We start from the raw sequence: 105,911 nt of genomic DNA, 5'->3' as shown, positions 1-105,911 counted from the left end.
TATTTTGCCTTGAGAAAACGCTGACCTTAACTGCTGGGGCGGCAAGAGAGTTGGTGTGTGTGTTTGTGTCCCAAGCTCTTGGCGCCATGCCTGGTCACTTTTGGTCCACCAACACAGCAGTCTTTGAGTTGAGCACGAGGTAGTAGTGCGTAGGATAATGACAGTGTAGGACGTTACATTTGCACTGAACTTAGATAAGAAATGGAGACCAATTGCATTCCAGGGAAGAAAGTGACATTACACAATGTGTAATTGATGTATTGATTCTAGGCCTATGGGGACCCAGGCAGTAAAGAACGCTTTAGGCTACATATTTACTGTTTTAGTATGCATAGTCCTATTCTTCTTGTCATTACATTAGGCTTTTTCCTAATCTAATGTTTAAATATTTTAATGAAAAAAGAAATAATAACGCGTCTGATCTCAGATATGACTTCTGTCTGGATACTGTCTAAAAGTCCCTGCCAGTGCAAGGCTATCGTTCGTATCGTTTCACACTATGGGTGCTGGATCTGACAGGTGATGTGTGAACGCCCCCTAATTAGACTAGCCCTACATCTCCGCGCGATTTACAGAGCGTCCATGAGATGGCGACAATTACAGAGGAGCTCATATCTCCCTGGACAGAGCCTCTCCGCACTGATTGACCATTATTGGCCTATTGTGACGGATGTCTAACCTGTCTCGTCTGTGCTCCGGCCTCTCGGAAAAAAAACATGTGATCTACTCCCACATGGTTTGGTTCAGAGCGAGTGGCCATTAAAATTCAGACCATGTCCGAGGTCAGTGCCGCTATATGCTAATCACCGTTGGCTGCTTGAAGAGCCCTCTGTTCTGACCATGGGTCACCACTCTCAGAAACAAGCGGTTGCCAGGGACGTCAGCGTCAGCAACAAGTCCATCCCAGGAGTCAGAGAGAGAGAGAGGGAGGGAGACGGAAAAAAGGGGAGAGGGATTGTGAAAGAGTGAGGGGGTGGGTGTGGAGAGTCTATAAAATTGGCTCATTATTTCAAGCATAAAGCCGTTACATTGTGCATGGACTTTGGACCGACACACAGTCCAGAGACAGGAGGAACTGCGCGGTAATCGAAAGGAAAAACATCTGACCATTCCAAAATAGGAAACGTTAAAGTGTAATTTTAATTGGATACCCTCTTCTGTCATGCTGTTTGTCCGAGACCCGGTGATCAGAGTGTGGTCAGTCACATAGCCGAGCGTCCAACGGAAGCAGGCCACAATGTTGCGCTGCCGACTCCCTCCATGACCACGCGTCACGATTGTTGCGCACTGTTCCCATTAATGTCGGGTGAGGGGGTGGTAGTTCGGCGTCCACAAGTAAAATGCTCAATCAAGCGTCTTAGGGCCATTAAGAGGGGCCCTCAATCCTTATAATGGCAACGAAGTAACCCAGTTCTGCTGGTCTTTGTTTTCACCCAGACCTTGTTTAGTTGAGTCAGTGAAAGAATTCCTTCTCAACTTTTATGATGCGGTGATAACAAGCTGTTTCATAACTGTGCTCCCCCCATTGAAAGCGTAGTAACGAGCTGCTGCCAGTGTCTTTGTCTACTCTTTGACAGGGACTTAATTGGCGCGGCAGCTCTTTGATCTAAACCAAAGATTAACCAGAGCTTGCGACTAAGACGGACCCATTATTCTATAATAGGACAACACACCCGTGAAAAACGTATTGAGACTTTAGATGTCAGTCCATAGTCTTCGTGGTTCGAACTGGTTTGAACCCAGTTTAAGTATATGTGTCTAATTAAATTAGGTCAACTGGAAATTGTGTGTTTTTTTTTTTATTTTAAAATCAGGAGACTCTTTGTTCTTCACAAGGCTGAATGCATCGATGTGATTCTGTCAGTTGTGTCAGAGACTGTGCCACAATCTATGCCTACCTGTGACATGACATTTTAAAAGATGTCACCAGAGCGCAGCTGACTGCACACAGCCAGCCAGAGTTGACGGATATCCCCTGTCCGAGGACACACCCTCCTCACACTCACACACGAAACGCTCCGCACCGCTTTTCCCACAAAGTGCACCGTCCAGACTCTCACTTCCACAGTAGCGCACGCCCGCACTCAGCACAGCTCCACTTTCATGCTGTGGGGATCTGTTCCGTTCTCTTGTTCTCTGCGAGTCTTCTGGGCGCGCCGAGTGAAAGCTGCAGCGTGCGGGGGTTAAACGCAGGGGGAAAAGTCGCGTTGTAAAGAGTGAGCGAGTAAATGGGATGAGAGCTCAAGTCACTGAACCAGCAGGTCGGACACTCAAAGCTTCTTAACGGCAGGTGGAGGGAACAGAGAAGGCAGTGGTGGGGGCAGTGTTTTCCCTAGAGAAGACCCACCCTGGATACTGTTAAGTGTAGGTTTCAGGCAACCAGGCAGGTTGACCACCTCTGCAGACAATTTCTACCACCTCTACCGCCACTATCTCTTTGACCATCACGATGACCAAACCGTAAATGAACCGATGAGAACCAACCAAGGAAACGGGACTCTCCACCCTTCCAGAACGCACGGTTTAAGTCCACCAAGCTTAGCCCTTGTTATGGAAAGAGACGCAGAGAGGGGTCAAATCAGGAGGGGAAGAGGTTTGGGAAATAGCCTAAGAACAACAAGACACAAGGAACGAGGACAGACGAGGACCATGCTTTTTCTTGTCTCTCTCGCTTTACAGTCACAGGTAAGCCGCCGATTAAGCGCTATTTTCAGCCGTCGTTTAACCCTACCGTGACTTTTGTTAGTTAGTGTGTGTGTGTATTTTTTGCAAACTGGACTTACAGAGAAGGCCATTCTTATGTTCTTCTTTGTCGGATTTTTTTGTGTGAACTTGACCGATAGCACCTGTTGTAGCGCCAGCTTGTTTATCATGCGTTGCACTTGTTGCTCCATAGACGGGCATATCCCTTCTTTTGCACGTTAACGTTTCATTGAATGCAGCAGGTCTAGTGTATAGGAGTTACAAATTCACATTTTATAGTCTACCTAAGATGTAGAAATGACAATGAAGACGAAAAACAGCACGCATGTAACTACTATATTGCGTAACTGAGTTAAAGGATTAAAAGGGCAAATAATATTTTACCTGTTCAGTTTTATTTTGATACTTTGTGATGTTATTTTCTCTGCATTTTCATTTATGTACGGTTAATTGTTTTTTTTTATAGCTTTAATCAAGGTAGTCATTGTCTATGGTGAGACGTAAGGTGAGAAGGCAATTACATAGTATTTGCATCATTACCAGTCTAAGATCATGTCTAGTAAAATTCCATGCATCTGATGAACAGGAATACAGTAGCGGATATTTCACAAATCCAACAAATTTGAATAGTCCATCCTTATTTTATAATAATACATAACAGCATAGCACACAGGTCATGGAGATGTCAGTAGATATGTTCACCACAGACCTGTGTGTGTGTGTGTGTGTGTGTGTGTGTGTGTGTGTGTTTCCTGGCCCCGGGTACTATTTTCGGTCTTGGGCTCCCCCCAGCCAGTGCCTGTGTTCAATTGTTGAGACAACCAGCGTCTCACGGCAGGGGCACAGTCTGAGGCAGGAGTTGCCTTTGAGGGCAGCGATGGCATATGTGTATGCTTAGAAGCACACCGCTGTGCAGGCATACCTCTCCAAAGTACAAGGAGCGTGTGAATGTGGCCCTCCCATAGCCCAATGTGCTCCCTTTGTGCAATCCATAGTAGCACACGGTCTGTCGACTGCACCAGAGAAGCCTCTGTGCTGCACAGAGATTCACATTTCTGTCATTATCAGTAAGCCGCACCTCACTACACCTCATCCATTTAGATGTTGGGTTAATGCATAGAATAAGATATGACATAATTGAGCGTCCATTATGTAGGGAGTTGCTGGATAATGAACACCTCTCCAATGCGGTGGCACACACACTGCAGAGCTAGGAGCCAGCCAAGTGAGCGTCAGAGAGTTGTGATAAAAGGCTTAACAGAGCACATCTGACTGTAGCACTATGAATGAGACCGAGCAGTGCATATCGACGCATCTCTGTGAACTGTAGCATTATGTCGTCTCAATTGATAACCGGATTTCAGGAGACAGTGTATGAGGAAGAATAGGACTGGATGGACAATTAAAGGCATGTTGAAACATTGGAATCGGTGAAGTTATTTAAATAGTGCAGAATTTAAAGTATTGTAAGGATAAGTCATTAATTGATTATTGTACAGTGAGTGTAGCACAAAATTGACTATATCTAGACCCATATTAATAGCTAGTTTGCATGGTGTAATTGCATTTTGAATGAAGACAGGAGATATTTTGAGTTACATTACTTTGCTCAGAAATTAATGAGCCGAATGTTGCCTTTTACATTCTTTTTTTTTACTTTATTGCCTTATACATTCTTGTGTAAGGATACATTGTCTGAATAAGGCACAGTTGAACAATGCTCAACCATCTGGAGTCAGTGTCAAGTTCAAGTGCTATTTGCCGGTGTTGGCTCAAAAGGAATCTGTAGTCACAGCACGGTCGAATGTTGCAGTATTCAGTTTTGAGTTAAGCACAGTCTGGAGAATTGGGGGAGCTGGAACACTGTAGCCAGTGTGTGACATTAGAAGGGTTTAATGGCCCCTAATGGACTCAGCTTCTGAGCTTGGAGACACTGTGAAGGGAGGAGAGAGGGACAGGGAGGGGAGGAGGAGGGGGGGTGTTGAAACTCAGGTATGATGGGAATGGCCATGGCAGGGGGGCAAACGGAGAGGAAGAAAGGGAGATGGAGAGTGATGCCCTGGCGGCTCTGTCCACCGCTCGTTTGAAGTGGCCGCGTTGAGGAGCCGGAGTTGGACAGTGTGCCATGCGGCAATGGAGAGCTGACAGCCCACGCATTCAGCAGAGCCCTCTGTGATTCTCTCTATGGGTGTGTGCTGGTGGGCTACACCTTCAACATTGGTGTGCGCGTGTGTGCGTGTGTGCGCGTGTGTGCGCGTGTGTGCGTGTGTATGCGTGTGTATGTGCGCGTTTGTGTTTGTGCGTGTGTGTGTGTGTGTGTGCTTGTGCTTGTATTTCAAAAAGCCTGAGAGTGTATTTGTTTTTTGTTTTTTTGTTCACAGTCTAGGTGTCTGACCATGACCGTGATCCATGTAGGTGTCCAAGTGTGCTGGTGTAACTGGCAAGGGCTTTAGGCTCTCAAAAGTCTCAGTGGAGCTTATTAGCAGAAAGAAGTGTGTGTGTGTGTGTGTGTGTGTGTGTGTGTGTGTGTGTGTGTGTGTGTGTGTGTGTGTGTGTGTGTGTGTGTGTGTGTGTGTGTGTGTGTGTGTGTGTGTGTGTGTGTGTGTGTGTGTGTGTGTGTGTGTGTGTGTGTGTGTGTGTGTGTGTGTGTGTGTGTGTGTGTGTGTGTGTGTGTGCGTGTGCGTGTGCGTGCGCGTGCGCGTGCGTGTGTGTGCGCGCATGTCTTGACCTCTTATCTGTGAGATCGAAAGATGAAACGAGAAATGACAACAATGGGGAAAGGAGAGCACACAGAGGGAGAGAGTTTGGGCACGCTATTCAAACAAAGGCAGAGAATAGAGGAGCGAGAGAAAGAAAGAGATGGAAGGAGAGGTGGTGACCATGTTCCCAGTGGTTACTGTCCCCTGGGAGACGGGCCAAAAAAGGAGGGAGTGATATCAATACAGACCAACAATAAAGACAGAAGTGCAGAGGAGATGGGGGAGGAAGTGACAACCACCGGAGAAAAGAACAGACAGAGAGAGAATACAAAGAGGAGGGAGGGAGGCGAGAAAGAGAGGGATGAGGATGTAAATAACCTACGGGGAGAAGATGGAGACAGATAAAGCTCAGATAAAGACACAGATGGAGGGGATGATGGAAGCAGCGGGATTGTAACTGTCCATTTGGACGGAGCGATTCGATTTTTCCTCCTGCTTCTGTGGGCAGACAGTGCCGTGAATCGATACGATCTGCCGCCTCTGTTTCCCCGTGTCCTGTTGCGACTCTTGTTTCTGTAGCTCTGTCTGCGAGGAGGAGAACTGCATTTAGTTTGAACTCTAACCAGATTGGAGAGCTTGTCCTCATGTGGCTCAGTCGTGGGATGGGTGTCGCTCCGTGTAATGTAACATTGCACTCCTGAGACTGCTACTGCCGTTGCATGCCACAGATGGATACGTCCACAAAGCAGCTCTGCCCCCCCATGACCTGTTCCTTCAAGCGGGATCATCATCCTGTACAGACATGACTCAGTTCACTTTTAATGAAGTGGCTTTTTATTCATTCATTTTTATTCAAGTAAACATGTCATGTATAGATATTGTGTGTGTGCATGTGTGTGTGTGCGTATGTGTGTGCGTGTGTCTGTGCCCGTGTGTGTGTGTGTGTGCGTGTGTTTGTTGGTTGGTATCTTTGTGTTGTGCTGTGTGTGTCTGAAGAGAGAGGGCTGGAGAAAGACAAATTGTTTTTTTCAATGGGTGTAACCCTCCTGCAGGCTAAAGAGAACCATTATATAAATCTTCCGAGTTTAAGAGGGCGCTGCGGTTCTGCAGCATCCCATCAATCCTCCACCAAAGGTCATCATTTATCTGCACATTCTCCACCACCCAGACCACACTCATTAATATTTTTCGGCTCTCCCCTGTGGTGAAGTGGGATCTGGGTGGTAGAACTACCAGCATGGCTAAATTGTGGGCTCCCAAACGAGGAGCTTTTAAGTTCAAATATCTTTGTCAAACCGCTGATGGTAGTTTGGCCTATCCTTCTGAATATGTGTGATTAATTGGAGAAAATGTTTAAATGTGACTGTAAGTTGCATCTCTGGCACTGATTTGGTTGCTGACAAATGTGCTGAAAACACCAATTGATTTAGTGTCTCCGTGTTATTGTTAGTGAAAACAACCATCTTTTCTCTTAGTTACAAAATGCTGTCTTGTCTCTTTCAGCTGGTGTGTGCGGTGGGCATGTTTGAGGTACAGATCAGACAGTTCCAGAACCCTCAGGGCCTTCTGCAGAATGGGGAGTGCTGTGACCTCCCGTCCAACAGGGGACAGCGCTGCCCCGTCAGTGACCAATGTGACACCTTCTTCCGTGCTTGCCTAAAGGAGTACCAGGCCCGGGTGGCCCCCACTGGAACGTGTACGTTTGGGTCGGGCAGCACGGCAGTCCTTGGGGGCAACTCACACTCTCTTCACCACCATACGCATGACGGAGGAGAAGGAAACAATGGCCGCATCGTCATTCCATTTGCATTCGCCTGGCCAGTGAGTACCAATGCATCTCTGATGACTAACATCCTGTTACTGACCTGTTAACTACAACATCCTCTGTAGCTCAATATGGTCCAGTCAAGAGGAGATCAGTTCATTGCCTGTTAATAAGATATGATGAAGACACAATGGTATGTGGACAAAGTTAACAGCTGCTCTGCTGAGGTTGGGTAGGAATCCATGGCAGAGCATGCAGAGCATCATCAACTGTGATTGAGCGGAACCATCAGGGAGATAATCCTGTGTTGAAACCACCCTTACATAATGTTGTCTACGGTGATATCATTCCCAGGGTTCCAATGGCAATCAAACATTTAATTAAATATGGAAATGTTTCAAGTTATGATTGTGCTATTCTTTTTAAGTCATCCTGATGGTTAGTGATTAAAATACATGAGCTACAGACAAAATACCAATTATTCAATTCAGGGAGAAACTAATGGTGTTTTACAACTGGACTCCACACAGTGATTAATGGTGTTTTCTTTGCACTAATGGGTTTTGAATATTTTTGTTAGCGTAACCCTCCACCAGCTCATTGTATTAATATAAATGACTTAGCCATGAAATACTGCATACTGCAGAACATTTGCGCTTATCATCCTCTGTTCCCAATTAGGGACAATTGATTTTCCTCAGTAGATTAGCAATAAAGACTTAAACATATCTGGAAAGGCGGTGTTTTGCCAAAGCTGATGGAAGTTTCCTATGAACGTATGTGTGACCGCATTAGGGATGTTTTTGTCTGAGGAAAGTTCAGTGCTCTGGTTGATTACTGTCTCTGCACGTGTTGTGCAGTCCCCTCAGGAACACGTCAGTGTTCCATTCTGTTGACATTTGACGAGTCAAAATGTCACATTATCAATGGGGCAGAGAGTTCGTCCCCTCCTCCCTGCGCTCCAGTGGCACAGAGCGGGCGCTGTTGCTCCGACCCCCGGGCACAGAGACCTTGGGAGCCGGCGGAGTGATCATCTCAGCAGTTGGCTGTCCATAGTGAGGGTCTTTAAGCTGATTAAACTGAGCCTCACACTCATTGATTAGAGTGGATTGGTGGGGAGCGAGAGTGAAACTCCCGAGAACTAAAGATAGCTGCGGGGGTCACTACAGATAGAGTGGGAAGGTGTATTAGTGCTCCCTAAGGAGGTCAGGGGAGATGAGTCAGGAGGTTCCTCTTGAGAGAGAGAGAGAGAGAGAGAGAGAGAGAGAGAGAGAGAGAGAGAGAGAGAGAGAGAGAGAGAGAGAGAGAGAGAGAGAGAGAGAGAGAGAGAGAGAGAGAGAGAGAGAGAATGGGAGGGCAGGATGAGAGGCAGAGAGAGAGGGCAGGATGGACTGATATGTGCCAGGATGGACATGAGCCAAACATCCACTTCATCTGAGATGATGTCATGCTATTCTCTCAGCAGGCTGATGTAATGTGGGACGGTTCTGATCCAATGGCTTTATGACCCAGACTTAATGATAGGACTCAACGAGTTCATGCGTAGATGTACCTGCTTTTCAATCACTGCGGAGAGTGGTTTTATGCCCTGAAATCCATTCAGTCTGTCCTTGAAACTCTAGTGGAGTTTGTACACAGGCTTTAATGATTGATTTTCATCCAGGCAAATAGTGCTTGCCATGCTAGCCTGAGACAGCCTGCAGTGGAAGACATGCCCAGTGCATTTGCTTTTCAAATGCCTCGGTCACTTCATTGTCCCTCGCCCTCACCTTAGTTGTTATCTCAAAGGCATCCACAGGCCCTGTTTGTGTGTCCTTGGTCATCGCTTGGATGCCTGTTCTTCCCTTTGGCACTTTGGAATTCATTTGCCTTCTGTGCTGCTCTCTCACTGTATCATGTTCCCTGCTTAGCATCCATTACTAGGTGCCTTTCTCCGTGTATTATTGCTATCCTATCTATTATGCTAATCCTACTTACTTCAAAGTCTTTTCTAAGGCTCTGTGTTTGTGTTTGTTATTAGCAGTCCTGTTGTGTTTGGTGGTTGTATCGATCCCGCTGGGTTCTTATCAGGCCTCGACAGCGCTAGGCTCCTCATTACACTGTCAGGCTATTAATTCTACAATTTGGCCCTAATGGCCGTGGCTGGCCGTGGCCCACGGTTGTGCATCAATACTTGCCCCAACTTCTCGCCACCAGAGCCCTTTCCCCTTTGCCCCGCTCCCTCAGTGGAGCCAAGAGAAGGCAGAGACACCACGAGGAACAATCAACAAATTAACCAAAGGAATTCTACCACTGCAGAGTTGAACTAGGCACCCCACACACACACACACACACACACATCTCCACACTACTCTCCACTCCCATGCCCTTCACACACACACACACACCCAAATAAAGCATCCTGACCAAACAGTAGACCCCTATGTTGGTTTTGGCTCTGGAGCTCCTTGTGGTAAACGTCTCTAATGCATTGTTGTAAGCCCTTGTGATTAGCCAAAGGAGGGCTGGATGGGAGGAGTGGTGTTGTTGGTGGTGGTGCTGGCTGGTGGGGGTGGAGGGAGGAATGAAGTGCATCTCTCCCCGTGCCTGGTTGGCTGGAGGAGACACAAACGCTCCCAGTGTGCTGGCCCGGGGGAGCCTCATCCCTTCGGCCGCACCCATCTGAAGCATTCTGCTGGCTCTCCTCCTGTAATTAATGTCTACGGCTCTGGAGCCATGCACCAGTCGTGGAGGGCACCCAATCCCCTGGAAATGACTCGGCCGCCAAGCCCCAGACTGATGTCCTATTGTTTTGTGGGCTTTTCAGGGGGCTTGTTTGTGTCTCCCCTCACCACTGTTTTACTTCCTTGTTTTGAGAAGTCATTATTATTGTCTGGGACAGGGTTGTTTTTTATGACCTCTGGGTTTTGGGGGCGAATGTCTGCTCATAAGGAAGGGATCATAACGAGTGGTGCGAAAGCTGATATTACGTGCATAATTGTGTTTATATTGGGTTGTAATAATGTTTTCAATAATGTTCAAAGCTGACTGGAGCTTTGCTCGAATGCTGGGGACTTAATCTTTTGCAGGCCAGCTGTCCAGGCACTGCAGCACTCAGGTTTGTGTGTCCCAACAGAGGCCCTCTGGCATTCAGAGGCACACACACACACACACTCACTCACACACACACACACACACTCACACACACACACACACTCACTCACTCACTCACACACACACACACACTCACACACACACACTCACACGCACACACACACACTCACTCACACACACACACACTCACACACGCACACGCACACGCACACGCACACGCACACACACGCACACTCACTCACACACACACTCACTTACACACACACACACTCACGCACGCACGCACACGCACACACACGCACACACACACACACGCACACACACACACACGCACACACGTGTGCACACACTCTTACCTGATCCATACACAACGAGTCAAAGAAAGACAAAAAGGACGAAGAGATCATCCTTCCTTCTGCTTGTGTAACGTGGCCTTTGCTATTGCCTGAGTAATGCAATTAAATAGCAGACAATGAAATGTTTGGGAAAGCTTTGACATGATTTACCATTTCTTGCCTGTGGTTATTGTGTTTTTCAGTGAGAGTGTGTGTAAGGCTTGTGGGTGTGTGGGTATGCGTATACCAATATATTTGTGGTCATCATTGCAAGACAGTGGTCTCTGTGTGTGTGTGTGTGTGTGTGTGTGTGTGTGTGTGTGTGTGCAGAAATGTAACTGCAAGTGTGAGTGTGTCCCACATTGGCTGTGTCCTCAGGTGGAGGGGTAAAGTGTGTGAGTGGCAGATCAGAGTGTGAGAAAATTCTCATCCAGAAAGCCAATCTGGATGGGTTTCAGGGCTGGGCGGCGAGGCCGTGGTGGGGATGGGGGTGGACTCAGGGGGCTGGAAGAGGAGATGCAGGCCGCCACTGGGCCAGGGAATGAATGGATTTCTATGGGGAGCGCCGTGGCTGAAAGAGCAGCATTATCTGGCCATCTTTGTGCACCGGGGTGGTGGTGAGGGGGGGGGGGGTGCGGGGGGCAGAGATCAGGATCCCACAGCCCCAGGTGAAGAGACAAACAGGTGAGTGCAGTCATTATGAGGAAAGGTGAGCTCCCTTTACCGCTTTCCATCCCCTCCCTCACTCTACCTCCACCTCCTCCTCCCCCCATTCTTCCTTTCTTCTTTTCTCTCTTTCTTGCTCTCAGACTCTGCCTCTCGCTTTTATATCGGCCTCATGTTGTGTGCTTTCTCCGTTAATCTCCTCGGGGAGGTGTGTGTCAGTGGGTGTGGGTGCGACGGCATTAACGTGCCATTATTTGGCGGTGCCGCTCGCAGCGCTTCTAGGAGTCGGGAGGCTTTGGCTGCCGTTCCGCACCGCGCGTTGCGCCGCGCCACGCTGAGCTGAGCTGAAGGCCGAGCGGCTGAGAGTGGCTCCCGGCATTTCCGTGATGACGGATAAGAGCACCACTCCAAGTGAAGTCATCCTGAAAATCCCAGGATGTCCTGCGCCCATTCTGCGCTGTTCCCATGTCTCAGGATGGCCGACATGGCAGGACCTTTTTAGGGACAGAGTATTTTTAGCCCATTTTTCAGCCTGCTCCTCCGCCCCAAATAAAGATGATAGACTGCTACTTATAGTTCGATAGACTGCTACTTATCAGTCTTATTGAGATTGTGGTGACGATAGTTATGTATAAACTCACTTTTTAAGTGCTGTGAAGAAAGTAAATAGCTTATGGTATTAGAAGCTGGCCTGACAGGTCTGTCAGCTGGGGATAGAGGAGAATGCAAATGGGAGCGATAACCTGTATGGTTCTGTTTCATGTCAGGACATGGGGTATCAGGTTGGGGCTGCATTAGGTACACATCACTAAGTGTGTGGAACGATAAAGTTATGTGCATATTGAACGCAGTATGTTAAGATAGTTGGACTGTTAGTCATAATGGGTGATTTCCTTACTGAATGTGTGTGTGAGTGTGTGTGCATTCAGTGATTCGGAAAGAGAGAGGAACTGTGTGTGTGTGTGGGTGTGTGTGTGTCGATGCAGGCAGGTTTCTGTGGGCTGTAAAATGATCCTGCTCTATTCTGTTGTGTTTTGTATTCCGGGAGATTCTGCTACTGGGTTACCTTGGCATTCCTGCTGCCTGGGAACCACCGGGTGCAGTCACTATAGAATTGGAGCAAGGGAGTGCACCTACCACATTTTTTCTTCTCCTTCTTTCAGCGTCTCTCTCTCTCTCTCTCTCTCTCTCTCTTTCTCTCTCTGTCTCTCCCCCTCTATATCTAAAGCTCCCCCAGGCACATACATGTAACTTCACACAGAGGTCGGAACACACTTGTGTGCTTTCACATGCTTATCCACCAAGACAAAGCTAATTCCATTAAGAATTACTTGATATGTTTAGTGCAGATAAGTTAATAACCTTGGGGACAGTAGTCTCGGGGGATGCCTTGGATTAATGATTTCATTTGTGTGCAAATTGGATTGAAATGGAAGTTTCTATATTAGGTTGGGCAGGGAAAAGGAGTGGAGGCTTTGCAATGATCACCTTGATGGGGACGGGGGGGGGCGGACACCGCTTTGGAGCCGTGTGTGTGTGTGTGTGTGTGTGTGAGAGAGTGAATGAGTGAGTGTGTCTACTGTGGTGGCACCAGGCTTAAGATTTTCTATAAAATGCATCGATAAGCTCTTGTTCTGCTTCAGAGGTCTGTTGGTTTCTTTTATCTTTCATCATCTCTCTCTCTTACCCCCCCTCTTTCTCTCTGTTTTCCCCATCTTTTCGTCCTCCAGAAGTCACTCAAGCAGCACCTTTCTCCCACCCACCAGTTCCCACCTCTCTCCTTTGTGTCCACACACTCCATCTCCTGAGGTGTGTTTGAACGAGGGTTCCTCAGCCTCATATTATTTGTATTTCTAACACATTTGACCTACGTTTCGTTCCTATATATCGAATCACTGGCATGCATTCACAGTCCACACACACACACACACACACACACACACACACACACACACATGCATACACAGTACACACACACACACACACACATGCATACACAGTCCGCACACACACACACACACACACGCACACACAGTAAGTGGCTGAGCCAGACGAGGTAATTTCCTGCGGAAGTCGGAGTCGGCGGTGGTGGCGGAGGCCTGCCCCATCTCCAGGCTTACACACCCAGCCCCGGCCATTCTCCTGCCCAAGGAGCCCTAACCTCCAGCCAGGCAATTAACCCAGGAAGAGGCTCGCGCTGAGACGGGATGGGATGGGTGGCAGGGGGGCGGGCGTGTGGAGTGTGTGTGTGTGTGTGTGTGTGTGTGTGGGGGGGGGTTACTGGAAACAGAGAGCGGGAACGACTGATGGAGAGAAAGGAAGGGAGGAGTGAGAGAAACGAGAGAAAGAGTGGTACAAAGAGAGAGTGAGGGAAAGGCGGGACTGAGACAGAAAGAGAGGGAGGGAGGGAGAAGAGGAGAATAGGGGCCAGCTGTAATCACGTTTGGAATGAAAGGCAAACAAAAAGAGAGGGGGACCAGAGAAGAAGAGCAGAGAGATGTGCTTATTAGGTTGGGGTCAAGCAGGGGGTCAGGGCTGAAGGGGATCACAAGCAGACTCCGGGTGTGTCCTGTGTTTTACGTGTGTGTGTGTGCGGGGAGGGGGGGATGTATGTATGTATGTATGCATGCATGTATGTATGTATGTATGTATGTGGAGGAGCCTAGCACCAAATGTTAATCTCAGTATTGCACAGTAGGCTACTGTTTGAGGGCCTCCTGATTATTTAATTCCACCCAGAGTTCCCTGATGTGTGAAGTGTGTGTGTGTGTGTGTGTGTGTGTGTGTGTGTGTGTGTGTGTGTGTGTTTGCATGCATGCCTGTATGTTTATAGTAAAGAGTGTATAAAGGAATATCGGTCAGACAAGGCAAGCAACACAGAACTGAGCTGCCAGTGACACAAAAGCTACCAACCAACCTACCAAACCACCAGCTCTAAGTGGCCATCTCTATCTCGTTTCTGAGCTGAAAGCAAGATTAGAAGGATATTGATGTTCTTACACAAAGAAATATGAAGTAGGGATAGAGAAGTAATCTATATCTTCAGATGAGAGGATGTTAGAAGATAGAGAAGTAGTCTATATCTTCAGATGAGAGGATGGTTTGAAAGAATAAGCTAACAGGATAAGTCCGATTTTTGCCTTCATGGGTACATTCCCGCATATATACTGTGCGATATATATACTCATCTACATACACAAGCACTGTCACATAAATGCATGACACATCGCAACACCTGCTCACAACTGGACACCTGCGGCTTAAGCACACCCTGAAGCTTAATTTCCCTGTTGCCTTGGTGATTGCCTTGGACTTTCCCATGTCACATGGATGAGCTATGATGACAACCAATTTGGAGTGCGGTTGTCATGGCAATGCTAAGCTATAGTGTGCTCTTGAAGTTAAGTAGTAGATAAAAAGGCGCGCACACGTGCATTAATGAGCAAATGTTTACAGTGATGAGAGAGTCTGCGCCGCGATTAGCTTACTAGTATGCACTCTGTGTGCTTAGAGGGTGTGAGAAGTTTCTAGAGAGAGGGTGCCCGAGGGTCTTGTTTTCTTTTAGTGAGGGATGTGTATCCATATTAGAGGCAAGGTAAACACACGGACATGAGAAAGCGAAGGAAGGGAACTGTAACGGCATTTTCTGGGTGTGTTTATTATTTTATAGCGTCTACATATGGTACATACAGTATGTGTGGCTGTGTGTCAGTCAGCAAGTGTGTAGATGTGTGTGTGTGTGTGTGTGTGTGTGTTTATGAGAGAGGGAGAGAAGGATAGAGAGAGCAAAAAGGAGAGATGTAGACAGAGAGGAGAGAGGGAAGAGAGAGAGAGAGGGGGAAATTCCTCTGTGTGGGCTAAGAGCTCTTCCTGTTGCAAAGGGCTGTGTTTGTACAGCCTGGCTCAGCCGGGATATCCTCCCGTCCATATTTGAGAGACAGACAGAGAGAAAGAGAGGGAGAGAAAGGGGAGATAAATATGGAGTGAACAAAGATCTACAGAAAGAAGTATGGAGAGAGTAGCAATACAGAGAGACATACAAATGGACTGAAATGGAGGATTTTCCAGTGGGGTAAGGGAAAGTAGATGGAAGTAAGGGGGGTAGGGGGGTGGGGGGAGAGGAAAATGATCCTTAACAAAAGTAGTTATCTTGAGGAGGTTGTAAATAGCGGTCTTGTTCATCTAATGAAAGAGGAGCGGGTGAAGGGCTGGGGGTGGACGAGAGGAAGCTCATTTGCGTGATTCATGGCTACTTTAATACTCTTGTTGTTTTGGTGTCTTTGTCCTTCCATACAAACATACTGGGTCCCACAGGGCTCTGCCTGGGAGGGACATCTCATAGAGGTTTACTGCTCAGCATCTGGGAGCCAGCATCCACCCATAGATTGGATACTGCCAGTGAAGCTCTCCTCCTCCTCCTCTCTCCCTTTCTTTTTTTCTTGTCCTCTATCCAGTTTATTCTTTGCTCGTCTCCCTCAGCCAGCGTTTGTGGCCTCCCTGGTTAAAGCATCAGTTGGTTCTGTCAGCCATGGCTCTGGTTGGAGAATCTAGCTGTTGGTCAGACCCTTCAGGCTCCGGCAGGCGTGCCATGGCTGCTGGGTCGCAGCCCAAGACTGTGCGGATTAAAGGAGTTTGCTGGGTGGCTTACTGTTAATATATGCCATCGGACAAGAGCAGGACCTGAGCCCCCTCGGCCCCCCTCCACGTACACAGAATTTAATTTTGAGCAAATCTCTTCAGCACATATGATTTGAGCTGTTAAACGAACACAGATGTCAGAATTTGCTGTGATGTCTGCCTGGGGCACTAGCAAATGTACCTGGCGAATGAATGAACTGGAAACAGACACTCTGTCAAATTCAACAAGGCAGTGTAAAACACACCCAGTGGTTCATATTTCTGCTAGACAGTTGACTTTGCGTTATCCATCTAAGTGTCATTTTATATGATCCCTCGATGTTAATGGCACTTTGAAGTTCCATTATGTCGCATGAATATTTGAGCTACTTTATTCTTTGCACTTAAAAGGGAAGGAGATGAATCACTGGGACATCGCTAACGGATAATTGGTTCTACCAGGCTTTAATAAGCGAGATAAAACGCTTTTAATCTGTCGAGCGAGACACCTGGTGTTCCAAGAAAGTGGGCCTAACACCAGAACGGAAATGTATGAGGCTGCAGAATAATGGCCCAGCTAGGAGTGGAGACACAGGATGTGACTCATGAGAGCGATGGAATACCTTTGCAGTCACTGCTACGCTTCACACAACTGTCTCACCTTCTCAGCTGTGTACTAGTACACACACACATACACACACACACACACACACACATACACACACACACACACACACACACACACACACACACACACACACACACAAACACACACCAATAACAACAGCCAGGCACCACACACCTCACATTCTGCTTTGTAATGTCCCCGACTGTTCTGTACTGTAAAAATATCACAGCTTTGTTATTGATGATCTTATCACATACCCTGTTTTTATTGTTGATGCTGCTGTTTGTCATCAGGTTATTCTTCACTGTGTGTGTGTGTGTGTGTGTGTGTGTGTGTGTGTGTGTGTGTGTGTGTGTGTGTGTGTGTGTGTGTGTGTGTGTGTGTGTGTGTGTGTGTGTGTGTGTGTGTGTGTGTGTGTGTGTGTGTGTGTGTGTGTGTGTGTGTGTGTGTGTGTGTGTGTGTCATGGTTGTAGTTAGAGGGGGCTGGGAGAGAGGTGGGGGACATTGTGTACTGGCAAAATTATGTTTGTCATTTACTTCTGTGCCTGGGAAGATGTTTTAGAGGCAATGGGTGTGTTTTGTTTACATATACAGTTTGTAATTGTATGTGTGTGTGGTGGGAGTTTAGCAAAGCCTTTTCTCTTCCTGATAAGCTCTTTAGATGTGGTGACATGTTGGAGTTTGCCTGGTAATGGAAGACTGATCCGTGAATATGTGTGCGTGCGTGCGTGTGTGTGTGTGTGTGTCTGTGTGCGAGCGAATGCATGCATGCGCGTGTGTGAGTAGGTGATCCCGGTTTTTTGGCCGGCTGGGAGATTTTCCCACCGAACTCAGGAAAACTGTAGAGAGAGGAATGACGTAAATCAGACTGCACTCTCTGTCCCAAGCTACAGCTCTCACAACACACACACACACACATACACACACATACAGTGCCCCCCCCCCCCCAACACACCCGAAATTACAAAATGCCCCTATATTCTGTCATACTGAAGTCTTCCAATAAAAATGAAAATTAGCTAGGCTACTCAGATCAGTGTGTTGCAGCCTCATTAAATCTTATATCTTATCTTATATCTTGGAGTACGTTACATCCCTTAATAGTTGATGCTCCCCGCGCTCCCCATCTGGTGGAATCTATGGCATATCTGTTGCTGGATGCCTATAGTTCTGTTGATTGTATATAGCTGCCTGGCTAAACAAACTCTTTCTTATCTGTGCACAAACCGGATGTCTGTGGCTGATATGTGCCAGGTGTTGCAACTTATCAGCAGTTGCCGTTGGTGGAATTTTTTTCAGGTGGCAGAGGTTTCAGATGTGGTAGACAGGACTTTGTGTCTGGGCTAAAATTGATACCTGTATGGATGTCACCATTACTACATGCATACATACAGCCAGGGTGGGAAATTAACTATTTCCACTGAGAGGTTGTTAGTTGAGTGATAAGATTACACTACTGAGGCCCTATGGCAGATTATAGATGTTTCAACAGGTCTGTTGAAGTCTGGCTGGGCTTTATTACAGTTATGCTTTCATCTGTAATTTGATCAAGCTTTGATCACGTCATTATTTAGTAATGTGAACGGCTCTTATGTGATTGCATCCATCTTCACATTTTGCACATGTGCTCTAGAGTCAACAGCACTTAAGCAAGTCTGTTTCCTTTGCCTTTCCACCTCATCTGATATAACATCAGAGCTTTCAATTGTGTACTAGTCTCTCACTTGGTGTATAAACTGCCACTCTGTGTTGTACATGGTGGTGGTATGAGCCCGTCACCCAACCTTACTCTGCCAGACGCAGGCAGAGCACCAGGCAGCCATTAAGCAGATCCACCGCTGCCATGAGCGACACCAGGCCCAGGCCATTGTTTACACTACCTTTTCAGCCTCGCAGGGTGAGTCACGGCTGTGTTCCGCCCCGTGATTGTTTGATCTAAACTTCCGTCGGGTCAGAATGGCTGGCACGAGCCGCGGTGCTTACGCCTCTGGTTTCTGCCCCTGACCTCGGACGTGATGGACAGCACCGGCCGACCGCACGCCCATCCTGAGTGTCAGCGTGACTCACCTGCCCACGCGTGACCTAGACACGCCCCGGGGCTTAATCTCGGCCCTGCAGAGAGCTGCGGGCAGTTAGAGAAAGGGGGAGTGGGGGGAAGAGGAGGAGGAAAAGAGAAAGATGGAGAGAATAAAGAGAGAAATGCAGCGAATATAGAGAAAGAGGACTATGGGGGGTTAGAATGGAGGAGAGGAAAAGAGTGGAGGGCAAGTGAGTGCTGGAAGTAGGCCAGTATTGAGATCATTGTGTGTGTGTGCGTGCGTACGCGCATGTGTGTGTGTGTTTGTGTTTTATGTGTGTTTTGTTTTTGTTTGTTTTTTATGTGTGTGTTTATGTGTGCGCGTCCGTGTATTTGTAGTGTTTTCTGATGTTTGATCTTGCGCGTGATGATGCACTTCCTACCCCACCTCGCTGGCCTGCCTCATCTCCTCTGACGGGATGTCCCAAAGCCTCAACAATAATGGGCATTGCAGATTCTAGCCCACTGCCGGAACAATCTATTCATGGTACCACACCTGCTTACTAACCCCTCAGCCAGCCAACAGCACTGAGGACTGGAGGCTCCTCTGCAACCTCAAACCAACAGGTCACACTGAAGATCCAATATCATAAACTCCATTATTTGTCTACATTAGTGTAATTAATTTAGTTATGTCCATATTCTAAAATATGCTACATGACCTTAAATAGACCCATTATAAAGTTTTACGTTAAGTAATAAATGCAAAGGGAACTATGCCACTGCATCCTCTCTACGATTAGTATTAATTTATTCCTGAAAGAATCTTGGCCAGGATGTAACAATGCATGCCTTGTATACGCATCTCTATATGCCACAAATAGTTCACGGGAAGCAAAGAAGACATTTTCAAGGACAATTTTTATATTTGTTAACCAATTGTTGGTTGGTATTGCTTTGCCGTGTGTGTTTGTGTGTGTCTCTCTCTTTCTTTGTGTGTTTGTGTGTGCGTGCGTGTGTGCGTGCGTGTGTCTGGGTTTTTGTCTGAAATTAGAGCCCGTAAGTCTTCTATGCATTCTATCTGTTCCATCTGTGACTCAGACGCTTGTGGATGGGGGGATATCCGATCCAGGAATGCAGGAATGTGAGTGAGAGAGAGAGGGACCAGGGGAGGAAGAGAGACAGAAAGAGAGAGAGAGAAATAGAAAGAGAAAGAGAGCGAGAGCGAGAGAGGAGCGCATTGTTTTGACAATGGAGATGGAGAGATGGGGCTTTATCTTTGTGGCTGTTTGACGCTGAATAGGTTCTGGAAATCCTTCTGGGCCCTGCTGCTGCCACTGCGTCTACACTCTGTGTGTGTTAGAGAGAGAGAGAGACAGAGGGAGAGAGGGAGGGAGAGAGGTGGGGCATCACTGGTGTTTGTATGAGGGCAAATAGCAAACATTTGGCGAATATAATGGTGTGAGTTGTGTTGAGTTTATCACTGTTGACTTAGGAGAGAGACTTCCAGTGGGGAGGCTGAGGAGGGGGGGGGGGGGGGGGGGTTGTCAGGCTGGGGGGCCTTTGGTCCAGGTGCAGGGCTGCTCAGACCTGGAGGCTATGCTTCTGCATGTGGATGATTCAGCCTCTGTATTTGACAGCCTGCAGAGTATGTGTTTTGTTCTGTATGTATGTGTTTGCGTGTGAGGCGTATAGTATGACCAAGACAGGGGGAGAGCAATCATTACCGCTGTCCTTCCTCAATCTTCCTCTCCATCTCCCTCCAGCCGACAAGCCCCATTCATTTTCTCTCCACTCCTCACACTCTTCTCCTCACCTTCCACACCTCCCTCCTTCCCTCCCTCCCTCGCTCGCTCGCTCTCTCCACTCGTCTCCGCAGCGGTGGGCTCTCGGCGAGGCGTCCGTGACTACACATGCTGCCCGCCTGTTAGAGGAACCCCGCCGGCCGAGCGAGCGCCAGCCAGCCTGTGCTATTTGCATGGCAGACGCAGGCGTCGGCGGAGAGGCGATGGGTGTGGAGCTGAATTATTCATCTCTGTTGCTCTTCTTTCACTCATTTTTTTGGTCTCTTTTCACTCTTTTCTATCTCCCTTTCTCCTTTTCTCCTTTCTCTCACTGTTCCTGTTCTCCTGCTATCTCTCAGTGTGAATCAGACTGAAGCTGGGTATTAAGTTATCCGTCTCTCTCTCTCTCTCTCTTTACGGCTCTATTAATCCTGGCCGCTGGGCAGCAGCAGGTGAAGATCCAGTCTGCTGGACTACGGCTCCATCTCCAGCAGCGTCTTCCTTCTCTCACTCTCACTCTCACGCTCACTCTCTCTCTCTCTCTCACTCTCTCTCTCTCACTCTCACTCTCACTCTCACTCTCACGCTCACTCTCTCTCTCTCTCTCTCTCTCTCTCTCCCTCTCTCTCCCTCGCGTCTGCAGCCCTGGTTCGCCCTATAAACCTGTCATGCACACACACACACGTCCCCTGGTACGCAATTTAAAACGCCACAGCAGACCCACAGGGTTAATGTTCGGTCACCTCGCGCCTGATATATGGATAGTAATGCACATATTCGCACATTTTATGGCCATTATTTATTATTATGGAAATCGTTAGCATTTTTTTCCCTTTAACCAACAAAAAAAAGTGTGGGAGTGGGTTGGTTGAGTGGAGGTTAATTTAGGAGAGGCTGACGCGTTTGAGGAATGTAAATGTTCCTGGTGATGATGATGATGTGGTCTGCTGCATCTGTTGAGCTGCTGCACCCCCTCTGGCTGTGCCATGGGCTTCGGCCGTGGGCTCTGTTGCCTGAGGAAAGGGTACAGTGCCAATCCTGCCAAAACAGCAGATTCACCGGTGGCACATTTTGTCATGGCAGCTCAACCCTTGCTTTACAGAGTAACACTGGGATTTGTCTCTCATGCTCACACACACTCTCTCCCTCTCTAACACACATTCTCTCTCTTCTCTTTTTTCCCTCTCTCTCTAGAAATCCTTCTCCCTGGTGCTGGAGGCTCTCGATCACGACAATGAAACCGAACAGGGTAAGATCCATTTTCTTTGTCTTCTCTCTGTTTTTGTAGCCCTTGCACTGCCTGCCTCAACACAGTATCCTGTTAATATTGATGGCCAGTTTCACATTCAGTGTGCAAATCAATCTTAAGTGTGAGCTGGAAGCAGTGTATGTAGTGGAATACAAGAATGCACCGCATATATGTGTGTGTGTGTGTGTGTGTGTGTGTGTGTGTGTGTGTGTGTGTGTGTGTGTGTGTTAAAGAGAGACAGAAAGAAAGAGAAAAAGAAGCAGAGAGATAAAGATAGGGAGATGAGAGAGAGAGAGAGAGAGAGAGAGAGAGAGAGAGAGAGAGAGAGAGAGAGAGAGAGAGAGAGAGAGAGAGAGAGAGAGAGAGAGAGAGAGAGAGAGAGAGAGAGAGAGAGAGAGAGAGAGAGAGAGAGAGAGAGAGAGAGAGAGAGAGAGAGAGAGAGAGAGAGAGAGAGAGAGAGAGAGACGGGACTTGAAAGCTAATAATGGAAGAGTAGGAATAGACAGACTGGTGCAGGAAAGAAGAGATGAAAGGGGGTTAAAATTCCTCTCATCCTCCTGTCTGAGTTGGGCCTCTTGCCCTGGCTGATTGTTCACTGGCATGAGAGCGATGCATTCTGGGAGTTTTAGGTCAGACTGATGGACCCTTTCATTTCCTGCCACAATCTGTGATTGTTGCTCCTCATAATTGAGGAAAATCTCCATGCCTGAAAATATGCTGCAGCCTGCCCTAGAAAAACAGACTGATAAATACATACACACACACACACACACACACACACACACACACACACACACACACACACACAGAAATAAACAAGTTTCCTCTCGCTCCCTCTGTTTCTCATTCCCTTACACACCCTTCTTCCACTCACTCACTCATTCAGTTACTCATGGTCACACACACACAAAAACACACACACACACACACACACACACACACACACACATATCTGTGCATCACACATGCAGCGTGATTGGATAATATATGCTAATGCCTCTTATTGTCTATGCAGATTTACAAGAAGATTTAGAAATTTGTCACACACAAACAAATTTTGTGCTTCATCAGTTACCCTATCGCTCCATCTTTCATTCCCTTCAGTCCTCTTTCTCTCTCTCTTTCTCTCTGTCTCTCTGTCTCTCTCTCTCTCTCTCTCTCGCGGTGACCTACCTTACTTCAGACATTTCACTCCATTAGCCCTCTGTGTCACCCTCCTCATGTCTTTTTCCTCTTTATTCTCCTGATCCCCCTCTAATTTCCCCATCCAACCCAGCACGTTATTTCACTTTCCCCTTTAATCCGCTCCGTGGAGGTGTGCGGCTTAGGCCGACCCAGGCCAGATGTCTGAATCAGTAGCGAAGAGCCAATCATCCCACCCCACCCCACGCCACCTCACCCCCCGCCCCCTCGCACGCATGCAGCCAGGTGTGGATTACCGAGGCAGGCTGGGCCCAGCCCCGGCAGCAGGCACCGGTGGTTAGGCAGCCCGGCAACCGATCGCGGGCATGGAGTCGCTCTCGGCAGCCTCGTCCTTGGAGCAGGACGCGCAACTGAGCCGCCTAATCCTCCCTGACTTTCACCAACTCATTTAACTCAGTCAATGTCACAGTGCGTATATCTGTGGACAGTTTTGAAGCCAGAGGTTTATAAAGTTCAACTGTGTGTATATGGGTGTGTGTGTGTGTGTGTGTGTATGTGTTTGTGCCTGCATATGTGTGTGTTAGTGATTGATACTTCCAAGATTCTGTGTCCACCCTCAACCCCAGCCTCCTCGCAGGCATTCTGGGAGTGTTGTATGCAGGGTGTGGAGGAAGCTGAGTGGTGTCATGCTCATTTGCGATGTGTTCCTGCATGCAGTGAAGGACAAGCGAAGCCTAGCGACCGCCTCATTATCCTGCACCATGCATACATTGAGGGAATGAGAGAGGGTGGAAAGGGTGAAGGATAGAACACAGTGCATGAAGGAAGGTGTGTGGTGTGGTGTGGTGTGCTGTGCTGTGGTGTGGTGTGGTGTGGTGTGTGTGTGTGTGCGCAAAGCGAGTCCGTGCCTGTGCATTAGACATCGTAAGCACGGGCAGCTTCATCAGTGCTGGATCATCCGTGTGAGCGGCACTCTCCCTGCTTGTGAGTGAGTAAATTACCCGTCATTATGCGCCCATTTAGTCTCGTCTCTTCTGGCACGGCACCTCTAAGCTGCTGGGGGAAATTAGCCAGCGCACTAATGCAGCCATTACTGGAGGGGTGGAGGCTGCTACCGGGCCCGCGTCAGCCCAGGAGAGCAGTGCCAGACTGGGCAAGGGCCAGAGTGGAGAGGGGGGTGAGGTGGGGGAGAGTGTTGTGTGGGTGGCATGGTGGTTTGGTGGTGTTGCTAGGATAACAAAGGAGTCCATGTCCGCACCCCCCCCCCTCTCCCTTCTTTAAGCTGCCCACCTCTAGTTCCAATATCTGGACGATGTTTTTCGTTCTTTTGTTTTAAGTCCATGATCTCATGATCTCATCTCTCCATCACGAGTGTTGTGTTTTTGTGCTGTCATTAGTTCAAACTACTATGGTTGCCTCCCTTCCTTTTACACACACATGCGCACGGGCACACACACACACACACACACACTCAAATGCTCGCACTATCATCATCTCTGGACAGCCCAGGGTTGCCAGTTTCCTCCAGTTCCCCGCCTCCCTTCTTTTTATGGCACATAAAGTCAATCAATTATACAACTATGACACTTCCAAAGCCACACAATCTCCACACACAGCCATGCACGTCATTTAGACATTCTTAAAAGCATCTTCACTAATAACAAAAGTGATGCCATAATCTGTAAAGATTTTCTGTACTCACACACACACACACACACACACACACACTGCTGTGTAAGAGCTAATACCCTGCTGTGGGGGATTAGAGGTGAGCTGGAGATGACAGGCCCCCTGGGAAACTCCCCCAGGGTTAGAGAGAGTCACTCTGCCCAGTCAACAGCAGCCCTCACCCCATAGAGAGAGAGAGAGAGAGAGAGAGAGAGAGAGAGAGGTGGGAGTGCTGCAGATGGTAAGAGATGAAGAGAGCTGACAAAAAGACATGGCACTAGCGATGGAGGAAAGGATCAGACAAAAAAGACATGGCAGAAGCAGTGGAAAGAGAGAGAGATCAGACATAAATACACGGCACTACAAATGGAAAGCAAGAGGAGAGAAACAAACATGGCATGGCTCTGACCTGTCTCACCCCCACCCTTTTGTTTTACCTCTGCATCACAGCACTTGGCTTTTTAATGAGTGACGGCTCAGTAGCAAAGGTTTCCAAAGCTTGCTGTAATGTTTCCAACCTTGAGGGGCTTTTTACAGGAAGATTACCTTAACCTTTGCCAGGAAGAAGTCGTCCACTCAAAGATGTTTGTGTTGGTTGGTCCTCCTTTCCCCCTCTGACCAATTCAGAGCAACTCCTCCGAGGGCATCTGCGTCACAAGAGAGAAGGAGAAATGAAAGGGGATAGTTCATCTCTTCATTCAGCACAATAACAGAAATTAAAACCCCTAACACCCCTGTGTAAAAATACATGTTTTTTAATACTGAAAATTATGTATGCATATATAACTGCATTTGTCACCTTGTACCAGTGCACCAAATTGTATTGACACCCATCTTATATATTGGGCTTTTCTAGAAATATGCTTCAGATGTACTACGTATACAGTGTTGTACAGATGCTCATAGCCTTGGTGTTTGTGTCCGTGTGTCCTGTAGTGAGGGAGCAGCTGATTGAGCGCGTGCTGCTGTCCTCCATGCTGAACCCGAGCGAGCAGTGGCAGCTCTTCAAACACCACGGCCAGCACCTAGAGCTGGAGTTCCGCCTGCGCTTCCACTGCGAGGCCAACTATTACGGCTCCGCCTGCAACCGCTTCTGCCGCGCCCGCGACGACTTCTTTGGACACTTCGACTGCGACGTGGCCGGCACCAAGGTCTGCAAGGAGGGCTGGACGGGCCCAGAGTGTCTTGAGGGTGAGTAGATCGCGTCCTTGGGGGATGCAGTGTCATCTGGGACAGTCAGACATCATTGGGGAGAAAGTAAAGGTGGAAGAACCAATGTAATTCACGGCATATTTTGTCAAAAGTCTTTATGAAGCGACAGCAAGAATTATTAGTAAATGAACAACCAGTGGTAAATTGACCAAATTAGGTTATTTTTTAACAGTCCATTATGGACTCCTGATTATGACTGAATTGGACTGGATTAAGGACTCCAAGATGATGATAGAATTGACTCATTAGACCCATGGTGAGTCCCACCTGTAAAACTGAGAGTCTGTATGAGGTTGTAGTGAGGTTGATGAGTATGTATGAGGTTCAGTGCTTCACCTGTTTGGTGTACCACCAGCACATTATATTTGTTGTTTTACTGATTGCTTCATATTTCTTTGCCTTCCAATTCGACTATGCCATCAATGCCTGGTCATGGTGGAATAAGAGGACCAATTGGAATTTATTTGGGCAGAATTAGTTTCTCTCCAAACAGAGATACTTTGAACCCTTAGTTTTCTTCTGGAGAGTGCTTCACAAAAGCCACACTTCAGCACAACAGTGTCCAGTGAGCTGCTTTTGCTCTACCTTTCCCTCATCTGCCTCTCCCGATTAAAATAGAAGCCGATGAGGGAAATAATGTGGCGGATATGAGCGAACCGATGACATCCTCTGATGCGGCCCTCCATCCTGCACTGACTCTCTTCCTGAGCGTCCGCTGAGCATCCACCCATGGTGATGACAGACGTAAAGAGACACAGGAAGAGCAAATACTCGGCCCGCTTCCTCTTCTTCTCCCAGGGTCACGCAGGAGGGACCCGGGCGCCCATCACATGGGTGCTGACTAATATTGACACTGCAATGGTTAGCCAGGACATTGCCTGGCATTGACAGCATGGGAGTAAAATCCAAACAAACAAAGAAACACTTGACTCCTGAATGAACTATATAACCCTCTGGTGCGATGTACTTGAGTAGTAGGCTACGGCAAAGGTCACGGAACAGTAAACCATTTTACGACCTCTTTAACTTTGTATCTGTGGAGCTGATACTATGCTTCTGCACTTGGTATGTACATTGACCAAGTCAAGCAAAGTGGCCCGTCTTTGACACTATACGAGTTCTTGTCCCCTGCTCGTAAGCTAAATGTGACATACGGTTGCTTAAGGCCCACAATACCTGTTCTTTATGCGTAGACTGTTTGCCAAAGGTCACCAAACCATTATCAGCTGGTATCTTGGATAAACAGGCTATTCAACACACCTCCTGTTGCTCTGTTTATGATATGTGTGAGATAATCCTGATGAGCTTTAACACCTTTTCAGCATGGCCACAGCCACGTGAGTGGAAAATATGTGGGTGTCTTCCGCCTGTGCCATAGCGTCAATTTGGGTTTACAGTGTGGATCGGTGCTCTGTCTCTCTCTCACTGTGTGTGTGTGTGTGTGTGTGTGTGTGTGTGTGTGTGTGTGTGTGTGTGTGTGTGTGTGTGTGTGTGTGTGTGTGTGTGTGTGTGTGTGTGTGTGTTGGCAGCTGTCTGTCGGCAGGGATGCCACCAGGACCACGGCACCTGTAAGCAGCCCGGCGAGTGCATGTAAGTCCCGCCTACCCGCAGTGTCCAGAACACTCCTCCATGCCACCATCACACACACACACACATCACCGGTTCCACTGCTGCACCAGATTTCATGTTGTACTAACTGAATTAAACGTCTACAGTATTTGCTCAGTGGTGTTCACTATTTCCTGTTCTCTTTCATCTTCCAGTGTTTCTCACTCACTTTCATCTTTGTGTGTCTTTTTCTGTGTGTGTCTGTAGCTGTAGCTACGGTTGGAGGGGCAATTTGTGCGACGAGTGTGAAACCTTCCCTGGGTGTGTCCATGGCACCTGCACGGAGCCATGGAAGTGTGTGTGCGACACCAACTGGGGTGGACTGTTGTGTGACAAAGGTGAGAAGAGAAGTGTGATACTGACTGTGTGTGTGTGTTTGTGTGTGTATTATAAGAAACAGCTGAGGTGTGGTAAGGGCGTTGACCTACAGAGCTCAGATGATCTCTCGCAGACAAGATAGGAAAGGCCCGAGGCCCAGACCACCAAAGTGTATTAATGATCATTTTACCAGCACTCGCCTCTCCAAGCTCAGCAGGCAGTGCTGTCTCAGTGCGGAGGCGTGGGACCCACGCGTGGGGCCCTGGTGGGCTGTGGCTCTGTGAGGGGGGTTGGGGGGGGGGGGTCAGGTCATTGTCAGATGGCGTAAGCCGATAGCCTTGAGTGAGCCGAATGTGAGCTGGGTGCTGCTCATGGGCCTGAACGCTCTCCCACCATTCAGCAGACCGGCTACAGTCCCAGGCCACACAAAGGGAGCGCGGAACAGGCCCACAATAGAAACCCCCCCTCTCTCTCTCTCTCCCTTTCCCTCTCTCTCTCTCTCTCTCCCTCTCTCTTTCTTTCTTTCTTGATTCCTTTCGTCCAGTCTCCCTTTCATCTCTCTGCTTTGCTCCCTTTCTCCAGCCCTGTCTCTGGGGCCATGGCCACACAACACCAGACATTCCCAAGCTGACCCTGTTCCCACTCACTTAGACGGGCCTTTTTTTTAGTGTACAACTGTGTGCCAACTCTTACATAATGCACTGGTTTTCAGTGTTAAGTAATATGCCAGCTCTTTGATGGGCCCATGGATGTGGATTTGTGTCATTTAAAGGGTGTTAGTAGCGATCTGGTACAGTGTTTAGTTGCAGTGTTGCTGATCAAGGACAAAAAAATGATAACAAGCTCAGATGAATTCCTGTTTTTTTTTTCTTCCCTTTTCTTTTTTCGCCATGTCCCTGTTCCCTACTTTTGCCTCCACTCTGTGAACTATTTTGTTCATATTTAGTTACTTTGTGTCCTCTGTGCTAATCTCTATGGTATTCTCCCTCCCTCTCTCTCTCTCTCTCTCTCTCCCTCTCTCTCTCCCTCTCTCTCTCTCTCTCTCCCTCTCTCTCTGTCTCATTCTCTGCCCTGGTGTTTCTCTGGCTGTAGACCTGAATTACTGTGGCACTCACTCACCCTGCAAAAACGGGGGTACGTGTGGCAACACCGAGCCCAATGAGTACCAGTGTGTGTGCCAAGAGGGCTTCCGCGGCCGAAATTGTGACATTGGTGAGTTAACACACACACACACACACACACACACACACACACACACACAGTATAAACAAACCTAGTCATCTTTGCCTGATTTTCCTTGATTTAAAGCCTTACTTTGAACTTCAGTCCTTGTGTTTTTTGTGGCTGAGGGTGACACTGGGGCAGTGGGGCACTGGGAGCATTTATCTGGGTCACAAGAAAAACACTTACTTATCACACAAGTCTTACAGCGTCTGCATCTTCTCTCTCTCTCTCTTTGTCACTGCCTCCATCTCTTTCTCTCTCTCTCTCTCCATCGCAGTGGAGCATGCCTGCTTGTCGTCACCCTGTCTGAATGGAGCCACTTGCGTAGAGGATGACAACCCTGCAGGCTTTAAATGTGCCTGTGCAGATGGCTGGACGGGTCCCACCTGTGTAGACGGTAATCCTCCCCAATCTGGCCTTAATGGGAATAAATAACTAACAAGTGCACCCATCACAGCACACATCTGCACGCTCAAAAAACACTTTTGCACTCTCAGCTTGCGTATTGAGACAGAAAGAGAAGGATTTGTGTTGTGTGTGTATGAGTGTGTGGTAAGTAGCTTTGTGATGGAAGTTAGATGCTATTTCCACATGCAGCAGACAGTGATTTGGTGTGAACTAAGGCCTTTGGAAGATATTTTGATTTGAGCTGTACTGGAGATTCACCCACAAGCCACTTAGTTAATTAGCTTAAGCATTTAAGTTAATATGTGTATTTGAACCCAGGTTACAGTACCAATCTTATCCACACTACAGGCAACCCCCCATTGTCACTACCGGTAGACAGTACTCTTGTTCATTGGGTTATGAATGTAAAGCTGATGTCTACATCGCCATGGTGAGACTTATCACGCACCAAAGTGATACTGATACAGTAACGTACCCAGTTGATTGACATTCCACACTCGTGAAGTTTTGCTTTGTAGTTTAAGTATGTATTCTTTATAATTTTGAAGAATATAAAAATCTATGCAGCAGCCATTTTGTACTCAAATAGTAAAGGACCGTTGACTACGAAAATTACTATAAAAACGACTGGTCAAATGTTCACACTGCGTTTTCTGCTTCCCATTAATCTAAACCTGCATTTTGTCATGCTACCCAGAACTGATCAAGTCAACTGATCTGCCCAGCACCAAAATACCATTCTGGGTGCAATTTTAATTCTCACTAGTAAATTCATTGTTTGTCACTCACAAATACACACACAATACCATATATAAAGACAGCCTCTCTCTCTTCCCAGCATATTTTTGTTCTAATAGAGTTAATTAGATTCTTCGTTGACTTTGTCTTTGTTATAATGAGCATGAACAAGAGCAGCGAGCAGTGAGAGTTTAGGGGGGGGGGGGGGGGTGAGTGGACAGAGAGAGGAAGGGCAGCAGCTCAGCTTTAAGACGGGATGAGAGAGACAACCACATAAGGACACACGGCCATCATGCATACTTAGATCACCCAACAGGCACTCTGGCTGTTATCTCCACCGTCATCAGTTGATCCATGCACCTTATTGCTCTTGCTCTCTCTCTCTCTCTCTCTCTCTCTCTCTCTCTCAGCCCACAAGGCACTCCCTGTTTGTCGTTTTCTTCCTCATTCTGTTTCTCCAGCTGCCATTTTTATCCCTCCTGTTTTCCTGTTCTCCCTCTCGCGCACCCCGCAACCTTCCGCTATGTTTTTAATTCCTCTCCAGAGAGGTGGAACATCACTGCTGCTGCCACCATCCCATCTCTCTCTCTCTCTCACACACACACACGTCACATACACATACACACACACCCGTGTTCTCACTTATGCATGCGCGCACACACACGCACAGACGCACACACACACACACACACACACACACACACACACACACACACACACACTTTTGAGATGATGTGTGACGTGTGTGGCAGGCTATTTTATTTATCTGTGTTTGCTCAGGAGCCCGAGGCAGTGAGTAGGGAATGAAAATACACAGCCTGCAGGGGCATCCGCCGCATGCCAGCGCCTTCATCACACAGCTCATCCATGTCATTGCCACATACTCCCAGCGTACATGCACATACACGATCACACACACACACACATTTACACAGAAATTCCCACACACACACTTAGACACACACACACACACACACACACACACACACACACACACAATCATCACAAAGCATCACCCGTGTAGGCTTAAAAATTGATATGCTTTCTCTTCTGAAAACAAGATATTGATACAGCGATCCAGGCACAGCATCCATAGAAAAACACACCTACATACACACACAAGAGAAGTTTAGGGGAAAGATCAGTGTCAAAATCCATGTCGGGCCAAAAGGTAATGAATCCTTTGTGATTGGAGATGAGCTTTGTTTGTTTGTTTATATATTTATTTGTTTGTGTTTGTCTCCCTCTCTCAGCCGTGCTGAAGTGTGAGTCCAGCCCATGTGGCCGGGGAGCCACGTGCCAGGACACCACCGAGGGCTTCCAGTGCCTGTGTCCCCCAGGCTGGACCGGCAGGACCTGCCAACTGGGTGAGTGATCTGTCTATGGGTCAGAGCCTTGGAGGCTACCCTGTGGTCCCCTAGGAAAGAAGGTTGTTAAAAAAGATCTATCAAAAATAGTGCTTTTGTCCATTCCAGTGTCTCTTTATTTTAGCACAATCAACTTTTCACAAAAGGAGTTTGTCAGAGCTTAAAAGGTTTTCAAAAGGCCTTTGTCAGAACTTGAAATGGTATTTTACATCTACAAAAAATGGTATGAAAATGAAACACAATGAAAACTGAACATGAGTCCTTAATAAATACACTCATCAAAGGCCTCCCTGCTTCCCATAAGAACTCCCCCAGTGGAGAAGCAGTCTGATTAACCGTTAATGGTTCCACACTGCACCTTCACACTGCATACAGAGTGTGCAATTCGTGACCTCTGAGGGCCAAAATCTCTTTATCCGTGTTCCCCGCGAGGCACTGCTGAGCAGCACTATTCAGACTGTGTGTCTGGCTGCACAGCGCTTGTTCATCAGCGTGTAGATGCTAATCTAATTTGATGGAGCTCCAGTCGAAGCAGCCTCCCACTGGTGGCGGCCGACCGGAGGTGGGGGGGGTGGTGTTGTTGGTTGGTTGGTGAAGCTCCGCTGAGTCTTTATTGCCATGCCAACCATTGTTACCCGTTACCCGAGTTTGCTCTCCGGTGCTACGGGTTGGAGTTCGTCGGGTTATTTAATTAAACACCGAGAAAGAGATGAGGTGTTCGGAGTGTTGGGGCAGATTTTGAGGAGGGGAGGACATGCCCGAGCATGTTCGGCCATCGGAGAGCTCTTTTCGCACAGCTCTCATCAGCCCTCCACTCTGCCCTCCGCTCCTCTCCGCTCCTCTCCGCTCCTCTCCTCCTGCTCCACAGAGTGTGTCGCCTGTAATGCGATCATGTGTCACAGTGACACCTTATCAACCCCCAGAGAACCCGCCACAGAGGATAGGCATGCCCCCCCCCCCCTCTATTTATCTCACTTTCACCCACTCAAGCAGACAAGACTCTTTTTTTCCAGTGTGCGATTGGTTTTCGTTTTTAAAGGCTGATTAGGTTATCTAGCAGACATCTGTTAATGGGTTTACTGGTTTCAAGTATTTAGGTGACATGACTGAAGTGCCAATGATGAAGTCTTTGTGTGTGTGTGTGTGTGTGTGTGCGTGTGCACGCCATAGACTATAAATAAGGGTGTATCCTTTGTGTGTGTGTGTGTGTGTGTGTGTGTGTGTGTGTGTGTGTGCATTATGTCGCATAGGTCTCACACATCTTACTTAGTTGCCCATTGGGTCCACTGCTCCATTAGAAACGATAAACAATAAATGGCCTTAGATGCGTGGAGAGAGACAGGTTGAGTGAGTGAGCAACAGAGCTCTGCCTGTCGCTCTGGTCAGTAGGTCAGTAGGGTAGGCAGGTGCTTCTGTTGTGAACTATGTTCAGTACAGATTCTTCTTGAGCATGGGACTGACTTAGAACCAAGTCAACCACAGTAAACTGACATAGATAGACATTGTCAAAAAGTTACATGTATCCACAACCCCACGCCTTGGTTTATCCTGACATCCAGGGCATCTTTCCCGATTGAACGTAGTCCTTGACTGAAAGCTCTTGGTCAATGGAGATATTCATTGAAGTCCTCTTTTATTCTTGGACTGGGCTTAATTCATGTCCAGGAAACTATCCCCTAGTGTAGTATAAGATGTATATGGATGTCACACTGATTAATTTTGTTATGCAAATATTTTTTTCTTTAGACACCAACGAATGTGAGATGAATATGTGCATAAACTACCGCTCTTGCCGTAACCTGATTGGTGGCTACCTCTGCGATTGCCTCCCAGGCTGGTCCGGACCCAACTGTGAGATCAGTGAGTATGGCATATCAGCTTGGTTTCGTCAAGGAACACTCCCAAGATAATTAGGCTTCCAAAGCACGATTTTCTATTAATAATACAATTTCTCCCAGAACTGAGATTAATACATGTCACATGAAACCAGGTCATAAAATCACACCATGTCAATATAGCAGAGACTAGCTTCAGGCATGGTCTGCTCTCTGCTCTGCACTGAAATCTATACCCACAAACATGGATTGTGTCTGAAGAATATTTTCCAGGGCCATACATGGTTCACATGAGAAGATGAATAGCCTGAGCATCCCTAGCCTCAAGTCGTTTTATTAAAGCAATCGACCTCGTAGTTAGAAAGCGGATGCATTCTGGCTATGCCATTTATGCATTTTTCATCAAAAGGCTTGCCGCCCCGTGCTGTCCTCTGTAAGGCAGAATTGAGTATTGATCTCAGGTTTGTAATGCACTCTAATGTGGTCCACAGGGAATGGCAGTTGCCAGGGCTTGTGCCTGAACGGTGGACGATGTGAGGTAAGAGTGCTATTGCGCTACACTGTGTCTACTCCACAGCTGTGTGGGAGGTTACGTGCTGTGTCCTGACGTCTGCACATTCTCCCTGGAATACACACACACACACACACACACACACACACACACACACACACACGTCACTCAGACACACACACACACACGTACATGTCACTCACTCACTCACACACACACACACACACACACACACACACACACACACACACACACCAGGGTTCCAGTCAAGATGGCCAAGGGCAGATCCACACTTATGTGCCTCCCTTGATGTGTCATGACGGTGGCTAGTCAGTTAATTTAGCTAAAAAAAACATTTTCTGAGCAGAAGGACAAAACTTCCATTTTGGGATTTAGGACAACACCAACCTTGTGTTTTAAATAAGGTCAATATGGTGGCTGCAGCTAATAACGACTCCCTCTTGTTCTCTTCCTCCCCATGCTGGGACCTGCAGGAGTCGCAGTCAGGTTGGCACTGTGCGTGTCCACCTCCCTTCTCTGGGAAGCACTGCCAGATTGTACGGAGACCCTGTGAGAGCGCCCCCTGTCTGCATGAAGGGAAGTGCGTGGAGCAGGAGAGTGGGCAAGGCTTTACCTGCAACTGTCCAATGGGCTTCACAGGCACACGCTGTGAGGTCAGCATCACAGCCTTTATCATGCTCTACATACTTTATTCATAGTGCTATGATCTAATTAGTCTACATTAATGTGTTCTCATTTCATCTTCAGCCAACTAAAAACAAAAATGGTGTGTGTGTGTGTGTGTGTGTGTGTGTGTGTGTGTGTGTGTGTGTGTGTGTGTGTGTGTGTGTGTACACACCCGCTGATCCTCCAGGTGCAGCTGGACCCCTGCGATCCCAACCCATGCCACCATGGTCTGGAGTGTCACCGAGCGGAGGGCAGCTACAGGTGTTACACCAGCTTTTCTGGGGCCTGTCACGGGCAGCACTGCCAAGGTAAGGCACCGCCATCTGCGTCTGAACAAAGATAACAAACATGATATTAATTCATACTTAATGGAGATATTACTGATTATTTAGAAGTGTGTTCTAAAAGAGTGTAAAAAGAATATAAAATAGTTCAATATTTAGTGCATTTCCTTTTTTAGTGCAGTTCTTCCTCTAAACTATCCTCTGTCTGTCTTGTCTGTTTGTGTCTAGCAGGTAGTCAAGGCAGCTTCGTCACGTCCATGGTGATGGTGGGCGTGTTTGCACTGGCACTAGCGGCCGGTTGCACGGCGTGTGCCGTGCTGCTCTCGCGGCTCCAGCGCCGGCACCAGCGCAAGCAGCAGCTGCAGGGTGGCAGCATAGCGCGCCACGAGGGCGCGACCATCAACAACCAGCGGGACTTCTGCGTGCCCATCCGCAACGTGGAGCGCGGAGCGCCCTTGCTGCCCGCCTCCGGCCTGCCGCCGCCACCGCGCTGCTGCGCCGCCGAGGAGATCGAGCTGACGCTGCCGCCGTCGCCCGCACCCTCCCACTCCTCGCCGGCCCTCAAGCCTGCCCACCTGCCCAAACTGGACATCTCTAACCTGGATCGCGAAAAGCTTAACCGCTTCCACTACACGGACAACCATGAGCAGGAAGCGTGACCTGCCTCTGACCCCTTCCCAGCATCCCCCTCCCAAGACTTGTTAGTGTTTGTGACCCCCCCCCCACCCCCACCCCAGATACCCTTACATGACAAGTGCTCTGGACCCAAAGGCAACAGGCCAGCCCTGCCACCCACTATTAGGACCCTCTTCAACCTGTCGTGTGTAAGATGAGGGCCTTATGGTTGACTGATGTTGTAGGGTTGTGGTGCTTTGGCATGGCTACGGAAGGGACAGAGCCATAGACATTTTTATTTATGCTGGTGTGGCTTCGCTGGCAACAGATACCGTTACCACTGTCAAAATGGGATTCACAGATATCAGTGAAAGGTGCATTATTAGTGTGTGTGTGTGTGTGTGTGTGCATGCGTGTGTGTATTTGTGCTGTATTGTCTGTGCCACTGTAAGTGATCTGATGATTTCATGTGAATGTGTGTGTGTCTTTGTGTGAGAGTACTGGTTTTTCCTCTTTGTGTGGGTCTCACTGTTTCTTTCCCAGCCTTTGTCTTAAAACTCTGTGAATTCTCCCTGGAGGTCCCCTCACCTGAACACGTACATTTAGCCAGAGACACTATGGCATCTTAAATGACTAGAGTTACTGAAGAAAAGGGGAATTTTCCTGAACAGGGGACAGCCAAATAATTGAAGGAGTGACAAAGGGAGCATAGCAATTGTGGAAGAAAGTTGCAAAAGTGATATGGTTGATTAGAAAGACATGAAAAACCAAAAGACTGCAAGTTGACAAAAGAAAAAAAAAGATTCTTACTAAATGTTGCCTATGCTGTGTTGCAGTTGTAAAGGATGTATGATTTTTTTATACTTGTATGTAAATACTGATCCTGTAAATATGTTGTACATATTGATTTGGAGCATTCTTTTGTACTGCAGTTCGTTTCAGAATGTTGCCATTTTAAATTACTTCCTTTTTATCTTCATTCACTCCTCTCAGCTGGAATTGCAGCAGGATTGGATTGTAATTAAAGTGCATTTATGGAACAAATGTTCTCTCACTTGGTGTGTGAGTGTGTGTGTGTGTGTGTATGTGTGTGTGTGTGTTAGAGAGAGAGAATGTGTGTGTTTGTATGTCAGTGTGGGTGTACGTGCTTGCTTATTTGTGTGTGTATATTTGTGTTTTTGTGTGACCAGATAAAGTTCCTAGATCATTTCTCTGAGAGTAATAAGCCTTACGTACGGCTATCCTGTGTGTTTTTCTCCTCTCACATAACACTTGTTTGCTTTACAGTGAAGTCTCATATTGCATGGCACAGATCTGTAGTTTTCATGACATCCTTTCCAATAACGTGGGGCCGGGCAGGCAAATAAAGGGAAATTTCATCATGGAAAGCTGTGCCCTCAGCTACTGTCAGTGTGTCATTAGGTCACTCACACACACACACACAAACACACTCTCTTTCTCTTTCATACACACACACACTCAAGGACATCAAACATGTAATTTGTTTAACAAAACACAATGCACTCACAAAACGTGTCGGTGAGTTCAACATGTCACTATTTTTCCTGGAGATATCGAAGGCATGAGCCTGCTGCGGGGCTAAATGTGTTAAATTGTTTTCATCAGCGTACAGCTCTAGGTGTGCGTGACGGCCAGAGAAACCAGACCAGGGGCCAGAAGAGTGAGAGTGTTGAAACTCCGTCGCCTATGAGAAACCTGACCTTTCACCTCGCCGCAGACAGGGAATGTGCGGAAATGACCTTGAGCTTCCTGTTCCCACCCGTCCGTGAGGAAATGTAGGAAATAGACTACTCTTAAAACACACTCACTCAGTCCATCACTCTCTCTCTCAGTCTCACACAGTCAAGCTCACATGGACCCCCTCCTTCCACACCTGCTGTGTGGTTCAGGATGCCGGTCCCACCCTTCTCTAAATGCATTGTGAGCCAGAGCCTGTAATGTTTTTTTTAAATCAGTGCCTTTGTTCACTTGTCTTGGGCATGTGAGGCCTCATTGGTGCCAGTGTGCTACACCACTGTTTCTCAGCCGTGAGGTTTTTTCACCCTGGTATTGTAGAGCTTCAGATCAAGGTCACATGCATCATGGCAAAGCCTTATTCTCTACATGGCCTCATGATCTCTTGTGACCTGATTTCCTCCCTATCTTCACCCAAATAATTTTCTTACTGAAACAAGATTAAAAAGTGTTTCAGGGAATTTCAGAGGAGAAAAAAATATTAATTAAAAGTGTGTTGCTGAACTGATAGAAAGGAGTTTGCAAGTGTGATCAAACAGGGTCATATCCTGATAAAATATGAAATCTGGCATATTTGTACAAAGTTATTTTATTTTAAAATGTATAAAATGTAAAACAGGAAATACACCTCAACTGTCTATTCATTGAAGCGTGTTTTACTTACAGTACTATACCTAAACTGTGATCTAACAATTAGATCAGTATTAATAGTCTACACAGAATTTCTATCAAATTACAATTTCATCAGCTGTCTGACTAATGAGGAAAAGAATGCCCTTAGGAATCCAAATCCAGGGAATTCTAATTCTCTTCAGATCATACATCACATACATTGTGATGTTCTGTTTCAACAACGCTGTCAAGTTAAAACTTGTTTTGTGTGAAATGTATAATTAATGACTTTAGATACATACATTACTTTTGTGGAAGCAAAGCCATTTTATCATGTAATGCACTACAATGCAAAGACATGTCTTTTCAAATAACAATTTATGATAAATTAAAATAACATTATTTTGGTGTCAATGTACTCAAGAGTGTGCATGCCATATCCACACTTACATAAACCATAAAATAAACATGATAAATCATGGTAATCTATTAAATACATTAAAAGGTGTCAAAAGATTCAGAAATGTTATAAATGATGAAAAGCTGGCCTCATTTACAGAGTTTTTAAATCCAAATGTTAAAATTTAAAAATATTCCTATGCTATGCTAGATACATGTGATGTCAGGCCTTAATATGATATAATAAAAGCAGTCTGGCCTGGCGACTACTCATGCCATCTCTCTTCTATATAAGAACGTGAATTACAAATGGTGATGAGATAGTGACCCTATCATATAATGTATAATATATAATCTTTTAATGAAAAGTAGCCTACATCGTTCCACTATTTTCAAAGGTATCGGTTATGTTTTGGACACGGAAATGAACAAAGCTGCAATGCAATTCATAGGCAAGCTACGCCATCTGCAGGTACCTCAAGAGAACGTCTTGCATAAAACTTGATGCATAGTGAATCCAAAATTGGTGGCTAAAATTACTTTTTGGCTTTTCATTCATTTCATGTTTTTAAGCTATATCTTAGTCCTGTTGGGGCATCTTACAATGTGAGACAAGAGACTGAAGGGTGAATTTGTTCCCTGTAGGCCTACATTTATTTTTATGCCTTTAATGATAGGACAGTTGAAAGTGACAGGAAGCGAATGGGAGAGAGAACAGGGGTGGGATCCGGAAGGGACGGGGCGGGAATCGAACCCGGGTCGCCGGCGTACGGTGCAGGTGCCCCACCCAGTTGCGCCACAGCTGGTGCCAGGCTTACATTTTCAAGTAAGTTCTGAGGGCTAAGGGCCGCGAAATAGGATAACAACATGCACCTGTCTGATTTCCAATCAGGGACACCTGTTTCTCCATTGGCCCCCAGTGATCGTTGCCCGGCGCTATTGGCGGCGCTATTTACATACGTTCTGGAGCCCAGTAGGCCTTCTAGCTTTCTAATATATTTGCATGTGAATACATCGTGCCAATCATGTGATGTGTCGTGAATACATTGTAGCCTACGTGATCTCGTCACTGGAGCGAAGTTGGTATTGTGAAGCATACGCGCAATTCTGCCCGAAATAGATGCCTGACAAGTGCCCAAAATGCGTTGCAATATGGCATGCACGGACTGGAGGAACTTGGCTAAAAGGACTTTGAAATCACATAGGCTAATTAAAAAGTGCGTCCAGGAGTGTGGCATACCCTGTATCCTTTCAATAAAGGTCACATTGATGACTCTGCCACAGTGCTACAGTCGATTAATATAAATGAGCAATTAATTAATGTTTATGCAATTGGTATATGCTAATGGAGTTGCGTCATATAGGCCTACTGATTGAAATTATGTTTTGCCTTCAACTAAACAACGTGTCTGAAAGGTTACTGGGGTTCTTGCTCTAGCCCAGGGGTGGGCAAACTTTTTGGCTCAAGGGCCACATTGGGTTTTGAAAATTGGCCGGCGGGCCACACAAACCCCCCCCCACGACACACGCCTAAAAAAATACATTTTTTATAGCCTATAATTTAGTATGAAAAGTATTTGTTTTAAAATACTGCTAATTTGTTTTAAAAATACTGCTAATTTTATGCTGTTAAACAAATGTATAAATTGTACACTATCGCTTTAAGACAGTCGCTTTAATTCACGTTTATTTCTCAATGATCTTCTGCCTGCTCCACTATTGCTAGTGCTGTACCTACGGCTGGGCCCTCTCACAGTTTTTAAATGGTCAGTAGTGGGAACTACTGTTGCCTTCATGATTTCCTTTTAAAACTTTCTTATAAGGAGGAGATATCAATTATCAACAATCACAAGCCAGCTGGAACCTGCGGCTCTCTCTCCCTCTCGTGAGCGCAGTCGCGTTCCCAATTAAATGGATTGCATATGTTCACGTTAGATCTGCTGCAAAGGAGATAACTAAGAGTTAAATTAGTTTAACATGATGTTATCTCTATTTAACATGATGTTTTGACATTGACATTGTAAACGTTATCTAAGGAGAGTGAAAAGCAGTTTGCAGTGAAGCTAACCAACGTCTATCGCAGGAAAAAAATAGCGAGCAGCCTGATAACTAGCCTAAATGAAATGCTCGGCGGGCCGGATGAAAGTGCTTGGCGGGCCGGATCCGGCCCGCGGGCCGTAGTTTGCCCATCCCTGCTCTAGCCCCCTCCTTCCAAGTGCATGGTGGGCTGAATCAGCACAGCACTGGTCAAATCCTGCTAATTCAGAACCAGTTAAGTGGACAGCGACAACTCAGCTGGGATTAAACCATCAAATTCACACAGGGCTGGAATGTTAATTAACGGACTGCAAGAGTAAGACTGCATCGCGGAACATGCTGAGCTGGCAGCTGGCGAAGTCTATCCAAACCAATTATCTGATACACTGGCTTACATATGGAATATGTAGGTTTCTCCAAAATAATAGGCTAAGAAATTGAAAATACTATCATCCAAAGGCATGGCGACAGATGGAAAGCGTTTCTTAGGTCCAGTCTACGCCTGCCATTACATTGCAAATTTAAACACATTAATACAAAACTGGACTATTCTCGACCCAGAAGTAGTAAGAATGGACATACCATCATGTATAGGGGTACATTAATGCAGCAATATAATCAGCCCATACTTTTGATGATTGATCATATCTTCTTTGACTTCTTGTATGGGCTTTATACCCTGTAGCCAGGGATATGATCAGTCATGGTCCTGAAACAGACATCAGTCTTCCAGGCAAAATGGGGATGCAATAGAAGACTAAAATAAACAAATGTGCCAGATATATTTCACAGCTATAGGCTACGGCAGTGATATAGCCTATAGAAAATTAACTACCTGGATTTGGAATTGGAAACTAAAATCACATGAGTTGAGGTTCTAATAGTTGGGGGTTTTAGATGTAGGAACCAGCCATCTGTGAAAACAATCTTTGCCTAAACAGCCTGCCTATAGCCTGACGAGCCAGACCCAGCATGCCTAGGCATATAGCATAAATTATATGATCTCTTAACAGCTTGACAGGCATTTGCATAAACTGCCCTGATAGCACAGGGGCGTTGAATCCACGTTGAATCAACCTCCGCCGCTTCTAAACGTGGATTCAACGCCCCTCAACGCCCCTTTGCTATCTGGATGTGCAGGCTAAATTGTGTCATTAATAAGTAGCCTATGACACGTCCTACAGCGAACAAAAATACCTTTCAACATCAAACCCGTATGTCCAAACAAAGAAAAGTAGCCTAATATTGAAGCTAGACCTCTGAAGTTCGCCTACAAAAAAGCTGCCATCTTTGATATCTTTGATATCTGGTGATTTTTCCTATGGGAAAATAACATGGGGATTTTGAATTATCGCACCTATTAAACTCTCACGGGGATGAAAAAGTCTGAAATGCAGACGTTTTCATGAACACACTTTAGTCCTCTGCCTTTGAGTGGATATTGTGATCTCCGGTACGTGAAGGCGGCACACTTAGATTTTTGCTACCCCAGAGCTAACTTACAATGCAATTTAACAACCGGATCTCCTTATATGGGCAAAGATGGCCGTTTTGGTTCTTTTTTGTAGGCGAACTTACATGAATTTGTCATTTTGACATCGGAAAACTACTGCCCCTTTAAATGTAAAATTAGGCTACCGATACTTCCTGCCTCCTCCGCCCACACTTTAGGAGCACCAATAGCATTTCAGAATATTAGTGTATTTATTTTCAATGATGCTTTGCGCCGATCGATATGACGATATAAATCTCAAACTTTAGAGATGTGTCCTCCAATACTTCTTAATATAGGTTCAATTATAGGTGATATAGACTTAGCAAATGGGGTACATGCATGCCTTTCGGGGGTACAAAAAACAACCGTGATTGAGCTGCTCAGGTATAAATCCTCGTTATATAGCCGGAACAACCACCCTTCTCCTTCCGCCAGGATGATCCCCGGTGGTCCGGGGTGCAGGCTTCAAACCTGTAGCTGCCTAGCGGCAGAGTGGTTCGATTCCACCTTCCAGGCGGGTCCTGTAGACATCGGTGTTCCACATACGAAGATTCAAGCAGGACTCAAGATGACAGGGTCATGACATTCTCTGCCAAGCAGAAGCATTAATATCAGTGTCTATTCTTTTCGGTGCAGTCATTACCTGCAAGTGTAAATACAATGTACAGATGGTGCATCACATGTTATAATGTGCAGATGGTGCATCACATGTTTACAGACATCCCAACCTGCAAAAAGCCATTTCAGGGAGGTATCACAACCCCCCCCCCAAAAAAAATAAAATAAATAAAAAAATAAAAAAATAACAATACTAAAAAAAAACTTTAGCCTACTTATACTGAAATACAGATTAATATGTTTGTTCAATAATGTCTAGTCAGTACACCAAATAGGGAAGGCCTATAGATAGTAATTGTGAAAATAAAATATGTAGATCTTGCAGTTTGGTCTTGTAGCCTTGGCAACTAGCCATCTAGTATAGGCCTGAATAATATGCACATGAATTGACACTAGTTAAACTCACCTCAACATGTTTTTTGCAATCATTTAACCCACCATGGGCAATGCTAACATTGTTACAAACAGCGCATCGTGCAAGACTAGGCCTATCATTCTTTTTTACTCTTATAAACAAGGGTACACTTTGAAATGGGTCTTACATTTTCCTTTTTTTGGGGTGACTCTCCTGTTCCTAGATACACTGAACTGATTTAGTTCGGGAGAAAAGAGATTAAAAGCCCGCCTACACTGAAAACTGATTGGTTGATTTAGCGAAACAGGCCAATCAGGATGCTCTATGTCTTGGATGCGCTCAGACACACGCGCCACCCCTCTCTCTCCCCTGTCGTGTGCGCGCTACACTCAGACGCACACGCGATTTTAGGTCTCCCTCTCACGTGCGCGCTCTTGATCGCTCGCTATAGATTCCGGAAGATTTTATCTAATTTGCGGGCGTCAGGGAGACGCTATCAAATATGCGGGAGTCTCCCGGAACTTCCGGGAGACTTGGGATGTCTGTGTTTATAGGCCTACAGGTGTGTGTCCTGTCATAACATTCTTTTAGGGCAGATTATTTACTTCGATTTTATTTGATTGATGAAAAATCATTTCAGCAGGTAGATAGGCTATAGGTCAAATATCTGAGCCACAACCAGACAAGATGGCTCATCAGTAGGCTATAAATCTGTTGCTTATAGGTTATTGATTTTAAACATCTGTTCATATTCTTTGTTTTTATTCTGTTCTAATAATTACCTATGTTATAACACAAATGAAGGACATTGAGAGGTGATGACATAACCTACAATATAGTTTACATAGGAAGGTCTGACAGAGAATGAGTTTCTGCCTAATGGTAAAGTAGCATAAATTCCAACCAAATGATGTATGTACATTTTATTTCTGTGTATATCAGTGACACCCTTGAAAAAATAAACATTACATTACAATACACTGAAAAGAAAATATGTGTACTTTCTATTACTATTTCATGCAGTATGAATAGCCTACTTGATAAAATGTATGAATGTAAAAATAGGTTAATTGCCAGGTTTTGCAGGGTGGTGGTTGACAACTGATGGTAGTAACAAAATCCTGTTGGCCAAAGATGAACCTGACTTATGGTCCCCATCAGCCATGTTGGTAGGACCATAGGCCTATGGACCAGATAGGTTTCTGTGATGTTTGGCCCTTCAGCTCATTTTTCAGTGGGATATGGCCAGTGAGCTCAAACGGGAAGAGTCTTGAGAAGTGAGAAGTAATAAGAGTCTTGAGCCCTCCAGGAGTTTTTTGTCCAGAGTTAAGGGATTTTAAGGAGATAATTTGAGTGTTTCATAATCAGCAAGTTGGTGTGCCTGTTTGCTGTTGACATGCTGCTTGGTTAGTCATTACGAATTTAATTATGTGGCTGTTTTCAATGCCACCAAAACATCCATATCCAATGCAGGGTCTCAATCATAACATCAGTGAAATATGAAATGTGCAGAATGATATCAGCTTTATTAATACCGGTATGCACTTTTTACTTGAACATTTGTGTGCAATGTTGACTATAAACTATAGCCTAGTCTATTTTGGTAGCCCAATAAACCTAATGAATGGTCCTACTAATATGGCCACGTATGACTTCAAACATTCTCAGGTGACCTTTGCGCTACCAGAACGCGTCCAAACAATGTTTGCTACCAAGCAACTTGGATTGTGACGGCTATTGTGATAAATGGCAACTTATCTGTAATTCAAGCCTTGTATCACGTCATACACTATTAGTGGCTGTAGCCTAACTCTGTTGAGGTAGGTTGCTCTAACGAGTTTGCTGTGAACTGTACAATCAGTGTCACTGTGTCATGTAGGCGTAGCAATCGGAAAGCGGCAGTCCGTTTAGCTGGTTCACTAAATCATGAGATACATGGTTTTCACCACATGAGGTCGCACTACACTTTTGTTATGTGGCCTATGTGCAATTACATTGTTATTTCTGTCGTGTAAATGTAACCACACATCACTGTCAATCGTTACTCATCAGTTCGAAACGTGTAATTTTGCTTGGATGTGTAGGCTATTTTGTTTTCAATTAGCCCACCCTCGTCACCTTAATAGCCTAGGCTACTCAACTGCTTAGTATGGTTTTGTCGCTGCCTATTAAGATTTGTTTAGTTTTACTGGCTACCATGTGGACATAGCCTAGTCTTTTTTATTTTCTTGAAACGAAGGCGCATTTACGAATACAATAATCTGGATGAAAATAACTTAGCAAATTTAGCCAATTACGACCCGTTCTCGTATTTTTCTTTTAGTGTAGCCTATAGAGAGCGTAAGGAAATAGCACATGCTCAGTTGTGGAAGAGTCTGCAAGACGGCTCCTCCCTTGTGTGTAAAAAAAGCAAAAACAAATTGAACAGAAGGGAAGACGGCGCGCACTGCAGAACAGTCAGCAGCTTTGGGACCACGCAAAGCCGTTGTCGGATTTCCCCGAGGGACGAGGAAACATAGGCTAATAGTGGAATAAGGAACGGGGTGAGTCGACAAGCCGAACTCAGGCAGGCAGAGTAGCTTATTTTACTGTTAGCACTGTAGGTAATAATATGCAAAATATCTTCTGCTCACCTACAACTACACTTTCCCTTTACTCGGCGCATTCACCAACATCCCCCTTCTTAATTACACTGTAGATGATGGTGTCGCCCACACCTTCATGGTTCGATTAAACGTTCCTGGCATGCTGCTTTGTCGTCGATGCTGACGGGCAAATACATTTTCGACTCCCTAAAATTAAGCATTCTTTAATTTCTCTCATCTCTCAACTGTTAAATACAAACATGTCTAGTGTTTTAGGACAGCTAAATTGGAAAGCTTGCACCATGACAAGGAATTCGTAACATACATCTTATGGTTAGATTTGCTTTCCGTCCAGTTGGAATTGTATCCATGTCGCTGCAGTAGTGGCAGTGGACCCTCTTTGATGGATGGCACGGGAGTAGGCTTCAGTGTTGTGGTACAGTTTCCCTTGTACAGTAGGCTAATGCATGTCTCTAGCATTTGCATGATTTGAAGACAGTGAACGAAAGCCATTAGTCAATGGCGGGCAGACGGTGCTCTTGGTAATGTACATGTAAAACGGTTTGGCTTTTGTCCATCTAGAACACCCCTTGCAAATAATTTTATGGCCATGGCTTCTGGTTATTAGCCTTCGAGGATATACCTTTAGCATTCAGGCACATAATCAATCTGAACAGGAACTTCGTGTCTCTCAGCAAAACTCCAGAGAACCTCGATTCGGCAGGTATTGCTCTTATTAGGGTAAGGGTACATGTAAGTATATAAGAGTGTCTGAGATGACATAATGAGAGAGCACCTCTCTGTAGGACTGAGAAGCAGGGGATCCAAAACTTCCCAATACAACTTATGGACAGTCAGTTTGATTTTGAACTTGTAAATAATTGCATGTCCATATTTATTTGTTATTTCACTGTAACTTCAAACTCAAACCTTCTATAAGTAGGCTATGTCAAAATGTAGTCTGTCAGATATATTCTGCAGACTGGTTTCATATTGCAATTGAGGAAAAGTATTGTCTCTGTTAGTAACCACATCACCAATACACATGATCGTATCCCTTATTCACCCTATATCCATGGACCCTGACTATGAGAGTTTGCTGTTTTCTTCTCAGAAAGGTAGCAGATGGGCATTGTTTACCCATTGGTTCCTACAGACCTAAATTAATTGTTCAATAGAAAATGCATAACAACGCTGGTGTTTACACCGCAGAAAGTTTCACTGCACTTTTATCTCCCTAGTCTCTTGACTGCAGTGTATGCCAGAGCGGAGCCAATGAATGTTTTCTCTGCACCAAGGAAACGGTACAAAAATGGAAGCTACTCAGAGAGAAAAACACATTATCCTGCTCTCCCCAGGAATGTGTCTAATTACAGACACGCTACAGAGAATGCCCTGATTCCAATCAGTAAACAAGCACATTTCATGACCGCTATATTTTTCCAATTAGAGAATACTGCATAGGTTGCTCTCATGTGTTGTGTCTTATTTGCTCGACTTAATATTTGATGTCCATTGTCTTGTGGTCAGCTGACTGACTGTAAGGCTCCTCACTAGTGGATAGCTAAAAGCTTCAGGACTGTTGAAAAGTACCTCAAGTGCAATGCTGAGGTTTTTGTTCTGGTAAGTGAAACCGGTTGTTCTGGCAGACCCTAGAATCATTGCGGAAATATCTTTCCCCATGCTGATAGAACTGTGGTAGCCTAGTTTGCGTGCGGCTTCATTTCCATTTTTTGACTCCATACATTTATAATGAACAGAAGTAGTGTATTGCTGGCTTTCACTAATGCTGGAACCATGTAGTAAAGACAATGCATGTTGTGCCAAAACTAAAATGTGTAGCCTTCCACACTAGAAAGAGAAAAATCTCTCTGTCCCCACTGGATAAAAAAAGCTGTAGTTAACCAGAACAACACTTGTACATGCTTCTCTCTGGGGAAGTTCAATTCTCTTTCAGAGCCAGCTCAGGCCGGAGAATGACCTGTGTTTTCTCCTGTGCTCATCACTAGCAGGGGAAGCTCTGAAGCCTGCATGGCTCTTGACGTGTGTTTGTCTGTCGGTTGCTTCGCAGGTGGCAGTATGTTTTCCTCGGTGAAGGGCTTCGAGGGCCAGCAGTACTCAGCCTTGAAGAGCCAGTGCCAACAGAGCGGGAAGCTCTTCGAGGACCCGCTCTTCCCTCCGACAGACGCCTCTTTGTTCTACCAGGGGAACCGCATCGGCAGAGTCCACTGGAAGAGGCCGAAGGTGAGCATTACTCCGAACCATCGCTTTATCACAGGACTTGGTCCTCAAAAAAGCAACTCGTTATAGTTCTTTCGTCCATTCAGACCAGAGATTCAAGTTTATTTACAATCCCTTTGTTTATGATAGGGCAGGGACTGTTTGGTTGTTCCTGCCCTTTCAACTTAGGTCATGACTAACAGTAGCGAGCAATTACTCACCAGTATTTATCTTCAAAGCCTTTTTTTATTGCGTCATACTGAATGAAAGACAATCAAGTAGTTTAGTTTAATTATCATTAATAATGAAAAATTGCTCAATTATTATTCATTAGCGAAATTCAACGAAGTACACAAGCAGGATTATAACAGGAAACAGGAGCACTTGAACCTTTGCAGTTACTGAAGCCCAACCTTGTTCAAATAGCTCTGAGTGTGGTGTGTTAGTGTTTCAGGTCAGAGGTAAAGGGAAAAGCAAACAGAATGCTGTGCGTAGTGGAACATGTCTTCTTGATCACGCTCAAATATTTACATTCTTTAAAAGTTTCGTTTGGGTTGTTGATCACCTGTAGTGTCCAAACAGAATCCGAGCCTTGTGTCCATGTAGGAAGTGTAGTTTCAGCAGATGGGATTTAAGGAGTTCCAACATTGTGCTTTCTAAAGCAATGAAATTTCCGTTATAGACATGACAGGGTTTTTTATGTTGGAGCCAAATGTACAAGTTATTGTTGTCTCGTTTCCTCTGATAAACTAAAAGGCTCAGCCTTTGAAAGACATCCAGCAAGCTTCTATGACTAACTGTTGAATTCATGAACTTATCATTGATGGATTATGGCATTTTAGAGGAGCTATCAGGGGGCGTGAGATGCATAGAACCGACATGCGAGTTCTCGTTGCTTATACAGGATCTGTATTTTAGACATTGAACTTCAGTTATCACATAAAGAGAGTAGGAATACGATTTGAATATTTCATTTGCATAGAATTTTACAAGGTTTGTAAGATTAACAGTTAAGATAATAAAGTCTTATTGGCCCAGGTCTTGGAGTGGCTTGACCTAGCAGATCCTGCCTGACATTAGCTGGCAGGAGCGGAGCCTACCCCTTGGATGATGAACAGGGACCAAACTGGTGGTGGTTGTGGGGAGGAAATGGGTGACTTCGAAATGATGGCCCCTAAGGCTGTGGAGAAGGCAGGTTAGATGAGTCATTATAAAACAGGTGAATACAGATGACTGGTCGAGAGTACGGTAATGAATGAATGAATGGCTGACATAGCATTAGATTCTTCCTGGTAGAACTTGCGTGAGACCTTCCATATCATGAATTTTTCTAGTCCTTAAAGAATTACAGTGAACAGTATGGAGAATTTCCATCAGTTGCAGTGTGATGCTTCAAATTGTGAAGCCTTTCTTAGTTCCATTATTCAGACCATAGAGATGATGTCATATCACAGCATACAGATGGTGGCATATGGTAGAGATGGTGTTGGTCAAAACAAGTAAAAAACAATGTTATGTATAGTTGATCGATATATTAACCTAACCCTGCTGTATGTAAAAGCAATGTGAACAGCTAGTGCTTTTTTGTATAAAAAGGCCTTCCTAGTTCCTACCCTCGTGTTTCTCCACCCTTGCATCACAATGAGCTAATCATCATCACTATGAACAGAGATGGCTGCCCCAATTGCATTTAAAACCCACATAGTGTGTGTATGAGTGTGTGTGAGAGAGAGATGTCCAGTCTCTGTTGCAGTGATTAGGGCATAAATAAGGCTTTGGTGTGTCACTTGATTGCATCAGTAATATTGAAATTGAAGTCGCAATTCATACAACATAAAGGGACCTGTCCCTCACTGAAGGAATCATGGAGGGGAGGAGGTAGATTACTCATCTGGTGTGAAAGGGATCTCCAGCCGTGCAACGATTTTGTTTGATTTTCCCGTTTTATAAGATGATTAAGTCTTCAAGGTGCCCTGCTACGTCAGGATAAATCGACAGATTCCGTGTACGCTGCAGTGCTGAGTAATGTGTGGTAATTGAAGTGAAAACCCATCCCTAAAACATTTTGGAACTTTAATGGCTAATCCCCAACAAATTGTATGGGTTTGGTGCCATTTTGATGTTTCGGTGAGATCGTGTACGCTGTGAGAAACTGGCTGTTAAGTGGTTGAGCAGCAACATAACCGTTCCTGAATATTTCCAGTGGCATTGAATAGAAAATATATTCTCTCTCATATCTGAACATTATCTATTAGATATGGTCTTCCAAAAAAAGGAGAACAGGGGATTCTACCAGCAGTCAAGACACACTGGGAGAAATGCAATAAAGATAGCACAGGTTAAACAGTCAGCGCAACCTCAGGGCATTTTGGAAGTATGATATATGGACACCTACACTGCGGCATTCTGGGTATTCTTTATCTAAAGTCGCTGTCATTATTCAGAAAAACCCCACTGTTTCTTGTGGAATATCAAATGCACACAATGACATGGCAGCAGGATTACATCATGAACAGGAGCCTTGGAGTGTGTTGAGTCTTTTCGTGTACGCATGACATTGGAAAACAAAAAAGTCTGTTTACATATTTAAGGTGGGTCAGTACTTTGGCCAGAAGTCTTTTGTCATGGAATCATGAACAGGTGTTCCCTCCAAAAACCCTTCCCCCAATCACATGGCTGTACAAGAGTCTCAAGAAGTCCAAATCACCATATCACATAAAGGAGGTGGATTTGAAACCCACTATGTGTATAGTATATCACAGACAGGATGCATTTCTCTCCCAATACTTCCTGTTTATATGGTAGTTGAATTTAATACCCCCTCTTTACTTCCTAGCCCTGATTTAGCAGCACAATAGATGGGAAATGAAGCCGTATTGGTATCCATGAATCTACATTGAAACACTTTGAGATGATCTGGCAATGGTGACTGGTTGTGATGAGCCATTAAACCCATATATATGGGGGTTCATACCACCATATTATATGTTCAGTTGTTTGGCTGCAGATTAATGATCTATTTTGGATGGGATAACTGCTTTCTACACACGTCATGGCAAATATAGTGTCATAAACCACACCTAACATAGTGTCATAAACCACACCTAATATAGTGTTCTACACCACACTAGGGCTGGGACAACGCGTCGACGTAATCGATGATGTCGACGCAAAAAATACGTCGACGAAAAATATGCGCGTCGATTCGTTAAGCATAATGTGTGCCGCTAAATAGTTTTAATTTTACACCTTCAGTGTTTCCATAAGTTGACTAATCTGTGGCTGGGGGCCACGAAATCATTTAGCTGTGCTTTTCACGAACACAGCCTTTCCTTGCCCCAGCCACTCTCTCTTGTAACGAGCCCGCTGCCCCTCCTCTGCATGTGCATTTAACAAAATATTAACGATTGTTGGATTGTTGTTGCTTGCCACATAGAAGCATTGCATAGAACACGGCGAGCTAAATTGCTATTAAATCCGCTTAGCATCGTGACCATGCTGTGCAAATGTGTTCAAAACTGCTGCATTAAAGTTAACTCTACTTAGTTTGGTCTCCTCAATGTACTATGTTGTGATGAGACCTTAGCAAAGTTATGCAATCAAGCAGTATCTCAAAGCTAACGTTAGAATACTGTTTGGATGTTGAGTTTAGCATGCTTACAGGTGTTTGTCAATTTCGTTATTCATGCAGGGCTCATTTTATTGACTCTGACACTGAATGTTTGCAAAATCCCGATGTAAATGGAAAAGTGTTTTCCAAGACTCAAAAGTGCTTGTCCCAAGGAGAAGTATGAACAGTTATTTGACTAACTACGTTATGAATTGCATCCACACATCAGCAGAGTTTTAACTGTGTTAATGTTAATTACAAGGATTCCCTCACGAACGTCGTCTTAAAAGTGACAGGCACTCAATTAGACCTATACACTACTGAACTGAATGCTACCTCTGACTAAGAATGCATGACTTATTTTGGAATCTTAAGAGCAATAAACATATATTCCAATGTTAAGGAATTCATGTTTTTGTTCATTCAGATATGTAAATCAACATGTATAAGTTATTATTAGTCAATTAATGGGGAGATAATCGAATCGGACTGAAAAAATGAATCGTTAGATTAATCGATGCATCGAAAAAATAATCGCTAGATTAATCGTTTAAAAAATAATCGTTTATCCCAGCCCTACACCACACCAACAACACCATAGCAGCTCTATCAGAGCTTCATAGGAAAGGCAAAGAGTGTGGACTGTTTACTGTGTACATGTAGTTACTCCGTAGTGTGCATGTAGTCCCTGCTCACTGTGCATGTAGTCACTCCCTTATCTGCTATTTAACAGCTGCTACTGTGCCTCCATGCTCAGTTAATGAAGCCGAAAGAGAGAAAAAGTGTAAGACAGAGAGAAAGAGAGGGAAAAAAGAGAGAGGAAGAATTGTTTAGCAGTGAAAGGTCTTGCCCGGAGCACCATGAAATGAGAATCATGTGTGTGCTGTTCCACTGGTCCAACCCTCTGCAACAATGACGGGCAGTGTGTGTGTGAGAGAGCAGAAGTGAGGGGTGTTGGTGGAGAACGTCAGCTGTGTGAGAGGAGAAGAGGCTCCTACTCCGCACCCACTCTCTCTCTCTCTCTCTCTCTCTCTCTCTCTCTCTCTCTCTCTCTCTCTCTCTCTCTCTTGTCACGCTTCCAGGCAGGCAATTAGGGTGCAGGAAAGAGACAAATGATAAAAAGCAATGCATCACAGACAATTAGGAAATATCATCTGATATTCACATTTAGATTTAACTTGAGGACTCGCTGTTATCTAAAGTGGCTAACAGACCGCACAATCAGAGCTGGACTTCGGTGCTGATGTATCCTGTTGGTTGTACTGTACTTTAGGAGTGCTTTGTGTTGTGTAATGTTGCTTTGTTTCTGAGTGTGGTTAACAGCAGGCATGGGGATTGGCCGTGGTTTGGGGTACTGTATCAGCCAGACTAGTGATGATCTGAAAAACCTCAATGTGTGGTTTCTGTCGGATGTTTTATTGCCTCGCTGTCTGCGTGCTTACAGCCTGCCTCATACCCTAGTATGCCTACTGCAAAGGCTGCTTTAAAAGATCAGCGTGTGTGTAGAGTCAGATCATTCACTTCTCTCTTTGATTTCCTGCGTACGGTCAGAGCAATGATGACAATCAGATATCCTGGCCGGCCTCCACCTCTTGTTCTCAGGCTCAGGGTTAAGCTGTGCTTAGAGCGTCGGCCTGCAAAGCTCCAAACGGTTTGGGCGTGTCCCTACCCCAACATGTGTGTTTGGGTGGCAACCTGTTTATTATCTGTGCTTGTGGTGTGAGCCACGAGGGCACCAGCCAAAACATGCCCTGGCACATTACTGTGGGAACATTCCAGGGGGAGGAACCATGGAAGTTGCTCTGCTACATTGCACATGGTTCTTGATGGTGATACTATGATCATGATACATGTCATTTCATCTCCCTGTCACTACTATCTACTGTACTGTATTGTGATATTGAATCTTGACTCTCTCTCTCTCTCTCTCTCTCTCTTTCTTTCTTTCTTTCTTTCTTTCTTTCTTTCTTTCTTTCTTTCTTTCTTTCTCTCTCTCTTTCTCTCTTTTTCTTTCTCTCTCTCTCTCTCTCTCTCTCTCTCTTTCTTTCTTTTTCTCTCTCTCTCTTTCTTTCTCTCTCTCTCTCTCTCTCTCTCTCTCTCTCTCTCTCCCTCTCTCTCTCTCCCCCCTGTGGTGACTCCTGCCCCCCGCCTTTGTCTCTCTCAGGAGCTGTGTGATGACCCGCACCTGTTTGTGGACGGGATCAGCGCTCACGACTTGCACCAGGGCCAGCTGGGGAACTGCTGGTTTGTGGCAGCGTGCTCCAGCCTTGCGTCCAGAGAGTCGCTGTGGCAGAAAGTAAGTGCTTTTTCTGTGTGTGTGTGTGTGTGTGTGTGTGTGTGTGTGTGTGTGTGTGTCCTTATCTGTCAGTGTCATTGGCTTTGTGATGGTAGTTCAGTGTGATGACGCATCTGTTTTTGGGATGTGTTGTTATAGCAGCACCGCCTGCTCCCAGTAAGGGGAAGTGGTAATTTGTGCATGAGTTTGTAAGGGGTGTGTGTGTGTGTGTGTGAGTGTGAGTGTGAGAGAGAGAGAGAGAGAGAGAGAGAGAGAGAGAGAGAGAGAGGAGAGAGAGAGAGAGAGAGAGAGAGAGAGAGAGAGAGAGAGAGAGAGAGAGAGAGAGAGAGAGAGAGAGAGAGAGAGAGAGAGAGAGAGAGAGAGAGAGAGAGAGAGAGAGAGAGAGAGAGAGAGAGAGAGAGAGAGATAGAGAAATGCCATTGGACAACTAATTGGTCAACACACTGCATGTTTTGATAAATAGGCAGCCTTATCCTGGTTTAGGGATTGGTCAAGGATGTGCTGGGTGTGTTGTTTGCAGATGACTTTGCAGGTTCCCACTGTGTTGATTTGGTAATGGAACATTCCTGGAGCAGCCAAATGCCAATACAAGTTAGTAAAATCTGTAAGGAGGGATGTTGACATTAGAACAAGGCAACCTTTAATCACACTGAAACAAGAAGTGACCAACCAGCTCTAGACAATGTGGGACTAATTTGAGTAGAAGAATGAATAGAAGAGAGGAGAAAGACTAAAGCACTATTTCCTTTCCACTATTCCCTGTGAATCACAGTTTCTCTGGTGAGAGCTCCAAAAATGTTTTGGGGAAATCGTAGTTCATGGTAGATGATGAGTCGTTTTTTCCATGTGTACCACCCCCAGTCTCTAGGGTCCATAGCCACAGTGTCATAAGATCATTTGGGTAGTGGTACTGATCTCTGGCCCTTGTGATAAGTACACTTTGTTCTTCCTGCTTGCCATGGTGCTTATTGTAAGGTCTTGCAAAATACACAATCTTTGTAAAAGTAGCATAAAATATGGATGCACTCTGTGATGAAGACATCTGATATCCACAGCAGTGGGTATTGATTTGTAATGCCATTTCCCTAAACTCGCTGAGATTGACTGGGGACTGTTTCTCTCTTTATTAATGGACCTTGATGGACGTTAAGGCCCAACTGAAGTGCAGTCGACTTTATAAAAACGTTTGAGGAAGTCTTACCATGTTCATGCACATCCTCTGTTTCAAAAGCAGAACAATCCCGCCGTCATGTGTGTTTGGCTGAGCCCGTCTCCTGTGCCAGTTGTAGCTTGGCTCGTGCGTGGTGTGGGCGGGTGAGCCCAGGGAGCATGAGTGTGTCAGGAGTCCATTTCCTGCCATCGGTCGCCTACAGAGGAAGCAGCTGCTGTGTGTGTGTGTGTGTGTGTGTGTGTGTGTGTGTGTGTGTGTGTGTGTGTGTGTGTGTGTGTGTGTGTGTGTGTGTGTGTGTGTGTGTGTGTGTGTGTGTGTGTGTGTGTGTGTGTGTGTGTGTGTGTGTGTGTGTGTGTGTGTGTGTGTGTGTGTGTGTGTGTGTGTGTGTGTGTGTGTGTGTGTGTGTGTGTGTTCATGTTCTCCAGTGTCCTAATGACACACAGGGGATAGGGAATCCAAGTCCGCAGTGCAGACCTGGAGCTCTATAGTCCTGTTCACATTTACTGCCTGTGTTTGTGAAGCCAAATGTTGTGCACTGTTTGTGTTTCTTCAAATACCTCAGCTATGTTCAGTATGCAGGTCAGTTCATTGTTCACAGGTGCAAACAAGACCTACTGGAAAGGTGTTCTCATAGAGGATCAACTAGATTTGTTGGTTGAACAGAATTGTAGGCAGTGACACTAAATCGATCTATGTGGTAGTGCATTGTGTTTAAGTGACAGTCTGTTCACAAGAAAATGGTTCTATGTTGAAGAATGTTTGACCGATACAATTCTTGAGGCTCACAATCACGACCCATTCTACTGCATCGTGGCTTTCTTCATACAGCCTAGCTGTAGTGCAGGTGAACTCCTCGGAGAAAAGCCGAGCAGGTTTTGTAATAGGCCTACCACTTATTTGTTGCTGCAGTGCTGATGTGAGGTGCAGTCCCCTGATGAGAAATGGTGGCGAATACAATGCTTGCCAGATGTCCTGCAGCAGCTTTAGAAAATAATCAGCCTGAATTCCTGAGTCCATTTGTATTCAGACTGAAGACCGATAGCCCCTTATTTCTTAGAACTCATCTTGTTTTGTCTCAGTTGTTGTGACTTGTGGAGAATTGTATTGGGCTTGTGGCCTAGACAGAGGAAAATATTCAGGCTTTTATTCCACACAATGGAAATAGCTGATGCAAGATGATGTGAGGAGGGAGTTATTGGGTTGCATTTTGGCTCATTATTAATGCCCAAGGCTAGCTGACATCGAGGTTACTAGGGTGCTCAGAATTGTCACCTCAAACTCAGGGTTCGGTCTTTTTTAGATCCTCTCCCTATCCACCTCTGGCACCACTGGGATTGCTTTGTTGTGGAGATGTGTTGGTTGGAGTGGAAAATGTTTTGTCACTGGAGTTGGGATTCAGGGCTGAGTATGTCCTCCCACATCCTATTGACCTGTTTGTGTGTGTGGGTGTGTGTGTGGGTGTGTGTGTGGGTGTGTGGGTGTGGGTGTGTGTGTGGGTGTGGGTGTGTTCCCCAGTATTAAATCCATAGCCTTTCTCACCCCCCACCCCACCCCTCCCCTTCTCTCTTCCGCCTCTACCTCCCAAGGCTCCTGTGTGCATTCCTGCTCTTCCAGAGTCCTCCTTCCCTCCCGAGGTCTCATTAGCGGCGTGTCTCTAGCTCTCGTCCGTAAAGCAGGAGGCGCACATCCTCCGCGTCCCTCCTGTTGCTGCTGTTGCCCCCCAGAAGAGGCTTCGCTGTGGGCACACGGCGTGCCGCGAGGCACAGGCAGCACCACGGTGTTCTCTCAAGCGTGGCTGAGAGGAGGCACACTGCTACCTGCAGAGCCTCAGCTTAGAGCGACACACCTTATTAACATTTCACTGGTGCACCAAATTGTCTTTGTTTGATGTGAGGCGGTTTAGAATTGGGTCTTTTAGCCAGATAGTTCAGTGAGGCAATATGTAGCCTTTTTAGTATTCTTTCAGCATCTCAGTAGGCGTACTTACATTCTCTCGCTTGTTTGGAGTCTGCACTGATCAGGAATAGTCGTGTTAGGCGTGGGTGGGGTTTTGCTGTCCACAACATTATTGATGCCAAATCAAGAGGTGAAGGCAGGAGGTGAAGGTTACACCACTGAGTTATAGAGCGTGCCTCATTCATCGTCATTTGTGTCAATATATTCTAATCTAGTTCAACAAGAGTGGGGGAATAATACCAGGACCCCATAACTTGACTCAGAACCTGCCGATTATGAATAGGAGGCTGCTGGCTGACCAGATGGAGAATTCTGTCCAATACCCAATGGCTCAGGCTGAATCTTTGACTTTGCCTCTGCTGATGTAACCTTCCAAATTGTAAATTAGAAGCAAAAGGCTTTTATAGCGTCATAAACCAGGTCATGTCCGCCAAAGGAGCTACAGTTGAGCTCTTTGGTATTCATTAATCATGAATTATTTATTATTTTAGTTTTAGTGGTCCTGTTGAGATGCCCTCTGTTTACAGAGTGGTACAGTATGTCCTTAGTATGTCAGCCTAAGCATTCAGCCGATAATTACAACCAGTATCGATTGATCTCTGAGCCACTGTCTGCTGTGACGGCAAAGCTGCTGACCTCATACACTGACCAGTGGCACGGAGAGGGACGTAGCTGCCCCAGCATATATGATGTATATACACATGCAAAACACACACGCACGCAATCGTATGCAGCCTATATAACATAAGTAGAGAGAGCAGGAGAATGAGCCAGAATAATAGTAATTTAATTAGCAGTGTTAAACATCACATATTCTGTCATGGTTTCCGTTATAGGGATACATTATTCCTTCGGTGCAAATATCCATACATTGTATTCATGGCAATTGCTTTGGCATTGTACACAAATCACATAAATTATTGACATTAGAAAAGTTCTTGGATTAATCAAATCAAATAAAGTCCTATGAATCCTATTTTAGTTAGCATTCACCTACTGGTTAGCTCTGAGAAACATTAGAAGTGTGCAGTCAAACTACAGGAGATTCAAGTATCATAATGCACAAATTAAAGTATTTTGCTCCTGCTACCCCAAACACTAAAGTAAACATTAAACATTTGCTGTAATAATTTAATAAGTAACAGAATAATATTTAGTCAGGACACTGACATGTCTAACAGGCAGTGCTTAAAAGATTTGTCTGGACATCTGTACTGAAAGGGTAGTAGTATAGAAGCAGAAGTGGACAGTACTATATATATATATATAAGACCTAGCCGTAGCAAGAGTACTAACTGTGCCTGCTGAGTGGGGCTGCAGCAGCCCATGTTGGGGTCAGGGTCAGCATCAAGCTGCGTTGGGCTTGAACACCACTGAGCAGCTGATGTTGGCTTTCTCAGCGCCCTCCTTGAAAGCGAACAGAAAGTACATCACCTTGCGCACCTTGGCCAGCTCCGCGAGCCGCTCGCCGAACTCCTGGATGTCGGCCTCCAGGCACTTGAGTGGCGCGTCGTCGGGGTCGCCGGCAGAGCGCCAGAACTGGCCGTTGGGCTCCAGCAGCTGCCGCGTCATCAGGTTGGTCAGGTCGGGCGTCCACAGCTGCGATATTCCCGTGACGGAGAGGCGCCCGTGGCCCTTCATGCTTACCTCCCAGCGGCAGAAGGTGAGGTCCTGCGTGGAGAAGTCCAGGCGGTAGACGGCCTCGTAGGGCAGCAGTAGCCGCTCGCCATCCTGCCTCTTCAGGCCCTTCTGCTGCAGCGATTGCACCCGCAGGCGCATCACCTCGGTCAGCTGCAGGTCCTCCACGAAGGCCAGCTCCAACTCTGAAGCCATAGCTCACTCTCTTTTCTCTCTTCTCCTCTCTTCTCTCTTCTTCTGTCTTCTCTCTTCTTGTGGACGCACTCGCTCTCTCAGTAGCAGCAGCAGGCAGGGCAGGTTGATGCTCTCTGACGCGATGGCTGATCTGAGTGGATCCCTGGCGTTCATTCTCTGTCTGTTTTTCTACACCCCCCACCTACCCGTCGCTGTCTCCCTCCCATCAGTCCCTGAGGGCAGAAAGGCTCATTTTGTTTGGGACGTTATTGATTGTGTCACACCATGCAGCAGGATGTATGTGTGTGTCTGTGTTTGTGTGTGTGTGTGTGTGTGTGTGTGTGTGTGTGTGTGTGTTGGGGGGGGGGGGGGGAGGGGCGCTGATGTGTGCAGAGCAAAGAATTTCTGTTAGAAACAGTAAGAGGAGGGATTTACGCTTGGTGATGTGTGTGTTCATGTGTTGGAGTGCTAGGCAACGGATGCTAATGACGTAAAATAAAGCTCAAAGTAGGGGATTCCCGTAGGGCGCTGGGAGCCAATTAGAGGTTCTACCTGGTTTGCTTGTGTACTGAGGGAATTGTGATGGGAATGAGTTCTCTGTTCCCACTGGTGTCAGGTTGCTATCTGTCACTTCTCTCCTCTGAAACTAATGTAGATCAGAAGTTCTGAATGCATAACACAGGATGTCATTTTGAACCATTATGGTTTAAGAATTGACATATTATTTGCTGTGTATTGAGTGCCAGTGAAGCATTTCAATAGTCCACTTCACTGGCATTAATTGCCTTTGTCTCATCCACTGCGGCTTGTGTATTGTGTAACTCTTCAGGGTTGACTGAGGACACAGGCAAGCCCAACTGCTTACAACAGAAGGTTATAAACAACTAATAATACCATATCACTATCAAATCTATGTGCTCTAACCAGCTATGACACATCATGTCATGCTTGTGTCTTCAGGTCATTCCCGATTGGAAGGAGCAGGAATGGGACACGGAAAAGCCGCAATCCTATGCTGGAATTTTCCACTTCCGGTTCTGGCGCTTTGGCGAGTGGGTGGACGTGGTTATTGATGACCGGCTGCCGACCGTAGATGGAAACCTGGTCTACTGCCACTCCAATGACAGCAATGAGTTCTGGAGTGCACTGGTGGAGAAGGCCTATGCCAAGTAAGTCAGCGGCCTAGTTTGCCAATTTGCAAGGTGTTGAACAACAATGAATTGAGCCTTACTTAGTTGTGTTTAGCATGTATATGGATGAATAAATGTGGTCAGTCTGGTTTCATACTGCCAAAATATTCAAGTTGAATAGTCAGAATCCCAGGAGATGCGTCCGTATTTGTCCACTCCCATCAGGTTGTATGGCTGCTATGAGGCGCTGGATGGAGGGAACACAGCCGACGCGCTGGTGGACTTCACGGGGGGAGTCTCGGAACCCATGGACCTGGACGAGGGCCAGTTTGCCACAGACGAGGCCGCCCGCAACGAGCTGTTTGAGCGCGTGCTGAAGGTCCACAACCGTGGCGGACTCATCAGCTGCTCCATACGGGTAAGAGGGACACACGGGACAGAGGGACTAGGGCCTGAAGCCACACTTCAGTGGGGAGGACCTCATGGCATGAACTCTCCCATGCTTGCAATTCTGTGTGTGCTTGTGAGTATGTCTGTTACGCCTGTTACGCCTGTGAGTGTGCTTGTTATGCGCCACACAATCGGAATATTCAGACTTAACATATTATCTCTGTATAAACATGCATAAACATTGAGTGTTTTGGGTCTCACCTTTATATTTTTCTTGTTTTTTTTGCTGACATACTGACTGCTTGACAATGGTATTTCTACCACAGTATTAAGTATTGGTGTGTGTGTATGTGTGCGTGTGCGTGCGCGTGTGTGTGTGTGCGCGTGTGTGTGCGTGTGTGTGTGTGTGTGTGTGTGTGTGTGTGTGTGTGTGTGTGTGTGTGCGTGCGCGTGTGAGTGAGTAGCCTGTAATTTCCTGAGGCCCGGCGTGCAGGCCACTGGAGCTGACAGGTGTGTTTTGGCAAGATTGACGAGGTCAGCTCAGCTAATGGAGCTTCATAGCGTAACTCCATCTGAGCTCCGCCTGGCAGCCTGCTCATTAGCAAATCCAATTGCCTCCGCTCAATTAAACAGAGGCTGGAGAATTCCAACATTGGTCCATCACCCCCCCCCCCCTCCCCTTCCTCCACACCCAGAAACAATCGCAAAGACAATCATGTGGTTCACGTCGTAGCAGGGGTAAGACGGAAGAGGTTCTAAGAATAGCCGTCTCAGCTCTCCTTGTCTCCTAGGCAACCACCTCTGCCGACATGGAGGCGCGCCTGGCCTGCGGCCTGGTGAAGGGTCATGCGTACGGCGTGACAGACGTGCGCAAGGTGAGGCTGGGCCACGGCCTACTGGCTTACTTCAAGTCTGAGAAGCTCTCCATGATCCGCATGAGGAACCCTTGGGGAGAGAGGGAGTGGAACGGGCCCTGGAGTGACAGGTGAGCACACTACTGCCCCCTAGGGCACAGGAGGGAGTTCCACAAGAGCAGGTGTCTGCCTTGGCTGGATAACTGTGCTGAGCAAAACCTAGAAACCTCTCAAATTTGGGACATTGACCTGAACAAAGTGAAATATGCTGGAGGGTTGGTTCTTGATACTTTTGCTGGAATAACTCAGTAATTGTACCTTGTGAAATTTCCTTTCAACAGTATGAACATAATATGGGGGATGGGGTGGGGAGGTGGCGGGGTTCTAATTTTAGGTGCCTGTAATTTGAGCTCCTCAAGTGTTGCCATTTAATTAGATTACCAGCAGAAAAATATATTGACATGAAGGCCAGAGCAGTGGCTTGAGTGTGCGGAATCAAAGCCAAGGAGTAAGCACTAGAAGGAGCTCACAGGCTGTCAGGATCTATAGCCATCACGCTCTCTGAACCCTTTCCCCTCCAATCTCATCACGCTTGGCACAGTGTGAAAAGCTCTGCTTTGCACGCTGGTCTACCGCCACCTGCTGGCTGTAATTATTGCATTAGAAACAAATCAAACCTTCAGTCTCCAGGGCAGTCAAGTGCACACATACAGACAAATATATTTTAAATAGTTTGGAATTAGACTGATTTTGTTGGGTGATTATTTGTTTAGTTGCATTTGTAATATCCTGAGGCTTTTAATAATTTACATGGGTTAGCTGAACTTTCTCTGATAACCTTGAGCAAGGAAGACCGTGAGGTGTGAAATTAATTTCAAAGCCTTCAGGCTCCCAGCCTACACAGTCTTTGTCTGATTGTTTCATTTAGATAAACACTACACAGGCTTAAATGTGTACTAGGTGCTCTGTTGTTGTCAAATCATAAAACATGCTCTGAGATTTACCACAGGTCTGTAATTTGGAAAGGACAGTGATAGAAAATACTCATATATTCTTGATTCCATTGCATATGTCAGGTGTTATGTTTTGTGTTTGTTGGTGTTTTAAAATATGTAAATGAGTACAAGTAAAACCCTGAGGCAGAGAAATAAGAATCATCAAATAAAGAGCGGCGTTGGGAAATGCCCCGCTGCCGTGCTTTCCCGAATGGCACACTTCTTGTTTTGTAAGCATTTCTTCCTTGCCAACAAAAGATACGATGCCTTTTAATGTCGGGCGTATCGATGCTGGTAGACTGCCCAGTTGAATTTGCTGAATATCAGCTCACAGGCTGCAGAGCAGGTAGCCCTAATCACGTCTGAGAAATCACGCCAGCGCACGCCTCTCATCTGGGGCCTCTGCTCTGTGTCATGCAGCCTTAAATGATTAAGGAGGGGGAAATCTGATTCCAGACCAGCCGGGCCCCTCATAACTTGCCACATAAATTATTCACAAAAAGCTTTCAGATGCCTAATACTCAGCCTCTGGTGTGTGTGTGTGTGTGTGTGTGTGTGTGTGTGTGTGTGTGTGTGTGTGTGTGTGTGTGTGTGTGTGTGTGTGTGTGTGTGTGTGTGTGTGTGTGTGTGTGTGTGTGTGTGTGTGTGTGTGTGTGCGCGTGTGTGTGCGTGTGCGCGTGTGCGTGTGTGCGTGTGTGCGCGTGTGTGCGTGCGTGTGTGTGTGTGCGTGTGCGTGTGTGCGTGTGTGTGTGTGCGTGTGTGCGCGCGTGTGTGCTTGCGCTAGCTCTGAGGAGTGGCAGAAGGTGAGCAAAAGCGAGCGGGAGAAGCTGGGGGTGACCGTAGAGGACGACGGAGAATTCTGGTGAGGCCGTGTGTCAAATGTTGTTCTTATTTGTTAACCATAGAAATCTATTTTTATTATTTCTGTATGTTTCTCTTTTCCCTGAGTCGTGATGAATTTGTGGAATGTTCTCTACCATCCCTGCTGAAGTGCCATGTGTCAGATCCTCCCTGTGATCCGTGTCTTTGCCCCTGTGGTGTTTTCAATCATCCTGAGAAGTTAACATTGGGTTCCTCTCCTTCCTAACTGCCTCCCCGCCCTTCTCCATGACCCCTGACCCCTGACCCTAGGATGAACTTTGAGGACTTCTGTAAGTACTTCACCGATCTGATCCTGTGTCGGCTCATCAACACCTCCTACCTAAGCATCCACAAGACCTGGGAGGAGGCGGTGGTACACGGCTCCTGGAGAACCCATGACGACCCGCGACGGAACCGCTCAGGGGGCTGCATCAACCAAAAACCCACCTACTTACAGAACCCTCAGGTACCACTGGGTTCTCTCTCTCTCTCTCTCTCTCTCTCTCTCTCTCTCTCTGTCTCTCTCTGTTCATCTATCTTTTTATCTATCTATTGATATAAACCAATGAACTTTCCTTAATTCTGTGTATGCGTTCTCTTCCTTTAGTATGTGTTCGACGTGACGAAGAGTGAGGATGAGGTGCTGATCTGCCTGCAGCAGAGAGACCGCAGGGCTCGGCCCAGCGAGGGCAAAGGGGAGAACCTGGCCATCGGCTTTGATCTCCACCGGGTACGCAGCTCAGTGACCACTCATGTCTACCTCAGAGTTCCCAAATGAGCTGGACTTGTGAGGGGGTGTGATATTAGCACACTCTCCTTGTTGTTATGGCTGATGCCAAGCGAGGGTTTTGTCTGCAGCTGGCTGATCCCTCTTTTGTCCACTAGGTGGAGCTGAACAGGAAGTATCGCATGCACATCACCCAGCAGAAGGTGGGCAGCTCCATCTACATCAACTCGCGCTGCGTGTTCCTCCGCCAGGACCTGAAGGAGGGCCGCTACGTCATCATCCCCACCACTTTTGATCCCGGCATGGAGGGTGACTTCCTGCTACGTCTTTTCACCGATGTGCCTGCAGACTGCAGGTGGGTCTGCACTCTGCACCTCTGAGCTCTCCGCAGGTGTCTCTGACAACCCTCCATGTAGATGATCCGCTTCTTTCACATCCCATATGCACTGTGTAAACATTGTGTACATTGTGTCTTGCATTGTGTGAACCTCTGAATGGTACAATCCACCAAACAGTTTATGTGCTATGTTTAACACTGTTTTTTACTGTATATACGGAGTTAAGTCCATTGTTCTCTATGTCATCGTGTTGGTAATTTCGTTGATTCCTCATTTGTATTTGGCTAAGTAAAGAGATTTGGCTAGTGATTTTTAACTACAGTCTAGATTGGAGATTATCCTAACAGTCTGATTCTCCTGGATTTGGATCATCCAGTGTGTCATACTCACTCAATGACAGTGTGTGTGTGTGTGTGTGTCAAAGTCAAAGTCAAAGTCAAAGTCAGCTTTATTGTCAATTTCTTCACATGTTCCAGACATACAAAGAGATCGAAATTACGTTTCTCACTATCCCACGGTGGAGACAAGACATATTTTAACAATTTTAAGTCCACAGACAAACATAACATTCAAGTAAACAAAAAAGTAAGTAAATAAGTAAATAAGAGGGCACATATAATGAAAAAATAAGAGCAGCAAAATTTGGTTGAAATTGTGCATAGACAGTCAATAAAATAAAATACTAGTGCAAAGTCAGGCCAATAAGAGGCTGAGGTAGTTCTGTTTGACCTAAGTAAGAAATAAAGTGGCATAGTGGTGCAAGTTATGTAAGAGCAGCAGAAGTGTTGTGTTTCCAGGACAACAACAACAAGTTGCAAAGTGTACAAGTGTGCAAGTGGAGTGGTGCAGGCGGCCATTTGTGGGTCCAATGTCCAGGATGTTATGTAGCTGAGGGTGGAGGGGGGAGAGGAGGGAGAGAGTTCAGCATCCTAACAGCTTGGTGTATGAAGCTGTTGGTGAGTCTGGTAGTGCGGGAGCGCAGGCTTCTGTACCTCTTCCCAGAGGGCAGTAGATCAAACAGATTGTGAGCGGGGTGACTTGCATCACTCACAATTTTGGTCGCCTTGCGGGTGAGGTGGGTGGTGTAAATGTCCTTCAGGGAGGGGAGTGAAGCACCAATAATCCTTCCAGCTGTGTTCACTATGCGCTGCAGGGCTTTCCTGTTGTATTCAGTGCAGCTTCCGCCCCACACAGCGATACAGCTGGAGAGGATGCTCTCAATGGTGCCTCGGTAGAATGTGGTCATGATGGCTGGTGGAGCACTTGCTCGCCTGAGTTTCCGCAGGAAGTACAGGCGGCGCTGAGCTCTCTTCGCCAGTGATGCTGTGTTGGTGGTCCAGGAGAGGTCTTCACTGATGTGCACCCCCAGGAATTTGGTGCTGCTCGCTCTCTCCACCACAGCACCGTCGATGGTCAGTGGCAGGTGTTGGGTGTGACCTCTCCGGAAGTCAACAACAATCTCTTTGGTCTTGCTGACGTTCAGCAGGAGGTTGTTGTCCCTGCACCACGTGGTCAGATGGTCGACCTCCAACCTGTGTGTGTGTGTGTGTGTGTGTGTGTGCGTGTGTGTGTGTGTGTGTGTGTGTGTGTGTGATCTCAGAGAGCTGACGCTAGATGAGCCTCCCCAGACGTGCTGGTCAGGCCTATGTGGCTACCCTCAGCTGGTCACTCAGGTCCATGTGGTGGCTGCGGACGGCCTTCTGGCCCAGGACTCAGATGGAGGTAGACTACAGCACCCTCTGCTGGACATTTGATAATGATGTTTGGTTTACAAAATGAATACTCTTGCAGAGAAAAGTTATTATGTGAAATATGCATGCATTTCAAAACAAAAGTAACGTTTACACAGTGATGCAGTGGAGTGAAGTACTAGTTAGTCCTTATAGAGTGTGCTTCTGATCTCAGCCTCAGACCCCTACGTGATCATCCGCTGTGAGGGAGAGAAGGTGCGCTCATCAGTCTTCAAAGACACGTGCAACCCCCAGTTTGATGTCAAGGGGCTCTTCTACAGGAAGAAGGCCAAAGAGGGAGTCCTCATAGAGGTGGGTTTCTTTCTCTCTTTATCTGTGTGTACCTGGGCTTTTGTCATTCCCTTCAGCCATGTCAGTAATAAGTATGTGCTTCTCTCCCCTTCTTCCTCTGTTCACTTCTGCTGACAGATTTGGAACCACAACATCATCAAAGATTCCTTCCTGGGTCAGGTGTCTCTCAAGGCCGACCCCAATGACCAACAGCTGCAGCACACTGTTCATCTGCGCGACCGTGGCAATCAGCAGAGCAATGACCTCCCTGGCACACTTACTGTTCGAGTTCTGACCAGCGACGTTCTTACCAACATCTGAGGCCTGCTGCATACATTCACACACAGACACACACACACATATCACTGTCCATCATCATCATTATCTACATCCTATACCTTTCTACGCTACTCTCTCTTTTAGAAATGGTGGCAGCCTATGGACTTGAGAATCACTATGCCTTCCCAACAAGATCTCTTTCCATTGAAGATGAATGAGCTTTAGTCCCTGCTGCGCCACCAACTTTTACAGTCAAAAACAATTTGTCAGTGTTGTCCTTAGCGGCACAGGAAGCATGCCAAAATAAAGTGTCATTGCCAACCAGGAAGACTGGACATTTGAGCGTCCCTTTGAGGAGAATAACTTTATACAATGTCACGTTTGCCAAACATTTCCTTCTACTGAGGCTATGTTTTCATTTTGTTTACGTCTCCGAGTTGTGTAGCTACTTGTTGAAGCGATGTATGGGACCAAAGAGTGTCACGCAGGGTTAAAAACGTCTCCCTGCTACAACTGCCTCAGTTGTTTGCCAAGTGCTTACCACAGCTTATCTTTGTACCTTACCACAGAAGTACCTGATCCCCTCCGGCATCCAGGGCTGCGCTGGATTAATGTGCAGTTCTCAGGGCCTCTTTTCTAGGGCCCAGTGGCTTGAGGCTCCCCCTGACCAATGGACACAATGTGACGCTGTTGCAGATTTGCCCCGCCGAGGGGACAGTGGTGGTGGGGGTGGGGGTGGGGGGGGGGAGTTTTGCATACAGTTTGGATATGATGTTTGCCACCCTGGTGAATGAATGTGCAAAATGAGTCTTTTCTGTCCATCTGTGGCCCCTCTCCCTTAGTTATTTTCCTCTCATGCAGAGGCTGAAGAGCGAAGCGTGTGCCATGGCCGAAGGCGCTCACTGAGAGCAGTTAGTGTTAGTGCGTTGGTGTCATGTGATGAGTAGGTTGTAACATTACAGTACAGATAGATCTATTGATTCTATGAAAGTGGCATATTTACATTTTTTTTTATTCTCGTGGTTTTATCATTGTTTTTCCAACCATTTGTCGAATGAAGAAATGCATGCAAGATGACTACTTATATGAAATGACTTACAGGCTTGGCCTAAGCATATCTGAAAAAGCCTGTTTACACATATAAACAACTGCTTTTGTTTACAAAGGAGTGAGTTATTGTTAAGTCAGTTGAAACTCCTGTATTGCATACATAGTTTGTAGTTTATATTATGGGCAAAGATAAATATGAATATCTGTTCATGATTATGATTTCACTCAAAGTGTCAGGGGCTGGACATAATTTCTTTGCCATTTGGTCGTTTATATGTTTAAATGACATTTTGATTTCCTCTTTTATGGGGATTTTATAATTTTTTAGTTTGGTTTACTTTATATTGTGTTTTGTATGTCCCAATTGTGTACATTATAATCTCAGTATTCATTTTTTACTCTTTTACGTGTATCCGTGTCAATCAAGTCCAGCAAGCTGGTTAGTACTAATAAACTCCGATACAAATGTGGGATGCAAATTTCTGTGCCCTGTTTTCACAAAATATTGCATCTTGTTTTTATTACATTTACAGATTATTATGACAATCACAGAATTGTTTCTTTACAGTCTTTAATACAATATTGCATCATTAAAAAGAGACACTTGTTGTCTGACCTCAGCTCTGCTAGGAGTGATAACATTCATCGGATCGGACACATTTCTGCTGTAGTGTTCTAGTTGGGCTCTATCTGTTCCGTACAGGTTTGTGCAAAGCTGGGGTGTTATGATGTAGACCCTGCTGCACAGCTGTCTGTGCATTCTACCATCACGGCCTGGACTGCACCATAAGAGTCGATGATGCGTAAGAATTGCCAGTGAAATTACAACTCTGACAGAAGGGGAAGCCGTGACCTTTTCCACACAACACTATCAGGAAGGAGGGGTAAATTAGCTCTGAGTGTGTGTGTCACAGAGTTAGAAAAAATGTAGATTCTCATTTGAGAATGATGGATTGACCTCGCACACTGTATGCACCCCACAGAGTTCTCTCCCTCTCCCTCCCTCTCTCTCCCTCTCTCCGCGTGCCTGCCCTGACCCCTCCCTCTCCTGAGGGGGATCAGTGGCAGTGAATGAGACAGGGCTGCCGTGTCACTCCTAATACCTCACAGAGCACCGGCAGCAAGTGCCCGTGTGGCCTCCCGCACACTTCAAACACACACCCGCATACACACACACACACACACACACACACAGGGGGCACACACACTCGCGCACCATCAGTGGACAGTCCTCTCACCTGTGTGGAAATAACGGGACCCTCTACAGATCCCCGCGGAGGAGTGGAGTTATTCAGAATAGTGGAGAGGTAAGTGGCTCGTCGAAGGGCTTTACTCAGTCATGGCGGTTCCTTAAAGCTTAAATCTCCTTAGAGACGGCAACACCTCCCCCTTCCTCTGTCTCAGTCGGTGAAGCTAGTGCCAGGTCACAAAAGTAAGGTAGCCATTCTGCTTGTGGAGGACGTGACTTTCTTCTATTGTCCACTACTTTTCAGTGGGGGATCTCCCCTAGTGAGGCTCATAGTGCTTTTAAGAGATCTGGTAGTTGAATGCAGGAGAGTTGAGAACGGGTGGTCAGAAGTGCTTGTGTATCTGGGATAGTACTCTTAGAGAACTGCCCTTATCTTTTGTGTGATATTAGGTTCACACAGTGTCAGTGATGGGGATGACTTCATGGAGAGAGTTGACCGTCTCTCCCACAAGTGACCGTCTGAACTGCTGTAACAGAGAGCTGTTCTAGTCAACGCCTCAGGGCTAACAGGTCACTTACTCTCACACACACACTCACTGATTGTCACACATACACACACACCTGCCCTGTAAACCTCACTGGAAACTTTTCAGCATCACCTGAGTTGCCTCAATGATAGTCAACAGTATTTTGTGTATGAGACTAGTAAGCGTACCTCATTTTCAGTAGGAAATATCAACATGGTCAGGCACCCTTTTCTCATTATATATGCTCTGGCTATGTTCATCCCATGTAATTATTTTGCTAAATAAACAGAACACATTTCCCTATGAGTTTCCACTGAGTTGCGGTATATTTATGAAAATTACTGGGAATGGATGGCTTTGCATACTCAGGTGGTTTGAACATGGGTTATAATTAACTGTAAACATATAAGTCGTTGTTGCTTGTATCCCATTGGTACTATGAAAAAGTGCTTACCATGACATTTAGTTACTGTTAACAATGGTGTTGACATCTCAAGACTGATCTACCCCCACGATTCTCAGATCATAGTTTAGACAGTATTAATTGATTTTTCACTAATCAGTTTAAATATTAATTATATAACCTATACAATGCCATTATCCTCCTGTGTCTTTTTCTCTGAGGGATTTCTTTAAATTGGCCCAGTATGACTATATCCACTTATCAACATATACACTGGTCTTAATCGGGCAATCTGGCCGATCTTTAAGGAGGCCATTCTGGATGCCAACTCATCCTAAAGATCTTCTTTAGGAGCAGTGGGGGGCACCAGGATTCCAGCATAGTTTGGGATTGCAGCGCTAATGGTAATTGAGTATTAGTGCTCTTGTGGTATTTGGTGGTATTTTAACTTGGGCTCAGTGGCGTATGTCCCTTGAACTCCCATGCCAGTCTCCTTTGGCGATGAACCACACCCTATCGTGAGTCAGGTCTAGGCAGCAGATTGGCACCCTGTGGTTTGGGGATAAGAGGCTCAGTATGTTGGCATCATCCAACACACTAATGGCCACACAGCTATTATGAATGACGACTGGAGTTTCCTTGTGGTTTTATATAATAGCCTATATCTGGTGCAATATGTGTGGTGTCTTGCAACTATGTCAACATCCATTCTCAATATTCATTCTTATTTTCAAAATGTACTCAGCTTAGCTCCTGCTTCTGTGGTTGTTTAAACATGCAAATACAGCTGCTAAATGGCAAAATTGCCAAATTGAGGCCATTTAGAGTAAAGCAACACTTCAATGTTTTCAAACATGTTTTCAAACAACATGAATATTGAATCACCTAGCAGTTGTCTCCATTACGTAAGGACATTCTGTTAAGTCTGACCTCTGAAACAGTGACATGCCTTGATGAAAGTTATGGTCCTCACAGAGGGTGATGGAATTACAGCCGCACTAGTCGATACGGCACACATTATCAGTGACAATTATAGTTGAATACCAAGGTGAATAAGGTGAAAGGCAGGATCATTTGTTTTAACCTGCCTTTTCTTTTTCTTCTGTATTGTTGATATATGAAGGACATGTTGCTACTGCACTATCATTCTAAATATATGCTATCATTCAAAATACATATTACTAAGATAAACCAGACACAGATTGTGTGGAGTCTTCGCAATTTGAGCAACTACAATGACATTGTAGCAAAATCACATTGGTTTAGAATGTCAAGAAAAGAATGGTGATGGCTTTGAAGTTGCCTTCTAGTTGTGAGCACATATAACTAAGACATGCTTTTCAATGCTGTACAAATGATGTGCAGTAGTTGTAGTGTAACAGCATGACTCCTCTGGAAAACATGAAAAATAAGGGCAATCCGGGTGAAATATCTCTTGTCCACCTCGGTGTGCCGATGACATCCCATCCCAGTCCCCCACAGCCTAACTCTCGCACCACAACTGAGCCACCCGGCCGGCTTTGTCTGGACCTCTGGAGTCTTAATTAAATGCTGAAATATTGATGGTGGAGCCTGAGTTGGCCTTCCACCACAATTCAGTCTGCTCGCCATGGCGTATCCTGGGCAGATTAGCAGCACAAGGGAAGCAGACCCAGATGGTTATTTTCTATTATTCTCCGTCATATAGTTAACCAAAGGATTCACCATGGCAAAAGCTTGAGGAAGGTGAGCCATGCGAAGTCCCACAGTTGAATGATGTATGAAGCTCAGATGCAACAGCAAGAATCACTACCAGCAAACAGCACCCCCACAACACATTACTTTCAAAAAGTAAACAACAGGCATGGCTAATTCGGCTTGACTGTTTGCATGGATTACCATGAACACCCGTTTTGTGATCATGTGACTGAGGTAGGGCTTAGAACAAGGCCGCTCTGCTGGGTGAAGTGAAAGACGTCTGGGGGAGGTGAGGTGGATGTGGTCATTGTTCTGCTATGGACTCACCTACATATTAGATAATTCCAGGGTGAATAAGGCCAGCATCTCCCACTTCTCCATGCTGCCAGAGACAAGCTACCGTATGGGCATTGTTACAGAATCAGACCCTGTTTGAGGAAATAAGCCAGACATGGAGGCATATCCCATTATCAGGGCAGACCACCAGCGTGAGGTCTGGGTAGGTCAGATGGTGTATTTCAAAGGATTAGGTTTAAGGCACATTGTTACATTGTTTCCTGTGACACAGCAATGTACAGACATGTTTTAGACTTGTACAATAGCAGTGACCATTATTTTTGGTCAAGCAGTGCAGTCATTACTTGCAAGTGTAAATGTGTGTATCCAAGTGTGTATTCAGTCATTATATTATTCTTTTAGTACAGATTAGCCTCTTTACTGAGATTTTTTTGTGATTGATGACAAAAAAACATTTCAACATGTAGATAGCCTAAAGATCAAATATCTGAGCATCAACCACACAAGTGGTTCTTCAGTACAAATCTTTTCCCCACTATAGGCTACTGATTTTGAACATTTGTTCATATTTGTTTTTCATGTTATTCTGTTCCAATGTCTATGTTAAAACACAAATGAAGGACATTACATGTAAGAAGTGATGACACATAGAATACAAATTTATTTTACATACAATTTCTGACAGAAAAACAGTTGCTCACTGCCTGTAATGGAAAGGCAGGCTTATAACATGAATGATATGATCTCTGAGATTTTCAAAAACATGCATACAATTATAAATCATCAAAAATATCTTTCAACAGCAAACATGTCCAAACGAAGAAACGTTTCCCCTACTGTCCCTTTAAATAAAGATTAGGCTACCGACACTTCCTGCTTTCTCCGCCCACACTTTTGGAGCACCAATAGCATTTTAAAATATTACCATATTTAATTTCAATGATGCTTTGCGGCGATCGATATGATGAAATAAAACTCAAATTTAACAAATTATCATTCTATAATTCAGAATGCTAAATTCGAATTGATATAATTACAAAGTTATGCGATTAGATAGCCTACATGCATGCCTTTCCACCCAAACCAAGTTATGCCAACCATGATTAAGCTACACATGTGTAAATACTAGTTACTTAGACGGGACAACCTTCCCTCTTTCTCTGCCAGGATGATCCTCGGTGGTCCGGGGTGCAGGCTTCAAACCTGTAGCTGCCTAGCGGCAGAGTGGTTCGATTCCACCTTTCAGGCGGATACTAGCGATTGGTCATCCGCATCTGAAAAGATTCACGCAGAACGGGTAACTAACTAAATCGTTAAAGAAAAGTCAGTGGTCAAGCAGTGCACTCATTATATGCAAGCGTAAGTGTGCACATGGTGCGTAAAATGTGCACCTGTGTAAGATTAGCAGGTCAGATCATTTAGTTAGATTGTATTTTATTGAGGACAAAAAAAAAACAAAAACACATTTCAATAGGTAGCTAGGCTATAGGTCAAACAATTGAGCAACAACCAGACAAGATGGCTCATCAGTATAAATGTGCTTATTGCTATTGATTTTGAACATTTGTTCATAGTTTTTCCATGTTATTCTGTTCTAATAGTACCTATGTTAAAACACAAATGAATGGCATTAAGTGATACAATAGGCCTATACATACAATATAGTTTGCATGGAGAATAAGTTGTTCACTGCCTAATAGAAAAGTAGCATAAATTGCAGCATATGATCTCTAACAGCTTTGCATAAACATGCATGTGTTATTCATAAATCAACAAAAATATCCAGAGAAAAGTAGGCATAATGTTGCAGCTATTTCTGTACGCACACATCAAGTTTTGACATCGGGAAAAGAGCTGCCCCACTACTGCTCCTCAATGTATATTGGACTACCGACACTTCCTGCCTCCTCTGCACACACTTTTGGAGCACCAATAGCATTTTAGAATATTAGCATATTTATTTTCAATGATGCTTTGCGCCGATCGATATGACGATACAAAACCCAAAGCCAAAGATTTTCTTCCTACAGGTATAATTCTGAATATAGTCTAAATGTAATAGACTTACCAGATGGAGTAAGTACATGCATGCTTTTTGTGGGGTATAACCACTATTTGCAAGTAAACACTATTTGCCTACCATGATTCAGCTACACAAGTATAAATCCTGGTTATATAGTGCGGCTAGCCACCCATTTGCTTCTGCCAGGATGATCTCCGGTGGTCCGGGGTGCAGGCTTCAAACCTGTAGCTGCCTAGCGGCGGAGTGGTTCGATTCCACCTTCCAGGCGACTCAAAAAGAGAAAATCGGTGTTCCACCTCTGGGAAGGTAAACGTGAAAAAGAAACCGAAAGGGTAATTTGACCTTTGTTCAATAACTGAAGATGTACATTAGCTATTGCTATTGTGTGCATAGCCTGCGCAACCTTTTTCAGCATATATTATTTAGGCTATGGTATATTAATGATGAAGAAGACAATGTATCCATATGTAAAAACATGTAGACTGCTTACATACTGCAGACTAGCCTATATCAGGTAGGCCTATATCACACTGTGCTACTTCGACCAACATAACCCAGAGAAAATTATGGAACAGGTCAGATATAGTCAATCAATGCATTGAGTTTATTATAGGGAATCAAACCCATGACTTTCCTGTTCAGATATGAACTGATTCAGTTCATATATGAAGATTTGAACTGTAGCTGTGTATGGACTGAAGATTTAGTTTAGTAAAGCAGCAAAGTTGTGGGTTTCCAAACATGAGCTAACAGCTTTGTTGGAGAATATACTGGTTGGACGGAGACGATTGCCCAGTAATACTATGATTATACGTAGGCTACTGTAACCATGTAACCATGAACTAGGAAATGAAAAAGAAAAGCTCATATTCCCTTCTTCATCCACCATCCTTTCTTTCCCTTATCTTCCAGGGTCCTCGCATGCTGACGTCTGATGTCCAGGATTAGACTACTGAACCACAGTCATGGTCATTCTGCAGCAGGTCAGACATGTTTTTTTTTCCATTTCTGTGTTCTGTATTGATACAAATTAAATCTATCCTGTCAACTGATCGGACGTTCAGGTGGAGGTCGTGGACAGAATGAGCATTTTGTATGGCTTTATTAAAACCAGTGACCACATAGGCTACATGATCATGCTTGTGTTGGCTCAAGGCCTTGTCGTGAGCTATCAAGAGATGGTGAAAGTTGGCAGCGTGACAGTAGCGCAGTGGCACTTCCAACACACACTGGCCTAGAAATAGACCTGGCCTTACTGAGAGGGCCAACCTAAACACTTAACCAATTACCAGTAAGCTGCTCAGAGCCTCCCAGCAGTCTTTGCTACAACCCATACCCATTCATTGAAACCAAACCTGTCTGTCAACCATAAATTAGAATCATATCCTCCTCAATAGAAGTATACTTTACCTTTATCCCTCTTGTTATAGGCAATGCTGGGCATTTATCATGTCACCACGGGTTATGATTTAGGAGTCAGTTTCTCATATTTCCCTGAGAGGTTATGTTTGAGTTGCTTTGTGATACTTCGACTTGATAAATGCAACTATGTTGTTGGGCAGACTGGCAATATAAGAGCTCAGTGTATGAAAAAAATATTTTTCAAAGTTCAGCATGTGTGATTATGGAGGGTGTTGGTAATCTCCCCACACAAAAATAGAAAGTTTTATGGTTATGCAGAGACCATCAGACCTGTAACCAACAAACAACACACACATAATCACACCCGGTCACCAAGAGATTTGTTTTTTGGGACAAACAAGCCAGCCTATTTTCCGCCTGGCTGGTTGGTGGCGATCACAGGAACAGTGTGCTCGCCGGACTCCTCTTCATCTTTAGTGAGAGCGGGGCTCGGCTCGTCAGCCTTTCTGAGCGGCTAATCACCCCTGACAACGCCTCCTTTTCAGGACTGGCACGCCGCAGCCAAAACAGGCCATTTATGAGATCCATCATGGAGCCATCCATCCATGATCTCCATGAGATCCATCCTCCCCCTTTTTCCTCCATCAGCTGGCCCCTCAGCATTCTCTGGCCGAGCCATACCCGCCTCGCTCTCCACAGGACTCAGGAGGAGGAAGCCACGCTTAGAATGTTGACATAGGTGCTGTGGGACAGATAGCAGTGAGATACACAGAGCAGAACGCAGCTGTCTGCCTGAGGCCCTGGCACTAGCTGAGATTTGGGGTGTTTAAATCCTGAGATGTGGTTGCTATGGAGGTGAACCAAATTGCTGGGAAACATGTGGCGCAGGAGCTCTGGGAGAGGAGAATACATAGGCTGAGCTTCAACTGTGGCACTCTTGTTAAGGTACAGTAAAGCCTTTATGCCACCTGGGTGGGCTAGCCTAACCAAAGGATGCTAATGGCTTAGATATGGAAAACTATGGAACCTGCATCATATAAACACAGTATTGTTTTTCTCAGGCTTGGATCTTTTGTCTGAGTAAGAGTAAAATATTTGGTTGGATTTTTGGCTTTATTGTGGTTTTATTATGTTGGGATAGGAGACCAAAATAAAACACAACACCCACCAACATTGCTAGCTTTCATTTGGAATGACAACTTTGATAACTTTACTCAACAACTCAACAAAAGCTTCAGTCCATATAAATAAAGATCTTTGTTATGATGTTACAGCTGAACAGCAACATTATGATGTTACAGCTGATCAGCAAAAGTCATGGGCTTCCCAATAATAAACTATTGATTGAGTCCCTATAAACAATGCCGGGCCTGTTCTGTAAGTTCCTCTGGTTTGAATGGATACATGCAGAGAATATTTGGGAATAACGGTCTCCCCATGATGACTACTGTATATGAGCAGGCCTGGCTAATGAGTTCATTCAGTCTGTGCTGTGGAACACATTCCGATGAGATTAGTTCCCTTTAGTCCTCAGCTCCTTCATCCACTGCCCTCTCACAAAAGGCCTTGCATATGGGACAACATCAATGCTTTGCATCATGCATTGCAAAGTCATGCGTGCCATTTAGAGAGATAGATTGTAGATTGTTGAGGCATCTAACTGTCAGAGTGTTGTTGTGCTGTGCTGTTGTAACGTTGCTATAAGGTTTCAGATATAGTGTTGCTATGAGGTTTGAGAGATTAAGCAAATGACCGTTATTTAAACTGGCTCCATAATATAGTCATGCAGTGGCCTGGCTTCCAGAGTAATCTCATCTCATCATCTCAAAGGTTCCCTCGTTACCTGACCTCTTGCTATATGCTACTCTAACAAACCTTGTCTAAACTCTTTTCAGAGTGAAGTGGTTCACATTTTACTGTAAGGTATTAAATGTTTACTTTACTTGACTTTAACACTAATGATAGTAATGATAGCAGTGCAAGGAGGTGTGGAAGAATAACAAATAATACTAACACCAGCAGGGGGCAATCTGTTCCTTGAGAATAAAATCTGAACTGCCATGTTTGAGGTAGACTAGTATGTACATATGCTTTCTGGCCTTCAGGAGAGACTGTGAGTGTGAAATACTTTAGTTGTCAGTTTATTAAGATGAATTTTGAAGTGGCCATGTGCTGACAGTTAAATATGTGTACATACTGTGTGTGTGTGTGTGTGTGTGTGTGTGTGTGTGTGTGTGTGTGTGTGTGTGTGTGTGTGTGTGTGTGTGTATCTGTGGCCCAGTTGTTTCTTCAGGGCAGTTTAGCTTCATTTTGGCACCCTCATAATGATTCTGTTGAAAACATAACAGGAATGTGACTAATTATTATTTGCTTTTCTAATCTGCGTTTACGCAAGAACAACAAGATAAGCATGTTGTGCGTTGTGAATAATTTATCTCAGGTGGTTAGTGCTCGCGTGGCCTGATATCCACACCCGCGTGCGTCTCCATCAGTAATAAATGTTGTCTGCTGGGAGAACCACCTTCCTGCTTGCCTGCGCTTTATCTGCCAAAGAGTTGGCAGTCACTGATATGACACATATTGAAGTTGGTTGGTGCCACTTCTTTTTTTCCACATCTGCTTTAATACAGTAAATGCACTACTGTAGGCCAAATTCCTCCTGGCAACGATGACAAGTATTGTATTTGTACAAATTACTGTAAACCTGTATAAAAGTCAACTTTTTACTAAGCATTGCCAATGCCGAAGGGTTTATGAAAAAAAAAAAGGCTGTTGATATGAAAAAAGAAAGACAACTAACTGCAGATATGAAGAGAGAGAGACCAAACTCAAATGTAGTTCATTGATGAATAATTCAGCACTGGTTGCTAGGATAGCCCTTGGGTGAAGTTGGCTGGCAATGTCTCACTTGGACATGACAGCTGTGGTGTGGTGTAGGGTTCCTAGTGCTCTGTTGATCCTTCATTGAGGATATTTAGTTCATTAAAAACTGTGTTTTTTCAAAGAGCTCCCTCTACACATCCAGGCACCCTCTCACAGCATCCTATCACCCTTAGATGATATCAGGCTCACATTAGGTTAGATTGGGCCTGCTAAGCACATGTGCTGAAGAATGACAAGTGTGCACCAGGTGTCAAAGACAGCAAACAACAAAAGAATGTGAGAGAGGTGGAGACAGACAGAGACATAAAGAGACGGGGAGGAAGGCAGATACAGACAGAGTCAGGAAGATACAACAGTGAGTGGTCACAGACATGTGAACATCATGGGGGTTTTCCGGGAACTTGGAAGCTCAGTCCAGACGGTCAGCTACCCAACCCAGGGCCTTAAAGATTCGGTTTCCTCCGAGCACAGCCAAGGAGCGTGGGGAACAGGAGGGAGTCGGCCCTCAGGTCTGGTTTCGTCACGTAAGCCAGTGCGCTCCTGAGGAGGAGGTCATTCAGACAGTCCAGACTGAGGCGAGGACTGTGTGGCCTTCCCACTGTTTGTGTTATTTTATTTTTAACTACCTCACAGGACTCTCTGGAAGTTACAGTATTTTTATAATATCCTGCGCTTTTGTTGGCTGGAGGCAGAGCTGATTTTGTGTGTCTGTGTGTGTGGTCATTCATACAAACAGCTGTACACAGGAGCACACACTCCACGCACACCTGCTGAGGAAGTTGCTGTTGCCCGTGGGTACAGTATTAGGACTGCAGAGTTGCCGAGGGACACACATCTGACTTGACTTGGGTTGTTGGTGGTATTTATGGATGAGAGCTTGTTCTGTGGAGGATGTTCAGACGACGGGATTATGTGGAGCTCTATGAGAAGGACCAAGCAAAATGGGCTCTTTTGCGGAATGTCAACACTGTGTTTAAACATTCTACTCTCTTACCGGTATGGTGTGTGTGTGTGTGTGTGTGTGTGTGTGTGTGTGTGTGTGTGTGTGTGTGTGTGTGTGTGTGTGTGTGTGTGTGTGTATTTCTGCTGTACCACAGTCTTGGTATCTTTTCATTTTTTTTTCAGAGTGCTATCTTTGAATAGCAGATCGGCTCTCACACAAGGGAAAAATCCTTTTAACAATGAGTTTGCTTATCACCAATTCCATTGCTGTCTAATGTCTGCATTTACATATAAACAGCAGCTTAGTTCAGAATATGATTGCCTTTGAGGGATGTTATTAACTTTTGGATTTATGTCTAACTTTTGTGTCTGTTGTTAAATCAACTTTCAGTTTTGTATGATGTAGAGAATATAGTACTATTATTGCTATAATCCTCAGTCACATCCAGGCAAAATGTGGCGGAATCTCTAACGTGGGTGTTTCTTCCAGGGGGACTATGTGTGGTTGGACCTCAAAACCGGCCGGGAGTTTGTGGTTCCCATTGGAGCCGTGGTCAAGCTATGTGACTCGGGCCAGATTCAAGTTCTGGATGATGAAGGGAATGTGAGTTACCCATCAAGATTCCTCCTGACATATGAGAGTAATGAAAACAGGAAATACCTGGCCTTTGATGTTAGTAAACAAAATGCTTCGTGTTGTTGGTTCGCCATTCTACTAAGCTGCTGACACCATTGTATGATATGTAGGTTGTACAGTATTTACTGCTGGACCATTGTGGTAGATCCTGGTCTGTGTTTCCCCCCTTTGTTATTAGCACCCATAGTTTTAACAGACCCATAACTCTTTTCTCTTAGGAGCACTGGATATCCCCACAGAATGCTACTAACATCAAGCCCATGCACCCCACCTCTATCCATGGGGTGGAGGACATGATCCGTCTGGGCGACCTCAACGAGGCTGGGATTCTGCGTAACCTGCTCATCCGCTACCGGGAGCATCTGATCTATGTGAGTTTGGCCCTGGTACAGTCATTTGCTCTACAGCTACTATGCCTTATACAGTCATCTGCTCTGCAGCTACTATGCCTGATTTGAGAAACAACTTACTTTAGAAGGAGATATAAAAAAAAACATAAACATTATTGTATGCCTTGAGTGTACATCTAGAGCCTATTTGTAGTCCTTTGGCTTACGTCCATTTCAAAAGCTCATCCATCTTGTTGAAGCTTGTGTTCTGTTTTTGGAACACAATAAGAATTATTATGGATCCCTTTTAGAGCTTGAAAGGGAAGCAATAATGTAACATGATATTCAAAACACAGATCCATTTAGTTCCTTAAAGCTGTATATTTTGTAAGGTTGTAAGGTTGTAAGGTAAACTGTAAGGTTGAAATGATTCCTTTGGTGACCATATGTAGTTTGATTTCACTCACTGTTTGTGTCTGCTCGTTTGCTAGGCTTCAGATTTAAATGGCCATTTAATGTTTTAATTAATGGTCGCAAAGTATATCAAAGCTTTTCCCTCCTCCCTCTGTCCATGACTGAGTCTATGTATCCATTTTGTCCTATAAGTTAAGTGTAACTAATTGTAACCGGAGGGTTGCCCGTTCGAACCACCGACCAGTAGGCGCGGCTGAAGTGCCCCTGAGCAAGGCATCTAACCCCTCACTGCTCCCCGAGCGCCGCTGTTGATGCAGGCAGCTCACTGCGTCGGGATTAGTGTGTGCTTCATCTCACTGTGTGTACCAAATTTCCCTCACGGGATCAAAAGAGTATATATACTTATACTTATACTTATACTTATACTTACTTATACATCTCAGCAGCATAGAATTTGTGATTCACAATCGGTAGATGGAGGTGTGAGATTTATCACATAATTGCATTTAAGATCTGTCAAGTTTAATTGTGATGGTATTATAAAAGAAAAGCCTGCTGTCCTCATAACAATGCCATTCTCCATTAGGATTTGTACTGGAACATTTAATAACTCTCCGCCAAGCTTCTCTTAAATGTCATTTATATAATCGGCCCCATCGTCCAGAGAGATTGTCTTTTCTCTCAGACTCTTGGACAATGGAGCTCTTAGGTGCTTCTCCTCCCCTTTGATGCATTTGTTGTTTCTGATGACCGGCGGTCGTCCAAAAATGCAGACGACAAACAAGACATGGCCGATTTTGGGTGCCAGTTGGCAGGGGGTCCAGAAAGGCTATCCTTGTTTATCTTTCTCTCTCTGTGTCCCTCTCTGTGTCTTTTCTTCCTTTCTAATTATGGCCCCACTGCTGGTGTTCCTTCTCTCCCTCCCTCTCTCTCTCTTTCTCTCTCTCTCTCCCTCTGCCTCCACCTTTGTAAAGACTAACTGTGGAGGGAGGGTAAGTATGGGCCCGTCACGCATGGCTGGCCACCACCCATCTCCTCACCATTAGTGTGTCTCTGCACCAGCTACTCCATTTCAACATGGCCTCAGCGCCTATGATAACAGGACACTGATACACCCACCGCCTTTGTCAACCTAACATCTGAAAAGTGATACAAAGTCAGCAGACCTCACCCCACCCCACCCCCACCCCCCCCATCTCCATCTTTCTTTCGCCCTGCCCCTGTGGCTCTCTCTATCTCTCAGCATCTTGATCAGTTCTCTATCTTCTTTATTGTGTCTCCCCCTCTCTTCTCATCTGCCATCACCACCCCGTGTTTGGGGCATGTGAGCATCATTGTGGCCATGTGTGCAGCCTGTTGATGGAGTGCATGCTACCTCAGCAATGCTGTCATGTTTGGTGTTTGGCTTAGACCATTAACATTCAGCAATGTGTTTTCGTAGCCTGCATCAAATCTGCATAATGTAGCATTGTGTACTCTTGGAGAAAAATGACCCCCTGGTAAGCTGGCTACATCCCTGTTTATCACAAGTGTTTTAAATGATGATACAGCTTGTTTTGCCTCATAAACAACTATGGCCTGCTTAAAAAAAAACACTCTTCCCTTTGTTTCTAACTGCATGCTATGAATCAACATTGTTCAATTGTCAATTGGAACTACGCTCAGATCATGCACTTAGTAATAATTGTCAATAGTTTTCAGCACTACTCATATCTAATTTCCCTCTCCACAATACAGACATACACAGGGTCCATCCTAGTGGCGGTGAACCCATACCAGCTGCTGCCTATCTACACAGCAGATCAGATCCGTCTCTACACCAACAAGAAGATAGGCGAGATGCCACCGCACATCTTTGCCATCGCAGACAACTGTTACTTTAATATGCAGCGTAACAACAAGGACCAGTGTTGCATTATCAGGTATGTGCCGTGCGCACAGACAGCTGCTTGAGAAAGAACCGAATAAATTGACAGGAACATCAGACACCCTTGCCATGAAAAACCAGGACAAACATGAAAGAAATGCAATTAGTACCTTTTTCATGCAAACTTACTAGTTCAAACCTTCTCTTCAAATCTACCGTGGCCTACTGGTTAGGGCTTCGGACTTGTAACCGAAGGCTTGCCGGTACGATCCCCGACTGTAGGAAAAATGTGGGAGGGGGAAGTGGTTGAGCACTGCTCTCCCATGCCCACATCCACTGCTGAAATGCCCTTGAGCAAGGCACCTAACCCCTCACTGCTCCCCGAGCGCCGCTGTAGCGTTGGGATTAGTGTGTGCTTCACCTCACTGTGTGTTCACTGTGTGCTGAGTGTTTCACTAATTCACGCATTGGGATAAATGCAGAGACCAAATTTCCCTCACGGTATCAAAAGAGTATACTTTTACTTATAACTACAGATTATGCCTTTGTGCCTGAAATAGAGGGTTACTTGTGGTAAGATGTTTCTTGATGTTTCTATGCAGATGTTTTTTTTTTTTCATTTTCATTTTGCACCACAGTTTGAAAATACTACCAACTGTAATTTTTCCTTAAAGGAAATGCTGACAGTTTGCACCTTTAGAGTATCTAGTCAGCAGTCATCTGCATTTCACTTTTCTTTAGTGGTGCGGTGACTTCAGTTGTGGTGATGCTGTGTGGAATACCTAAATGTAGAACTCATGCCGTATGGAGTGGGTGTTGAGGGTCCATCTCCATGAATACCTCTCTTCCTGTTCATGTTTCCGTTGGCAGTGGGGAGTCGGGAGCTGGGAAGACGGAGAGCACCAAGCTGATCCTGCAGTTCCTGGCCGCCATCAGCGGGCAGCACTCCTGGATCGAGCAGCAGGTGCTGGAGGCCAACCCCATCCTGGAGGGTAAGGCACTGGAGTTTAGAGGGACCTGTGTTCAGAACATCAAGTGTCCACAACAAGGGACCTGTGTCCTGGTCTGAGCTCTACACTGTAGCACGTTTTTTATGATGACATTGAATATTGGTTAATTTTGGTCATGATGATCTGGCCTGCAGCTTTTGGGAATGCCAAGACCATCCGGAATGACAATTCTAGCCGCTTTGGGAAGTACATCGACATCCACTTTAATAAGAGAGGCGCCATCGAGGGGGCCAAAATTGAGCAGTACCTACTGGAGAAGTCCAGAGTATGCCGTCAGGTAACAGATCCATTCTTTTGTCGGACTAAACACAGAATATCTTCATGATCTGCCGTTGTCTTCACTTCTACACTGCTAAATTGTTTTCAACGTTCACACTTTTATTCCAACCTCTCTGTCGTCCTCAGTCCCAGGATGAGAGGAACTACCATGTTTTTTACTGCATGCTGCAGGGCATGTCTCCTGACCAGAAGAAGAAACTGGGCCTCACCAAAGCCACAGACTACACCTACCTCACCTTTGTAAGGACAGCGCAGGTTCTGTGTGCAACCCGGTGTGTTGTGTGTGATGTTCCGTCACATTTCCCCTCCACTCATCCTCTATTCCTCTTCCACAGGGGAACTGCACCGTTTGTGATGGCCGCAATGACCAGAAGGAGTACAGCAACATTCGCTCTGCCATGAAGGTCCTGATGTTCACTGACACTGAGTTCTGGGAGATCTCCAAACTGCTGGGTGCCATACTGCACATGGGCAATTTCCGCTATGAAGGTGTGTGTGTGTGTGTGTGTGTGTGTGTGTGTGTGTGTGTGTGTGTGTGTGTGTGTGTGTGTGTGTGATTGTGTGTTGCTCTTCCTGTTAAGCATAATTAACATGTTTTAATGTATCTATCAGAGTTGGAGACCGAGTTGTCCATGATCCTCCATTATCAAACATGTGTACTAATTCCCATGACCCTGCCTCCATAATCCTGCTAATGCTTGTGTCCCTGTGTTCCCACAGCACGCACATATGACAACCTGGATGCCTGTGAGGTGGTGCGCTGCCCACATCTGAACACTGCTGCCATCCTGCTGGAGGTGAGTCCAGGGCACCATGGGGGGAGGCAGGAGGGCCACGAGGGTGCCACTGGTCACTCAAATGGGTTCAGGGATATTCATATGTTATTTTATTCAACATCTAAGTGCAAGTACTCCTGGTCAGCCTCGTTCTCTGAATCCCCTCATATTAAAGGATCAGTTATGATCGTCACAAACTTTAATGCCTCCGACCACTACCTACCACCTTCATCAAAAAAAGCTGACTACAAAAGGTGTGATCTAATAATGGCCATTTAATGCCAGAAGTGTGATATAAGATATAGAATTACACACAAAATCTGATTTTTAAATGTTTTTTTAAAACTTTTTCATTGTATTGTCAGAAAATATGATAATTGTGTTGATATCCATAACTGTAGTCTTGAACACAGAGAGGTCTATGATTTTTTTGCACTATCATTACCATTCTTGTTCTGAAAATCACCGTTTTTTTTTTTGTCAATGCTAGTTTTCAGTGCCATAGTTCAGCTTCACCCTACCTTTCTTTGAGTGCCCCTCAATCCATGGTCCTCCATGGTCCTGCATCTGGTCTGTGACTGGGCATTCTGACCACAGAGCAGGGCTCAGAGCCACTTGCGTAACCATGACTTGCCCCGTGGGTGACTCATAGGTCAATGACACTGTAATACATGGTGGGACACACGCGCAGCTTAAGCGGGAGAATAGGATTCCGTGGCGATCCTCGTGAACCAGGTCCCATGACAATCCTCCCCAATAGTTGGACGTTGGCGCCCCCTTCTGAAAGTGTGCAGAACTCAGTCTTAAGATGTACTTCTCCATAACGGGTGGGAGATGGTGGTGACTCAGGTGTCTGATGAGCCAAATGTCATGGGTACTGGTGTGATAATGTGATAATGTGACGTTGTGCAGGTTGATATGAAAGACCTGATGAACTGTCTGACCAGCCGAACCCTCATCACCCGCGGTGAGACAGTCTCCACCCCACTCAGCATGGAGCAGGCTCGGGATGTGCGCGATGCCTTTGTGAAGGTCAGCAGAATGCTCTGCAATACATCATCTTCCCCTCTCTTTCGCCCACTTCCTTGCTCCCTCTCTCTCAGCAGGTCTCCCTGGCCTATATTTCCCCTTTTTGTCGTCCCTCCCAGCATGCTGGAGGGTAATTATTGTAATGAATGTATGTCTTACTCTTGCTGGCATCATAGGGAATCTACGGGCGCCTGTTTGTGTGGATTGTGGAGAAGATAAATGCTGCCATCTACAAGCCGGCGTCCTCCCAGCCCAAAATAGTGCGCAGATCCATTGGCCTTCTGGATATCTTTGGCTTTGAAAACTTCACTGTTAACAGGTGTGTGCCATTTAGTGTTTAATCTGTGATTAATGCTGAAGCAAAAGTCATTGCAACTATGAGTAATGTTCCCGATGCAGCTGTAGATAAATGTCTCGATCCAGAAAAGATAACTCCTGTGTGGTTTTGATCCAGAAAAATATAACTCCTGCAGTATGTGTGGTTTCGATTCAGAAAAGATAACTCCTGCAGTATGTGTGGTTTTGATCTAGAAAAGATAACTCCTGCAGTATGTGTGGTTTTGATCTAGAAAAGATAACTCCTGCAGTATGTGTGGTTTTGACCCAGAAACTCAACAAATCTCCTTTACCTGCAGCTTTGAGCAGCTCTGCATCAACTTTGCCAACGAGAATCTGCAGCAGTTCTTTGTGCGGCACGTGTTCAAGCTGGAGCAGGAGGAGTACAACCTGGAGCACATCAACTGGCAGCACATCGAGTTCACAGACAACCAGGACGCCCTGGACATGATCGCCATCAAACCCATGAATATAATCTCCCTCATTGATGAGGAGAGCAAATTCCCCAAGGTATTGTTGATACAAGAGAGAGGAGGCCGGGTACATTAGGTTTGGGACAAAGCCTGGTAGGGGGTAGGGGATGACTAGTTTACAAGTAGACAGACACAAGAAGACATCCTGTGCACATAATTGCTGTGAGATAAGTGCATGACGATAAGTGATTAGTTTCTGAAAGTCAGAATGGTATATGAATCTCTCACAGAATATATTCAAGGATACTAGTGCTTTTAATCAGCCTGGTCCTGATGAGGGAGATGATGTAAAATGTCTTCCTTCTCTCTTTTACCAGGGAACAGACGCCACCATGCTGTACAAACTCAACTTTCAGCACAAACTCAACACCAACTACATCCCCCCCAAGAACACCTATGAGACTCAGTTTGGCATCCAGCACTTCGCCGGTGTGGTCTTCTATGAGACAAGAGGTTAGCCTACAAACGAATTAAAAAAATGTTTTTAACCAGCATGAACGACTATTGTGATAACAAATAATATAAGACTTTGATATGTGCATCATTGTTGTGTGCAGTAAGACGTCATTGGGACACTTTCAGTGTCTGCAAGCTTATAGTTTTGAGTAACTGTCTCCATTTATGAGGTTAAATCTATTTATGTAATTGCATTCATCTCCACAGGTTTCCTTGAGAAGAACAGGGACTCTCTGCATGGTGACATCATCCAGCTGGTGCACTCCTCCAAAAACAAGTTCATTAAGCAAATCTTCCAGGCTGATGTTGCTATGGTAATACCCTGATAGGATCTTTCTCATGAGGCACAGAGTGAGACACAAATCTGCCCAGGCTCAGTTTTCTCACCTGGGGCTTTGCTTATGCAAACTTAACCAGTGCTGAATTCGATTAGATTTAACCAGTGCTGAATTCGATTAGATTTAACCAGTGCTGAATTAGATTAGATGTCTTCTCTGTGCATGACAAGTCTAGATGCATTTCCAAACCAATTACTTTTTGCTCTAAAGCTGATTACCTATTTGCTTCCTCCCTTATCAAACATTTTCATTCTTTTCTCAAATTGAAATTTCTAATAACATTTGGTGATATGAAACTAATGTGGCAGTGTGTCTCTTTCCCTTCTCTCTCCCTCTCTATCCTCTCTTATCAAATATGGCCCTACATAGTTTCTTTGTGGCTACATGCCTGGTGGCACTATGGGCCAGCCAGGCACCCCTCCTCTTATTAAGGTAAAAATGACAGTGGAAATGGTAGTCATTATCACCATCACCATTCCCAACCATGTCCCCCCATGCCCATGTGCCATTATATATTTGTGTTTCCCATCCAAACACAGATCTGTGCCACCTCTCTGTCACCTGAACAAACACCACCCTCACCCACACAATGACATCTTCTCTCTCATTATCTCTCTCTGTCTCCTCTGTCATCTGCTGTTTGTGCTCTACTCAAATAAACAGAGCAGACAATTTCATATTTCACATTTAACAAAAGTGTCAACCAAATTCACTATTCACTACTAATACACTATGATATGCATGTGTGTTCAGCAAGGCTTGGTAAATGTCCACCAACTCCTTTCTTCACTTCGTTTCTGTGCTTCATTTGCTCAGAAGTGTAAGAGATTGCAGTTTTCTGCACGGCCATTTTCACCATTAATTATTTCCTCCTAACATGCATGATTCAGGTGCCACAGTCCTTTGTCAGGTTGTCATGCAGTACTTACATGTAACTCTCATTGTAATGCTTTTAGGTCATCAAGACTTTTCCTGTCACTATTGCCCATGCCTGCCTGAAGCATTTAGTCAGCTTTTTAGTCCCAACATGTTCAGTGTCCATTTATATTCTTCTCTAATGTGACAAGGAGCTATTTTGCAGAGTAAGGCTCTACTGACGGCTGTTCTTATGACATTGCCGTCTGAACGACCTCTTTTTGTTCTCTTTCCTTTTTAAAAAAAGAGAGGGATGACCTTGGTCAGTTTAAGAATAAAACACTGAGCCGCTGATGCTTCCTGTTTGAGAACAGAGGCCACTCAGATTTGAGAAGATGAAACGGAGGAGAGGAGAGAATGTGTGGTGTTGTGAGGGGGAAGAGGAAGGCCCAGGGACAGCTGACTAGAGAGAGTGGCTGAGATTGTGTGCCGTTAGCCAGGAAGAGCTAAGCAGATCCTCCTTTGACCTCTGTTTCCTTCCACTCTGGGACAGGGGTTGTGTACGTGTTCACCACGTGATGTGTCACCTTGTTGTGTATATGGAACTGTAACTGAGTGTATTTGTCTGTCAGTGCCAATGTCTTGTGTGTGTGTGCGTGTGTGTGTGTGTGTGTGTGTGTGTGTGTGTGTGCCTGTTTGTGTGTGTGTGTGTCTGTGTGTGTGTGTGTGCTTGTTTGTGTGTGTGTGTGTCTGTGTGTGTGTGTGTGCCTGTTTGTGTGTGTGTGTGTGTGTGTGTGTGTGTGTGTGTGTGTGTATGTGCCTGTGTGTGTGTGTATGTGCCTGTGTGTGTGTGTGTGTGTGTGTGTGTGTCCATGCCCTGACTGCTGTTTCCCGTACCTCAGGGGGCGGAGACGAGGAAGCGCTCCCCGACTCTGAGCAGTCAGTTCAAGCGCTCTCTGGAGCTGTTGATGCGGACGCTCAGCGTGTGCCAGCCTTTCTTCGTGCGCTGCATCAAGCCCAACGAGTTCAAGAAGCCCATGGTGAGTCAGCCCGCTGGGTTGCCGTAGTGCTGGACGGACTTCACAGAGTCTGTGGAAATTAGTTTTGAAGACAGGTTTATTGTGATGTGAGGGAAACCTGCAGGGTCACTGATTCACAAAGTTGTTTCACAGTTTTAAGTGCATTCGTATAGTTAGTCAGCAAGGCTTTGAGGTAAGATTTCTGGCAAGTCTGTTTGGTGACCGGTATCCACATCGTGAAGTGTACCTCTGGCGCAACTTAACTGACGTCTCTTTGTGTCTAGCTGTTTGACAGGGAGCTGTGCGTCCGGCAGCTGCGGTATTCCGGGATGATGGAGACCATCCGGATCCGTCGGGCAGGCTACCCAATCCGGTACACGTTTGTGGAGTTTGTGGACCGGTACCGGGTTTTAATGCCTGGAGTGAAACCTGCTTACAAACAGGTGAATAGCCAGCTGTCCATTAAGAGCTATAAGCAAGTGTTTAGTGTTTTACTTGTTGGAATGACTGTCTCAGGTCTTTGTAACCTTCATTACTAAAAACTGTCCTATTAATGCAATAAAAAAGTCCAACAATCACAAACAGTAATTTAATAAAAATGTTGTGGATAGGTATACAGTAGAACTACTACTCTTACAATTCACGAAGCTAGGCTTGTGAGAATGCTTGTCTTCCACAAACAGTGATTGACCTGGATGATGGTTGTAAATCAGGCTTCTTAGTTTTGTTATGGAGACCCCTTTAGAAGACAAATGGTGGAACTTGCATTCTTAGCCATTCTGCTGAGTTTCTGACATCTTTATGGCCCTGCGTCTTTCCTCTCCCCAAACCCAGGAGGACCTGAGGGGGACCTGTCATCGGATCGCAGTGGCCGTCCTGGGGAGAGACGATGACTGGCAAATGGGAAAGACAAAGATCTTCCTCAAGGTTACTATGGAATTAGAACTAATTCCAGACACATCGCTAGCAGGATATCCATGGCTCTCATCTCTTTGGATGAAATTCTAGGGAACTACAGTTCCGCTAAAGTAGGGCTCATGCAGTATTATCTTGCCCTTTGACCTTTATAGGTGTGAATGGAAAACATACAACAAAGATCTATGAAGCAAAACAAGTAGACAACCAGACAATTAGATACAAATCATGGAAATACATTACCAATGTTATTCCACACACAGCAACTGTGTCAGGGGACCTTGTTAAACACTGTGGTGCAATGTCAGGCAATATGGGCGGTTGAAATCTCTGTTATGGTTTGAAGGATGCCGGAAAGAAAGCTGCGGAGTTAAGGTCAGAGGTTACTTTGTTGCCACGGTTACTCTGGCAGTCTGCTAGGCTTTTATCGGAGCATACAGCCAGTGAAACAGGAAAGCCCAGAGCGACAGGGATGAGGGGAGGCCAGTGCCAGCACTTCCCAACAGGAAGTGACTGCACAGCAGGGGGAGAGAGGGAGAGATAATATCAAAATAAAAAAACAGTCAGTTTTCACAATATCTGTTTAATATGCATTTCTGGTATGTGATAGACTTACCACACATTTCAGTTTGTTTTAATGGGCATGTTTTAAATGAAGTGTATGTGAGGTTGGTGTTAGTGTGTACTCTTCTCATTGTTCCGGTGTTTTCTCAGGATCATCATGACATGCTGCTGGAGATAGAGCGAGATAAGGCCATCACAGACAAGGTCATCCTCATTCAGAAGGTTGTTCGGGGCTTCAAGGACCGGTAAGCACTGGAATAGTAGAGGACTAAGTGGGCTTTGTTTGGTTTTGGTGACCTCTAATATGCATGTGGCAGCCCTCTGAGGAAGTCAGTGATTTAGAAGTATCCTCACTCTTCTCTCAGGTCTAATTTCCTGAGAATGAGGAAGTCAGCCGTGTTGATCCAGAAGACGTGGAGGGGCTATCACTGTCGCAAGAACTATGGAGCGGTACGTCCTCCTCAGTCTAAATAAAACAACTAACGCTGACAGCATACTGCACTGAATGGAAGTGTTTTTACAGTTCTAATTTGTTATGAAGTGTGTTTAGTTACTGAGTAGTAGTTGGTGTTAGTACAATATACTCTGTTATATTAGTGTATGTTTTAAGATGTACTTGGCATTTTGGTATTTGATATTACTTTTGGGATTACATATTACTATATTTAGGGACCTTCGTCAGTGGTGGGACCTTGTCAGTCTTTGTGTAATGAAGCCCTGTTCTTGTCTCTGTGTAATGAAACCCTGTTCTTGTCTCTGTGTAATGAAGCCCTGTTCTTGTCTCTGTGTAATGAAGCCCTGTTCTTGTCTCTGTGTAATGAAGCCCTGTTCTTGTCTCTGTGTAATGAAGCCCTGTTCTTGTCCCTCAGATGCGTGCAGGCTTCGCTCGTCTCCAGGCCCTGTACCGCTCGCGGAAGCTCTACCAGACGTACCACGTGGCTCGCCAGCGCATCACCCTCTACCAGGCCCGTTGCCGAGGCTACCTGGTGCGCCGGGCCTTCCGCCACCGCCTGTGGGCCGTCATCACTCTCCAGACCCACACCAGGGCCATGATCGCCCGCCGCCTCTACAAGCGCCTCAAAGGAGAGGTGAGCACACACACACACACACACACACACGTTATCACACTCGGCTCTCTGCCACTCCCTTTATTGTCAAAGCCTGAAATGGAGCCATCGTTACAACTTCACCCTTTGTATTTAAATGTCACGCTGGCTTTCCACATATTGTAAAGGTCACAGAAATACTTGTTGAGACTCCACAATCAATCATGCATACAAATACACTTGCAAGCCATGCTCGTCAAAACCAATCTGTCCAATCTGTCCAATTCTCAGGGTAGTAGACTAATTCTTGGATGTTGTGGATGTTTTGGGAATGATTTTGTTGTTGTTTTGTTTTGTTTTGTTTTGTTTGTTTGTTTGTTTATTTATGTCTGCCTCCCATAGTACCGGCGGCGCCTGGAGGCAGAGAAGATTCGCCTGGCAGAAGAGGAGAAGCTGCGCTACCAGATGAGCGCCAAGCGGGCCAAGGCCGAGGCAGAGAAGAAGCACCAGGAGCGGCTAGCGCAGCTGGCCCGCGAGGATGCCGAGCGCGAGCAGAAGGACCGCGAGGACGCGCGGCGCAAGAAGGAGATGGTGGAGCAGGTGGAGAAGGCGCGCCAGGAGCCCGTCAACGACTCGGACATGGTGGACAAGATGTTCGGCTTCCTGGGCACCACCAACTCGTTTCCGGGCCAGGAGGGGCAAGCACCAGCAGGGTTTGAGGTACATACCGCAAGAACTCAACTCAAATGACAGTATCACTTTGTAAAATATGAATTACATACATGCTGAATTTTACTGATTACAAATTCTTTTTTTTTCATGTAGACTTTATTGTAATGGAATTATAGTAGTTATACTATAGTATCTGAATCTGATAATTGTGTGTGTGTGTGTGTGTGTGTGTGTGTGTGTGTGTGTGTGTTGGACAGGATCTGGAGAGCTCTCAGAAGGGCCTGGAGGAGGAGGATCTAGATGAGGCTAATCCTCTGCCGGAGGACGACCTGGATGATTTATCTGAATACAAATTTGCCAAGTTTGCTGCCACGTACTTCCAGGGCACCACCACACACACATACGTCCGCCGGCCTCTGAAACAACCCCTCCTGTTCCACGAGGATGAGGGCGATCAACTGGTATGTGTCTGTCTCACTGATGGGATATCCTCGCTTAGTCCCACACACAGCATTTTATGCTACACTTCATTCTTATATCCCATACCAGTGTTTCCCACAGAATTGAATTCTATTTGTGGTGGTAAGTTTGCAGAATTAACTTTAATGCAGCAGTTTTTAACAAATTAGCGCATCGTGGTTATGATGCTAACCAGATTTAAGCACAATTTAGCACAACCTGGAAAATCATTGTGTGGTGGTCAATGTTGATATTGTGGTGGGCCGCCACAAATAAGTCAATGTATGGGAAACACTGCATACTTCATTTACTTCAGCTTCTCCACCTCACCCCACCCCCTCTCTCTCTCTATCTCTTTCTGTCTCTCTCTCGTTACCCCTCTCTGTAGGCCGCCTTGGCTGTTTGGATCACAGTGCTGAGGTTCATGGGAGATTTACCGGAGCCTAAGTACCACACAGCCATCAGCGATGGGAGTGAGAAGATCCCAGTCATGACCAAGATCTACGAAACTCTGGGCAAGAAGACCTACAAGAGAGAGCTGCAAGCCCTTCAGGGGGAGGGGGAGGTGAGAGGGGATTCATCGGAAATAAGTTGGAGAGAAGGAAAGCAAAAACGCATGTGGGGAAAAAGAGGATTGTCAAGTAAAGCCACCTCACATGAAGCTGGATCTAATTCTCTGGAAACCTTTAGAATATGCATAGTTGAAGTGGGAAGGAATGAAATGTGTTCTTGTGTTCTAGTGCAGTACTTAGTGCGCATGTATAACCTACTGTATACTATTATACATCTTACTTGTCTTGAGCCACTCATGGGCCACCGGGCAGTTTACAAGGAAGAAATGTAGTGACAGCATAATGGCAACATGGTCTTAACCATCAGGAGATTTATAAGGTCCTCACATGCCATTGGTCTCTTTGCAGAACGCTTTGATTGACACTCACAAGAGGAGCAGTGTCCGTCACAAGCTTGTGTCTCTCACTCTGAAGAAGAAGTCAAAGATAACTGAGGAGGTGAGTGTGCACTCTATCATACATTTTTAGATTTGCAAACAGTTCTTTGCTGTCATACAATCAATGGTTCTAACAGTTGGAGGGGCATGGGGAGCGATACAACTGTCATATGAAAATGGCACCCTTCCCGTAGGTGACCAAGCGTCTGAATGATGGCGAGTACACTATGCACGGAAATAGCATGCTGGAGGACCGGCCCACGTCCAACCTGGAGAAGCTGCACTTCATCATCGGCAATGGTATCCTCCGGCCAGCCCTCAGGTCAGTGGCCAAACCACAGACACCCTCAATCAGCAGTTCGATGAGTCTCCTCAATCTTGGACTCCAAAGCCTCATCTACACAAGCTTACTATCCCTTTATTCTATTTTTATGGTTATGATTTAGCAGACGATTTTATCCAAAGCAACTTACAAATAAAACAATACAGTAGTTACAAATGAACAGTGAACAGTTTAAAATGTTGGCAAGACTACATTAAGGAAAATAGCAATAATAAACAATAATGTCAATGATCAAAAGCCTAATTAAAATAAACAAATACCATAATATACAAACCATAACTCATAAAAACCACTTAATTAATTCAATGTATGCTGAACAGATATGTCTTTAGACCCTTTTAAGTGACCAGATGAGTGGTCAGGTGACCAGAGCTGTGTTCAAATTGGGCAAACAGTGGCGAACGTTCATGACGACCATGTTTTTTCTTAACAATTACATTTGAACGATTTGATGTAATCATTCCATTGTAACGGTAACACATCATCCAGCTCACGTCCAGCTCCACTGTATGTTCGCGCAGAACTACCTCCTCAGTCCGTTTGCAAACGCTCGCAAACACATTGCCTGTACGGCAAAGGGTACCTGTAATGGCAGGGTTTTTGCCGTCTGAGAATAAGACAAAATGCATTGTCAGTGACCACCACCACCAGTATCCCATGGTGCCTTGTGGATGGTGGTGTCGTCAGCAGTTATGGCCTCCCCTGACCTCTGACCCTTGTCCACAGAGATGAGATCTACTGTCAGATCTGCAAGCAGCTGAGCCAGAACCCGTCCAAGAGCAGCCACGCCCGTGGCTGGATCCTCATGTCCCTCTGTGTGGGCTGCTTCTCCCCCTCAGACAAGTTTGTAAAGGTGAGAGGCTCATCTACCAACCCTCTACTCTTTAAAACTGTGTACAAGTAGAGTGTACAATATGATCAGAAAACATGTTGCATTTGGGTATACTATACACGCAACAAACACACACATTTTTTATTTGATTACATCTCCATGCTCTAAATATGTACATGCACACACACACATACACACACACACACACACACACACACACACACACACACACACACACACACACACACACACACACACACATACACAAATGCACACAGACATACCCACACACACACACACGCACATACACACACACACACACACCTGTCTAAAAGCAGCTCATTGTTTACATCTGTGTCATGCTGCAGTACTTGAGGAACTTCATCTGCGGGGGCCCACCTGGCTACGCCCCCTACTGCGAGGAACGTCTCAGGAGGACCTTTGTGAACAGCACGCGGACACAGCCTCCATCCTGGCTGGAGCTGCAGGTACACCCCCCCAGGAGCCTCACGGCCACCCCCCACTGCTCCATCCACTACATCAGCACTTCTTCCAATGCTGAGCTAAACATGCCATTTGTCTCTTTCAGACCATTTGTACACACTGTACCAGTATATAATTTGTCTTTATGTTAAATACCCCCCCCCCCCCCCCCCCCACCAACCCACCCTTCAAGGCCACCAAGTCTAAGAAGCCCATCATGCTTCCGGTGACGTTTATGGACGGGACGACTAAAACCCTGCTGACAGACTCGGCCACCACAGCCAGAGAGCTGTGCAACGCACTCTCCGACAAGATCAACCTCAGGGACCGATTCGGCTTCTCTCTCTACATCGCCCTGTTTGACAAGGTACACACGAGCGTAGTTAAAACAAAAGTGCACTCTAATAGCATTACAGTTTAAATCACCGTGGCCTCAAAAAGTAAAAGCATAGTTCACACGAAAGTGCACACTGACACTAGTTACACTAGAAACATCCTTGAAAAAAACCCTTTAAAAATCCTTGCCAGGTATTGCTTTTATCTGTGCACTTAAGGCTCTTAACACGGGTGATTTCACTATTTAGCTGATCTACCTGGCTGAGGAGTAGTGCTAATGAATCCACTGGTTTACCGTAACTATTAGCCGCGGTTTATACGTTGATTTTGCAAGTCATTGCAAGCGCCTCTTGATTGATTAATCACCACTATGTGGATACTGTTTTTAGAATTGATTTAGATTAAGTGTTAGTTAGTATAATTTGTATTTTAGTATATTTAGTATATTCTTTATCTTCTACTGTCCTTATTTCTTAGTTGTGTTTTTATATTATATACTTTTAATTACTTTTTATTACTATCTATCTAAAATTTCTTCACCTATGAGGTTAATGCTCAGGGCCAGTTACAGTTTTATGGTATTTATATCGTTTTTTTTTTATAGAGTTTTATAAACAATGGGGCTAATACACAGTAAATTACTGTAGTGAATGGTTGGAACAACTAAGTGGTGGAGAAATGTTAGTTTCTGAAGCTGGGTCACCCACCTTTGCTACTCATCACATGAAGTTCCAGGCGATCCAGGACACTGCGGTCCTTTTGACTCCTCTGGTGTCCTCCTCCGTGGCTCCTCTCTGCAGGTGTCCTCACTGGGCAGCGGCGGAGACCACGTGATGGACGCCGTGTCCCAGTGCGAGCAGTACGCCAAGGAGCAGGGCGCCCAGGAGCGCAACGCACCCTGGAGGCTGTTCTTCCGCAAGGAGATCTTCACGCCGTGGCACAACCCGGCCGAGGACACCGTGGCCACCAACCTCATCTACCAGCAGGTGGTGCGAGGGGTCAAGTTCGGAGAGTACCGCTGCGATAGGGTAAGTGGCTTATTCTGAGCCTGATGCAGAGTGTGGGTTTACTTTGTGTTGTTATGCTGTTTTTGCATAGGATTGTGTTTATATACAATATAGTGGCATAGCAAAATGACTAATATTAAGTGAATAATAAATACTTAATTAACACCCAATATTACAAATTAATATAGAATAAATTAACTGATAAAATAGTCAGTTGTACTGTAATATGGCAAAACATTTTTGAAATGATGAAGAAATGAGGTAAAAACGATTTTTTTTAACAACAATGCTGTTACTGTAACTGATTTGCCCTGATTGTCAGATTGTGGTGTTTTCAGGAGGGAATCTCCCTTGTGCTTGTTCTCTCTCTGCCTCCTTGTTCTTTCTTCGTTGTCTGCGTTCTTGGACTGCGTTCTTCTCTACATTTTGTCCTGCCTGTCGTCTTGTCTTACCCTCCTTCCATGCTGTCTTTTCCCACACTGCCTCTCTCTTCCTGGAGGAGGAGGACCTGGCGGAGCTGGCCTCTCAGCAATACTACGTGGACTACGGCGCGGAGATCCTGGTGGAGCGTCTCATCAGCCTCATCCCCTCCTACATCCCCGACCGCGAGATCAGCACGGCCAAGACCGTGGAGAAGTGGGCCCACTTCATCATGGCCGCCCATAAAAAGGTGCTCATCTGTTGGTGGCAGAATGCCAGCACAGCACACACTGAATATTAACTGCCAGAAAGTGTCGGAGTCTGGGACAGTCTGAGTGAAATGCCTTCACAAATCATCAGCCTTCCGTGTTTATCTTTGTGTTGTGCTCTATCTGAAGCCAGACTGTGAATGAAGTCGGGCAAAAATTGCCATGGTAGCATGCTTGAAATAAAATAACATAACCTGGTCATTTTATTCATGTTTTGGGGCTACATTAAAACTTGAGCGTCTCTTCCCTGCAGGGCATCTATGCACAGAATAGGATGGACCCACAGAAGGTCAAGGAGGAGGTGGTGGACTTTGCTCGATACAAGTGGCCTTTGTTATTCTCAAGATTCTATGAGGCCTTTAAATTCTCAGGTACTATAAGTGGCTAATAACTGTACTGCGTAGTAGTAATTGGATTTGATCTGTGATGGGTGAAGTCTCCTTTTTTTTTTCATCATTAAGGTCCAAGCCTGCCTAAGAATGACGTGATAGTAGCAGTCAACTGGACCGGAGTTTATTTTGTGGACGAGCAAGAACAGGTCCTTCTGGAACTTTCTTTCCCTGAGATCACGGCCGTCTCTAGCAGCAGGTAAAATGTGTTAGCTAAGACCCATACTTCACGGATGTTTACAATGAACAGGGATGTTTGCTCATGGAGTGTCTTTTCTGAGGTTTGTGGTGAGAAGTCATTATGTACCCGTCTGTTCTCCTCCTCTGCACTTGACACCTGAAATATGTCTTCCCCGATGAGATGAGATGAGATGGCTGCAACCGCAGTTTTCTCCAGAAGCCCATGAATATGTATGCTGTTGTTATGGCTCAGTCTGTAATGAATACAGAGATACATTTCACAGCCCCGTGGTGGCATGAATATATAATAGCGTAATAACAGTGAGGAATGTGGGTACCGCTGCCTGTGACAAAGATCCTTGTTATGCGCTAGTACCTTTCATGTAGCCTCGACTGAAAGGGGATGGATGAAAATTATTTGGAAATAATTGATGAGAACCTTTCTGAAATTAAAACTCTTTTAGTTGATTTATATCGGAAAGAGATAAGAAGATTAGAATAAAGACCTTTACTCATCATAGAGTAATTTTCTAAAGACATGGAACAAATTATTTTTGAAGGTTCCTTCAAATCCTTTAATTGCCAATGTCATTAATTACGTAAGCTCATCAGTGCCCCAACAATGATCTAATCTCATGTTTGTGTCGTTACAGAGGCGGGAAACTTCAGGGCCAGAGTTTCACACTAGCCACCATCAAGGGCGATGAGTACACCTTCACGTCCAATAATGCAGAGGACATCCGAGAGCTGGTGGTCACCTTCTTAGAGGGCCTCAGGAACAGGTCCAAGTTTGTGGTGGCCCTGCAGGACAACCCCAGTCCTGGTGGGTGGAAGCCTCCAGTCTGAAGCCCACAGACATCCATGAGAATATATGTAGATGTTTGTAGATGGATGTTTATATAGTCTTTATTTATAAAGTATTGTATACAGACTTTTGTATACAGACTTTTTGCCATGCTGTTGATATTATACAGAATTTGTATCATATTAATTCATAGACTTATCCTGTAGTAGGCCTGTTATCAATGTGTAAAACAAAGGCAAAATCAGCTCTTCTATTTAAGTAATACATTGATGTTTGTGGGTTTCTAAACTGAGTGACACCCGTGTATGCCTTTAGTGACACATAAGTATGGATCTGTGGTCCTCCCTTCAGCTGGCGATGACTCCACCTTCCTGAGCTTTGCCAAAGGTGACCTCATCCTCCTGGACCAGGATACAGGGGAGCATGTCATGACGTCCGGCTGGGCCCACGGCATCAACGACCGCACCAAACAGCGAGGAGACTTTCCTTCCGACTGCGTCTACGTCCTGCCCACCGTCACCAAACCTCCGCCGGAGATAGTGGTCAGTACAGCTCTCTCAGCACTCAGCCATTATTTCACCAAACATATTTTATGGCTTGGACATCTAATGGCCTGCAGGCAGTCTTGTTCTGTGTGGGCTGTTTTGATTGGGGGTGATTGAGGCTATTTCAGCATGATTTAGCCTCTGAGAAATGCAGACCGACGGACTGAAGTGCCGTCTGCCATTAGTCTCTGTGCTGCGGGGCTTCAGTCTGCCTCTCTCCACTGTGACTGATGAATCTTTTGTCTGAACTCCCTCTCCCCACCCCCACCCCCACCCACTACCGCACGCACACACTCACACCCCTGTCTGCCGCGTGACTCAGGCGCTGGTTACCATGACGCCAGACCAGCGTCAGGAGTCCATTCGTCTGTCCCACATCACCCTAACGGGGAGCGAGGAGGAGCAGGTGAAGCCATACACGCTGGAGGAGTTCTCCTACGACCACTTCAGGTGATCAGACACGCTCTCAGACATAGCAGCATTACTGCTGGAAAAAGAAAAGAGCCGAATGTGTCTAGTTGTATTCTGGTACCATGATCGCTGTGAGGTTACATTAACCAATAGCAGACACATAAGGCCAATGGGACCCAGCGGTGTGGGAAACTACATTTCAGTACGTGGGTTTTGATCCCCTAGCAACTGCCATGTAGTATTGTTAAAGACATCTGAGGCACTTAGGGGGGTAATACATCTTAAAAAGCCTAAAGATGAGTATAGAAATATCTCATATGTCTCAACAGATATAACAGACTCTAAATTTGTATTACCTTCCTTAGTGCCTCATTTCTTCAACAGTACTCAAGATATGAAACTCCTGTCCTCTACTAAAATTAATTGAAAAAAAGTTTCAGCCCCACTCTCACCTGCACCCTTCCACTCAGCCTCTGTGTGTGTGTGTGTGTGTGTGTGTGTGTGTGTGTGTGTGTGTGTGTGTGTGTGTGTGTGTGTGTGTGTGTGTGTGTGTGTGTGTTTATCTGTCTGTCTAGGCCCCCGCCCAAGCACACCCTGAGCCGCGTGATGATCACCAAGAACCGGGGGAAGGACAAGCTGTGGTGCTGTACCAGGGAGCCCCTCAAGCAGCCGCTGCTCAAGAAGGTGCTGGGCCACGAGGAGCTCTCCCAGGAGGCCTGCATGGCCTTCATCGATATCCTTCACCCGCTAGCATAGCACGCAAGCATGCTTCCAAAGATCACCGCTCAGCTCAGTACAAGTAATGTTGTCAGGACTAGTGCTGTCACATCCTGTTTCACCGCATGTATTCTGCATTGTTAAAGATTCTGCAAAGGTTACCAGTCAGTTTTCAGGACAGGTGGGTATGCAACATGGTGTGCACTTTGTCCATTAAAAGGACATTTCGGGGAAAAATACAAGGATTATACACATTAGTAATGATGGAGATTGCGATGTATTTTTGTAATGAAATGGCCTTGACTTAAATGCACCCATCATGAAGTATATGGGTGATTACCCCTCGAAGCGAACGCGCTCAGTCAACGAACTCACTGACCAGATCTTTGAGGGAGCGCTGAAGGCAGAGCCGCTCAAAGACGAGATCTTCTCTCAGATTCTAAAACAGCTGACGGAAAACCATGTCAAGTAAGTCCTGTGCAAAGTAGGGATATGTGGCTATGTCAGTGTGTGTGTGTGTGTGTGTGTGTGTGTGTGTGTGTGTGTCTGTGTACACATTTCCAAATGGAGTAAATAGTTATTGGTGGAGCTGTACAGATTATATTATTATTGTACAGATACAGAACAGTATATTGATGTGTTTTGTGTATGTGTGTGTGTTTATGTGTGTGTGTGTGTGTTTGTGTGTGTGTGTGTGTGTGTGTGTGTACAGGTACAGTGAGGAGAAGGGCTGGGAGCTACTGTGGCTGTGCACTGGCCTCTTCCCCCCCAGTAACGTCCTGCTGCCGCATGTCCAGAGGTTCCTGCAGTCCAAGAGGCACCACCCACTGGCTCAGGACTGCATGCAGAGACTGCAGAAAGCCTTACGGTACTCTACATCACCCAACTTACACCGCACACACCCACACCCACACACACCCACACACACACATACACACACACATACACACACACACGTACATGCACACGCACATGCACACACACACACACACACACACACGGGAACACACACACACACACACATACACACATATGCACATGCACACAAAAATACACACACAAATTCGCACACGCACATGCACACACACACACACACACACACACACACGGGAACACACACACACACACCCATGCACACACAAATTCAAACTCACACACACACACACACATATGCACATGCACACAAAAATACACACACAAATTCACACACACACACACACACACATATGCACATGCACACACAAATACACACACACAGACACACACACATATACACGCACGTACACATACAAACACTCACACATTGCTGTCACTTGAACTCATGCAGTCCTTTTATCGCTTAATCAGGTCCAGAGCTTTTTATAATATCCAGACACAGTAGCCTGCCTGAGGCAAAGATTGTTTTGTTTATTATTATTTTTATCAGGCTTTGATCATAAACATTGATAGAAGAGGCTTGGGTAAAAGGGTGATCAAGTTTATGGCATGTCCATCCCTTTGAGCAGCTCCAGGCTCTGGGCAAAGCTGTCCTTTACAGAGAGAAATGCACCACACTGCCTGTGACTTATTAAAAGTTTCATCCAGTGTTGACTTCTTTCACTTCTCTCTCTCTTTCTTTCTTTTTTCTCATTCTCTCTCTCACTCTTTTATTACCACTCACTCACACTCTTCTTGTTTTACCTCTGCTCAGTAGTAACTCACTTTTAAATCAATTCCAAAGTTTGAAACAGCATTGCACTGCTAAACATTCCTCTGACTAAGAAAAAAAAAGATGGTTATGGTTTCATATGTGTCAGCACTCTCTTTTGCTTGCACATCAGAAATGGACCAGGATCTCCGATGCTCATTTAATTGATATATATGTCTGTGTGTGTGTGTGTGTGTGTGTGTGTGTGTGTGTGTGTGTCTGTGTGTGTGTGTGTGTGTGTGTGTGTGTGTGTGTGTGTGTGTGTGTGTGTGTGTGTGTGTGTGTGTGTGTGTGTGAAACAACAGGAATGGCTCCAGGAAGTACCCTCCTCACCTGGTGGAGGTGGAAGCCATTCAGCACAAGACCACGCAGATCTTTCACAAAGTGTACTTCCCTGACGACACGGATGAGGTAAGAGACCATCGCACACAGACACACGCTAGGGTTCCAGTTACAACATAAGATAATGTTTCCAATACAATCATTCTCATCTAATACTCAATACAATCATTTGCAAAGGCGTGCAATTCAAAGACATGCAATGCAAAGTCATACTAAAAGCTCTAGGCGGTCCTCAGATAATCCTGAGCGGTCACACACCCTCACCCCCCTCCTGTGAAACATCTTCATTTTGAGCCCCAGCTCTATTCGCAATAATTAAGATTCATCTCCCGCTAATTACATAGGGATGAGGAGTTTCTCCGTTGATGGATTAGCCAGCACCCCCATCCATCTCCTCTCATGACTTATGTAAAGAGGGGGAGTTGTAATTATGAGAGAAAGTTTGTGCTTATGCAGATCCCCGACTCAATTGCTTTGTTGACAGAAGAATTGGATTTTCTGCTCGGGGAGAGCCGGGTTATGTAAGCGTTGGGGGTGGTGGGGGGTTGAGGCAGGCCCGCTGTCCTTGTGTCTGAGGGTCCCTCTGGTTCAGCGCTCGCGGCCACAGACGCAGTGGCATGTGCGGCGGCATGCACGGCGGGCGGTGTGTAGGGCTTTTCAGTCTCACGTGAGCGTGCTCGAGCTGAACACTAAAGACGCTGCTTTGTGTCGCAGGCTTTCGAGGTGGAGTCGAGCACCAAGGCAAAGGACTTCTGTCAGAACATCGCCGACCGGCTCCTGCTCAAGTCCCCCGAGGGCTTCAGCCTGTTCGTCAAGATCTCTGACAAGGTGAGATGCGGTCGAACGCGCACACCAAATTGAAACGTGTTGCCCTTTTCAGACCCCCCCCCCCCCCGAACACGTGTACACCCTCTGAGAGCTAATAAGAGTTGCAGAAGATAAAATGGAACATTAAATGCTCAGGTTTCATAATCACAGTCTGGGGGGAAACGGAGTGTTTTGGACGAGAAGCCCAGAACAGTATGCTCCATTAATTGGCAAATTGTCATGGCAGATGGTGTGGGTTCGGAGCCAGCAGATTTTAGAAAATGACAGTAGTGATGAGTGTGTGAAACAGAAGAGGGAAAATGTACTTAAAAAGCTCCTCTACTCTTGCAGGTTATCAGCGTACCAGAGGGGGATTTCTTCTTCGACTTTGTCAGGCACCTCACAGATTGGATCAAGAAAGCCAGGCCCACAAAGGATGGTAAGGTCTCCTGTTCCATCACAATTTGGGTGATTGCTTTCCTGTAAAGCAAAATGTATGTAAATGTACATTTAGTGACTTGACATGTGTATGTGTTCCCTAGAGAGGGCTAATGCCGCCCTTGTATGTCCCTTAGGAATAGTGCCTTCATTGACTTATCAGGTATTCTTCATGAAAAAACTTTGGACCAACACAGTTCCAGGGAAAGACTCCTTTGCCGACTCCATCTTTCATTACTATCAGGTGAGCTAGGCTCAGTAGCCTATCAGATATGCTGCTTATGCTCTTATGTTTGGTATCTGCAATGCTATCTCCCAGAAAATCCCCTCGAGCCTGCTAAATCTTTTATGCCTTATTCCAGGAGCTTCCAAAGTATCTCCGCGGTTACCACAAATGCTCCCGCGAGGAGGTCTTCCAGTTGGGAGCGCTGATCTACCGAGTGAAATTCGAGGATGACAAATCCCATTTTCCCAGCATTCCGAAGATGCTGAAAGAATTAGTTCCCCAGGACCTGATCCGCCAGCTCTCTCCTGACGACTGGAAGAGGGTACACTCTTTCTCTCTTTCTCTCTGTCTCTCTCTTTTGTGTTGGCGCCAGTTTGTCTGCTGGTTCTTTGATGATTCATGGCAGGCTATCAAATGTGACAATGTTTTCATCGACTGTGTTGCTTGTATGGTTTTGTTTATCTGTTTATATGAAGAGCATTGAGGTTGTCTCATCTTCAAAGGGCTGTCTCCACTGTCTTGTCTGTGTATTTAGTCTGTTGTAGCGTACTTCAACAAGCATGCTGGAAAGTCCAGGGAAGAGGCCAAGCTGATGTTCCTCAAGATCATTTTCAAGTGGGCAACATTTGGGTCAGCTTTCTTTGAAGTGAAGGTGAATTTATTAGTTTATAAGCAGCAAACAGATGTTGTTGACGTTTTTAATTTCATGCAAATATAACAGAAGAACTTCAAAGATCCAATCAGGCCTCTGTGCTGGCACCTCATGTTAAGATTCATACGTGCACATACATTCACAACAAAAATTCATTTGGGTCAAGAATTTTACATTTAATTGTTGATTTATTACATAGTTGGATGTATTAAACTATAATTTATTTAAGAGATTCATAATATCTTCAAACTTAATTACCTAATTATTTTAAGGAGGAAATCCCTCCAAGTTATGCACTATGTAGGACTCATGGTAAAGAACTCTATCATGTTTGTTCATTGAACCTGTTTGGTGCATTTATGGCCGCTGTGTGCACCATAAAACAGCAGTGAAAAGAGTCACGGTTCAGTCAGCACTGAGCCTGGGAGGTCTGTCAGAGCAGACTGGCTCGACAAGAGACCAGCTTCATTTCATCTCATTTCTCCTCTCTTTTATGGCCATGTGCCGCCACAGCAAACCACTGAGCCCAACTACCCAGAGATCCTGCTCATAGCCATCAACAAGCACGGTGTCAGCCTGATCGACCCAAAGACCAAGGTCTGTGTGTGTGTATCTGTGTCTGTGTGGGTGTGTCAGTGTGTGTGTGTGTGTATGTGTCAGTGTGTGTGTGTATGTATGTGTGTGTGTGTGTGGGTGTGCATGCATGCGTGTGTGTGTGTATGTGCATGTGAGTATGAGCATGACTGAAAATGTGAAATCTGAGAATCGATACAGAATTATTCTCAACATGAATAAAATATGTCCATGAACCCAGTGCACACCCTATTGCATGACTGAGAGCTTTTCTATTCCACCGGTTCACCACATGCGTCTCTTTTCCTCCCTCCAGGACATTCTAGTGACACACCCCTTCACCAAGATCTCCAACTGGAGCAGTGGGAACACCTACTTCCACATCACCATTGGCAACCTGGTGCGAGGCAGCAAGCTGCTGTGCGAGACTTCACTGGTGAGACAGATGGAGGTCCATTCATCAGTGTCTAACTCAATTCCCACAGCCTGAAACTTTAAACAGTATTAATCTAATCCATCAGTAAGCATAAGCACAGCAGCAGTTCATCAGTATAAATCCTAGCCTACACATGGACTACTAAAGAGGCTTGGGTGTGTGTATGTGCATATGTGTGTGTACTGTACATGTGTGTGTCTCAGTGTGGTTCTGTTTGTGTACAAGTACAGTCACGGTACAAAGTTTACACACCCATGCTAAAGTTGACTAAAAAGAGGAATAAAAAATCATCTTTTGGAAATTGATCTTAATGCCTTTATTAAAATAATATGGAAAATCCAACCTTTAAGGACACCAATTTTCTTTGTGAATGAATAATGTATCGTAAATAAATAAATGTTTCTCCTTAAAATACAGGGGGCATAAGTATACACACCCCTATGTTAAATTCCTATAGAGGCGGGCAGATTTTTATTTTTAAAGGCCAGTTATTTCATGGATCAAGGATACTATGCATCCTGATAAAGTTCCCTTGGCCTTGGAATTAAAATAGCCCCACATCATCACATACCCTTCACCATACCTAGAGATTGACATGGTTTTATTTCAGTTAGCCTAATAGCTGGTTTGATTTGCATTGAGAGATGATCTTATGGAAAGTACCCCCAGATGATTTTTTATTCCTCTTTTTAGTCAACTTTAGCATGGGTGTGTAAACTTTGTAACGCGACTGTATGTGTTTGTTTGTTTGTGTATGTGTGCTTGCGAGCATGTCTCCCTCCCTGTGTGTCTGTTGTGTGTGTGTGTATAAGAGAGACAGTGTGCGTGTGTATACACCCAATCACATCTGTCTTATCTGATCTCACAGGGCTATAAGATGGACGACCTGCTGACCTCCTACATCAGCCAGATGCTGACCACCATGAGTAAGCAGCGCAGCTCGAGGGGCCAGAGCAAGTGAACGTCATACTGGCAGGAGGCTGCTGAGCTGCTGCGTCTGCTGCGGCCCATGGGTCATCCCTGCAGCTGGGGCCACGCCTTCCCCTCCCACGTGTGGAGGATGAGCCGCAACCCCTCCGCCGCCAGCTCCTCCCTCTCCCAGGACACCCTGACGCCCGATGATGACGACGACGACGATGCCTCATCCTCCCCCTCCAGCGAGGACGACTACCTCTGAGCCTCCGCCAGTGGCAGCAGCAGTCCCTTCGCCACGTCCCGTTTCGGGGGTGGGTGCCTCGTCTGCTGGCCCCCCACCCGCACCACCCCCCCTCCCCACCCTCACTCCCCCAGCCTCCTGCCCACCTTGGATCCTCTAGCTGTCTCCCTAAGATCAAATGTTACACGTTCAACTCTGCCTCATTTTGACATGACACATTCGCCTGACAGTTCAGTTGAAGTACATGAAATGTGCCCACTGCAGCACATACGGCTTTAGTGTTCTTGTCATTAACTTTCTGAGTGAGGCGCTAGAAGAGCTACTTGTATTAAAATAGGTTTGGAAAAAAGTTTTTTGTCACTTTGTTGTTAGCTACTGAAAGTAACTGATT

The 105,911-nt window shown here is 45.5% G+C and overlaps 4 protein-coding genes and 3 non-coding genes across 10 annotated transcripts; 6 read left to right on the top strand and 1 right to left on the bottom strand.

Annotated features, from left to right (window-relative positions):
• Positions 1 to 2,054: 2,054 nt before the first annotated feature.
• On the top strand, positions 2,055 to 36,218 carry LOC143121600 (uncharacterized). 3 transcript variants are annotated; one of them, XM_076282035.1, is made up of 14 exons: positions 2,055 to 2,685; positions 6,906 to 7,223; positions 21,502 to 21,556; positions 25,304 to 25,558; positions 27,109 to 27,169; positions 27,395 to 27,525; positions 28,598 to 28,717; positions 29,007 to 29,126; positions 31,129 to 31,242; positions 32,989 to 33,102; positions 33,569 to 33,615; positions 34,083 to 34,262; positions 34,463 to 34,583; positions 34,791 to 36,218. In XM_076282035.1, exons 1-14 carry the CDS (start codon positions 2,473 to 2,475, stop codon positions 35,216 to 35,218), a joined length of 2,277 nt encoding a protein of 758 aa, XP_076138150.1. In that variant the 5' UTR covers positions 2,055 to 2,472; the 3' UTR covers positions 35,219 to 36,218. The 3 variants fall into 3 exon arrangements, with proteins under 3 accessions (XP_076138150.1, XP_076138149.1, XP_076138151.1); XM_076282034.1 differs by having other exon boundaries at positions 34,788 to 36,218; XM_076282036.1 differs by lacking the exon at positions 29,007 to 29,126 and having other exon boundaries at positions 34,788 to 36,218.
• Positions 36,219 to 41,902: 5,684 nt separating this feature from the next.
• trnastop-uca (transfer RNA opal suppressor (anticodon UCA)) lies at positions 41,903 to 41,989 on the top strand. Its single transcript has one exon. It is a non-coding gene; the product is annotated as a tRNA-Sec (tRNA).
• A 2,899-nt stretch (positions 41,990 to 44,888) lies between these two features.
• Positions 44,889 to 67,219, top strand: capn5a (calpain 5a). Of its 2 annotated transcripts, none has more exons than XM_076282032.1 (13): positions 44,889 to 44,988; positions 47,102 to 47,274; positions 53,025 to 53,156; positions 59,056 to 59,264; positions 59,451 to 59,643; positions 60,407 to 60,600; positions 62,249 to 62,326; positions 62,596 to 62,791; positions 62,933 to 63,055; positions 63,211 to 63,407; positions 64,991 to 65,112; positions 65,296 to 65,432; positions 65,550 to 67,219. In XM_076282032.1, exons 2-13 carry the CDS (start codon positions 47,110 to 47,112, stop codon positions 65,730 to 65,732), a joined length of 1,929 nt encoding a protein of 642 aa, XP_076138147.1. In that variant the 5' UTR covers positions 44,889 to 44,988; positions 47,102 to 47,109; the 3' UTR covers positions 65,733 to 67,219. The 2 variants fall into 2 exon arrangements, with proteins under 2 accessions (XP_076138147.1, XP_076138148.1); XM_076282033.1 differs by lacking the exon at positions 44,889 to 44,988 and adding an exon at positions 45,931 to 46,653.
• Positions 57,631 to 58,116, bottom strand: ompa (olfactory marker protein a). The gene has a single exon (XM_076283064.1). It carries the CDS (start codon positions 58,114 to 58,116, stop codon positions 57,631 to 57,633), a length of 486 nt encoding a protein of 161 aa, XP_076139179.1.
• A 4,776-nt stretch (positions 67,220 to 71,995) lies between the features above and the next one.
• On the top strand, positions 71,996 to 72,082 carry trnastop-uca (transfer RNA opal suppressor (anticodon UCA)). The gene has a single exon. It is a non-coding gene; the product is annotated as a tRNA-Sec (tRNA).
• Positions 72,083 to 73,037: 955 nt separating this feature from the next.
• Positions 73,038 to 73,124, top strand: trnastop-uca (transfer RNA opal suppressor (anticodon UCA)). Its single transcript has one exon. It is a non-coding gene; the product is annotated as a tRNA-Sec (tRNA).
• A 697-nt stretch (positions 73,125 to 73,821) lies between these two features.
• On the top strand, positions 73,822 to 105,603 carry myo7aa (myosin VIIAa). Its single transcript, XM_076282031.1, has 47 exons — positions 73,822 to 73,839; positions 78,534 to 78,647; positions 78,899 to 79,051; positions 81,161 to 81,345; positions 82,161 to 82,282; positions 82,435 to 82,577; positions 82,706 to 82,819; positions 82,915 to 83,068; positions 83,300 to 83,376; positions 84,268 to 84,387; positions 84,561 to 84,703; positions 85,020 to 85,230; positions 85,511 to 85,646; positions 85,857 to 85,963; positions 87,745 to 87,882; positions 88,146 to 88,304; positions 88,696 to 88,788; positions 89,491 to 89,585; positions 89,706 to 89,790; positions 90,210 to 90,428; positions 90,789 to 91,106; positions 91,316 to 91,519; positions 91,906 to 92,082; positions 92,438 to 92,527; positions 92,661 to 92,788; positions 93,536 to 93,662; positions 94,010 to 94,129; positions 94,318 to 94,491; positions 95,261 to 95,488; positions 95,967 to 96,137; positions 96,410 to 96,527; positions 96,618 to 96,744; positions 97,379 to 97,548; positions 97,882 to 98,072; positions 98,398 to 98,525; positions 99,062 to 99,219; positions 99,518 to 99,671; positions 99,916 to 100,071; positions 101,196 to 101,301; positions 101,947 to 102,060; positions 102,391 to 102,478; positions 102,615 to 102,721; positions 102,840 to 103,025; positions 103,239 to 103,355; positions 103,869 to 103,952; positions 104,245 to 104,364; positions 105,233 to 105,603. The coding sequence occupies exons 1-47, from the start codon at positions 73,822 to 73,824 to the stop codon at positions 105,323 to 105,325; spliced, it is 6,540 nt and encodes a 2,179-aa protein (XP_076138146.1). The 3' UTR covers positions 105,326 to 105,603.
• The last annotated feature ends 308 nt before the right edge of the window (positions 105,604 to 105,911 follow it).

This window comes from Alosa pseudoharengus, unplaced genomic scaffold, assembly GCF_046254945.1.
Source record: "Alosa pseudoharengus isolate Yale_2024_CS ecotype anadromous, Long Island Sound unplaced genomic scaffold, YU_APseudo_1.1 YU_APseudo_1.1_scf_13, whole genome shotgun sequence".
Classification (NCBI taxonomy): domain Eukaryota; kingdom Metazoa; phylum Chordata; class Actinopteri; order Clupeiformes; family Clupeidae; genus Alosa; species Alosa pseudoharengus.
Note: the sequence above shows the minus strand (reverse complement) of the source record. Positions and strands in the feature narration are given on the sequence as shown.

What these genes read in the sequence shown, in the direction of transcription:
- myo7aa (XM_076282031.1), top strand. An exon ending in GGTCTTCTATGAGACAAGAG is followed by an intron (nt 85,647 to 85,856) that starts GTTAGCCTACAA and finishes TCATCTCCACAG; the next exon opens with GTTTCCTTGAGAAGAACAGG. An exon ending in GAGAGTACCGCTGCGATAGG is followed by an intron (nt 95,489 to 95,966) that starts GTAAGTGGCTTA and finishes CTCTTCCTGGAG; the next exon opens with GAGGAGGACCTGGCGGAGCT.
- LOC143121600 (XM_076282034.1), top strand. Translation starts at nt 2,473, where the DNA reads ATGAGAACCAACCAAGGAAACGGGACTCTCCACCCTTCCAGAACGCAC. An exon ending in CATTTGCATTCGCCTGGCCA is followed by an intron (nt 7,224 to 21,501) that starts GTGAGTACCAAT and finishes CTCTCTCTCTAG; the next exon opens with AAATCCTTCTCCCTGGTGCT. An exon ending in GGGCCCAGAGTGTCTTGAGG is followed by an intron (nt 25,559 to 27,108) that starts GTGAGTAGATCG and finishes GTGTGTTGGCAG; the next exon opens with CTGTCTGTCGGCAGGGATGC.
- capn5a (XM_076282032.1), top strand. Translation starts at nt 47,110, where the DNA reads ATGTTTTCCTCGGTGAAGGGCTTCGAGGGCCAGCAGTACTCAGCCTTG. An exon ending in GAGAGTCGCTGTGGCAGAAA is followed by an intron (nt 53,157 to 59,055) that starts GTAAGTGCTTTT and finishes TTGTGTCTTCAG; the next exon opens with GTCATTCCCGATTGGAAGGA. An exon ending in TCATCAGCTGCTCCATACGG is followed by an intron (nt 59,644 to 60,406) that starts GTAAGAGGGACA and finishes CTTGTCTCCTAG; the next exon opens with GCAACCACCTCTGCCGACAT.
- ompa (XM_076283064.1), bottom strand. Translation starts at nt 58,116, where the DNA reads ATGGCTTCAGAGTTGGAGCTGGCCTTCGTGGAGGACCTGCAGCTGACC.